General features: G+C 37.1%; 1 long non-coding RNA gene across 2 annotated transcripts; it reads left to right on the top strand.

Annotated features, from left to right (window-relative positions):
* Nucleotides 1-48,609: 48,609 nt before the first annotated feature.
* LOC110470887 (uncharacterized) lies at nucleotides 48,610-127,590 on the top strand. 2 transcript variants are annotated; one of them, XR_014954416.1, is made up of 6 exons: nucleotides 48,610-48,864; nucleotides 49,244-49,377; nucleotides 54,977-55,023; nucleotides 123,773-123,815; nucleotides 124,923-125,012; nucleotides 126,618-127,590. It is a non-coding gene; the product is annotated as an uncharacterized LOC110470887 (long non-coding RNA). The 2 variants fall into 2 exon arrangements; XR_014954417.1 differs by having other exon boundaries at nucleotides 48,659-48,991; nucleotides 126,618-127,536.
* Nucleotides 127,591-144,179: the final 16,589 nt, after the last annotated feature.

Genomic DNA, 144,179 nt, shown 5'->3' with positions numbered 1-144,179 from the left:
GTTTATTTTCCCTCTCTGACGTGTAATGAGACTACCATTCAGTGCTTACTTTTCCACTTAGATAATTCTATTTTTTCTTTTTCTTTTTCTTTTTCTTTTTCTCTCCTAACAAAGGATATTGAGTTCTAGCACATTGTTCAGGGATGGGGTGATGCAGATCTGCAAATGCATATAATCCTCAGCATCATGTACCACAGATGCTCTTATTCAGTGGAGGAACTTGTAAAGTGACAAAGAGCACTCTTAGAAGTACTTTGAAAGGGAGCTAGATGGAGAACAGGAGAGAGGTATTCCACTCTTCTAGTCTTATTGATCCTTTCATAGAGTTTTCACTCCTAAACTAAATAAAAAGGCTTAAATCTGTACATTTCTCATGAAACTATGACAAAAGCAAGTATTCCAAACTGTTCAGCATTGCATAATTTTTTTTTGGATATCAAGATATGTAGCTTCAATTAATATTATAAACTTATACAGTTAGTAAGCATAAAGAAACATCACAGCAGACAATATACTGTGTACAATCATGTAATGATGTAACTTATGACTTGCTTTAATAACAGTTTAGTATTCAATATTTTAAAAAATATTATAGAAAATTAAATTAAAGGAAAGTAAATGTCTGAAAAAATGGTTAATGAAGTTGTCAATTTTTTAGATACAGTAGAAATTAACTGAGAAAATTAGAAAATTATGTTAGTTTTCCTATGTGTTTCTTTGCAAACTATGCTCCCATAAAAGAGTTCAGTTTAAACACAACCACATTTTCAAAGTTCAAATCAAAGAGCAGTCAGGTCAAATAAGATACTTGTTAGAAGTACATAATGTTATCCCTGCTTCAAATTGATCATGTTCCTTCCATGAAAAATGCTTTATTATGAAAGCAGATTGAAAACCAGAAGACAGTCCATCTCATACTCTGCTTGACTGGGATTCAGCATCCATTGGTTTCATTGTGCCAAACCAGGGTCTTCAGGCTGTGACAGAATGGAGGTGAAAATGTTCGCATCTATAATTTCCATTGCCAAATTCATTCTGTTCCCTAATGCAGCCAGTTCAAATCATTGCTTATGTGGTTACAGAAAAATAAGTGCATAACTATTTGCATATAGATTGTGTATCTGCCAAAGTGAAAAACTTAAAAGAATTAGACTAGCAATTTCTTGTGTGTGTATTGAGGGAGAGCATTTCATTTAAAATACAGGCCTAAAAATTAGGTGGAGCACTGGTCTATTCTTTGTTTTGCCTTAAACTTTCCTTGTGACCTTGAATAAACAATTTAGGACTCCTTTTCCATAGAGAAAGTATGTGTGTGCAATCATAAAAATGTTTCTGCTCTAATTATGCCGAATTTAAAACATAAGGTGCTTCCTTTTCTATTTTTCTTATGTAAAACAAGGTTAACATTACCTAATTTGCTTTGTGATAACTAGGATGGCATTGTGTTGATTCATTAATTTAACTTTTTTTGTGCAGTGCTTTGAAAACCACACAGTTTTTTGACAGTTATATATAATTATCATCAAAGGCAGGTAATTTTTCTTCCTTGATCTATCCTGTTGCATATTTATGCCATTGTTTTTATCATGATATCAGGACAGCAAATGGAATTTTTTGAAACATATATGGAGTAGACAAGGAACTTTTGGGGTATTCAGGTGGAGGGAGAATTACCTGCTGCTTGACCAGGGTGCACACCATGGACTCATTACACATCTGAGCAAGGCCTGAACAAGCACTGTCTTCTGTCTTCCCCTGCCAGATTTCTGTCCTATCTTATGAAGAGATATGACTGCATGGTACAAAGTACATTCAACAGAGGCATTTATTTCAACAATCAGGAAACAAATATTTTGAAACGTGATGGGGTTCATCACAGCCATGGTTTAGGATTAATTTCTGGATAAAATACTGAGATCTACTTCTAGAGAACCCTGATGAATAGGACTGAGACTTTGGAGATGTGGGTTCTGTTTGGCAGAATCACTCGGAGCAAAATATTTTCTATCCCTGGCTTTGGTATTTTTAAAATTAACAAATACCAATGCAGTTGGAGAACTGAATAATGAAAACCTCTATAAATTATCATGAATGTCACTGTTATTGGTGATGTTATTAGCTGAATTATGGGAGTAGAACTAGAAATTCTGAGGGCTAGTGGATCTGCTGGAATTCCTGTCCTCATCATGGAACCATTAGATGAGTCTCTGTACTGGAAAAGTAAAGCACTCCATAAACATACCAGGCACCATGAACAGTGGGTGCTGTGGGATAGATTATCTTGTTTTTCAAACATAGGAGATTGTACCAGAGACAGTGATATTGCTTGGAAAGGATGTTGAGTGTTAATATGAATAAGTGTGAAAGACCCTGGCCTTTCATTGTCAGTGCTGTTATTAAACCATATTTTTCTAATACAAAAGAAAAAATCAGGTTCTCAGTTAGTGTGCTAGAAATACCTAAACAGCAGTTTGCTGTGGCACTTGTGTTGACTTTATCTAACTTACATTATAAATGTCCCCATATTTTTTTTGTCCCTGAAAAGCTTCAGGCATCAACTGTGTTTGTGACCTAAGTGTAATTTCAAACTTGCTTTCAATTATTTCTAGCCCAAGAGGCCTGGAGTATACAAACCCAGTTTGAAAACCTGAAAAAAACCCATGTTTTTATTTTTGCTGTTTGATACAAGTTATACATAAAACCCATTTCAGAGCAAAATATTTGTCTCTAATATCTGGTAGTCTAGCATTTCAGTTTTTATGTACTACCCCAGAAGCTTTGTTGAACTTGGAGATTATTGTTGTAATTATTATTTATAGCTTGTATTGCCACAATACCCTGGCCAGTCCAGCTCCATTTCTGTTAGGTACAGTATAAGGAAAACACAAAACACCCCCCCCCACAAAGATCCTAAACCCTATTGTGATGTGGCCCCTTCATGATACACTGATATGTTAATTTTCTTCCATATTCTATGTATTACCCAGACATTGAGGATCCCTTGGAAGAGAGTAAAATGCATAGTGATGATAGAGTACAAGCTTGTGAATAGGTATAAAGTGGTATTTTCATCTGCACAGTGTCTGTAAAACTTCACTTTAATTTGATTGGCCTCCTTTTTCAAATGAAATGTTTTCTCTGATTTTTTTAGCTGAATGATGTATAAAATAGAATATATTGTATTTCATAAAAGCTTTTTATGCTTGCCAAAATAGATTGTATAAAACCTAACAGTAAATAGAGATAGTTTAGTTCTGTCTTGGAGATAGAGCATTAAGAAATTGGGTCCATCACTGTCATTTTTCTCAGAGATTCCTCTCATCTGTCACAACACAGTAGTTATGAAAAATGAAACCATAAATTCAATTTGTAGCTAATCTTTGGAGTAATTCCAGTGTGAATAATACAGCAATTTGGATGCATGGTCAGTCAATTCTGTCTCTGATTTATTAGGATTTAAGATTTTTTTTTCATTCATTAATGATAATTACCCAAGAAGAGAAAATAATTTCTCAAAAATTATCTATCTTCACATCTGTGGCCTCAGTTTTGAGAAACACTGCAATGTTTTTTAAACTTATTGTAGTGGGGGGGGAAGGTTTTTACAAAAGATATATGAGGTATTTAAAGCCTGAACTGTATCTCTTTACAGCACATGTGTGAACTGATCAGCACTGGTTTATGGCTGCTTTTATATTACTCCCATTAGAGCTAACATTTTGAATATCTCAGCATAAGGACATTGGGATTTGCTATTGATTTTCCACACTTCTTACACCTTGAAGATTGCATTAAAATCCAACTCAAGTAAGAGTGACATTTTTTATTCCTGTTTAAAAGTCAAATTTATTATCTATGACTTTTTCTACTTATTAAATACGCACTTTCTCTGATACATTATTTATGTATATTTTTTCTATAGCTTTCCTTCAGCTCTCAAGGTCTGCTCTTGATTTTAGCAGACAGTGTCTCCAACTCATAAATACAGTAGATATTATCCCTACTTTTGTGTCTGTTGCTAATGAGGGGTGTTGGGATGAGGCAAGAGGGAAAACCAGCTCATTTAACACTGAGCTTTGAGCTTCCATAAAAAATTTTAGACATCTAGAGAAGTAGTTCTGATGAAGAAAGGGCCTTTAAAAACTTGTAGAGGATGAGTCCAAGCTCGTGTCTTGACTTACTGTGCCTTCAAAGCTTCCTGCCTCTCTCCAGGGCTGATGAGGGAAAGGGGTACTTCAGGGGCCCTGGCTCCCGAGGCACCCAAAGAGCGGCGAGCCAGCCAGTAAAACTGCAGCATCCTATGGCCACACGTGGCCTTCTCCATTGCCTCTATGCCAGGCACCCCTGTCACAACCTTGACTTCATGGGGAAAGTATTTCATAGACAGGAGGGTTCAGGAAGGACTGACCCCACCCTCCCACCAGAACAAGGTGCTGAAGAAGGCTTAGCCCATGGACAGGGTTTTTAATTATCTTGACTTGTTCCTTCATAGACTCAGAGAATCAAGCAAAGGCTTGTGTCGGAAAGGACCTTAAAGATCCTCTAGTTCCAATTCCCCTGCCACAAGAGATGTCACCCACTAGACCAAGTTGCTTGGGACCCCTCTAACCTCACCTGGGACACTTCCAGGGATGGGAACATCCATAGTTTCTCTGGATGTTTCTCTGAGTTTCTCTCATCTTCCAATCATGGATTCCTGTTTTTACCAAACTAGCACTTTTTTTTAATTTGTTTTCTTGTTTATTAAAATGTTAAATGCATGCTAAATGTACAGTTAATTTGCTTACTTTGGAGTTCAGAGCACCAGACTTTGAGCTGCAGTGCCAGTCAAAGCCTGAGGTGCAATCCACAAACTTGGACATCCTGGTTTTCTAAAGCTAGGGATGATTCTTCCATACCAAAAGATGAAGAAATATTTTCTTCCCTGAAAATACTATAGTTATCTAAACAAGAGATCAGGTCTGCTTGTCAAGTTTGTTTCACTGGAAGCAGTAATGCTGCATATGAGCAGGCAGCATCTGCCAAGTGAACCACACTTCCCATGTAATTAAGTATTTTGCGTATTTAAAACGTGTTATTGACACTCTTGCAGCTTTACTTTTTACAATTATATTTAGCTAATTTTTAGTTGAAGTTTGCACCCTACAGAATAGATTTCATATACATATGGGGAAGAGGAAAAAAGACAATTGCCTATTTTCACACTTTTTTTACACTAGACTGTGAACCTTTTAAAATAGGTCTGTTAAACCGTGAACCTCAAAATGGTTTTTGTTGCTGAAGAAAGTGTGTATTTTCCTACTTTGAGCACATAATCTTTTTATTCCTGTGAGGAGAGTTTAAATTGGCTTCACAGGAAATTCACACACTGATAACAATTTTCAAATTATCATGGCAGAAGCCTACTTTTATTTAGAAATAAAAGGTTTGTTTTATTTTTTCTTTAAATAAATTCTATTCTTTAGTGGCTATTCACTGAGTAGGTTTCCAATAATATTTTCTTACTATTTTTTTTTTACAGATTTCTTCATGCATGTTTTCAGTCTTATAATCTACAGGTCTTTTTTTTTCCCTCTCAGGTAAGGGTCAATCCTTTTAAACGTTCTCTATATGAAGATGTTAGAAGAGGCAACTTTGCTCAACACAGTAGCTTCCAACCTTCACCACCAATAGATTCTCTCTAGTCTTCCTAATTTCGCAGTTATGCTTGATAATAACTTCAGACTGCATTACAACTTCCTCCCTTACTTCAAAAACATCTCAGTGAAGCAATATTTAATTAATAATTAGTCCATCTAAATAGTTTCCCTAAGCATGTCTAATTAAGAAACAAAAAAAACCCCAACACAATATTTATTTAGTTTGAGATCTCCAAACATTTCACATGTTTTCCCAACTCAGTGAAGCTGATGGTTAGTCTGCAAAGTGGGGCCATTTCTGAGGTGAAGCCACCTCACTTCTTAACTACCAGAATTGGCAAACTGCCTCTTCTGCCACCTGCTCTTGCATCAAGGACTTCTGATTGCTTGTTTTGTCTTCTGTGAATTTTCATTCACCTGGACAAACATATGGTGGCTGCAAGGCAGCTGTGTGTGTGCAGTAGGGGAAGTTTAGGCTGGGTTCAGCAGGCTTGCTGGGATGTGCAGTGAATGTTCATCTAGCAACTCAGTGGATTTCCATGTGGAGTCCAAGGCTGTATATGATATTGGACAAACAGGCAGGTGTGATGTCTGTGGTAGAATCTGGTCCTGACATGCTAGGCCTTTCCACTGTATCTGAACACATTAACCAGCAGCTCTCTTCTAAAGCACTTCTAAACTCCATCTAAGCAGAGAGTGGGAGCTGGAAGTAGAGTTACCTTGAGTTTCAAGGCAGGTGATATATTATAAAGCCAATCTACTAAAAATCTGAGCCTTGTGTTAATGTTGTAAGTGAAATAAATGGAAGGAAAAGAAAGATACAGTACAACAGTTTCCAGTACTTCCCTCAGTACATGTTACCTGCTAGGTTAACTTTTTTCTGGTTTAAAACCTTTTTAAAAAATCCAGCAAGCTCTATGGCAAACTACCTCGTAAGAAATCACTGGAGCAGGGGATGAACTGCTCTTTCAGCTCCCTGCCAGTCTGTAAAGTCTGAACAGAATGTGGCATGCAATCTTGAATTTACAGTGACTTCGTGCATTGTGCTGGGTGCTAAATAACCTCAAATTACTTTAGGCAAATGCTTCTGGGAACATTATGCCTTTGTTCACTTATTTAGGGGTTTAAAGTCTTCATTAGTCAAGGGATAAATACATCTGTGGAAGTAATTTATCAAATTAGTACATGTGTCTTTGGGCTGCATTCTTTTCACTGGTTATCTTAACAATAATTTGAGGTGTGCAGCCTAAGTGATATTTGCTTACGAAATATGAGATTTCTGTAGACACAGTAGGCTTGAGATGGATTCACAGTGTGCATGAAATTACATGCAAAATTAAATTATGGATGGTAATGTGTGTATGGCATTCTCAGCTGAGTGTCCTTAAGTGTAAAATACAAAATTACATGGTCTCTTTTATTCCAAACCACACAAAAAGAATCTTTTTTTGTACCTACACATCATCAACTGATTGATTTTAAGGAACAAGTATTTCTATCACTCCCTAATATAATCTATGCAAATACTTGTGTGTTAAGTGAAAAGGGTTGTTCAAACTGAGCATTTCTACTTCACAGGAGATGTCCAGATTTTCAATTTTTCTCTGAACATGTTTTTTTAAATGTTAATTTCCCCCAAAGCTCTTTGTAAAGAAAATGATAATATTTTACAAAATTTCAGTTTGAAATTAAAATTACCATTAGAAATATGCTTTTCTTTATGTGTCTTTTTATTATTTCATAACACACAAACAGAATTGCATGTTGTGCTACTGTATACCAAGTAGAATTGGGGAGAGGTTAATTTCTCCTTTTTTGAATTGTAGCCATCCAAATCAGAGCTAGTCATTTAGAATTGCTTTAAAACTGGCAAAAGAGATAGGCACTTCTAATGTGTGACACCTGTCAACTCAAGCTAGACAACTTCAATGTGCCAGATGAATAACGAAATACCTACTTCACCATTTTGACACTAAAGGGAATCTACATAATATGTAAATATTGTAAGTATTGTAGGTGTCAAGGTGAGGTGAGAGAAATTGCCTCTTAGATGTCCAGCTATGACGTCATATATTGACCAAAGTATTTAAATATAAATGTGTAGTTATTTACTTTATGTATTTGGTGGTATTTGATCCATGATATGTATCAATCCATGATTATGATACATGATATGTATCCATGATACATGATATGTATCAAGCATAATTTCTTATTTTGAGCATACCCTTCCAAGACCTGCAATATGAAAATAATGGACGTAATCAGGTTTATGTGCATCTCATCTAACTTAAAGCTTAACTTAATAATTAAGTTAAAACCTCAATTGACTCTGTAACCAATGGTGGCAGGCATCTCCAGAATCACAGTCACAATTCACAATTCACAGAGTTGGCTGAATCCTCTTGAGGTACCTCTTTTTCTGTGCCTTGTGACATTCAGGTAGCACAAAATAATAGGAAACATCAGCTGAAATCCCTGAATATAACAATCTAGTTTCTTGAATATTTTTAAGTTCCAGACTTAATAGTCCAGATTTTCAGGACTGTCTAAGCTTAATGCCATCCAGATTTCCTGGTTAGCTCTGTACTTAGCTTGAACCTTGGGCATCTAACTATATATGTTCATACTTAGGAGTTGAGCACTTATTTCCTGCTCAAGCTCTTCAAGTCCTGTTGAGACACCCAAGCTGCCCATATTTCAAAAATAACTTTCTCGAGAAATCTGGAGTGTTAAATAAGTTTACCATCAATTCTTGCCTAACTGCTGAACAGTTAGACCACTCATCATGGAAGTAAGAGCTGGAAAACAGGCCCTCCTTAAGCCATCATTCCTGTTGCAGAAAGGTGTGCAACCACCCTGGAAGTAGCCTTTGAAACAGAGTCCCTTTGCTGCCAGTGAAGCAAGAGTCAGAGAAAATTAGTTAGAAGGAGGGAGTCTTGCTCTGATCTGTTAATGCAGTGATGTGAAACAGAGAGATACAGGCAGATTGGACTAGTTACTATGTTCTATGGGTTCCTTATATTAATAGTAAACATATTTGACAACTTTCATGAGATGAACTGCAGAAAATTCCACATTCATCAGAGGAAAACCTGATGTAATTAAGGGATCCTTCTCTGCAGGTGTTCAGACACTGCACTTCTTTTCCTGCTGTCTTCAAGGAGAACATAGTTTTAAAGAATCCTATTTTACCCCTGCAATATTTTCTGTCAATGGCCCTAGCCAGTTGAAAGATCTGTAAAAGAAATGACAGATGAATCCAGATTGTAATTTAGGAATTTATGTTTCGTGCCCAATGCAGAGCAGGATGAATCTGGGCTAATATACTCACCAGTGCAGAAGGTCTTTCCAAAATGTTGGTGTTGGCTGAGAAACAATTTTCTAGGATACTGCAAAAAACAAATCCTGCAACAATTAACAGTCATCTAACTTTCTAGATCAAAAGTATGACATTTTAAAATTACAAAATAGATTAATCTAAAAAGATAATATGTTTCTATCAGTCTTGGGTAATAATAATGGTTCATAAAAACACTTCAAAAATTAGGACATTTTAATTATCATATTATTCATGTTAAGGAATGTTAGCAGCAATGTAAATTGTCATGTCATTACTTATTTACTGAAAAATATATATTCTGCATTTCATGTTGCTGTTTGTACCATGAAATATGTGAATAAGTTAAAAAATCTGATTTGCCATTAAATTTGTTTCAAAATAAACTTCAGAAATATTTTAAAGAAATATCACTATAATAGTTCACCAGAAGTCAAAACTAGACTTTGGACACTTCTGTTTGAATATTGGATTATGGAATTTATGTAACCAAAGGGACATGTTTACATGTTATATAGGGCAACTGGTTCAGATGAGAATACCTCCAGTAGAGGTAACTAGGATGTGGTTCAGCTGCCTAAACATAAACTTCTAGTGCCATATGATGTGCTGTAAGGTACCTGTGGGCAACCCTGTATGGATGCCAGGTACTGACTAAAGTACCATCATTTTCCATCATTTTCCTCCTCAGCTGGACAGCGGAGAGAAAATATAACAAAAGGCTTGTGGGTTAAAGTAAGAGCAGGGAGAGATCACTCACCAGTCACTCACCAATCACTGTCATGAGCAAGAGACTCGACATAGGAAATTAATTTATTATCAATCAAATCAGAGTATGATAATGAGAAAATAAAAACCAATTTTTAAATACTAGGCTTAAATTCATTCACAATTTCTCTATTTCGTTCCTGAAAGCAGCACAGGGGGATGAGCAAAGGGTGCTATGGCTCTTTCATCACACATTGTCTCTGCTGCTCCTTCCTCCTGTGCAGGAGGACTCCTTACACTCTTCCTCTGCTCCAAAAGCAGTGCTTCTGCTCCAGTGTGGGCTCCCTCCCATGGGAGACATCCTCCATGAACATTTCCAATGCAAGTCCTTCCCCTAGGTTGCAGTTATTAATAAACTTCTCCACTGTGGGTCCCTTCCATTCCCCCCAGGAACAGACTGGTCCAGTGTGGGTTGCCCATGAGCTCTTACATCCTGCCAGGAAACTTGTCCCAGCCTGGGATCGTCTTGCCATGGGGACATGGGTCTGTCATGGTTTGCTTCAGAACAGGCTTCCCACAAGGTCACAGCCTCCTTTGGGCATCCACCTGCTCTTGTCTGGATCTCTGCTCCCCAGGGGCCACCATGGGCTGTAGTAGCACAGCTGCTTCACCACTGAGTTCACCATGACCTGTAGCGGAGTCTCTGCAGCTGGTGCAGAGCATTTCTTCCCTCTCCTTCTGCACTGACCTGGGTGTCTGAAGGGCTGTTCCTCTCATATGTTGTTGCTCTTCTGGTTTCAACTGGTGTTGTGCAGATTCCTCTTCTCCTTTGTAACTCTGTTGCCCTAAAGCCACTGCCATCATCTCTGATGGACTTGCACTGGGCCGGAGTGTCCGTCTGGGACCCACCTGGCCCTGGGAAGGCTTCTGATACCTTCTCACAGAAGTCACCCCTGTAACTCCCCATTATAAAATCTTGCAACACAAACCCAATGCAACAGCAAAGAAATGGCACATTGAACACAAGAATTACAGGAGACTGTGATGACAGCTGCATAGACCCAGACTCTATGCCACCTATGTCGAGGCTGCTAAATTGAGTCCCAAAGGAAAATGAAAGGAATGGTGCCCAATGCAGCTTCCCATCTCTAAAAATAAACAATGTTTTTATGACACAAACCTAGAAATCCAGATTTTAGAGGCATCTGTCATATCTGACTTCTTACTGCACAGACCAATAAAGGAAGGATGCTCAATGTAAGAGCTGGAAAACAAGCTTCTGCTGTGCCATTAATGTAATTGCAGCAGATTGAAGACTTCAGAACATGTTTTGCATTAAATAAAATCTTTTTAAAGTAGTGGTAAATAAAAATTAGAATGGGTTTGGACAAGAGCTGCTAAGATGACCAAAGAAACAAATCACTTATCACCTGTAAGAGAAGTTTAAAACTTCTTCAGGTCAGACCAATACATCAAACAGGGGTAAGCAGCATGAAAAAAAGAACTACTTAACCTAAGGAATAATTTTGGCCTAAGTACAAGTGTATGTAAATTGGCTAGGAATAACTGAGCTCCAAGCTGGATGAGTGTTTTTTGATCAGAGTAATGATTTTTCAGAGCATCCTTTCAAGTGTTTGCCAAGTGGACTAGTGACATCAAAACTCCCTTCTGTCCTTGTGCAGAGGTTTAAAAAGAAGATGATGAATTTATGAATCAAATCATCTGCTGTGATCAGCTGTGGTAGCAGACAGTGAAATCCCCCAGCTGCCTTCTTGCTGCTAAGTGAAAGAGGGTCAGCATGTCCTGGCTCATCCCCTCATGGATGAAGCTCAGTCTTTTCCAAGTCTTTTTCTCTTCGTGTCATGGCACACCGTTTTGGCTTCATCTGTAACCCATGTGATGTCCTTAGGAAAAAGTAGATATGTTGTGTGAATTTGTTTGGGTTTTTTTCAGTTCAAAGGCACCCAAATGATGTGAAGACTGTGTTGTTACTCGGCAGAATGCTGTTTTATTATAGCATGAAATAGGTACTTATTGCATAGCTAGGGTTTCACTGTCCTCCACATTGTACCTGAGAGTAAAAAGCCTGCTGAGCTATTTTAGTTATAACTGCTTTTTGTTTAGTTATGCTTAATTTACAGACCACATTTCAAAGCTCAGTACCTCAGTGGCCAACAGATCAGTGAGAGAAAACTGAGAACCTCCACATTTTTGTTGATGACTGTCCATAAAGGATCTCATATGATGTGAGGACTCTGTCACTTCCAGGGGAACAGAAATGGAGAAAACCAAGTCTGGTACAATATCATCCATGCTGTCTCCCAGGATCTGACCCTGGTGTGATGGCTATCCCAGGTCTTCCCTTGTCTTGGGAAGAAGCTTGGGAGGAAGAGCTGAGCAGATGAGAAGGCTAGCAGAGAAGTATTGTCAGTGGCTATGGGTGCAGTGCTTGATTGTGTTCCCCAGCTGTCTTCTGTACAGCATACAGCGTTAGTGTCATCTCCTGCGTCCTTTGTCCTTTGTGCGAGAAAATCCTGTGAGAAATTCAGGACAAAGTGTAAAAAATACAGGTAGTAGATAAGCATGGTAATTCAAAGGTGTATGGAAAGTATTCCTAAAACCAAAATATTGTAAGTAGAGAAACTGATCTTCTTAGACTTATGTTATTGTCCCTGTTTAATCACTACCAACCCTGCTGGTTAAAGATCAGTCTAAGGAATTGTATGGATGTTTTAGTGAGATTGAGACTATTCCTTATGAAACATATGAACTCCTCGATCACAGATGCTGATTTTTACTGAATTTCAGCACTGTTTTTGAGGACAGAAATGGCTATGAGTGCTACTTTGAGCGTAAACTGATTTTATTGCTTACATGTGGTTGTTCCTTTCATGCAGGGGAGCAACATTTTGCTCCTTTCACTCAGACAATTTAATGTTGTGTGCACAATGAATCTTAAAAACCCACTGGTGGCTTAAATTTGAACCTGGGAGCTCTGTGGGCTGGCTCTTTCTCTCACGATCACCTATATTCACACAGCTGGCATGTAACTTAGCATAGATAACAACATGGGACAGTGCTAAACTCTGATAACTGGATTTCCCCTCTTGTCTTTCCCTTCCAATATATTTATTTTAAAAAATATTAATTATATACAGATATAATATCTATCCATATATATATATCCTATATAAATATATAATTCAAAAGTAATCAGAGAATTAACAGAATTAATTGCAGTTGTACTATATGTGGACACGAAGGGCAGATGAGGTTAGGAGAATGACTTCAATTTTGACAAGAGAGATAAGGGTTGTGTGCAGTATAGTGCATCAAAAACTAGATGCAAAAGCAATAATTAATTAGAGTTTTTAATATATGTGTCAGGACCAAAGATGGAGGTGAACCAGTCTATGTCCCCTTTTTTCTGAAAGACCTCCACTTTTTTAAGAGAGAAAAAGGATGAGAAGAAGAGGAATAGAAAGAAAAGATATCTTTGTGTGACTAGAACTGATGAATGCATTAAAGTGAAAAAAAAAAAAGAAACTTACATTTTGGTAACAATAGTACCAAATTAGTGCAAAATGAGTACAAAATTATTGCATTAATAACAATGACTCACAGACCTGAATGAATGGCTGCAGTGATTTGTTTGATTGCCTGGATTGCATATGCTGCCACATACAGACTCAACCTACTGAGGTATATTAAGACTGTTGGTAATGTTGATAGTGTAGCATAAAATTTGCCTTAAAACTCAGATATTTATCAAAAGGTTTGCCAGAGTTCATGGGCCTTTTGAATGAACTCGAACAGAGTTATGACTTTGCAATGACATGATGAAAAATTTGTGATGCGATATGAAACACAGTAAAACTCCTCACTTTCAGAGGCAATTTTCAGCCAGGCAGCACCTAATACCTCCTGCATATTAGTGAGACAAGCATATCACAGCCCTTTTGCCTTTGAGAATCTCTTCCTCTTCTTCAAAACAAAATGTTGCACTATAGAGTTTCTTCGCATCTCAGCTTTGAATGGCAGATTGTAATTAGTGTTTCGAATATGTGAAATGTAACTTGGGGAATCTGCTGTGTTCAGATTACAAATTCTGATTAATTTTATAAAAAACTGTTTCATTTGGTGCCACCATATGTGATGAGTCACCTAGAGCTGGCGAGATTCCTGACACATATTGCCTGTCCTGTCTGAAAGATATCACAAATCTTCCACAGCAAGGTTGCTAGTGTTAGGGAATGAGAAGTGGTAAAACAATCCTCATGCTAGGGAAATGAGTTGGAAAAATCTGATTCCACAGTGCTCTTGGAGGGAACGTGAACGGAAATATCCTTTGAAACTCTACACAAGAACAAGGACCAAAGGGGGTTTCAAAGGATAAGGGCAAAAAAATGCAGGTTTCAAAGGATAAGGGCAAAAAAATTACAGCATTTTTACTAGCCTGCTTCAGACTCGATGCATACACAGAGACTTCCAGCTACCTGGAAAAGGATGTCCTACAACATCATGCAGGTCATCACTCTATGGTTTATTCAAGAGAAAAAAACCCCACCTGAATGGTATCAATGATTTACATTAAAATAAAATATGAGAAGTGTGTTTTGTTTTGTTTATTTGGATGTTTGTTTTTTGTTTTTTTTTTTTTTCCCCAGCTGTTACATCCAAATCTTTTTTCAGTGCTTCATACTTGGACACAGAGAAAAGGTCATATTCAACACAAAGGGAAGCTGACTAGGCTAGGGAATATATGCAAATAAATCAATACTCCAGAGAAGTTATAAGGTGAAAGATTCAGGAAGTTACATTTTTGAACTTGAAATCATATTTATATAAATCTGAAATTTACTTAGGATTTTTCTGAATTTTGATGTATAGAATGAAGAATAAGAGATTTACTGCTGTGTCTGGAAGTACAAACACACACACATATTTCCTAAACTGCCTGTGATTTGAAGTGATCAATTTTACAGAATGTGGTGTGTGTTCAACTGCCTTATGTGCTGGAAAATGTGATCAGCCCTATAGATTGACAGAGAACATATCCACACCTGTTGAGTATGAATATAGATGGAGAATTACATTGTCATGTTTTAAAATAGAAAAGAACAGCTGAGTAGTAAATACTTACTTTTAAAGCAGAATTAATTTTTTTTTTTTTTTTTTTGTGGGAGAGTAACCCCAAACATTCTCTTAAAATTGAATAAGTGTTGCAATATATAGTTTCTTTGCATCTCAGTTTTAAATGGCATATTTTAATTAGTGTTTTGAGCATATGAAATGTGACTTGGGAAATCTGCTGTGCACAGATTATGAATTCTGATCAGTTTTATAAAAAAACTCATGGTAGAGGCATTTTGTGTTTTTAAAGTAACAAACTCAGAAGTTCCTGTATTATTTTGTTACAGGAATAATTTTTCCTGGTCATGCCTTTGTTTTTCATTTGCATTAGCAAAATGTTTCCACAATCCAGGACTTAGATTTCTTCATCTGACTGTGTAGTCTTTAAAGTAATCTCTAGTAGATCCTCTCTTTCCTAGTAATATTTTTTGTTTTCTTATTTCAACATTAAACACCTTTGCTACACTCAGTCTCCTATGGGTTACTGGCAACCCTTTCCAGAAATCAGAATCTTATGTTTATTTTCACACTCTGTGTGAAGCCAAATACTACTTGCTTGCTGCACTATGTCTCTCTTAAAAAGAACCAAACCTTACATAAAGTTTTCAATGTGGATTTTCCCCAGAGCAACAGATAGGAAATGAGAGGACCTCGTTTTGGAAAATCCTTAGGGAAGACTAAGGACAGAAGAAATTAAGATTGAGGTTTAAAGAAACTTAGAGTCTCTTGAGTAAATCTATGAAAGACTACTTTATCCTCAAAATGGAGTGACAGTAGCAAAGACAGGACAAAGAAATGCCATGTATGTTTCTTTAATGCAGCTTCATGGCATTATAAGGGCACAAGTAACACAAATTGGAATGCTTGTCTTTTGACTGGTATGATCTGTTTCTGGCTACTGGATCATCTTCAATCTCAAATGAGAATCAGATTTCTAAGCTTGATTTGCAGTGTTGGCTCCCAGGAATTGACACCAATGGAAGCAAGATAAACTATGTAAAATACAATTTAAAGAAATGCTGTGTTGAGTTATTTTTAATTATTTTCCTTTTAGCCTGGTTGCATTCTTTATGAAAAATTATCCTGACTTTACATAAAACAAGATAGGAAACCATAGAAGAACGTTGGCAGAATCTGGAACTTTCAGGCCTTTTTTAGTACCTCAAAAAATCAGTTCCTAAAACTGCTCACTGGACCTGCACTATCTTGAAGTGGATTTGACAGCTCTCACACTGTCCTCCAGAGGAAACTGTTCTCCTGAACAAAAATAGATGTTAAGTGGTGCAAGGAGGGTTTGATTTATATGCCGTAGTGAGTAGAAGAGTTAGAATCATGGAATGTTTTAGGCTAGAAAATACTCTTATGACCACTGAATCCAGCTATAAACCTAACACTGCCATGTCCACTACTAAACTATGTTCCTGAGCACCACAAGTGGAATTTGAAAGGAAGTGCCACTACATTATGTATTCTGAAATTTTACAGTTGGGCTGCATTCTGTATGAGAATTGAAGCATAGTATTTTAACATTCTATGAAGGAAATTAGCTTTCAAGTTTTATTAGGTGGTTAGAAACAGTTTGTTTCAAGAATATTGAGGCTTTTAATTCTGAGGCTGACAATTTTTGCACTACAAAATATAGTAATACACAAATAAACTGTTCAAATTTTGATAGATCTTTTTAAAATAATAAAATACTTTGATCTGAATACACTGTCAAAGGGAATTCAACCCTCTGGAGAATTTCCTTCTTCTTTTTTCTTTTTTTATTTCCAATATTAAATTTTGGAAAACTGACCTGATTTTACAAGGGTTTTGAAGGTACTGCATAGTGTCATGGAAAATGGCTCTTAGGGAATGTCCCTGAGCAGCTCTGGTAATGTTTATCCATGAAACATTTGCTGAACGGGTAATGCCTACTGAATTGAATTACTGTCTTTCCTTTATAACATGCTGATCTTTAGATTCATGATTTCATTTGTTTACTTTCCTGTTTTATGGCTAAAGTGGAACTAATCAAGGAATAAAAGACCAGGACAGAACACTATATTGACATGCAGTATACATTTTCTTATTTGCAGATCTGCAAGCTTTTCAAAACTATGGCAGTAGAAAATTAACTGTTATGTTGAAGGATGCTGGGAATTGCTCTCAATCCCACCAGGGAAAAGTTTTATCTTTTGAAACATGGACCGAGTTTAGTTTTTATTCTAATTAAGTCAGTTAGTAGAAGGAGGAAAAAAATACCTGCCAAGAAATTATCTGTAAGACCAGTCAGTTCATTAAAAATAAATAAGTAAATAGATAAATAAATAAATAAAAATTACCCATTCTGTCTCTACAATATATCACAAAGGGGAGAAGAGATTATAAAGAGGAAAAATAAGGTGATTACTTTGATTCATTATAAGCTGTACTTCAAGTCATTCTAACAAAATAAAAGCCACAAGTTTCTCATTCACCTAGTTATATTCTGAATATTTCAGTTTTATGTTTCTAGGAAATGTATGGCTTTGCTGTATAACTTCTCATTTTTCCATTGCCTTGACAATGTAAAGCACTGAACTGCTAGGGGTGGAGTATAGAAAATAATTAAAGTAGTGATCCTTCCTCTGTCATAAATGTCCTTGCGATAACACCATGGGATAGCACCAATTCCTAAGAAGGAATTTTCTTCACTGCTCAACTATGATTTATTTTTTTGGTCTTGCTTCTCACCCTACCATCACCTCAAACTACTCAGTATTGTTTGTGCTGCTCCCACTGCAGGCAGATAACTGTGAGCTGCGTGTGACAGGAGCACAGTGCAAGTGCAGCCTCTGTCCCTAAGATCTCTCAAACAGATAAGGAACACAAGAACAAAATTCCACCTTGCTATTGGCAGCAGGTTAGGCTCATGTGTACCTTAATCACTACCCACTCTCTTCTGCCAGGACAAAGAGGATTTTGAAGAAGGGCTTCCAGTAGATCATGGTTTTGGTATTCCTGTGCTCCTGTGCAATCTGCAGAGCATCCAGATCCTAGGAATGTTGTGCAAAAAGGGTCAGTTGAGATTAAGTGGTGTTCTACATGGGAAAGATATCTTAACTGAAATTATGCAAAGCTGCAATAAAAAGGAAGGAAATAATCCAGTATCCATGTCCAAGATTGCACTTTGCTGAGTACATGGGATTTCTGCAAAAGGAAGGACTCTGTCTTTACACTAGGGGAGGAGAAACAATGGAATTGAGTGTCTAGAGCAGATTTGGAGTGCCCAGTTTGTGCATTAAAAAAACCCCAACAAAATATGAATAATACCCATTGGAAAAAACAGATCTAGTATGGTAATTGGATCAAAGAGTGGAGAGAAGATCTTTCAGGTTCACTTCAAGCCTATCGCTCATAATTCTGAGATTGCCATTTTATGAACTTGTGGGGGCCAGAGGGAAGTCAGTTCTTCCAGCTGAATTACAGCTGCTCGTCACTGACTGGGCCTCCTGGTGCTCTCTGGATCCATTTGAAGGAAATATGCGCTGCAGATGTGTAGCTGCTTCCCAGCGTGGTTTCCTATTTATAACCCAAGTTTGCTCAAGTTTGGATGTATTAGAGGTTTTCCAAACTGGATCCACGCATGGCATGTAACACTTGTCCCTGTGCCTTTCTCGTGCTCTGCATGTTGTCCTTCTAGCCCTAGGAGACACTCCCTAGATTGCCTTTGCTGGTGCAGGCACACTGGTGTGATTGATCTGACAGCCAGAGTGACCTGGGGAGGCCAGACTTTTAGTTCCAGAGAGCCTCAGGAATAACCGATGGCTAAGCATGTGAAGCACGTCGAGTTCAATAATCGCTGGGCTGCTGCTGAGCTCTGTAAAAACACTGCCTCTTGCTGAAAGGCAGATTGCCTTTGACTGGCACAGGCTCTTGGACGAGCAGAGCCATTGCTCCCTCCAGGGACATACGAATTTCATTTCTCTGAATGGGGCTTTCCCAATAGATAGGATAAGGGATGTTGAATAAGGCCATCACGGGGTTACTTGCATTCCTGCTGCAGCCCATTTTCTTAATCTGCTCCTTGCCTCCCAAATGTGATAACATAGTAGCATTGCCATTTTCTGGATTGTTTTAATGAAGCCAGTGGCTGGAACAGCTAGCCATGTCTCCTTATCTGTATGGACCTTTAGCAGCAACTTTAGTAATTTGGAATTATATGAGTCTTCTGAGACATATGTCAAATATTTTCCTTTGGGATCCTTCAGAGCTGTATTATGTCTGTAAATTTTGCTAGGGACAGGGTAGAAGAGCTTGTCTTCCTGTGTGATACTCCAGTCTGCATGTTGGATATCCATATGGTGTAAATACTGTTGCTCCATTGACTTCACAATGATTTCCTACTGAGACAGCTGCATCTCCTGGCTGTGTACAGCAAAAATTAAGACTTGAATGAGAAATATATGAGGGAAATTCAGCTTCTGTCAGAAGCAATATCAGTAGGCCAGGGAAAACAACTTGCAAGTTTGGAGTATAAGAGGGTATTTATCCTCCCAAACCAGATACTTTTGACAGCAAAATTACTACAGTTAACAAGTTCAGTGCTTTGCTAGATCTCAGCCTCTTATTTCTGGAATCAGCTTACTGAGCTGAAAATATTCTTTCAGCAAAGACCAGGGGCTGGGACTTTATCCCCCCCCACATATCTCTGACTATGAAGCTGCCATCTATTCTCCATGCACATACTCTTCTTGTCTTGCCCCTTCATCTTCCAGATAGAGTCTTAGGTGATCTGAGGTGGTCCAAAGAGATCTTAGTTTAGTGATAATAATGAGACTGGTTAGGAATATGAGCTTTTCCTAATTAAGATTAAGTAATGAATACTCCAAACTGTGCACTGGCTTTAAGTTTAATTGTATCAGAAGTTCATTTTCTAGTGTTTCTCTATGACACCTTTAACTATTCGGACTACTATTATCCTACAGGTCACCTTTACATTTCTTAGTAGTTTGTGAATAAGTTATTTGCTCAAGTTTATAATTCTCACATCTGATTTTCTGGGATTGAATCACACAATTTATGGAAAAATATTCTTTGCTTCTTAGAAGTGCTCTGTTTTTTTTCTAGTGGCCTTGCTGAGTCTTTTTGACCTTCAAAACAGAGATGTATCCTGATCTTTTTTGGTTCAGTGCTCAAAAACAAAAGAAAGTAATCTTGAGTCAACCTGAAAAGCAAATTTGTTTGGCTTCTTCTCTTCCAGCTCCTGAGAATCAAAACTAAAAATAATTTCAGATTGAAGAGACTATCTTGCTTGACTTTAGAAAATGTTGGGTAATTTTTTGCCACTATAGTAATGCAGAGGAAATTCGGGAGCAAGTATTGAATTGACAAAGGAAATTAAAAAGGTGACTGTATCATGCTATATTTTTTCTGTTTACCACCTTTTTCTTGTCTCTTCAATCCTGATGTTTGCAGTAGCTTTTGGGAAGTGCAAGCTTCAGGTTCAGCTCCCCTCCCTCTCTGATTTTAAATATAGATTTTCTATCTCTCTAGCATGCCTATTGGTGCATTTCAGTCTTACTTGCTGAAGCTGCTCCACTTTTTGTAAATAATTGAGTATTCATTTTGACAGACAGGGAAGTAAATGTGAAAGCCTGGTTCTTTAGTTTGTGGGTTATGACATTTTAGCTTGGAGGTATGAAAGTCAGTTGAAGTCCTTGCTTCAGCAGCGGTTTAACCACTTCTGCTGGCTACAGGGCTTTGGAAAGAGAGCTCACTCCTAGAAATATTGGAATGCCTGATGGTATGAATACTTTTATGGTAATAAGGGAGACTCATCAAGCTCTGATGCACCCAGGGAAGAGGAGAAGTAGAAAACAACTTCCTGCCCTCCAGCCACAAGTGCTTTCATGAGAGGCAGTACCAGCCTGCACTGCATGATGCCCGTGGGGCTACCATAGGGTTTTGGTGAAGTTTATGAAAAGTTATGTTGCTTTGTCCAGACAATAATGCTTGTCTAAGCTGAGCTGAAACCACAGATGGCTTCAAATGTTCCCAGATTCATCTTTTAGTATAAAGAGACATCAAAGCAATGTCTAGTAGTAATTCAGAGCTCTTCAATTTAATTTGGTAGGATTTTTTTAGGTACTAGTGAAGGGAAGGAGAGGCTATATAAGGAAATTATCAACTTGATGTTTTCTGTATCTGAATTTTAAAAAAATCCAATTTCAGGCTTTTTATTCCTCAAGACAGTCATATCTTATAAATAGAAATAATAAATGTGATCACAAAATGGTTATAAGAACTTTGAAGATGTAACATGCTAAAAAACAAAGAAAAAACAGAAAGAAGTTCTAAGTTCATGTCAAAAGAAAAGTCTCCAAAATTTTGACAGTTTGACACTCATTTTCCATTCTGGGTGCTCCTGTAAGTGAGATCCCAGACTTCCTTTTAAAGGCACACTGAGCAAATGATGAGTATGTATACCAGTGAATTTATTTCAAATAAGAAAAGGTCTTTAAAGTTGACAGATAACAAGCTCCTGAAAAATTATTTTGCAATAAATAGCTCAATGCAAAATATATTTAGGACAGCACAAGTTCAACACCCTGAAGACTGAGAAAGGCATTATAGGTCACTGAGTAGACTCACTCAGTGATATCAGTCATATCAAATAATTAAATTATGCTATTGAAGCCTGGTCCAGAGAACACATGCTCACACATCTTTATATCTGTCATCCAAAAACACCTCCCAACAACCCTATATTAATTTTAAAAGAAATTATAACATTCCACAGTTCTTTTTCAGTGTTTTGCTATTGAGGGACATCAGAACAGCTGCATCTTGGCATTACTGCCCATGCTTCAGAATAAGGAAGAAAGAGAAGTGGTTCCTAACAATTTAACCTGAGGAAAAAAAAGCCCTTTAAAATTTCATGGTCAATTTATGCCTTAGAATAGGACCTGAGACATAGAAAATACTACACTTACCTAACTGGACCTTGTTTTAGGACATCTTATTTTATAAATCCTCTATGCAAAATCTTACATTTGAGCTAGTCATAGAAACTATCATAAAAGAAAATGTACAAAAATGAACATTTCTGGAAGACTTTTGGTGGTTTGATATCTACCATGTTGGTTGTGCATTGGTTATGTGGGTTGTACATTGGAGGTGACTCCAAAGGAAACATTTGTTCTGGGCACAAATGTAGGCATCAGTACCACAGGTGTACCCCAATAATGTTAATTAAACCTATTTTTATGTCAGGATGCCCACCAAAAATTTCTGCTTGACAACTGAGACATCAGTCTTACAATTCCTTTGAACTATGTGTCCTATCTTCATCAGTTTTGTCTTTTATTGTTGCCTGTTCAGAGTACAGAAGGTTGGCAAGGCAATGGAGGGTTTGCTTTACAGTACATTGATTCTGAGAAATTCTAAGGTAGTAGAAAAGCAAAAAATTGAAGATAAAAAGAAGAAAACAGAAAAGGAAATAAACATTCAACTGTGCAAAATGTCCTATAATGTGACTTAAGATTATTGAGAAATAATAATAATCTTGAAGCACAAAATGTACTATTTTGCTTTATTGCTGAGAAGCTGCAAATTTATCAGCTTGAGAGTTTAAAAAGTCAATTCTTTAATGAACAAGAAACCCTGCTGGTGTTATATTCTCTCCCTTGTTTCTGTACTGTTATATGCCAAGTTATTTTATTAAACTGAGAATGTAATACAACACTATTTAAAATTTTGGAATCTTATTTCATTAAAGCTAATATTCAGAGGTTATTGGGAGAATGAGAAGGCAATTGTTTCAATTGCATTAAAGCAATGGTAATGTTAATTTCAACTTCTTTTTTTAATTCTTGCCTTACCAGAACCCTATGCCAATCAAGAAAAACTCATTAATCCAGTTAACAAGCATAACAATAGTTTTTCTTGTGGAATCAAGTAGGCAGAACTCTGCTACACATTGCCCATTAGCCCTATATCCTCTGCATTTTCTTACGAAGAGCTTATAACTCTGATTGGCAGAATATTTTCCTGAATTAATGTCATAATGATCTGCTCCTTTCTGATTATGCAACAATGAAGAAAATGGCCTTTAGATTATTTCACATGGTGTCTCTGAATTCTGTGAGCACAGACAGTATTTCTTTAACGTTGCTTTCAAGAAAAGAGAAAACAATAAAACTCATCAAAGCAAAAGTGCAGAGAGCAAAGATGCAGGGAACAGAGGAGAAGAAATTTGTCGCCCCACAAATCAGTCACCCAGATATTCCAGGCACCAGGGTATGGCTGAGGATGCTGCATTTTTTGGAAGGGTGATATTTTTCATTATTTTTCATGCCCTACAGGTCTACAGGAGATGGGCCTCCACTACTGTACGGATAAGATTCATCAAGTTCATCATTCAGGTAAGGAGTGCCACCTTAAAACCATAACTGAAAAATAAGGATATTTGGAAGTACCTCCTGGTTTTCAGTCAGGAATAGATTGCTTTAAGTAGAAGTCACCTCTTACCATTTTTCCTTTGTTCTCACTTCTGGCAAAATTTTATCCAGTTTCTCCAATTTAGGCAATAAATCTTTAGATATGTTCTATTCATCATCTGCACAATTTCTTTCATTATGACAAGTAAGGACTTCTCATACTCACAAAGTGTTCCCTAATATCCACGATGGCATGGAAACAATTTACATTTTAGCTGAACTTCAGAAAATATGGCCCCAGAATTTGATACTACTGATTTTGTCTTTCAATAACATAACAGTTGTTTAAAACAGAGTGCAAGCTGTAAGTAAATTGTTGGAAATACTGGCTCAGCATTTGATAGATTCACATATTCACATTTCCTTTAGGGGGTGTTTCCCCCAAAGAGATTTGAATAATTGAGTTCTACTGACAGGAAAACAATACTTAAATTCACATACAGATGTACTCATGCCCACAGAGCAATACTCACCAAACTGAAAAAATTAAAGTCACATGCTTCACCAAACAACTATGATGTACCAATGCAGATCCGGTAGCAAGCTCACAAGCTTTGTATATCAAAGGCTTACAGGGAACTGTTCAGGTTCAATCCATGGAAAAAAATATTTAACAAAATTATCAGATGATTTTGATTAACAAATAAACTGGAAAGTCGATTTGCTACTGGATATTCAGCAAGCAGAAACTGAGCTTACATTCAGCAGATGAATTATTCATTGTGAATTATTTGCTCAGTTATAATAATTACAGAAGGGAAAAATTAATTAATGTTACAGCAAATATTTTAATTTTTATAATAAAAAGATTGATCATTGAAATGAGTCTCAAAAAGAGATTTCTAAATGAAAGAAAGAATGAGACATGATCAAGAATAATATGAAGCTTCAACCTGAATAAAATTTACACCTGTGAATAATTTTACACAACTGTAATTCCATATGCACACAGTTCCAGTAGAGAACATGGACATTTAAATAGTTTCTTACTTTCCTTTGCATTATGAGAAATGTCTTTTTATTAACTATGGCCTATAGATGTATTCAGAAGATGGTATTCTAGTTGTATTAAGTCCAGGTTTAGTTTTAATTATTTACTGATAATTTTCTTGTAATTTCTTTCTGTCTTGCAGTCACAGCTTTAGGGAAAAACTGGTGTTGAAGTCACTGAACTGACAGTATGGAGACTATCAAGAGACTGCTGACAGGAAACTTCTGCACTGGCATGAAAGGAACATTCTCATTCAATCTTAAAGGGAGATAATGGAAAACAAAGACAGTGAAAGTTGCTTTATCTCACCCACCCTCTTTAGTGGTAAATTTTTAAAACAAAATATAGATTGTGCTAGAGGAAGGATTTTTCATGTAGGAAGGGTTTATAATAGGATTTTACTTATTTATTATATCAATAGCTTTACAGAAGGTTTATTAATTTATAGATATTAATTTATCAGCAAACATCTGTTTTGAGGCATTAACAATTTTCATTGAACCAAAAGCTGCTTTTCTATCAAAGTGAAAATTTTCACAGAAAAATGGGGCAATGAAATTTTTCATGTTTTCATGAAAATAAAAGTGGCTTGTTTTTGTAAAATTTGGCATCAAAAGTTGTTAAACAACATATGTTTTAGAAGAGCAGCAATAATATTAAATCATTTTAGTTTGGCTTTGCTAACTTTTTATCAACTGCCAAAGCTTTTCCTGACCAAGTCTAATAGAATCTCCTGATAATTTCTGTAAGTTGTTTAAAACTTGAATATAAAATGCCTTCTGTTGCTGTAGGACTGATTGAGAAGGATACGTTTAATTCCTCTGCTGTGTTGTTTAACTAACAGAAGTTCCATGCCATTATATGTTATTAAACTCATAATTTAAACCTGTGCTCCAAAAACATTTTGTGAAAACATGGGTTCCCATCATCATCCAGCTGCTTTAGAGCTGAATATCTATTTTATGGTTATGAGTCAACAGGGTGGAAGACAAGAGCAGCACCTGTCAACACGTGTATGCTGAAAGCTGTCCCAAAAAAACCCAAAAATAGAGATCCACTGTGTGGAGAAGCCTAGCAACACATAGCAAAGGTGTCTCTGCTCCAAAAATTTTTCCACTGTGATAGAATCCAAAACCACAGCATCATCATGAAATGAAGAGGCTCTGCAATGGAAGGTAGAGATAATAAAACCTTACAGGTCTTATTACACAAAATACTTACACGCCTGGTTTCACAGGTTTATGTTTAAAAAGTGAAAAATACATAAGGAACAAGGGACATTAAATATGTCAGGATCCCTACTGGCTACCTGCCTAAATGTTAGTCAGAGTGCTTGTTAATGCAGTATAAATTCAAAGAGATGCAAAAAGCCGCTTGAAATCAGAGTTCAAACAAATGCAAGGCAAAAAGATTTTCTACAGACTCCCTTTCCTTTTTCCCAGGGAAACTCTGGTCCTTGGATCTCTCCAAATTTAGAATACAAAAAAGTAAAATTTTTTTAATTTTTTTTTTTTTAATGTGTGTGTATTTCCTGGCTTCTGTCCCTCATGGAGCAATTAGCCTCATCTGTGTGCCCTGATACAGTTTCCCATGGCAGATCTCCACAGCAATCCCTGCAGTAGGTCAGACATCTGCTGAAGTCACTTGCTTCTATGATTTCATTTAACCCTTTTCTTTGCTACATGAGAAGGACATACAGCTGAGCACCAAGAGGACTCAGAAGCATTGATGTTAATTCCATCCAGAACAATTCTTTGTAGAGCCTCAGATGTGATGTTTTAATCCTCTGAGCCTCATTTACTAGATATGCCACATGGCAATTCCTGTTTTCAGTTTGAAGGTAACATTTGGGATCAGCAGCTCTTTTAGCCTTCTGCCTTCCCCCCCTCTGTTAGCCTCCTCTGTCAGCAGCATGTGCCCTGCTGGATCCCCTCTATGCTCCTCTGAAGCATGTTGAAAGTGTCTCTGCCTGTGTGCTATGTCTCTCCTTTTCACATCTTTTCTCTCTTCTTTTCTTTTCCTTTTTTAAATGAAATTTTGCCTAGCCAGTGGCAGCTGTTGGATCTTTAATTGGCAGTGGAATACCTCTCAAATAACAAGACTGTGTCACAAAAGAAAAATCAATGTTTCCATAATATTGTGACCTGGCAACCAGTATATTAGCTTGGGAGGCTTTGTGACATCAGGTGCTACAAATCATCCCTTTAATTTTCCTTAAAAAATACAACTCAAGAAAGGAGATTTTTCAATCACAAAGCTACACATTTCATTAGGATTCTCATTACAGTTCATACTACTTATTTATGGAGTGCTCACAAGTGTGGTAAATGCTATATGGCTCTGCAGACCTTAGGAGCAAGCTTTACATACGGCAAGGCAAGCGAGACCTGAACAATAGGTGAACCAGTCAATTTCCTTTTGTATTAATTGGATCTGCAAGGAAAACTGAAGAAGGGGAAAAAAAATCCCTCTGCTATTCAAGTATCTCTAAAACTTCCACCGACTTTAATAGCATTAGAATTGAGGCTTTAAAGACAGCCTCGTTCTCTTTGAGAAGCAATGACAATAATTTCTCACTAAGACTCTGTAAAACCTCCTGCTTATTTCTCCTTTCTGTGCCTTTTCTAGTAAGATTTCTGTGTCAGCTTCCCAAGTGTGCCTAGTGGGGAAAGTCTGATTTTCACTTTCAGCGGATTGCTGATGCCTAACTAACAATAATAAAAGCAGTTTGTGTCCCTGAACCCTCTCAGGAGCATTGCAGCCTGAATTGGGTGTTATACATTGCAGCTTGGCCTTTTGAAATCGTCCACGGAAACAGAGCACAGAGCCTTGTCAGCCGCTGTTCAATTCTTCAATTAAAATGTGAGCTGTCTCTTTTATAGTTCTGTATTTTGTCTCCATTCCTTATTGCAGCACTTCTACCTGATGCAGGATATTTTAACACTTGCTTTCTGGCAGTCAGTTATATATTGAAGATTTTTTGTCCTCTAGGAATGAGTTCTGTTGTTTTGATTGATTTTTCACTCTTTTTATTACCTGCAAAATACTAGATTCTGAAAGTAATAGCAACCATCGTTAAATAGTATAGGAAATAAAAGATACTTCAGTTGTCTTAAGGCTGTTTCAATCTCCTTTTCCCTTTCTACAGAGTTTGTCTATGGCTTAGCAAAAAAAAGAAAAAAAGCAAGCCTCTTTAAATGTAGAGGTTTTTTTGTCTTTTAAAGGCAAGCTTGAAAGGTTATATATTGTCTGAAGAGAATAAGAAAAAAAGTTAGGCTCCTAGAGTCTACTTGATTCTGCCCACTACATTTATTCCTGCTGTTAGCAGGATTAAAATTTACTACTAGAGAGAGGCATAAATAAAGACATGTTCTTGGAAAATATATGCAAATGTGAGCACACCTTTCAAAACCTCATTTGGCAGTTCAAATGCCTAAGTGCCTGAGCTAGAAGCTACTGTAAAATTGACTGCAAGGTGGAGAAAATGCATACAAAATAAGCCAGAGGCAGAACAAGGCTGCAATCCAGGTCCACAGAATACCTGTCCAGGATAGCATTCTCTAGGGTACATTGCCATATATTTGCCTTGCTTATGTTTGTGAGAGGGCATTTGTCTTTTCAGGATGGCTAAAATTTTCTGGATTGGGTGCTGAATCTAGATTTTAGGACATAGTCCCCCTCTTAGGAATTTTTCCCAGCTGTCCTTCCAACAGTGGTAAATAACCTTGCAGGATGAGCTATGGAAAAGTCAGATTGCTGCTGGGAGAGGACAGAGACAAAGGGCTAAAGCTGCTTCTGGAAAGGGTGGGCAGCGGGTTGACAGCATCATTTTCCATGTCTGGTCCCAGGGGTGGAGGATAACTGAAGCTGGGCTGTAGAATTTGTGTTATGTGTCCTCCAAAATCAATAACCCAAGTCTGTATTCAGCACCAGGATTTCCAAGGCAGGTAATTTAATATGGCTCTGAAATCCTCCTGTATAAGTATCCCAGCTGTGTATGTTTGAAAATTGCTTGAACTATCAGTCCTTGACACACAGCCTTGTTGGGAGCAGATTCTCTGGTGATCACTTTAAATTGTACCCACATAATTAGCTCCCAGAGGGCCGGGCACACCTTTATCATGCGGAGTTGGTCCTGGCATCCCACGCCACTCCTGGGTCCTGCTGCTGGCCACTGGTAAGCAGAGATATGAGAGAGGAAATTGTGTGGTGGTGATATGCCCTGTTAAACAGGTGCTTGATCTCTTTCTGGGCACCTTGTGATGTTAAAGGCCAGGGTAATTTAGAACAGCCTGTGGAGTGCTCAGACACCGGCCAAGGGAATACTTTTCACAGAGCAACAGACCTTTCTGCACAACAGCCTCAACCTGTGCAATTTGATTGCACCTTAGGAACAAACCCTCTGAATGACACGGGCAATGACCTGAACCTGGATTAAAATAGACTGAAAGCTGGTTTTAATCCTCCCATTATTTCCTCTCCGAATGATTTCTACAGAGGGGCCAACCTGTGAAAAGTGTAGCTAGTTAGCATATATTTCATTCTTCCTTGTGTGTTTATTTGAATTATTTTCCAGGCATGTGAATGAAAGATATGAATAATGTGGTTTGAATGCTTCAGTGACTGGGTCTTTTAAATAAAACCAAGAGGGGATTGATCAGTGCCACAAAAGAGCCAAAGAATCCCTTAAACAGCAGCTCACATAACTGTGGATTGCATAATTCAAAGCTATCCTGGGGCATCTTTAAATGATGCATAGATTTTGTTTTCTTACTTTACATTTTTGAGAGGAGAAAGTTAGATGGAAGTTTGTCATTGGCCACGGTGGCACTGAGAGATGCAAAGTGTCTCCTTGAAAGATAAGATGTCGCCCCTGCCTGCCTGCTGTCTAAAGCAGGGTGGGGGAATCAGCTCAGCTCCGTTCAGTAGGAGACGCTGCCTGAGTGTCGTTTTCTCCTTGGGCAATTAAGATACGGGCTGGGAAGGTAATAGAGGGAGACAAGCTGGCTTTTAAAGCCACTATCAGATATTGTTAGCGAGGATGGTGTGAGCATCCCCGGTTTGCAAACCCAGTTGCTGTCTGGTGCCGGAGGGCTGCTGGAGCCTCCCAGAGCCCCCAGACGCTGCTCCGTGCATCCAAACCAGGGTGCCAGGCATCAGATGGTGCGAGGCAGCACGTACGGCGAAGAAATCCGAGATAATGATTTTATTTGTTCAGGACATTTAAGTTTTTTAAATTGGCAAATTAAGACAACTTAATTAGTTAACAACACACTACATTTGCTCAGCCCGTGTGTCTGAAGAGCTGGCATCATTAAAATAACACCTGTGGATTATGTCTAATTACCGAATTTTTTGAGAAAGAGGTATACATTTTAATTTTCTGCCTTTTAAAACTGAAGTCAGAGTTTAACAAGTTGATATTTATGAGAGAGGAGATTTTAATTTGTAACGCGAGCAGCGGGTTGTTTTGCTGTTTTTTAGGGTTTTTTTTTCCTTAATAGCCACAAGGTGGCACAGCCCACCCGCAGTTCGCCCCGAGCCGCGCCGGGAATGGGGATGGGGATGGGGAATGGGATTGAGACGGGCATGGGCATGGGCATGGGGATGGGGAATGGGATTGAGATGGGCATGGGCCGAGAGCGGGGCTTGGCTCGGGGCCGCTGCAGCCAGGGCGGAGAGCCGCGTAAAAACAAGCAGGAGAAATGGCCAGCGGGGAAAAGGGTGCTAGAAGCAAGAAGACCCCTTCAGGTACGGAGCTGGGCTACGTTCATGACTCCCACTCGCAAACCTAGGTGGAAATCGCTCGATGTAAGAAATAAAAGTTTCCTGTAAGGGGCGGTGCTAGGAGAAGGGATGCAGGGAGGAGGTGTCTGATCTCTCACCATTGTCCCAGTGTGCTACACCTGGTGTTTGTGTGTGTGCGTGACTGGGGATGCAGCATTTAGTCACTGCCTGGCTCTCTGCCTGCAGCTCCCTGTGCATCTTCGTCAGAGATATTGTAGGGTTTGATAAGTTTCTGGATGAGAAAAGTGAGGGACCCCCTTCGCCCCCAGTTTGTTGTGCACACTCCTTCTTTGGCACACTGCAGACTGCTGCAAAGTAACACCAGTCATACAGGGATTGATTCTGGAATGCCCTTTCTGTAACCACATTGGGGCAGAGACTTGCTTTGTTTATGTTCATGCAAATTCCAAGTGTGCTGGCAGTGCTTAAACAACACATGGCTTTTCATAGTGGAGCCTAATTTTAAGTACACTTCAGTGATACACTGCCAATAGATTAGCATGGGGGATCCCACCAAATTATACCCTGTAGCTTGTGATAAAATAGATTTTCCAAAGCAACAAGCATTTGAAGGGAGGGGATGGCAAATACATTCATTTCAGTACTCATTTAAACAAAAAAAAATATCCTTTCAAAGCATAGAAAGGAACTTGGCAAGTGAACTGGTAGGAGAGATCAGACTCCCTGATGTTTTAGGGGACTGCTGCCTGGGAGTGGGCTCATAGCCCTGTGAAGCATGTCTTGCAGAAGATGCAAGGAATCACCTTTCCCCTCAACTACAGGGATTTTGGATGCAAGAAATCTCCTTTCTCCTCAAATATGAGGATTTTCTAGATACCACTGCATCTCTGTGCTATCTTATCACAATACAGTGGGTAGTTTGGAAGAAAGGAATGATCAAGGCAAAGCTCTGGTCTCCTACAGCAGTTACAGTGCCCCTGGCTGGCTCTTGCAAAGGACCACCATGAAGGACAGTCAGGCAGCAGCTCTGAGCAAGTTTCTGCATGGCAAATTAGAGTGGTGATTGAGGCACTGATAAACTGGTTGTCTTCCCTGAGGGCCTGGGGCTTACTGCCAGACTGGACAGTGGATGTATAGCTGTCTTTCCCAAAAGAAGAAATAGGGTATAACATTCCCACTGCTTCTTAGTTCCATCAGTACAGCATTTCATCTTGTATTTTCTGATCCTGAAGGCTGTATGGTAGGTGGGTTAGGTCTTTCAGGTCAGGTAGTGCAACAGGAACTTGAAATCAAGATTTTTCTCGTTCTTCCTCAGAGACTTGGGAGAAAAGATGAGCTCAGAGCTTGTGTGCATCTACAGTGCAGCTGCTGGCACAATTCCAACATCCCTGCAGGGATCAAATATGTGGATGTTTGGAGGCCAAGGACTATGCCTGGCACATGTGCATATACACCCTACACAAACCTCCCATTTCCAGGGTATGAGGTACCCTGAAGTGAATTCAATCCACTGCTGATGCTGTGCTACTGGGCTGCTAAAGGTGACAATTTCCCATGGAACAGCAAACAGAATTAATTTAGCATGGCCCAAGGTTTAATATATATACTTCAGGGATTTTTTTTTTTTTATGCAATGACTGTTTCATATAGAGTATGTATTAAATTTTTTGTACTCTGTTGTGGACACTTATGACAACACAGGAGGTGTTCAACAGGCATGCCCTGGCAGGAAGAGCACAGACATATTCAGATGGAGAACGAATGACATCAGAAGCTGAAAACCACACCAAACTTCCATCATTGTGGGAGTAAGAATATAGGCCAGAGCTGCTGGCAGAGAAAAGACCCCCTTCATAAAATACCACTTGTGACCTATTGTAGATGGTTTGCACTCTCTCCCAATTTATGAAATTGTAAACAATAAAACCTACTTAATCAAAATGTATGCAGTCATAACCTGAATTTTAAACAGGTTTTGGAATTTGCACAGGAAAGTCACATAAAGGTTTTTTATCAGGAAGATTGGGGGTTAAAAAATGACTGAGGCTAAGCAGAAATAAAACCAAATATCGGACTATATGACAATCAATCATTTCAATGTAATTGAACTCAGAAAATATACATTTCATCTTCTCACCTGAACCATGAAATTTTACCTGTAAGGATATCACTTAAAAGTAGGTGCATTTTACTGTGTATAGGTCTGTGTTTTCACAGCACAACTTACAGCTTTGCAATTAATGCACCCTTTCTTTTTCATTTTGTTTAGCAGCCACACTAGTATTTTGTTCCTATGACTATAGGATTTCAGCCTGTATTTCTTGATTCTGAACATAAACCATCCTTGGCAGTGCAAAGGGGTTAGACATAGATCAGTCAGGAATTAACAGGTTAGTTAGTTTCAAGTGATTGAGCTTTAAGCAGCATTTAGATTATCCCATGCTAAAGCATTTCAAGTTATAAATCACAGTGGTAAAAGATAGTGAATCTTGAGGGTATATCATTTGCAAACCTTCCCTAATGATTTTAAAACCTCCCAAATGAATGGGTATATTGACACAATTCTGTCCACAGTGGGGAATATTTGTAGTTTAACAGCTATAAATCCTAGAATAGTTGAGTAATCTTACACTAAAACCAACTCTGTAAATGTTATACATACCACTGTGCATTCTCCTGCCATATTAGCTTATTTAATAGCTCTGACAGAGAGTTGCTCTCTATTGCTTTCTCCACTGGCAGGTTCCCAGCAAGGGAAGCTGCAACTGTCCCATTCTGTTCATGGATCAGGTACCAAATTTTTGTATAGGGATCCAGCTTCACACAGTGGTTGAAGGAACTGGGAGGTTTCTGCTCCAACTCTTCTGGGGAGTATAGGTATAACTTTTATATAAAACTTATTGTTGATCCTCTGCCTCCTGAGAATTCACCTTTTCTGACTTATTGGGATATTTTCTTTTTAACACCAAGTCCTTGCTCTGAGCTTAATCTTGGAGAAAAATAAAAGAATTCCACCATATATTGAGAGCCAGTAATTTATTCTATCTTCAACTTGAGTACAGACAGATGCATCAGGAATATTTTCAGTATGAAAGAGACCAGGCTTTGATGGAAAAAGTGCAGATTTATGCTAGAGTTTAAGGTTCTTACAGTGCATATTCAGTTATGGTAGTGATATATGTTGATAGATTAAAATGTGGCATCTCTTATAGTGTGAATAAATGTAGCCTACTTCATGTAGCTGCAAAAGAACATTTCTTCTAATGAAATTATATACATAATTAATGCTATGGACCTCATTATGTATGAAACAGTGGAATAGTTCTGAACTACTCGAGACATCTGTCTAAACAAGTCAATGAGAAATCTTGGAGATCTATACTAATAAGCTTTTTGTGATCCAAATGTAAGTCTTTCCTATAAAAATGGTGATCCTGTTGATCCTTTTAACAGTAACATTTATAGAGACTGAATTAATACAGTAATGGCCTCATCAAACTTCCCTGTATTGTAATTACAAAGATCTGGTAGGGGTATATCCTTTTTCTAAACAGTGTCACATCATTTTATGCTGATCCCTGATCCCACTTTCAATATATCTAGGATTACTGTACTGAACAGTACATAAAGCAAACATTACCTGCAATCAATACTATAAAGGCCTGTCTGAGTCAGCTGCAAGTGCACTTTAGAAACTGCCTCTTCTTAAATCATGGCATGGCACTGGAGATCAAACAAAGCGCTGAAGATGTCAGTCCCTGAATTTACATCTCAGGGTTTCACAAAAGGGCATTTACAGTGGAAGACCCTGCAAAAAACACACATACCCTGCACTTAAGGAGAAATGTCAAAGTCTGTTTATTCATCCTTTTGCTCAAATGGCCTGATCCTCAAATCTCACTGAAGTTAATGAAGTGACTCAGGTTATAACTGGGTTTGGATTAGAAATTTATTAAAATAAGTGTAAATATTTCTATTTCACTAACTTAAAATTTTTCCCTAAGCAATTACACCTCTCAAGCCCTCAAGATGTTATGATTTAAGGGTATAATTGAAGTTTATGAGTTGGTTTATATTCTGAGAATGCAGTGTCATTTCTGATTTGGCAATCTGTGTAAATCAAAGCCATATATAAAGACACTTAGATATTCTCTACACATTATTTGCACATTACTGTTAAAAAATACAGAAAGTATTTTTCTCTCTTTCTTTTTCTTCTCCAGAACTATTCTTTAGCATTTTTCTTTACTACACAGGTAGTAGCAAGAAATAGAATAAAATCTGACTGTAGTCTTTGAATTAAAAGATACAAATATCAAAAAACTTGTTAAACAGAAAGGAAAAACTGGGTAAAATTCTATTAAAAACTATGCGTAAAATCTCAAATGAATTGTGTATATGTTCACTGAGGACATTTGTCCTAAATCAGGAGAAGGTTGCTTACACTAACAAACTGAGGTGTACATAAAGTTCTCATGTTATTTATCCCTGGTCAAAACATGGAAACTTCTTAATTTCAAACTCTGAGTTGCAAAGTTGAAAGGGCAACATTATTTTTAGTGATGGAACTACCAGAAAACATTTGTTAGAGTGCTGTAAGCTAGTCTCCCTAGAGTTTCCCCTGAGAAGGGCTAATCTGCATGACTAATATTCAGAGTGTAATTCCCTCCCCTGGGCAAGAGTTCCCATTGCACTGACAGTCCTTTCTCTGGCTGTTGCTTTGAGTGGTGTCTTCTCCACTCCCTCTGCTCCTGAGGGAAAAAAGCTTAGTGGAGGACAAGAAAAGAAACAGGACGTCAGCAGTCAGCACACTAAAACTCTCATCAGGGATAGCAGGAGCCCAAACATATGCAGGTTTGTCTGCACCACTCAGAGAGAAATAGCTCATTTAGGGTTGTTAAGGTGGAATAGTTTAGACTTCATTCTCAAGAAAACATATCTTATGAGGCTGTGATCATTATCTGTCTACCCATTCCTATTTTTTTCTTTTCTTTTTTGGCAATGTTGACCATAGCATAGCAAAAAAAAAAAAAAAAAAAAAAGGTGTAAAAATTAAATCCTTTTGTATTTCATGAACATACATAGCTATGTAGAGAAAAAAGGCCCAAATAAAAGAGAGACAATATGGCTGAACATCAGTTATCTCCTCTATTTTAACAAGGGGATTCCCATCACCAAACCCAGAAGTCAAAACATACCATAAACAGGGGCAAAACTCTGCAGACAGTTAAAGGTACTGTGAGGAGAAAGTGTTCTGAGTGACACCCTTTAAAGTTCAGAGGAGAAAGAGCTCCTTTCTGCATAGCAAAGAACTAGTCCCAGTCGATTGCTGTCAGCAGAAGCAGGTAGGCAGACAGCACAAATGTGGAAAACAGCTGAATAATGGGAACAACACCCAGAATTCCAGGAGACAAAATATCTCATAAAAATTAATGTAAGATATATGAGGAGATGCACCCACCAAGCTCAGACATGAATCTGCACAGACACTGCTTCTGTGTACCTCTTTTACGAGAGCTGCAGCGCATTATCAGTTTTGACTGACACCTGAAGAAGATGCATACCCCATGAATGATAGTTCCACATGAGAAAAATGTAAGTTATCTAGGTATTATTTCTAAATTTGTTGAGCTAGACCAGCTCAATTTGTTAACAGTTACAGATGCAAACAGTCTGGATTTTACTATCAGTCCAGGCACTGCAAAAGCACCGGTCCCTCCCTGAAGCAGCCTTGCAGAAATCCTCATTCTAGAACAAATGTGTAAGCCAGTAGTAAAGTAAAAGAGAAGAGCATTATACTAAACAGCAACTTGCTTATGAATTCTCTTCTTGTGAGTTTTATTTAAAAGAGAGCACAGACAGCAAAAGAGCTGTTTGCTTATAATGCAATACATACTAATACCTACATTTTCATTAATAGCAAGACAATTGCCAATGACATGCTTGTTTTTCTCTACCTTTTTTTTTAGCTGAAAATAATAGAACATTAAGAAAAGTGGGACATGCAGTAACTGCTGCAACGGTGAAGGTTTCCTTTTTCTTTAAAAGAGAAACTATTTTTGACAGATTTCAAATATTATTGTATTAGGAAAAAAGAAGAAAATATCCTTCGGACTCCTTGTATTCCTGAAGCAATTACAGTAATTCTATTAATGTGTTATGAGCTGCTTTTCTAATTTGATCCAACATAATTGCACCTGTTTGCTAGCATTTTCAGTTTTCAGTCTCTAGTTCCCACATAAATGGCTAAGATTTCAGTGTCTGGGCTTTCATTGTCTTTGGTTTTCTTTTGTTGGAGTCACCTCTTGGCTATCTGCAGAGAAATATTCCCATGCTCTGTAAGCACAGCTAGTGTTGCTAGCATATGCTTTTGGGCATCAGATAAAACAAATCTCCCTGTGAGGCCAGCTGAAGATGCCAGCCACATTTTCATTCCCTATCATAATTGATACCATCACCAAAGCCTTTTCTTGTCACCAATAAATAGTGGACTCTCAATTACTTGCTCTGAATTTATAACTGTGCACAGTTTTCATTCCTGTTTGCAGGGTTTAATGCAGATATAAGCTGCACTCGGTCCAAGATACCTGCATTTGTCAGAGACCATGGAGAAACACAGTTCCCATATACCCTTAAGTAGTATTTCCTGAGGCCTTACTCCTGGTTAACCTTCCTGCTGCTCACTGCTATCTCACCTCAGAGAGTGAGTAGCACTTCTCACAGTCTTTCCAGTCTTTCTTGTGGAAGACTTCAGCTTTATACAGCTGTTCCATCTACCCTGCACTCTGACTTTAAACATGGGCAGGTTAAGGCTACAGAACCAGAAGCATTCTGAAGGTTTACAGCTTTGTGTGGATTTAGAAATGAGGACAGCAAAAGATATGGAGACTTCTCCATGTCTCCCATTCAGAACATATCAACAATTTCCAGAATTACTATGATCTCACTGGTAGTATAGAGCTGGAAGACCAGAGTCCAGATCTCATATCAATCAAATGTCACTTCTGTTGATGATACGCCCCCCGTGCACAAACATCCTAAGTCCAAATGTGCGCTCTTCAAGCTGATGCAATTTGGATGAGTCACCATCCCTGGAGGGTGATGTGATGTGTAGATGTGGCACTTAGAGACATGGTTTAATGGTGGACTTGACAGTGTTAGGTTAAAGGTTGGATGCAATGATCTTGGAGGTTTCTTCCAACTTTAATGATTCTATGATTCTCTGTGAGGTAGCTACCTACTCTAAATATATATCAATGTTGTTACAACATCCATGATACCGCATTTATTTCCTGTTTTGCTCTATTCTGTGGTTATTACACCAGCTTTCCTGTATGTCACCTCACCATGTGTTTATCTCCTCATCCCAACACCTCTCATAACCACTCTGAAGAGAAAGACAAATTACTGTTGGATACAGCTCTTCACCCCTTCCTGATTCACAAAATATATGTCTTGCCAGTGAAATGCTGGAGCAGACCCACTGTGTATTTTAGGTCAATTGGTCTCTGGAGGAGAACGTATGGAAAGGGGAAGATTCTGGTCAAAAGCAGCATCAAAACATGGACTGGGAAGTAGTCCTTTTCTCTCAGAACTTGACAGCCTGATAATACAGTTGCTGTGATGCAGTAGAACCTCCTCCCATTGAAAGTCTTATCCTACAGACCCCTTTTTATCCCTGATATTTTGAGGAGGTTTTTTTTTTTTTTTTTGAGTATTGTTATCTGGAAAGACTTTAGTAATTAACTAATTCTTTCATAATTTTTAGATTGCACATTTGGTATTTCCTTGGCTCCCTGACTACTAATGCTTACCATGCCAAATAGCTCCTTTTTTGAAATGTTCTCTGTGGCATTCAGCTGTACTCTCTATTGTGGTCTGAAAGAATCTGGACCATGTTACTTGTCATTAGAAATGTATCCAGGATTTTCTAGGATTTGGGGGAGTTCAAATTTGAGACTCAGGTTTTGCCTGTTAGACTGATCCCTAGGTGCCAAAGGGAAAGTCTGAGTTTAGAGTTGCTGCTGTTCAAAGTTTGACAGTATTTAAAGTAGATGTTTCAGGCCTAACTCTGCTTGTTATATTTCCCAAAGCTTTCCAGCTATTGTGCATTCTGTGCTATAATAACCAATGCTCCAGCACTCAACTGCACTACTTATAATGCTCCCAGTGCTACTTGACTCTGCTACTAAAAACGCACCTGATGATAATGCCACTTGCCCACTACTTCCTAATGCACCACTGGTTGGCTCATTACTGGATGCCTGGAGGCAAAGTGAACTGTTCCAGTCTTTCTCTCCACCTTGGCAAAGATAAGGGTAGCATAATAAATACTATTCAGCCATTTGATTTCCCAGTTCCACTGAGTTCATGCATTTGGAATAGGTTGTAAATTCTCTTGAACACAATCACCCCTAGATTATCACTGATGCACATACCCTGAACTCTGTGCTCTTTATTTCAAAACAAGGGCTGTCTTCAGCTCAGCAGCTCAGCTCAGATGCTTTCCCATCTTCATGTGCAATAGATTGTATCTTTAACAAATTATTAATGTTCCTATTACAAACTGATTTGATTTATATTTTTGCTGCTAGCAATGGTCTAATTATTTTTGTATTACTGTGTGGTCATAATGATAATTGTTCTCAATTTACACACTGACTAAGCATTTACTTCCACAGATTTGGAGATTGTGAGATTACTGATGAGAAAAAGCAGAGAATGTAGAAGTTTAATATAATTAGTGGTAAGGGAAGTCTCTAATAAGGAACCATAAAAACTCAATTTTCATTGAAAGGATCATTTTACACTGTATGGTTTCTGTGTTGGTTTGTGGGGTTTTTTTGTTTCTTTTTTTTTTTTTCTTTTTTTTTTTTTTTTCCCTAGAAGCAGAACAAGCTGATCTTACTGTCACAGTTATTTTATTTGATCAGTCTATTTATATGTGCTTTGTAGGTTTTTGGTTTGAGCAATAATATGTAGAGTGAACCATTTTAAGGACTGAGACCTAACTGCTCCGTACATCTTATGATATTTGAGGGAGAATAAGAGATCCTGGCCCTGCCATTTTCCACAGAGCCAGGATTTGCTTTCGGATTGGCAAGATACACATAGGTGTGTAAAACATCCACCAGGGAGAAAAAGGTGGATAAGATAACCGCAAAATAAACAAATTATCACAGAAGAAGTCTGAGCTTGCTAACAGCTTGTCCATTGTCTGTAAGCCCTGTAGGTTTCACCAGGGAGTCATGTTGTAAATAGTGATTTGACAGTAATTATGTGGATTTGTGAAGGAATGTTTGCTATGCATATTGAAGGTGGAAAGTTAAAACCTGAGCTCATCACCCAAAGGTCTTTTTGTAGTTAATAGAAAGAAACAAACATCTGCAAAGAGGAATTCATCTGGTCTTTGCTATATTTCTGTCTGAGACTGACTACTTCCTGGGAGGTGTTTACTGCATGCCATTAACTTCAAGGAAAGCAAGAATTAGACTGTACTTAGAAAATAGGAGTTTAGATGCCTAGATTACAAGGGATCAATCCCATCCATAGAGGGTTTAAATTACCCACTTTCACTATAAAATAGGGTAAAAAAAAATGAAAGGGAGTGGGTTTTTTAATACCTTCGAAGCAAAACAGAATTGTACTACTGGAGTGGAGAAAAATTCAGCTCCCTGTTCTGTCTCCAGGAGAATATTTTTCTTCTCCATAAGAATAACAAAATTATTTTAACAAAAGCTTTTAGGGAAATTATTATTAATTCCATATAATATAAGAGTATTATTTCTGCTAAATTATACCATTTAAATAATCTGAAATCATTCATGGCTATAAACATTCTGCAGAAAGATATTCAAAATTTTTGTGCAAGAAACCCTATTTTAGCAGATTTTATATATTTTTAATATATGTTCTTATGCTTACCTATACATTCATAATGGTAGATTTCCAAAACTGCAGATTTTCATCATGTGACATCAGAACAACAGTATTTAGGAAAACAGTGCAATCTGTGAAGGAACAAGTAGTTGTTGTTACACAACTCCATTAATTAGAAACATAGTTTGACAAGTTATAAACCTTCTTCCTAATTTTAATTCTACCTGGTAGATCTGTAGGAATGAGTTATTAATGCTGATATTCTGAAATGCCACTTAGGTCTTGTGTAATCAAAGAACTGTATTCTCTCAGAACACAAAGGAACCCCTAGTGTGAATCTGTAATTAACGTGCTGAAGGGAATGTTTCCACCCATGTACTGAACACAGTTGTTGGACTAATAAACAAGCACAATGGATTCATCCTTTCAACATGATCAAAGAATACATAACGATACAGGCACATGTAATTTTGGGAAGTGTGGAGACATTGCTTAGCATAAGTTTATATCACAGGAAGGATGTTAGATCTGTGTTTTTGGATATGAGCAATTTCCAGAAGAGATACAAAAACATCTTGCCTAGGCTGGCACAATGATGCAGTGCATATTAGACAAAAGGTGAGGTAGAACATTTGGTAGAAATGAAACCTGGTAGCACTTTCTAGATATTGGAAAGATTGGGAAGACTCCTGAACTAAAAGGACTCTTTCTAGTTAATGCAAAGATATTATGAAGAGAAAATATGTTTTATCAGATGAACAAAACAGGCAGCTTTCCAGGCACAATAGTGTTTCTTTAGATCATTTCAGGCTCATGAGTCTATGTCTTGCTTGGGGGTTTAGATTTTTTTTTTTCAAAGTGTGTTAGTTAGTAATAAAATATATCATTCCATACAAAAATTGCTTTGTTTATGTCCGTGGGACACTGTGGTTACTATGTATGCCACCCCAATGGCTGCCTCAAGCAGACTGACCAAAGGCATAGATTGTCCTATCTTAGTTTTGTCTCAGTAAAATATAAGTCGAGCACAAAATCACTGATGTTTTTTATCAAAAGGTGAACCATGGCCAGGGGGTGGCCTCATTTAGCTATCTCACACTAAGAATAGTATAAAAATACAAGAGACTCGCCTGTTAGATTTGAGAGTAGGGTGGCTACTCTTGTTAACCGAAACAGCCACCCTGCTGACAGAAATAGCCATCATTTTTGAACAAAGATACAGTCCAAAATTGTGGATGTGCATCAGCACCTATTCATAACAGGCTGTTGCATTTTTGTAATTGCAACAAGAGGAAGGGGTCTTGTTTTTATAGGATAATTTCTATATGTTAGTTATTAATACTTAGTAACCAGTGTTTAAGATTTAGTCTAGAAACAAAATAAAGTTTATGTATATTTAGAGATGTATGAGAAAATATACCATTGAGGTCTCTGGTTATTTTTAATATTTTTTCCCATGGATACTTGGTTATTGCCAAGAAAAAAGAATTTCCAGACTTAAAAAAATCCAGTTTCTCGCTTAAATAATTTCAAGCCAAAATTATTCTAGAAGTCATATTCAGTACTCTTGACTGTTGTGCCAGGGCCTAGGGATATGATCTGTCTTTGAAATATCTACAAGTTATCAAATTAAGAAATCTATATCATAACACATTCTTGAAATAGGGAAAGCTGATAAGTTCTACTTGTATCTGAATGGTCAGCAAAGGCCACAAAAGTAAAAAAGTATTTAAAATCCTCAATAAACATCTCTCTATCTATCTATCTATCTATCTATCTATCTATCTATCTATCTATCTATCACAATGTTAGCTAGATAGTTTCTTAGTGGTTTTTGTTTTCCCAATGTAGAGCCTATTATCACAGAATCTAAACACCTAACACTCTAAACAACATGCAAACTGAAGAAGCTGACAAAATACTTGCCTGGAACATTGCAAATCTTCCTATTTCGTGCTGTGCTTGCAAACTCATGCATGAATGCTCTCCCCATATTACTGAACTTTTGTTTGTTAAGATAGCGAAGATAAATGAGGAAATATATATTTTGTGATTTGAACTGAAAGTGCAGAAATATTTCCAGTGTTGCACATTCCAATTTATTTTTTATTTTTTAACATAAAGTTTTATGGTAATGAGGGGAGTTCATGGACATTGCTTTCTCTGATTTCCAAACCTGATTTTATTTATTAATAATTTTCAAATGTCGTGAAACCTCAATTTGCTATATATGACATTGCTTCTTCTGAAAAGGAAATCATATGGATTGTTAAATTATCAAAGCAATTGGTTTATTTTTGAAAGTAAAGAGACCTGAAAGCAGAGAGAAGCCTTGGGGAATTCATAGTAAGTCTAATCAGGTAAAAAAGCATTTGTAAATCTCAGTGCATCTTCATATTATTTTTCTTTGTGGTAACCATATTTTCAGGAAAACTTTCGTAGTACTGTGTTGTAAAACTAAGAAGAGTCATTCCTTATTCTCTAGCACGGTATACTGCATATGCATATGTACTCCTTCTCTGTCTCTCCCTCTTTCCTGTTCTCCCTTTTTGAACAATATTGATTTTTTTTGCTTATTTTTTAGGATCCCATAATGGCCTTTCTTCAGTGGAACTCACTCTGAAAGTCATGTCCAACTCCTGAAATGAAATGCAGAGTATGGACCACCTTACTGTAAAAGTCACTATTCCAACTTTGAGCTACTGCAAATGCTGTATATTTTTAGTTTGGGAGCCTACACCTACTGCATAAACTCTGGCTGGATGGTGTGCTGTATGCTACCAGCAGGGCTCAAGGCTGTGAGGTAAAAATGCCCACAACCTTTTTTTTTTCCTACCTGCTCTCTGACCCTCTCTCAGGCTTCAGCAATTATGTACCTCAGAGTCAACTTCACACCAGTGGAGAAAAAGAATCTTCTTTGAACAGTTTTGCCATCTGTGAGGTCTGTTTATAAGTCATTTACCTCTGCTGTTCTAAACCCATCAGCTGTTATGCACATGGATAATTTTATGGACTGGGCTATACCCTTGAATGGGTAGAGATGCACTCTGACAGTTAAGCTATGTAAATGCCAAGCTGTTTCCAGCAAGAAGGCTTTAGCTTTTAAGATTTTCTGGCAGAGACTATGCAAAATGGATGCTTTTTTTATCGTTCTCTGCACATGCCCTCCATTCAATTTAACATCCTAATTGCCCCAGATTATAAATGTTCACCTGGCACAGTGGTGGATACACCTCACTCAGGAGCCAAGTGAATGTGGCACCAGGAGTCTTTGGATTAGGGAACACTAATGAGCTCAGGTGCAATTGGAACAAATCCAGAAGCTATGGGTGGACACAGGGAAAATTAAAGAGTGGGAAAATTCTTGTTTGGTCTTGTTATTACTAAGAATAACAGAGAGAAATGATATGTGTCTGTGACAGTTGTATTGGTGTTTATCAGCAAGGCAAGTGTTTTAAAAAAATATTAAAAATGGCATTTCCTGTTCATAAAATCATATAAATTCTGTCTTGTTTTTATGGTATATGTGAATTATGTTTTGAATTTGATATAATCTACAAAAGTGTGATTAAATCTTTTTCTGTTTTATTTCATTCTATCATCCATGACAAGATGACATCCCTGAACTGAAAAGCCATATTAATTAATAAATAGTCCAATATTTTTAATAACTGCTTTGAAAAAAGATGGGTTTTATCCAAACATTGAAGCAAAAGCTTCAATAGAATTTCTTTTTCCTGCAAATAGGATAGTTGTCTTTGGAGTTTGCAGTCTCCACTCAGTGCACACCTTTTCCACAAAGCAGTATTACCTCCTACACAGCTTTGCTCTCAGGACCTGCCTTTCATCAGTTGTTCTCCACTCTGCATTTATCTTTCCTTCCTTTAGTTACAGCACTAGAGCTAGCTCACCCCCTCCAGAGGCAAACCCAACATCTATAGGATGAATGTCTAGCTGGGGTCACCCTGCACAGTGCTCCCAGCATCTCTCCAGGCAGGGTGGTCCATGCAAGGTCTATATTTTTATTCCTGCTTGTTTGTGCCTATTTGTAAGACTGGAGATTGGCAGGCTTCAGGGAACAGATAATACAGCTTCAGTTTGCTGTTTCCTAGGAGATTCAGTCTAGAGCAATGAGGGCTGCTGTGCCTCTTTGGAAATCCTGATCCCTGGCTGAACCAGCAAGACCCGCTCACCCATGGCTCCCCCTTAGAAAGCCTGGCACTGCTGGGGCTGCCTTTAGGGGATGCCGTGGTGCTCATTGTATCCTGCTGAGACAGCTGAACTCTTCAGGCATGGACCAAGGTCTATTCAGGAGAGAAAAAAGCAGATGAATTCCAGATGAAGCTGGAAGCAGTGACTCTAGCTTGTGATAAATATATAGATAGAGCTGAGCCATACTTGGTCTGTCTGAAAAAGGTATTAGAAATGGCCCAATAAAACCTGCTAATCATACATTAGTTGTACATGAAGATTAAGGACACCTTTTGTATTATATTTAAATATATGGAGATGAATGGAAAATATAGAATGGCCTTTGAATTAGCAAGTGGATTGTATCTAACTGAACTTTGATAACTGAGCTTGTCTAAAGAGATTGTTTTAGCACATAATATACTTGGACTCAATGTGCATGGAAAATAATTGCACATTGGTAATAAAAGGTAGATTAGCACAAGATCGTAGTGTGTGAACTACAAAAATTATTCTAAAGTAAAAATAAGTCATTGGCTGTAATTCCTTGAGAATCAGAATCAGATTAAATGTTATAGAAAGTATCAGCAACATCTCAAACGCAACATACAGGAAAGCGTTAATGTTTTTTCAAGAAATACAAATGTAGCAGACATTGACAATATGGAAGGTGATCAGAATATCTCATGGGAAGAAATGGATAGGCTTTAGAACTGGGACAGGGTATGTGATTTAATTAGTTTGAAATGCGAGGTAATGAACATAGGGAGCAATGAGAATTTCTTCAATCAGAAGGCACACTGGTTGAAACAGGAAGACTTAGGGGTATTAGTCAGTCAAAGAATTATTATGCACCACCTAGGTGCATGTAGCAGTAAAAAATGGAAATACAATTCTCAGATGTATCCAGTGAGGCTTTTGCAAAACGAAAACATTAAGTATTAATTATAAGTTGCACTGTTGAGACGTTATCTGGTACGGAGTTTAGAATTCCAGTCATAAAAACTCAACACGTTAAACTCCTAATGGAGCAGGTGGAGAGAGGAAAAGAGTTAATAGCAGTGCTGCAGGAACAGAAAGCCTGTTTTGTGGTGAAATCTTATCAAAATTTTTAATGTAATGAAATAAAAATCAAGAGTACTTTTGGTCTATTTGTATAAAGATATGATAGAAGCAGATAAAAGAATGCCCATTAAAGCTAAGGGACAATTTTGACCTAAATAAGACATAATAAATGTGGTATTAAAAATGGAAAAAAAGATGTTATACAAAAATCTTAGTAATAGAAATAGTGGTGCCAGAAAACCTGAATTAGTTTAAATCCTTAATGTTATCTGTGAAAAGGACTTGATAATGAGATTGATTATGAAGAAAGAAAGCTGGAGATGGAAAAGTGTCCCAGAGCAAGAGAATTCATGTTGAAGTTGAGAAAATGAAGCCAAAAAAAAAAAGTGGTTTTACTAAGACCTACCTTGTCCTTATGCATATAGACCTGGGCTGTTGAAATCAAAGTAATATTTACCTGGACAAAGCAGTAAACAGTGAGCAATGGGACTCAAACTTGCAGAAGACTAAGTAACAGGAAGGATAAAAAAGCTTAAGAAATTATCCAACAGGAAATTTTCACTATGGTTTGCTATGTGCACATCAGTGACATTATGATTGTATACCTGTATGTAGATCTCCCTCTGCGCTGCTTTACCGACCTAAGCTAATTCTTGGGGCCCTTTGGGCGTCATTCCCTATCCCCGGGGCTGGCTGCCTGGTCTGAGGGCTAGCACACAGTGTCTATGTTCCCACTTTGCTGGCCTGGATGAGGCACCCTGCTCTGTCACCATGCTGGGCAGGACACTGCCCCGCTCCTGCCCTGCCACCACCCAGCCTCCTGGATCCCCTTCCCCTGTAAGTGGTCTTGTTGTTAGCAACCTTGACACTAAACTACTTTGATAATCTGGTATTACTTTGTCAAGGGGAAAGATATTTTCTTTTCTGGGAACCTAGGAACCTTAAAAGAACCTTGCTGTTCTTTCTAATCTGTAAATCCAATTTTGATCATTTGTTGAGGGGCATCAAGAGGGCTGATGAGCAAGGAGTCTGGATCTGACTAGGATATGCAGAGAATCCCAGGAGTTGGGAAGCAGCTGCCTGCCAGGTCAATACTTGATGTCTTCTGTCAATACCAACCCATAAAATATCGAAGCACATGAAATCCAGATGGTTTCTTCTGAGCATGCAATCTGAACCAGTTAGGATCACCGGAGACACAAGTACTTCACAACACAATATGCTGAAACTCTCCTTGGCATGCAGAAGTTCTGAAAAGAATCTGAGTGCTGATAAAGTGCTGGTAGATATATCAGGGTAAGCAGAGAACACTGCAATTCCTCTACAGTCCCGAGAGCTGAGATGGTGTGTGTCCTGTGTATTTTAAATTTTGGTTTGAATATTCCACATAGATCTATTTGGCCGAGGCTCCCCTGCAGTAGCACTCTTGTTTCAGCAAAAGCAGTTCAGAAATTATTCACATTCCTAGGTAATTTCCCTCTGTGCTGTTGCACAAAAGAGGGAAAAGGAATTAATTTTCCTTTGCACCAACCAATGCTTGAGACCAATGAACTTAAAGATATTTTTTTGCTTCCTCTTTCTCTTTTCCCTCCTGGAGTGTAATAAAAGAAATTGTATTTTTGCAAATAAACAGTGTTTATTTTCCCAGTCCAAAGCTTTTTCACAGAGTGCTTTTTATTTTTTTTTTTTCCCCAGTGAAGATCTATGTGATAATTCTGGTACTGTATTAGAGACCCCTCAGAATTTCTGTATGTGGACTACAGTAATGGATTCCACATAGACCAAAGAAATTCTAAGCATGCAGGAAATGTTTTAGTGAATTCTCCAAAAGCAAAGTCTCTTCTAAATCAAAAGTTACGGAGGTGTCAGCAAAGAAACTTTTACAAATCAGTATATTTAATTTTTATGAAGTCACACTTGTTAGCATGTGAGTATATTCTTCTGTATTTACTTGAATGCACTGATCATATATTAGTATTTGATTTATGTTAATGAAGATGATAATTGGATGATAGTGAAAAAGAGAAAGGGGAGCCAACATAAAATCGCTGCAGGGGAAGCAGAAGATCAAGAGGGTTGTATCCATTTCCTCTTAGGTTCCTCAGGAGTGTTTCCATTAATTTCACTGAGCTTTAGCTCTTGTCCTTAGTGGAAAAAAAGATACTGAGGCTCATTAACAGCTTTTATTAAATAAAACTTATTACCATAAAAAGAACATTCCCACCTTCCAAAGAGCTATGTGGAAAGAAAAAACAGGAATTTCTTGAAGGTTATTGTGAGGTTTTTGTTGTTTAGGATTTTGTTGGTTGGGTGAGTTTTTTGTGGATTTCTTTTTTTGTTTCTTTGATTGCGTGTTTGCATGTTTGGTTGTGTTTTAATTTATTTTAATGCAAATACTTTGAAACCAAAGCTCTTTCTTCAGAATTGCAGAAATGCCTGTGTTGCAAAGGGCCATGCACTTTATTTACCTGGGTAAGAATAAGAGGCTATGATAGTTCCCATAAGCTGAAGGAAGGACGCAAGTCGTGTTTCTACCTCCTGGACCTGATTTCATAGTTAATATGTTCCCTGACACTTGACTATCAACATGGGTGTGGGTATAGTCGGGAGCAGCCGTGGGTGTGAAGGACAGAGGAGCCATTCCATTCACAGGAAGAGAGCTTCCTTGCTCTGGGGATGCTGACTTTGCCTTGGCACTTCCCCTCATGGCCAGAGAACAGTTTGATTCATTTCATATACTAGTATAGACATGCCCTGTGAGTTCTGAAAACTAAGTGTTTTACCATTTAGGAGTCTTTTCTGCATTCCTGCTGCCAAAACTCCTGCTTGTTTTTAAATTGGCGTAACATTAATAATTTTAAGATAGGAAATGCTTTGCCAGAACTGAAGGTAGTGTCCCCTGACACAGCGCTGATTATTTATTTTGAATCATTTTCAACATCGCTTCTTCCGTCTTCTGCTATGTCAGCCTTTACAGAGTGTCATTTTTCTAATAAATTAATTTATTATTTTAAATTCACAGAAGTAAAATATGAATAGGGTAGAATGAAGCAGACAAACAAACAAACAAACAAGAAAGGATGAAAATTGAAAATTGTTTGAGAATACACTTTGAAGGAAATGGATTTTAAAATACCCTCTTGCTCACTTGTAAAGCAGTGACAGCCCCAATATCTCAACAAATACAGAGCAATTCATGTTGTGAAATAACAGTGGAGTTTTTATATCTTCTAGATTCATGGGTGAAAAGGGGGATCTGCATGATGAGGAGTTTCAGGGTGTAGAGAGAGGGACTCTGACCTGATATTACCTCTCATATTACACTGTGAGTCATCCTAACAGAGACAGTAACTACTTGGCTTTTGGTTTGAGGGAGGGAGGAAGGGAGGGAGGAAGGGAGGGAGGGAGGGAGGGAGGAAGGGAGGGAGGGAGGGAGGGAGGGAGGGAGGAAGGAAGGAAGGAAGGAAGGAAGGAAGGAAGGAAGGAAGGAAGGAAGGAAGGAACGAACGAACGAACGAACGAACGAAGGAAAGACTGTCTATTGCCTATTCCCCCCATAAGGAATAAGGCTGCAGAAAGGCCATAAAGCTGCCCTCCTCTTTCAGCAGCTAAAGCAACAGCTGTGCAATCCAGCTCAGACAAGTATTCTCAGGTCCCATTTCAAGGGAAGCAGACAATGAAAAATTGAATGAAACAGGCAAATTGGTGAGAAAGAACAATGGAAGAAACAGTATGCAGTGGGGCAGAATAGTGCTGCAGCTGTCTCTGCTTTGTCTCCTTTTTCCATCAGCTGGACTTGAGGAAGGATGTGACTTAGGTCTCAGTAGAGATGGTAAAGGCTGAGCATTATTTGCATTAATGCTTTTAAATGCCTTTCTCAGTCTCTCTTTTTTTTTTTCTTTTAGTTGACCTGAGCCTCAGATTCTCAATGATCCTTTTAATATCTGAGGAAAGTAAGCAAAACACGTACACTTATATTAGTATAGATGAAAGGTCTTTCTTTAGATTTTTATTTGTTACCTTTTTGTAGGTATTATTTTATAATTTATTTTCTCTTTTAATCCTGTTTTGTTTCACTTGGCAGCTGCAGCAATAGTTTCTAGCTACTGGGAAAACAGATGAGCAAATATCCTCTGTCTTGAAGTTAAATGTATTGCTGCAGCAACAACCCTCTCCAGCTTTCCAGCCACCATGAATCCTGAGCCTACTCTTAAACTGGTAAGTCAGCAGCCATGCCAGCACAACACATTGCCAGAACTGTTCAATCAGGCCAGTCTATATTGATTTATTTTAAAATATATTCAGCATCAGTTCCTCTGTTTTCTGTCAGTTAGCGATACTGTCACTGCTTTGATTCACCACCTCTTCTACTGCAAATCGTATGAGCACATTATCAAGCAGCCAGTGCACCTAGGTTTTGAGGCTGACAATACAGGATCAATGTCCCAGGGACTCAACCCTGAATTTCAATAATTCAATTAAATTCCTTGAATACCGGATTCAGCCAGATCGATTCCACATTGCTTGCATGTTCACGTATAAGACATCCTCCACAGAGAACCTGCATATAGTCCCCTTGTCGGTGTATAACAAAGGGAAAAGAGAAGATATTGAACTGGAGGAAAGATAATCAAGCATTGAACCTGCTGAGCCTAACAGTAAAAAAACATGCAGGCGGATTCTGCAGCAGCTGAAGCCACTGGAGGATACTGTGTCTAAAATTGGGGTCCTATTAAAAATGTATAAACATATCCAGGATTAGGTTTTAAAGCTATTGCTATAGGTATGAAATGAGCTTAACTTAGAACTCCTGGGCTCCCTCTAGGCTCATTTACAGCTAACCAAGGGAAAAAATAAACTCTTTTATTGCTTGAATAATTCTATGCTACCTATAACAGTAGTTAATAGTTAATAAGGATTTATGCCTCTCATAACTGAAAGGTGTATCTAGATTTTATAAGTGGATATATACAGATGCTAGAAGTTCACTACCCATACTTTGTTCACAAACAATATAGGAAGAAAGAAGAAGAAAGAAAGAGTCTATGCAAGCCACAGGTTGTGACTGCATAGGGAGATTCTTTAAAGGATGCCCAATCTTCCAGGCCCAGCTCCCATCTGTGGCACTGCTCCTTTGGATGCAGAAGCCTACAATACCCTGCATCATGCATGGTACCCTGCATGAATTCAGGCCAGGTGTAGGTGTAATAACCTTCCTCCCACCTAGCAGCAGCTGCAATTCTATAACTTCAGGATGTGCTGACTAGTGATAAATGCTCCTCCTTAATCTGCAGCTGGAAGTTTCTTGGGACCCTCATTACTCCTTGGTGGATGTTTGTATAACATCAAGAATGAGAAGTCATGGTTTTATTTTAAGCCTCTGCCCTTGTGTAATGGAAGAAGGTAAAATAGCAGTAATTGATAGTAATAACCCTATGAAATCAACTTCCCAAACAACAGAAATTCTGCCATGACTAGATGTTCTGTATTATTTGGAGAGGATATTTGTCCTTATGGCCTAATTCACTGGCAACTTTTAATTTACCACTAAGGGACAAGTCAGTACTCTTTAAAAAAAATTACTGGGAACTCAATTAAGAACAAATTCCAATTGTATCTTATTAAGTGTTATGATTATTGAACACTTAAGCAAAACATCAAATAAGGTTCTGTGATAAATGGTCCATATAGGGTGTAGCATAATAATACTGTGCAAAATAGTGATGTATAGGACTTCCAGTATCAATAGCCAGACCTAGAATAGCCTAAAGATCACTTTAATTTTTAAAGAAAAACTTTTTTTCTTTATGGACTACAGCCATTTCAATTTCATAGTTTAGGTTCCTACATAACTATTATATTTCTTATTATTTGTTATAGTAGCAGACAGCAATCCATTCTGAGCTATTTCACAAACACTCAGAAACCTCCCAAAATTATTTTTATAAAACATAAATGAGGATCAATGAAAGCTGTAAAGTATAGAGGTTGGAGTGCATATCATTATGAGATATGTTTCAGCTTAAAATTTTATTAGCATGATGAAGGGGAGTAGGATAAATAGATGGCTATTTTGTTCTTTTCAAAATAAAAAAAATATTTAAAAATAAATTCTTACTCTTTTTGTTGACATTTTCTCAAATCAGAGTGAAATTTTCATTGACAATATCTCTAGGGTCATCATTTTAATATCTTTTGACAGTGAGCAGCTTCCCTCTGACTAGCTGGCTTATGTAGGATAAGCCTCCCTTCTATACCCTCATTCACCATACAGTTTTTTCTTTCATTTCACTCATTTTATTTGTATCCCACAAACTGAATGGTAATGTTAATGCTAGTAATAATACTTGTTTGAATAAAATTTCAGGATCAGTCCTCTACTATGCTAGTGCAGTGATGGTTCATTATACAATATGCTTGTGACACAGAATGTTGTCCTTTGTGGCTGAAGCAGAGCTAATCCAATTAATTTGTTCATGAAAGCCAAGCTGGTTTTAAAACAGGGTCTAGCACAAAGAGGAAAGGACAGTTTTTTATTAACTTTCTCCCTTGTCTCAAGACATATTTATTGCTTTCTGCTCAAGCAGAAATAATAAAAACCTAAGAGTACAACAACTTGCATGAAAAATCTTTCAGCTCTTGTGCATGTAAATAGATTGGACTTTTGATTGAAAATACTCTGTGTATTTCTTAAGGCTCAAACTTTAAAATGCCTAATTTGGAAAGATACCAGTATGTGCAAAAGAGTGACTTTCATAATGCATGGCAGCAACATTATTAATTAAAGCAGAGGACACTGCAAGGATATGTCAAAGCAAAATAACCTTCAGCTAGCAGAAACAGACTGAGCTATAGGTCAATTTTATTGTGTTATAGAGCAGACACTGTTTTTCGCATTGTGTTACCAAAGGTAGCAGTGAGCTACTCAAGGCAGGTTTTTGCTAAACAGAGAGATCACTTAGAAAGCCTCAGTAGTCACATATAGAAATTATGTGATGGATCAAGGATATTTTCTTTTACTCCATTATAAACACTCTCATACCAGTGATGATGGTCTTTATGTATCTCTGAAATAAAAGTTGAACCCAGCAAAATGAAGTAAAAGGGTGAGTGTATGTTTACACGGCACAGAGACAACATGTATTAGCAATTGCTCTGCTGGGAGAGCTGTGAAGTTGAGCTGCAAGCTCACAGTCATGGAAGACACTCCCTTTCTGGGTGCTGAGCAGACCCACTCTGACTGGGCTGAAAACCTCAAGGAGGATGCTGTTGGTGAAAGTGCTTTTTCTTGGTCCTAAAAATAAAGACATGTTTGTCTGAGTGTCTGGCAGAAATTTCCTTCCCTCCATGTTATGGCATTAATAGTCATTAGCAGGTTTAAAAAGCTTTACATACTCTAGCAAGGTAGGAGACAGCAAGGTATCTGCCTCAGTTTAAGAGTTGTTCAGGAGATGAAGTAGTATTCCCAAAAGTATTATTGCATTCAGAGATGGGGTCATGCTCAGAGAGTTTTATTGTCTGTCTAAAACAGCTGCTTTGAGAAGTATTTGTCCAGTTATGAGCAAACTGGCTTCTCTAAGACTTGGGCTCCTTGACCTTTATATATTGCAGCTATAAACAGGACAGAGCTTCTCTGGGCTTTGTTTGCCATGGGTACACCAATGCTCAAATACTTAGAAAACTTTCATCAGAATCTGCACTTCTGTTGAGAACACGTTTCTGTCACACAAACTGGCTGTCCTGAGTTCTGTGGCACTGACTCATAATGCAGTCCAGTCTGGATTGGTGCTAATTAGCAGCTGCTGGAAACATTGATGGGCTGATACATGGCTTTCAGGGAGAGTATATGCAAACACATAGTGCAGCCTGAAGTATGCAAGGTTCTGCTGTCTGGATGATGATGTGGAGTCAGGTTGCTTTCTTATTATGAGCTTTTGACCTATACTGGGTACATTAAGTAAATATGATCAAAGATAATCCAGTTGTACTACTCCTGTAGACTGCTATGTGAATAGCCCAAATCATCTTGATTTGGAGGTAATAACAGAAAAATAAAACCCCAGAGATCATTAGGTTGCCTATATCTGGACACGATACTCCAATTTAGAAAACAAAAGGAAACAAGCTGACATTCTCACAATAAAATGATGATTTAATCTGTCTGTGGAATATGAATATGAAAGTATTTAAGTGTTTTCACAAGTCATAACCAGAAACATGGCAACAATGTGGAAGTTGAGGGATATATGAGATACACAAGCCTCTGGCTTTGTGACGGTGCCACTTTTACTTGATGACTGATTGAGAAGACTAGATCAACAGAAGCTGCTCACCTATTACACGTGGGCATTGCTACATATCCTGTAGGAGGCCATCTTTTGTGGGGATCTCTTCAATACCTGTGTGTATTTCTCTTGCTTGGCTGAGATCAGTGTGTTTTAGATGAAGTGCACAATTCTGTACATACTGCACAAATGTTTATCCACCCCTACAGCAGCCCTGTGCAGACCCAGTCCTGCATGTGATTATTTCCCCTTGTGCTCTGACCTGTGTCACTTGCTTTTCACTTGCATTGCTGGCTGAGGGTCATCAACCACAGGTGATGGGACACTCATTTTCTCAGTGTCTCAACAGCAGCAAACTTGTCCAAATTATACAGTGATCCATTTTCCAACAAATGCATCCCCTTCTCTCCTTCTTTGGCCAGGTTATGCTTAAGGCTATTGCCTCTGCTACTAGCTTTCTTTAGAACTGCAGAGATAAATACTGAGGTGTAAAAGTTGAGAAATGTTTAAATGGTTATCCTGGTATACCTCATCAGCATTAATGAGGTAATCTTATTTTATATTTCAAGGAAGGTACTTTCCTCTTGATTCACTGTAGGCATCTTTTTTCTCTCTTTTTATTTTTTCATCTATAACAACATCTTAGGCCACTCATGTAAGATTTTGGGAGCATCTTTTCTGTAAATACGTTTCCCTGGATCTACAAGTTTGGGTGGAGTAAAGAATATATGTTAATATATTTTACTGGAGGTAGGGCTTTCAAATAGCAGAGGTTCCACCATGTTGCAAAATAAATTCTTCTACCAGTTGATAGCTTTATTGTTAAAAAAATCACTTATTACTTCTCTAAATTTGTCTTGATTAACTTCTAAACCAGTGGAAGATTTTTTAATCATTATTTGCTAGCCAGAAATTTATCCCTGACATGCACAGTGATCAAACCAACTCATAATGTTTCCCACATACATTAACAAGACTTAGCTCTAGGCTCCTGGGAAAAGTGAGATTTTCCAGGTCTTAGGTAGCTATTTTATATCTTTACCAATCATTTCCAATTTATAAACATCCTATTTTGCAGCCAACAGAGTTTTTATAAATATATATTGTGCTATTTTATTAATATTATTACTAGTTATATATGGTGGAATAAATAGTTTGTACTTCTCACTATTCTCACTATTTTTTTTTTAATTTCTGAATATCCTTGGATGAACATTTCTGAATACAGCTTGGCTTTTTTTTTTTTTTTTACAAGGAGGTCATGTTGGAAACACTGTCTATTTATCACCTCAAAACCAGCACTTTTTCAAAACCAGTCCTTCCTTCAACTCTGACCTAAATTCCATTTTCACAGATGCTTGTCCTTAAATTCAATTGCTTTAGAAAGCATGATGCTCAGATGGTCTCATCTTGCTAAGTGAACTTGATGAACTTGATTGCTCTGTCAGACTGACCTGTCCTTATCCCAGTTTACCACTTTACTTGGTTTTGTGTAATCTGTAGACCTTACCATTATTGATATTTTCTTCCAGATCATTGGAAAAAACATTGACCAGTATGGAGGCAAGAAGAGATCATGGTGAGACATGACTAAAAATATTCCTATTAGGTGATGATTTTCAGCCAGTTTTAATTCATTGTATACATACCACAATGATTTTTTTTTTTGTTGTTATATATAATTTTTTTTTTATTCAAAATGTGATTAACTTCTGGGTCAAATTACTTAGATGACTTTGTCATACTTGTGATCTCAAAAGAACATAGCTTCTCTCAGTGAGATCTGTTTCCAATTAAGCCCTACTCATTAGCATTAAAGGTACTATAATTTATTTTTCATCCTGAATATACCATATATCCATCCATTTGTTAATGCTCCCCAGTATGCCTTTGTGGGGTTTTGTCTCCAAGAAGCTGATTCTAGGTTGAGATCACTTTCCTTTAGGTTAGTTTTCAGTGATCAAGTTGTAACATGGAGCAAAATTTCAGAGGAGAAGTAGAGTGTGAGGGAAAGTAAGAACTGGGTAGAAAGGTTACATGACAGTGTATCCAGCACGCTGCCTTACTTTCATTTTGCTCCTTGGTGAGTTGTTTTGTTTGTTTGCTTTGTTGTGAGTTTCTTTGCTTGGTTGAATTTTTTTCCCCTGTTAAATATTTTGTGTCTCTGGTGCTCTGAACTGGGACATGTGTGGCATTTCAGGATTTTTTTCAATAATTTTTCTAGTCCTCAATAGCCCACAAGAGTAGGTACATCAGTACATGTGAATAGTAACAAACTTGCAAGGGAATAATTTTTCTTCAGGTCCTGTGAGCTATATCATAGAGGTTTCATAGTGTAATGAAAACATTCAGTGCCTCTGCATAATTTTTACACCTTCCCATCCCCAATTATCAATAAATACTACAGGCTCCTATAGGTTTTCCTTAATAAACAATCTCTAAGAAAACTGAATTCAAGTAGTGTTTTAGGAATTTATTATAGACACTTTATGGTACAAACATTCAATTTTAAAGATGTTTTCTTCACTCCCAGCGCCCAACTCTTAATAACCTGACCCCAAACACCACCTCAAAATGACATTTCTGGCTTAGGAAAGCCAAGAGCTACACATTGCTAGAGGCTGAGAAAGCATCATTGTATGCTTGACCTATTTTACTCCTTTCTATTGGCATCTGTTGCTGGCCGTTGTTGGAGATGAACTGTTGGATATTTAGTTTAACCCAGTTTATTTTTCTAGTGTTCAACATTTTACAATTAATGCATATTCTTTAGGGGTACTAGCATATTAACTTTCTTCAACTTGGCTGCACAAGTTTTTAAACCCTGACCATTCAGGCTAAGCACTGTAGCATTAAGGTAAATGGTAAGGTAAATGGCTGCATGTTGCATATATTCCCTTTTCCTGTTGCTAAAAATGCAGTGGTCATTAAATATGGAAACACCCTAATTATATTGTACGTTTCAGAAATCCATCTAATCTCAAATATACTCAAAATCTCTTCATATTTCCGCCACACAGAATAGCTGTCGTTTTTTCCGTATGTATATTTTCAGAGAACAACAAAATGGTTTTGAGATAAAAAGAAAAACATAGAAGGTAGAATAAAATTATAGAAGATGTTATTTTATATTAATGGAAGGTATCTTTATCTTCCAAGTTTCATAGAATGCAACCTGAATAAAACACGTGCTATTGAGTTAAAAGCAGTAGTACTTATTATACTGATTTTATCATCCTTCAAGATCTATAATTTTGTTCAGTTTAAATAATTTGCTCATGGATGTGTATATGAATGCAGTGATACCCCTAGACCCATGGTTTGAGGACACTTCCATGTGTCACCTAGTGAGACAATTGTTATGAAATTCAAGTCACCATAAAACAGACTTTGAGACAATTCAGGTGAAGAAAGGCTTCAATTTGGCTGTTTAATTTTTTTGTTTGCAGTAGGAGTAAGCCCATCTGGTACAGTTCACAGTTCATGTGCTACAGCCATCTGAAAACGGAAAGAAATTTAGTATGAGTTAAATGGATCTATAACTGAATAAAACAAATAATCTAAATTCTATTTTCTACGTCACTTGATTGGAGATATGAAAGCCACCAAGATACAAACACACTCTTCAGGAAAAACCACCAAATCAATAGAGCACACTTTAGGAAATGTAGCAGAGTCACTATCTCATAGTCCTTTGCAGTCCATACTATTGGCTTATAATACCTTTAGTACTCAGGCATACTGATGTAAGAGTGTAACATTGCCATGGATCTGTAGGTACCCAGGTGTGGGCACTGACAAAAAGAGAAGACTTAACACAGCAGTAGAAACCACAGTCATACAGTGAAATTGCTTTGTCAGTAATTTTGACTGCTCCCTTTAGAGAAAGGAACATGTTATATTCATTCTTTCCACTTTCTCTCAAAATATTTTTTCAGTATGCTTCTTAGGAATCAAAACATGTCCAGTTTCTACACTCTGCCTTCAAAAGCCAGAGTGGAAAATGCAGCTGAACATTCAAACCTGCCTCTCATACACACTGAAAGTGCCAGCAGAACAATTTCGTCACAATATAAGGATGTGGTTTATGCCTCTACTTTCCTACTTTGCACCAACAAGCATGCTGTGCTGTCCTTTGCTTTCATGCAACCTGTAATCTATACAAAATTCTCTGTTTTCATGTTGATAACTGAGGTACCTGTTTACTTCAAGCTTAGAAGGAAGTAAAATAAACAATAGAAGTCCATGAATATGAAAGCCTGCACACAGGCTTATTTTCCTTCCTAGAAGCTCATACAAAGTTAAAAGTGTGGCAGCCTGGCAGGAAGACAAGAAATTTTAGCTGTGCTTAATATAATTAAAGCCAGTCAGACACAAACATGAGGTGGCTGTCCTGCAAATTGTTATGCACATCGATAATTACAGAATTATATATGAATATATGTCTGTTTTTGTATCAAACCTACAAACTGCTTCACTGAAGCCAATGTGAATCTATTTGTATGACTAAGGTTCAGCTCTGCAGGTCCAGGGAGAAAGCATTGTGCTGTATCTTTTATTGATAGGAACTATGAGACGTCTTTGTAATTTCAAAACAGCCTGTGGAAGGAAAGCAGAATCTATCACTAGCCAATACCAAATTTCTTTTCTACTTTCTTTTGTCTCTTCTTTCAATCTTTCCAAGGCAGCAGAAGAAATCTTAATTTGGTACACCACAAAAAATAATATTTAGAATCTGGACTCAGAGATTATTTCCTACTTCTGTGCCCATTGCAGAATGGATCTGGTTGGAAGGGAGCACAGGAGGTCATCTGGTCCAACCTCCCTGTCCAAGCAGGACCATCCCAGAGCATGGGATTGCAGCCAGCTGATTCCTGAATATCGCCAGTGAGAGAGACTCCTCAACCACTCTGGGATTTTTTTTTTCAGTACATGATCACATGCACAGTGAAGAAATTCATCCTCATACTCAGATGGAGCTTCCTATGCATCAATTTCTATCTATTGCCTCTTGTCCTACTGCTTGGCACCACCAAAAGAAATCTGGTGTCATCCTCTTGGCACCCTGCCTTCAGATACTGGTAGATATTGATGAGATCCCCTCTCAGTCATCTCTTCTTGGTGCTGAACAGGCCCAGCTCCCTCAGCCTTTCCTCACAGAAGAGATGCTCCAGTCCTTTACTCATCTCTGTAGCCCTACACCAGACCTGCTTCAGGAGCTCCATATACTGAGGAGCCCAGAACTGGACACAGCATTCCAGATGTGGCCTCATCAGGGCTGAGTACAGGGGCAGAATCCCCTCACTTAACCTGCTTGCATGATCTTCCTAAAAGAAGTCATTATTATTCACGGCTTGTGAAAGAAAGAAATACTTTGTTAAAAATTTTACTTCATAGTCAAATGTAAAGAAAAAATCAGGAGATTCTGGTTATGCTGCAAAAGGGAACTTGACTCCCTCTTACTGGTAGGGCAGTGTCTGCTGCTGTCAAAAGCATGGCTTCTTTTACACTAAGCAATAATTTTGTAGTCAAAAAACTACAATAAACCAAAAATTTAAGAATTAACCCTCCTTCAGCTTGAGCACTCTAAGATTATTTTCTTCACATTTTTTGCTTTCTTTTGTCTTTGGAACATTGCTTCCTAGTTTGCAGAGTAGCTCAACTTTGTCTACAAAAGAGAATAACTAGAATAATGGCTAGACAGATACTGCTCCCAGGCAACAGAGAAGAGAGAAAGAAAATAGCAGAAGGAAACAGAGCACCTGTATTGCAAATGCTTAAATGAGAAATCCAACTAAACATACAAAACATCTGGGCTTAGATCACTTTCAGAGACAATTGTAGGACTTCAGTGGTTTTATGGGTTCTCTGTTATTGTCTTACTATTGAAGAGTGGTTTCACTAGTGAATAGTGCCATTTTCTGCATAAAAGTGTTCTTGAGTAATCAGGTTTTGTCCTTTCACCAGTAAGGATTTGTATAAAAGTAATGACATTAAAATTTGCAATATTTTGACAGAGCTTCAGTCACCTCTAAGCTTAACTGAAAACTAAGAGACAAAGCACCTCTGAGAACATAGTCTTACAATCCAGAGTTGGAAGCAAGTACTAAAATATGAAATTTCTTGGACATTTCTGACAGGTTTATCCCATTATTTACACACTAATAACACAATATGAAAGGTAGAGGGGGGTTTTGTTGTTGGTTTTGTGGTTTTTTTGTCTTTAAAACATTTTTTTTTATTATTAATCTCCATTTATCTGCTATATTGAAAGATTTAAAACAAGGGAGCAAACAAGAAGTGCCTGAAGACAGATTCCAAAGTAGTTTCTATTAACTTAAATGGGATTTGGTGGAATTTAGAATTTCTTAAAGTCAGACTATTTCATTTGTATGTTCTATGAACCTAAATTTGCACTTGCACTTATGAAAGTGTTGTCTCAGATACTAAGTTTGCATTTTAAGGTATTTCTGTGAGTTAAGAAGACACAAGATTAAGATAATTAGCCAGCATATGTCTTTTCACCAAGCTAGGCTAAGCAATCGTTTAAGGTTTTTCCTTCAGGAGAAATGTTTTGGTTGTTTTTTCCTTCAACAAATGGTCAAATATGAGAATTTAGTTAACTGAAGATTTATCAACAATTTTAGACCTTTTTGTATTTATATCTTCTCAGTGAAAAACATTTTACTTAACTTCAAAGGAGAATTAGTAGGTAGTGATGTTGCAAGATTGAGATGTAGAGTAATTTCCACCATATGGTGTTTTTGTTTTTATCACCATCTTTGGAACAAAGGGTAGAACTTCCTAATTTGTTTAGGTTTTTTTGAAAAGATTTAAATGGCTAACTTAAATCCTAGATGTTCTGTTATTTTTCCCCTTACTGTTTTTTTTTTTTTTTTCTTTTGGTAGCTTTCACATATTCAACACTGCATAAAAGACCCATTTGTAATTATGTGTAACCTTTGTAAAGCCTCTGGGTAAGGTCTACTCATTAATCTTTAACCTGACTAGCCTTGGGGGTGGTGAAATTGGTGCAGCCATGTATTAGAGGCTCAGAGACCACAAGCTAGAAGTACAAAAGGGATAATTAAGTGATCGTATGAAAGAAAAGCAAACAAAACTAAAGGGATAGGAAGATATTGTACATGCCAGGCAGTAGTAAGGACAAGAGAATGCAAATTGCTATAGATAAAAGTAAAAAAATAAAGGAGGCAGTACCTTTTTCAAAACAAAGCCAATTAAATGTTCTCATTTCTTAGTCAAGCACAGATCGCCTTCACTAAATTAGGCCTCAAACATTGTAATAATCATACAGCACAGACACAGGGTTAGTTTTTAATAGTGAGCCCCTATTTATATTTTTTTGTTTGTTTTAATGAATAAGCTGCCTCACAGTAACTGTAAAAGATGCAAGTTATAATATCTCAGTATATGTCTCAACAAAAAAACAACACCTGGACAAGCGTCAAGCTGTAACTAAGGGAAAAATCCTGCCCCTGGCCACCAGGCTGTGAAGAACACCTGGCTGCTGGGCAGGTGCTCTGTGCTGATCCCAGCCCTCTGTGGGCTCACAGTGTAAGTGATCATCAAGGGTCTGAGATGTGAAGCATTTCTGGGAAAGGAGACAGGGCCAGGACTCAAAACACTAGCTCTGATGAGGCTTTATGGCTTTTCCAACACCTTGATAGGGAATTCTTTGAAATTGTGAAAGCTATTCTCTTTGCTGTTCCTAAAGGACAATGTCCTGTCATCTTTTGACTGCATGTTGAGAAAAGTGTCTAATTTTAAATTCATGAATTATTTAATTAAGTACAGGTTTCATTGAGTATAGGTCTCTCCATTTGATTAGACACTTGCCTTGGCATCTTTCTCAAGCTGATCTCCTCTACCAGTCTCTAAAGTGCTGACATTAAGTGGTGATTTTTCCCAGTTGCCTGCAAAAATCCTCATCACTCTGTGAAGATATTTAGACTTGGCTTCAGGGACTGGGTTTCCTTTAAAAAAAATCATTTTATGCTTCTGTAATCCTTCAGTGTGTTTCTGAGTAGAGCAAGACTCTCATGCACTCATAAACTGATCAGATTATAACCAGTAAATTATAATCATCTGCACTGGGGAAGGATGGAGTAGGATAAAAAACCCAAGCATTACCAACTTTTGGGATTTTATATCCACTTTCACAACAAGGGATGAATACTTTCCATATGGGTGAAGCTGTTTTTATCAAGAGGTTGCATGAGAACCTGATTTTTCATGAAAAATAAAAATTGATTTTAAAAAGAGCTATACTCTATGTTTTAAAAGAGATAGCCTTTATGTTTCCATAAAAGTGAGGTAACTGTTCAAAAGACCCAGCATGGTCATCTTTACCTCTGCCCCTGTGCAGGAAAAGAAAAGTCACTATGATGGGCATGTAGTGGTAGGACAAGGGGCAATGGCTTTAAATTGGCAGAGGGTAGGTTCAGATTGGATGATAGAAAAAATTCTTTGCTGTGAGGGTGGTGAGGCATTGTCACAGGTTGCCCAAAGAAGTTGTGGATGCCCCATCCTTGGAAGTGTTTAAGAGCAGGATGAATGGAGGTCTGAGCAACCTGGTCTAGTGGAAAGTGTCACTGCCCATGGCAGGGACACTAGAACTGGATGTTCTTTAGGATCCCTTCCAACCCAAACCATTCCATGATCTCCAGCATACTGGAGCTGTAATTTTGACAGTTCTTGCTAAAGGAAGGTCATATGCTCAGTGAGGTAGAGGCCGATTAGGAACTGATTCTATATTTGAATATGCATCCAGGTGACTTATTAACTTTTCAAAGTTGATGTGTATGAGGAATCTTATTTTAAATTCTCAATGAAGATAAAATACACTCTAAAGTGGAAAAATTATAAAAGGAAATGTGTTCCCACTGGACCTCTCTCTATGTGTTTATCTAGCTAATTTTGTAAGTATGGGAAAGTATAAAAATGTTTGGAAAAAATAAAGAAGAAAATATCATAATAGTGAAAAGAATGAATTTTCATTTCCCTTTGTCAAGGGCAAATACTATAATTGCAAATATAACTAAAGGTCCTGTTAAAAAATGCAACAGAAATGTTAATGAGCTTGTAGAAGGAGACTTCACCAGTTTGCATAGGATGGCCTGACACACAGTGTGGAAATAGTCAGCTTTGCACAAAGAGTACATAGAAAATCTAGTAAATCACAGACTCCAGTTTGACAATGGTAGCAAAAAATAATGGCTTAACATTTTGAATTATTTTCTTTCTGCTTTACTTCTGGCAAGAGGCCTAGCTAACTACAGTAAGCAGACTGAGGATCAAATACTACTTTCTTTGTTAATGGTTGAAATAGTCCCTCTTTCTTAAATAAAGATATAGGTTTTTTAAGGCCACCACCTAATGTTTTTAAGATCAAGATCGGAAATGAATATTAGTGAAGCACTCTTATGATGACAAAGTGATGTGAAAAAGTAGAATAATAGGGGAAAAGCAAGATTTTGTACAGTCATTTTAAAAAATTTAATTAAAAATGCAAACCTCATATACTGAGAAGTATCCAGCTTCCTTGGTTCTAAATGAACTCCAAAGTTTGTTGAACGTAGTTACCTTTAAATAGTTAAACCAGAATAAAACCAATTGAATAACATAGAGAATCATGCCTTGGCTTGTGAAAAGATCAGTGTAAATAGGGATAACCCTTCTTCTCCTTTCTTCCCTTAACCCAGTACTTTTCATTCCTTAATGAGATAGAGTACATGTGTAGGACCTACTCGTAGGATATGCTTATCTTTCTCAGTCCTTCAGGGCTCTCAAGAGGAACTAAATCAAAGCTAATCAAACAAATTCTCACTAAATTTAACAAATAACTAGGAAGCCAGAATAATGGATGCAACCAATATGTGAACTTCAGATATAACTGTAAGACAATTATGGGAAAGAAAAGTAGGTCAGAAAAAATAAGGCAGAAAATGCTGTGTTTTTAATGCTGCATTCATTAGCTGTCTGGGTCAGCTACTTTATCTCTTTCTAATCATCTGTGTAAATAAGACTAGCAATGTCATATTCTTTCATTCCTGTGCTAAACTGACAATTTTCATTGCTTAATGAGATCGAATGTTTCTGGGTTCTACATATGTATACTCATTCTCCTCGACCCTTTAGGGCATCTTCCTTCCCATGATGAAAAAATTGTCAAAGAATAATAAACAGTTTGTAGTGAATTCAGCAAATAAGTATGATATGCATGCAGTGCTTTAAATTTTCGGTTATAATAAAGTTATGCTTGAAACATGCAACATAGATCACTGCTTGAGGTACAGAGTGTTACTAATCACTGCACTGGTCATTTACCCTGAATTCTACAGTGTTGGCTACTGTTGGATAAAGAATATTTGATTTAATTAATGTTTCTTTATTAACACAGTGATAAATACTGTGTTACCTTAAACAGGAGTAGTCTTTTTATCAATATAAACAATTGCTTATATTGATACATGGTTATATTAATAAATGGTTATATTGATAAAAGCTTACAGTGAAGACATTTTAAATGGACAATATGAAGCCAAATATAACAGTACTTGCCTCTGTGCTTTTCCCACTTCCATGGAAAGCAGTTTACTCATAACTATCTTATAATTTATTTTCTTGCCTTTCTCAAAGTAGTTATCTCACAGATAGAGCATCTACTTTGATTCACAGTCCAAACAATTGGAAAAACATAAAATATCATCCTAAACCAAGAATCTTTTCAAACCTCTGGGGTAATGTTCCTAGAACAAGTTAAGGTCAAGATGATGCTTTATTTGCTTGGGGTGGAAGGGAAACAGAAGGCAAAATATTTAAACTCAGAGCCAGACTAAAATAACACAGAAATCAGTCAAATATCTGGGAGTAACAAGAGTGGAATCACTCAGAGTTGAATATTTCCACATGGATAGGCATAATCCTTAGGAGAATGTAGAAGAACTCGCTGTCTAAAAGACAGGAATATCAGCATTATGGAGGTGCTGATATTATTATAGGAATGTTGATACTGGGTAGGAAGAGAGGAGCTCTTAATCTAGCAGGGTAAACCACATACCTTAAAAATCATAGAAAATATGAAAAAATAGATTAATCTTTTCTGTTCTAAATATTAATTCCTATGTCGGTGTCTGTAACTCTCTTAAATACATTTGGGGCAATTTTGCCAGGAACAAATACTTCCTACCTTGGAGTTACCCATTGTATACAGTACCCATGTAACAATTCATACTGTTACATTTTTAGGTTTCTTAAACACTGTCAACAAATGCTGCCTGGTTAATTTGACATCTGTCTGGAACATTAATGTCTTTTTACTGTCCTTAATCTAAATTTTGAATTTTTTTTCAACCTTTTTCCATTCACATAGATTAGTTAAATATATAAAAAGAGAATGCATTGTCTCTGATCATGCTAATTAAGTTAATACATATTTTACTATCACATTTTATATGTACCTTCTAAACTGGTTTTACCCACTCACATGCTTAATGACTGTGACTCCTAGATCTTGACCTAAATTCTCATTCTGGGTTTGCCTCCCTCTGGTTATTTTTGCAAGGTGATGCAGAAATCTGACATCTCCTTGTTAGATTGCTGCCAGTTTCAACTTTACAAGTCCATGTGTGATCTACTGTCCTGCCCTGTGACTGCTTTCACCTCTCCTTTTTTTATTCTGTCACTGTCACCTCCATCATCACACTCTTGATCACTAAGCTCCATAAATAACCCATTTATTCTCTTTGAGACTTTTTTCTCTGTGGATTTGTACAGGTGTACTACTTCCAAAGGTCTCTGTTTTCCTCATTCAAATAATTTTCACACTGTAGATTTCATTATGTCTACCTTTAGGAATTGGGCATCTAAGCTAATCCTAGCCATCCTAAGGACTTTTTTTAATCATTGAGACAAAAAGGCATATGCAGAAATAGACTTACTTCTATCTTAAATGTCTAGTTTAGGTTTAGGTTAATTACCCACAAGTAGAACTTACAGGGAGTATTAGGTGATCTTTTCAGACTTGGAAATATAAAATTTCTAGATTTAGAGCATAAGACTTCTACTCCTGATGGAATTTTGCTCAGTTAATAGCTGTTCAACTTATCTGCAGCTATACTTCTAAAAGTTATGGTAAATATATTTGTTCTAGGCTAGCAGTATTGTCGCTGTCCCACCTCAGTACAACAATCCCTTTTCTGTAACCATGGGAGTATTTTTTTGCTGTTAGATTTCTTTCTACAATGCATTCTCTGATTTTGACTCGTTGACCATAGATGAGCCAGAATTATGTGTTGCCATGGCTGCGGTGATGACATGAGTTCAGATAGGTGGAAGACATAACCAGTCAATAATATCTTTCATCCCCTGAATTTACTCTGGACCTTTGATATCTGGGTAGCTATGACTTATCGCAGCAGATTCTATATAGTTGACAACAGGCAAATTGGTTTTTTTTTTAGCACTGATAAATTAAAACAAGACACATAATGCGCAATAATGCGTAATGTTAAAATTATAGGTTGTTCTGGGCAGTTGGGTGGCCAGGGATGTGGAGAGAAAACTGTCTGAGCTACCAGGTTCAAAGATCGCTGGCACAAAGTCCAGCTGAAGGGCAGTCACCAGCACTGTATCCCAGGGCTCAATATAGATTCTGTTTAACACTTTCATTAATGACCTGGATGATGCTGGGATCAAGTATGCTGCCAGCAAGTTTGCAGAGAACACAAAGCTGGGAGGAGTGGTTGATACACAATATACTTGTACTCTTATCCAGAGAGATCTACTCATGCTGAAGGAATGGGCAGGTGGGAATCTTAATGCAGTTCAGCAGTCCTGCAAGTGGGGAGGAAAAACTCCATGCACCAATGCATGCTGTGGGCCCACAGACTGGAGAACTGTGTTGCAGAACAGGGGGACCTGGGGGTCCTGAGGGTCAACAGGCTGCCCATGAGCCAACAGTGTCCAGACCTAACAGGTACAGTAAGAGGAGTGCTGCCAGCAGACCAAAGGTGGTGAGTCTTCCCTTCCCCTAAGTGCAGGTGAGACACATGTGGAGTGACTGGTCCAGTTTGGGGCTTCTCCATATAAGAGAGATAAGGACATGCCATAGAGAATCTAGGGAAGGGCTACTGAGGTGATTAGGGGACAGAAGCCTCTGTCATATCAGGAGAGGCTGAGAGTGCTAAGTCTGAGAAGCCTGGAGGTAAAAAGACTCAGGGGATCTTATCAATGTGTATAAACACATAACTTGAGGGAAGGAAGACATAGATAGACTTTAGTCAGTGGTACACAGTGACAGGGCAAGAGTCAATGATCATAAATCAAAACACATGGAATTCCTCTGAACAGAAGAAAACAATTGCTTTTACTGTGGCAGTGCTCAAGCCTAGAGAGCTTGTATACTTTCCATTTTTAAAGATGTTGAAGACCATTTTAATCATGGTCCTAGGCAACCTGGTCATTAAATATGCTGGGGATTGGATTAGATGGTCTGCAGTGGTCTGTGTCAACCTCAACCATCCTGTCATTCTGCAAAATTGGACTAGGATTTACTAAGTATAATACAAGTAATACTTCACTTACCATGAAGAAATAGGGCATAAATTATCATATATTAGTGGTATTTGGACATTTAATTTTTGTTGCAATTCAGATAAGTTACAAAGTTTCTGAAGTGATAGCGTTAGAGAAAGCGTCAAAAATGGTTTGTGCAGGATGGTTTGTGCAACACCATTTAGAAAACTTGAATTATTTTAACTTTCTGATACTTGATATATCAACATAGTTATTGATGCACATGCTTTTTTGAATTGGGGTTCATATCTTGTCTTCTGCTAAAGGAGAAATAGACATATGTGATTTATAGCTGTTATTAATGATTTGGAAATAGATCTTTTGAGTTGTGCATGTCTTATTCAGAACCTGTTACTGTGGAGAGTGATAGTCTCAAAAAAATTCTGTCAAATTTGTTTCTAGTGAAGCAGAAATGCACATTTTACTGATTTTGCTTTTTATTTATAAGTTTGGAACACACAAGTTGGCATCATGGCATATGCAAATGCATAGCTGCTACTGTTCGCAAACACAGCCTAGGAAAGAGAAGACAGAGAGGAAAATTACAGATTCCTTACAAGGACAGATCTTCCTCACAAAGATTGAAGTGAGGAAGGAAGAAGAGGCTTTGATCTCTTCTCTCTGTTGACCAGTGACAGAACCCAAGAGAATGGCCTGAAGTTGTGTCGTGGGGTTTAGGCTGGATATTAGAAAAAGGTTCTTCAGTCAGAGGGTGGTTTGGCACTGGAAAAGGATTCCCCGGGAAGTAGTCACACCACACCACCAAGCCTGACAGAGTCCAAGAAGCACTTGAACAATACTCTCAAACACGTGGTGTGATTTTTGGAGTTGTACTGTGCAGGATGAGGAGCTGGACTTAATGGTCCTTTTGTGTCCCTTTTAGCTCAGATTTTTCTATGATTCTCAGCTGTGGCTCAGTTTTTTATTTGCATCCTAATTGGTATTTAAACACCTAAGATCATATCTAAGGACTGGATTTTGATCATTATCTAGAATTTATTGTCTCCCACCCTATTTTACTTGTAGTATGGCTATATATACAACAATGAAAAAAGTCCTTTCAGAACTAATCCACACAGTCTATTGCAAAATCATTCACATCTCTCATCACAGGTTTGATGTTTATAATTAATCATGAGCAAAAGAAAACATATGCTTAGTGCAAGGTCACTTTGAAATTGGATCTATACATACTACTCGCCTGTGATTTAATGTCTCTGGCCCTGTGACCCTCACCGGCCCTCTGTATGATCTCTGACTACTTGCATTGTTTCACAAATTAGATCCTGACTCCTTGACTGACTTTTTTCCTGTCCTTGGACAATGTCAGTGTTTGATGCAACTGAGTACCATTCTTCTGCAAAGAATACCTATGCAAGATATGGGTTGTCGCACACAAAGTTATTAGTGATTTAGGAGGAACTGTTGCTAGCCAAATTTTTTTGTTATTTAGATGTGAAATACAATTAAATTGAGACGTATTTTGAATCTTAATACTTAAATCTGAGCTTTGAGTCTTCCTTTCTCATTTTTTCTGATGGTGGGTGGTGAGACCAAATAGGATTTTGCCTTCTCATCCATCAAATTGACCTCTTCTAATTAATGAGTGTGAGAATCTACAGAACTTGTGACTCATGGGGATGTTTCATTTATTGGTGCATATAAAAGCATTCACAGCACTAAAGCATCATTCCAGATGAACTTAGGTGAATGTTTGGCAGAAAAATTCCTCCTAAATGAGCAGACCAGAACAGTACCATTAAATCACATCTCCTCTTCAACACTCCTCTGCAGCCTTATAGCTCATTGCATTTTAAAGACTTTGTGTTTCTGGACTTGATTGAGCACAGTACAGAGCCACATTCATTCTCTGTACTTCAGATACATAACCAAAACAATTAAGTCAGAAGTTTGTTGTCTTTTGCTCTGTTTGTAGGCAACAGAAGCAGGCATTTCTAGAAGACAATCTAGACTTTAGGTGTACTAAATCACAGTCTGGCATGGCCTGTTCTCTTTATATAATAAAAATTAAGGTTAGGGTGATGATAATATGCTTGCTTCAGCTTTACATGGATGCCACAAGAGCTGCATAGCTAATAAGTCAGTGGAAGTCATCCTTAGATCCTTTTAAAACCCCAGATGCTGTGTAGTTACAGATGTTGGGAAGAGATGTATGCTGTCCATCAGTTACAGATTTTGGAAACAGATGTGCATTGTCCATCAGTCAACAGTGTTGATTGCCAGGTGGAGCATCCCACATTGCCCTAATGGAGATAATGCTTCATAATGTGACAGTAGCTAGCCATGAATGAAGAGTTATGAAAGCTGCTTATACCTTCTCATGGTACAATTTTATTCTAATTCTTAGTGCAAAATATGTGGTTGAAATTCTCACTTATGGTACTACATCATGATCTTTGCTGGTTTAGCTCTCAGGTCTTTCCTCTTGTTGATGTGCCTTCTCCATATCTTCTACAGCTAGCTCAATTCTACATTAGCTACATTCAACGTCTACTTTTAATGTGTAACCTAGACAGGCAGAATTCTAGCTATCACAGGGGCTTCCTCTTGGCATATTTTGTTCACTGAGTGCTGTTCAGAAAGTTGTGGAGTTTTTTGGTTTTATTTTCTTTTGTCTTGATAGTTTGTTTTAAATATTGAGTCAAATATGGAAGTTATATTGTTTGGGATATAATTATTTATTTATTATTTGGGAACAGTCTGTGCTCCAAAATACAGGTCTGAATAGGTATTGAGAAAGGCCTTCTTATCTTCTTCCTTTAATTTTGCCTTTTTTTTTTTTTTTTTTTTTTTTAAATGAGTGCAGGGTTTGAGGTATGCTTTTAAAAACTGTTATCCTGATGGCAGAAAATATTGGTGCTCTTGTAGGTGAGAGCAGAGAGAGTTATATATTTTTTGCTGCTATTTACTGCAAAAGTCATCAGAGGTCAACATTCATCATACATGTAGGAACAAATTGTGTCATTTAGGGTATGTTTACACTCCTGGGTTCAGGTAAGTGCAAGAACCTTTGTTCATGCTCTGAGTTACAAGTAAAAAAAAACTTTGAGCTCTGGTCTTCTGGCTGAATCAGTAAATCTTGCCTCTCCAAAGGACTTATTATAACAAAGTTATATTGCTTCCGAAATGAGGCTGAGGTAAGGAGAGTGACACACGGTCATAAGTGTCTGACAGAGGAAAGTCCTTAGGTGCCTCTAGTTACTGTCAAAGGCTGAATTTTTGACACTACGTACAGTAGTCCTGTAGCCCTGTGTTCTTGATATATCAGAATTTATCAAATAGGTATGGTGGAAGGAAGGAAGGAAGGAAGGAAGGAAAGAAGGAAGGAAGGAAGGAAGGAAGGAAGGAAGAAGGAAGGAAGGAAGGAAGGAAGGAAGGAAGGAAGGAAGGAAGGAATATAAATATAGATTATTAAAGGGTTATGTATATGAGGGTCATACATACCATACATTTCGATCCTATAAATCACTGATATTTTTGTGAGTTAGAAATAACTCCATAAAATCTGTCCCATAAACTACAGGTAATCTTTTGGCACTCACCTCAGAAGCAACTGCTGCTAGAGTCTGGAAAAAAATCTACTGGTTTAAATAAAGTGTCGTTCTCATATTATACGGAATGTTTTAAGAGCAACTACTTTATCTCATTTTCAACAGTTTTAACAAAAGTGACAAATAATATAACAAGACAGTAATTCCCATGAAACCTTTTCACACTGCTAGCTTTCTCCTTGACAGTAAAACCTAAGTGGGAAAAGCCCCCATCAGGTAGCAGGTGCTCACTGAAAGATGTGAGTGCACAAAGAAGTGTGTGGTGCTGCTACTCCTTTCAGTTAATTGGAGGGAATACAATCTGTTAAAGTTTTCATGAAATGATGCTTTGACTTGGCATTTTTCCCTTCTTTCAATCATGTTAAATGATATTTAGTTAGATGGGGCCCACACACATGATAAGTCTGTCACCACATAATTTCCAAAGTACAGCATAAATAATATTTTTTTATTGGAGTTAGACACAAATAATTTATTTCTTGTGCATGGTTAAATGGCAGTTGGTGGTTTAATTTTGGCTATATGCAGTTAGTATTTTGGCCAACATATTTGTCAAAAAAAATCAAAAGAAAGTTTAGTTTAACCATTTCTGTAATTACAGTGTGGACTTCCCTAAAGAGAGAAAAGTAAGAGTTTCAAGGAAGAAAGAGACCAGCAAATGCTTCCATCAGGAAGTTCTGCCACAGTAGAGATGGGCATCAGAGGTTTCTTTTCTCATACCTCTTCCTCTGTGTCTCAGTACTAAAGTATTCCTGTCAACTTTTTCTACTCTTATTACCCTTAAAGGAATGCAGCAAGTGGATTAAAAAGGTAGCTCATGCTGCCATAGACCTTGACCCACTAAATTTTGAAAACTTAGGTTGTACTTCAGAAGTGGCCCAACTAAAGTAATAGAATCCTGAAGTTTCTTTATTTCTGATGCCTTGGCCATAGTGATGACTAAATGCATTGTTCAAAATTACTTCAGGTTATATCACCTGGAGATCATGTACACTGGCTTTAGACTAACAAAGTAGTCCTAAATATGAAGCTCATAATTATTAGTTATTTATAAATTATTTGGCAGAAGTACCTAAATTAGATCAGTTTTCTTCACTGCATGTCACCAAAGAATAACTGGGGTCTTTGACAGCTGAAAGTCTCCATTCACTCTGCAGGCAACCTGCATACTTATGCTAACTTAAATGTCTGCTCTGAAGGTCTAAAAATAAGTGATTTAAATGTCCTCCATTGTCCCTGGAAATATTTTTTTTTTTCATTAACACTTGCATCTGAATTAGAAATATGGAAAATCTTGGTTGATTTTAATTATTCACATGCTTTATTTTCAGTGTATTTTTAATTGTTGGGACAAAACATTAGCAAGGATTGTAACTAAATGATGTAAACTGAAACTTGGTGGAAAGATTGAGAACTCTAAAAAGACAGAAGAAAACTCATTGCACTATTTCCTTAAAAATTCTATATTTCTTACTAATAAAAGGAATAATTTATCTTTATAATGATATAAATAATAAAATTATCCCTTATATGTTCACCAAAGTCACTAAGCTGGGAGGTGCCGTTAGAGACTTAATTGCATAGCTTATAAAAGCTTACACTAAAAGAAAATGAAAATCACATGTAATTATTCCTAAATATTCCTATTAATTACAGTACACCTGCGAGTTATATATTCAGAGTTAGATTTTTGTTGTTTTGCATTACTTAGGAAGAATTTGAATTTTGGTTTGAATTGTCATCTCATAAAGCTCTTAAAAAGAAGGAAGGAATCAATGGAATTCTATAGTACACAAAACTGAAATATATAGGACAGTCAAGTACAAGCATCTGCCTCAGAGAACAACCTTCAGCAATATTTCAGGGGACTTCTAGTCACATTATATGCTCCCATTTGGCATAAACGACTGAATACCAGTGGCAGGTCACAGCTAAATAACTTGTGGACATGCTTGCCAATATGGTATATTTCAGAAAAATAATGGCAGAAGATTGATGCTAAGAGAGAGAATCATTAGATCATGTACTCCCAAGTGAGACTTCAGTTTTCAACTTTTGCTGTGTTTTCACTAAGAACATAAATTTTTCAAAACATTCTTGATGCTGGGTGATAAAAAGTATTCAAGGAGATTTTTAAGTTTGTCCTTAGTCCATATATTTAATATATTAAAGCAGTTGATTTCAGGATAGCTGTTAATCCACCAATTTACAACTTATTATCATGTCAAGAAACTCAACCTAAAAATATACTGAGGAAGACAGATTATGAAGAAAGAGTGAAAAATAAGAGAATGGGTACCACTGGCCAGACACTGGTTACTAGAGGATGCAATATGTGTCTGCAGTCAATTGACTTGTGTAAACACCTAAAATGCACAGGATTTGCTTAGATGGGTCCAAGGGAACATAAATAAGAACCACTGAATGAAAATTAACCAAGAAAAATGCAGGCTTTACATCAATGAAACTTCCTGTGAGGTCTATTAGTTCCTAGTAATCTCCCTGAGGAGGAACTGGGAGCCCATCATGTGAATAATTTAACACTGTATTGGATAAATCACTCAAGAATATACTGTAGGAAACAATCATGTACTGATGGATGAACTACTACATGCCTACATTGCATGGAGTTATCATGGATTTGAGAGCCAGGCTGCTCAGTGTGTGACTGGACTACAGTCTAAAAGGCTACATCAAATTTCCACCCTGCAACAAAAAGCTCTTTGGGTCTCAAAATGCATTCACTTATTGCTTTCCCTTCCAGTATAGTCCACAGAAGGAGAAATGTCATCCTCAAAGTTATTGCCTTTTTTTTTTTTTTTTAATCTCTTGACACATACAATGTTAGATTGGTGAACTGTATTGTGGTGTCAGGTTATTCATGTTGTTAATATTTTAACAGTTTTACACCAACTCAAAAAAGCTGATCCTCCAAAACTCAGTAAAATTCAGGAAAAATAGGACTTAAGGACTTAAAGGGATTTTTTGAAACTTGGTAAAGTTCCAAGGTATGTCCTGGACTTTCCAGGGCAAAATTACCTATATTTTTAATATTGCTAGCTCTATGGCTCTATTATGAGAATTTCCATTTTGCATGTTTCTGTCCCATGGGATTTATATTTATCATTGTCCTGAAAACATTTTGAATAAGTGTGGTTTTCACCCATTGTTTTCTACAGGCAGTACATATCTATAAAGTTATTTTAATTGCTAATGTCTATTAGCAAAGATGTGTTTGGACATCGTCTAATTTAAACTATAAATACACTTCTAAAATTCAGTCCTTGTCAGTCTTTTAGTAGAACTAAAAGTGCAGTGTATCTAACTTTCAAATAAAGTATTTTTCAGTAAAACAAACATTGCAATGTTAGAGTAGCAGGATTTTTTGGCCTGCCAAGGGTTCTGCATTTTTTTAGACTAACATGACCACTGGGGATCACATCAAGGATATGTTCAGTGTTGCAGAGGATAGATAGATACGATTGTTATTTTAGCTAGCCGGATGTCACTTCTACCCTTGGATGAATCCTGGAGTGAAATGGACTCTTCCATCCCACCCCGCAAGAGATTGTGGTTCATCCCGCACCTCTGTACCTGCCCCTAAAACAGAGTCTGTAACCCCATTGGCCCATGCCTTGTCCCAGCCCACCTAGGAACCCCTGAAAAGGGGGCTCCGAGCGGCCATGCGGCCTCTTGGACTTCCTCCCTCTCTTGGACTCCCTTCCTCCCTGGGGCTTCCCCTCTCCTAAACCCTCCGTTTCTCTCTCCCCTCCCCCGTCCTCCTAAGCCCAGCCACGTGCTATGCCTGAGAGCACGAGGCCTGGGCATCCCTGAATTCTCCAATAAACCTCTTCCCCCAAGAGCAAGCTTCAGAGATCTCTGCCTCCCAACACCCCCAACCGTGCAAGAGGAGCCTACTCTTCCCACAGTTCAGTGTCTTCTGCTGCAGCAATGGCAGGCTGAAAAGATAGCATCTTATGCAGACTCAGGGAACAGTGACTGGGAGGTCAGGCCTTGCAAATAAAACAAGCAAACTGAAGCACCTCCAAAGCATATTTGCAATTCTAGTTTTGGAGTATTTTTGGGAAACAGTATAATCACAATAAGAAGTATGTCTTCCACCTTGTAAAAGAAATAGCTAAAAATATTGATTGCAGAGGGTACATCCAAAGCCCCCAATGCAATTTAGTTCTTTAGTACAGCATTATTTGTGAGGAGATTGACCTACATCCTTTTCAGTTATTAAAGAAATTTCTATCATTTTGGTACAGCTATTTTCTCTGGATGAACATTGCAAATGGAAGTAACAGTTTACCAAAAAATAGACAATGGGTTGCTTTCTAGCATATGACATGGGCAGATAAGTGCCATCTCCAGGAAAGCAAGGTTCCATCACATTCACATGCAACAAACTGGGAAGATAAATGCTATCACTCCAAATTCCTCCCCCTTTCTCCTTCTTTCTTGCAGCTTTTCTTGCTGAGCCTGATGTCATATGATCTGGAATATCCCTTTGGTCAGCTGGGGTCAGTTGTCCCAGATGAGTCCCCTCCCACTTCTTGTGCACCCTCAGCCTCTTCCCTGTCAGGGGAGGTTGAGAAACTACAAATGCCTTGACGCTGTGTAAGCACTGCTCAATGATAGTAAAAACATCCCCATGTTAACAACACTGTTTTCAACACAAATCCAAAAAATAGCATGATATAAGCTTCCATGAGGAAAATGAACTCCATCCAAGTCAAAATAGTACACCACTATCTTAAATACTGTAACAGTTTTGAAGTACAGTGGTAAAGGCAAGAGACAATCTTTCTCATAATATATAGGAATTACAGGAATTAATCCTTCCAGAAAATACTCTACAAAGATCATACTTCAGTTTTTAAACCTTCATCTTATCCTACAAACTGGTAGGAGTTTTGCTTAGATTTTATTATTACCTTCAGATGAATTTGTAGCATGTTCAGAATATTCAGCAAAACAATGATAAATTTTCTCCAAATTTTCTTCCTTTTTGTCAGGACTTGGCAAAACCAGTAACTTTCAGTATATTTTCATCAAGTAGTTACACATTTGAAAGTTCAAGAATATTTCCATTCATGTTGTTTAATTTTGTATTTTACAGAAAATAGAGCACAAAAATTGAATGTTATAAACAAAATTGAAACTGCTTATGTTTTTTTTAAAAAATTCTCTTTTTACAGAAGAATTTCTTGGATTTATTTTATTGGTGGATTAAAAAAGTTTTAGAAACTGATATAGGCATTTCTTTGCCCTAGTTTTTTAAGTGTCCTTTAATGGTTACAGATCTACTTGTAAAACTCCTTCCTGATAAGGGAAGAAAAGTCTATTTCTATAAGCAAGAGTTTGCAGGGTCAAGGCTTATAGTTATAGTGGAATACTCAGGCAGAACTAAATAACAAAGAATAAAGTGAAAAGCACCAGTAAATTAAAATAAAGCTGGAATACACTCAATTAGCTAAATTACTATTGATATCTGTCATTATAAAGTACCCAGGGCTGTATAATTTTCTTCTAATCCCCTAAATGCGCAACTAAGCAAGTGAAAGGACATATATTCTTACAACCCCCAGTGGAGACATTGAGATTATGCATGCTCTCACTAATTTAAAGAGGGACTTTCACACTGGGATACATTTTAAAAAGAGAACATTTAAATAAAAAGCAATTTAGTCTGCCTGTAATTGTGTTCCCCTTGCTGTTATTGCTAATTATTGAAGATATTTGTGCTTGAATGTGTGAACTTTATTTTTTTTTTTTTAATTTTTAACAACTCTGTTTCTACTTTCACTCAATCCTTCTGAAATCACAGGATCAGAGTATTTATTTCATGTTTTGGTTTATCGGTGTCAGTGCTGAGGTGACCTTGTCTGCACATCAGTTGCCCATCAAATCCACTCTAACCTTCCCCTCCTCAGATGTACAGGGAAGAGATAATATAATGAAAGGCTTATGGATCAAGATAAGGACAGGGAGAAACCTCTCACTAGTTGCTGTCATGGTAAAAAACAGACTTGGCTTGGAGAAAATTAATTAATTTTGTTATCAATTAAATCAGAGTAGGCTAATGAAAAATAACCCCAAATCTTGAAACCCCTTCTCCCACCCCTGCCTTCTTCCTAGCCTCAGCTTCACTCATAAATTGTCTGTCTCCTCCCTTCAGTGGTGCAGAGGGATGGGAGTGGCTGCTGTGATCTCTCATGCTCTGAGAATTAGTGAATCCTTTCTCTCTTTGTTTGCCCCCATATAAAGACTGGGTGCTTTGTCGCTGTCGCTTTATTAACTCAAGCTACATAGATGCTATTGGACTCAAGAGAAAGTTGATTATTTTTAATGTAGAGTTAGCTAATTATCTATTGGCCGTTTCTGGTATCAGAACAGTCTGGTATAAACTTTGACCTCACCGTAGTGGAACTGAAAAGTGATGAGAAATACATTAGAAATTACTCGACTTGGAAACATTCATCCTTATTTAATTCTGTAATTTGTGTCTAATAAAAAATACCATCTCTTTTCTCCATACAGACCAGAACAGCAGAAAGAAAGACCTTGTGATGAATATAGCCCTGTGTTAAGAATGTGGGTTTGTTAACAATCTCATCCAGACCATAGACAGGCTTTTTTAGTTTTTTTATTATAATGTGAAGTGTGAATTTTTGAGCATGGTGGGCAACCAGTGACTCCTCAGCAGTTCAAGAAGAATTCCCATGCTGGAGATTCATTGCACAATGATCAACAGAGAGGTCTTGGCTCAAAGTTTCTGAGTGAATCAAAGTCCCAGCTGTGGGAGAGTGTAGGGTCCTCAGAATTATCAGGCCAATGTTACCAGGCTACCCTTGTTCCCTGGCACGTGCCGGTCCAGTGAAGACTTTGCAATTCTTCAATTGTAAATTACTCCCTCAGTTCCCTTATTACTATTCTGAAATGTGGGACGGATATTACATTTTTCCAGCCATATGAGGGTTTTCAAATGTGGTGAATAGGATCAGAGAGCCTGGCTGTCCTCCAAATTAATACATCTGACGGCTGAATTTCAAAAAGCATATTTTTAATAAAAGATCCCAAATATTTCCTAACTGCGTTAACAGATATAGGAGTATGCTAGCATGCTTTTAAAGACACAGGCACTCCACTTCTCAGGCAATTACATTGCCTTTTAATAAATTTAGTTGTTCAACCTGATATATACATACTTAAACGCTATACATCTGAACAATTTCTCAATACATTTTTTGCTAAAAATAATAATTTAGTAAATCACCACATTTAAGTAAAGATGCCTCATCTGGCTTTAGTTTTCTGCTACATTAGCTTCAGATCTGGCCCTTAGATTATTTCTTAATACTGCAGCTATTTTATGCTTCTGGTAATGTGGCTTAGCAATTACATGAACAAGGTAAATAAACAAGAATTAGGGAATGTGAAATGAAAAAAGTTATGTGGTAGTAGATTAGAAATGGTCTGAAAACATTGGTTTTAATACAACTCAGGAGTAAACTGGATAATTTCTTGCTATATTTAGAAGTCCAGACTAGATATGCTAGATATAGATGTACTTAGATTGTAATTTTCTGCCACTGAGGCTAACTGGCAAGGAATAGCTAGTATTTGTACTAAAGTCTTGTAGCCTCCAAGACAGAATAACTGCATCCAAACTACCTATTGGGAATGGTCTAGCTTTGGAATGATTAGCTTTTGCCTAACTCCCAAATTGTGCCTGGGAATTATTTGAAAGAGCTCTAACTGGTACAAGCCAAAACTGTGCTAGCAACTGTTGTAACAGCTTAGCAGATGATGTAGTTCCAGTTTGGGAATATTTTTCTGGCTCTGTTTAGTTTCAAACCACTGACATAGTCTACAGATGTTGAAAACATAAATAGTTAAAAAAAGTGATTCAACAAATAGAAAAGATTACAAAGATATAAATAAAGTAAGGAGTACACATTATCCAATTCAAAAAGGAATTCTTTTTAAGCCAGAAAGAGATGAAGACTAGAAGGATATCACTAAATGCTTGCTTTAGTTTTATGTTTGTCCCTGGGCATAATTTCTTGGCTATTCTCAAGACCAGAATAATATGGTGCATTAGAAGAGGCAAATATTTGGCATTTTGTTCAACAAATGCAATAGCAGATACAAACAGTGGTTAGTGGTTGAAATGAAAGTGGTTCTGTGAAAGGGGACTTTCTCAATATCAGGGCATATATTAGGCAAGAGGACAACATGAAGTTTAACTTTGAAAAAAGCAATCTATCCTAGACTCTTGGGAAATTCTGCTTGTGGGTGATTTATTGCATCCAGCATGTAAGGTTGTGGAGCCAGGCTGATGTTGCAACAAAATGCTGGGAAAATGAATTGTACCTATGCCATAGGAACAGAGCAGGAGACAAGATGTAGTAGGTGGTGTATGAGAGGGAATTAAAAGTTCATGGCAAATCTATGCCTGGAGCTCTAGAAAAGCAATTACAGAGGTGAGCTGATCACTTCCCCTCAGATGAACTACTACAGCACATAACCTTGCCACTCTAATACTTTAAGGAGCAGCTGTATGGAAAATATGAGATAACAACAATATCTGGTGACTAAAGATATACAAAATATACCTAGTTTTTCAAAATGCTGGCATTTGACACTTAGCCCTTTGAAAATGTAACAACTCTGGAAAGTGCCCTCTTGGAAAATCCCTCTGACTGTGTACTCACATGTATATGTATGTGTATATATGTGTGCACATGTGTATGTATATAGCTATCTGTCTCTCTATATATAAAATTTGCAGCAAAATCCCCAAAAAGTTAATTGATGTAATATAACATGTTGTGAAAGCGTGAAATATTGTGCATCCCTCGGAATTGCAAAGAGAGCTCCAGATAGCATTATTAAATTAAACAGTTAACCTCTCTATTTTAAGGTAAATGTCAGTTTTTCATGTTAAATATGTATTTGCTTTTAGATAGAGGGCTGTTTATTTTCTTACTGATGTTCTTTTCTATATTTCACCATTTAGTTTTCTGGTGAAAGAAAGTATCCTTGCTCTGCAGCTACACACACATCTGTATTTTTGTGTAAAAGACACTGCATGCAAAAAGACCTATCTTATGGAGGGTTCAAAATTGCAGATGAGTCCATGCCAGAGGCCTGATTCCTCTTTGTCACTGCTGTAACACTCTTAAATTCAGTACAGCTCCAGTAACCTAAAATGTGTGCACTTGTTACTAGAACTAATCTCTCAAATAAAAATTATTGCACTTCCAAAAGTATTTTGTTAACTTCTTTGATAAACAGGCAATGTATTCACTGTTGATAAAATGGAAAGAGCAGTAGCATTCAGCAGAAGCAGACTTGTCAAGTGTAGACATTTTGCAAATTGCACATTTATATCCTGTGTTATATCATACATATCCATCTTTATACCACACAGAACTTAAGTTTGCTGTTCTGGATGTATCACCCTTTGAAAATTACTGTAAATTATTGCTGTGTTTACCTGTCCTGATATGAACAGATTATAAATTGTTGTTCAGGGTGTCACAAGTGTTACTAACAAACCAGAGGAAAAAAAAAAAAAGCATTGCGTTTAGGTGGATCAATATTAGCCTTCATCCCAATTGCGTGATCTTAGATGTTGCAAGAATGCATCAGTAACCACTTGCAAGGGGGACACTGCACATCTATTAAATCTGAGAGAGCACCATTGCAATCAAGTAAAACCCGAGATCCAATGAACACTTGAAACTGTAATTTCCAAATATCTTTCTTTTCTTAATTGAGTTTTGTTCTGCTGACAGATGAATGCATCCCCAGCTGAATTTGAATAGGGCTGCTGCAATAATCAGTGATTCCACTTGAATGAAAAAACCTGCAGCCTGGCTCTCTGCGTGGTTATGTCAAAGAATGTCTCTCAGACAGACCTGACTCCTACTTTTCCTAATTAAAAGTGGTAATAACTGTTTTATTGGATCTAAATTACACTTTTATATGACAAACTTAATTTAAAGTGTGACCTATCAACTTAATGACATTTTGAGGCTGGGCAAAACTATACATAAATTAGAAGTGAGTGAGATGCTTTGCAATAAAGAGGTAAAGTGAAGAGGGAAAAAAGCTCCAAAATACTAATGAAGGATAAGAGCACATCAAAACATTGTAGCTAACAAGGTTTGCTGTTTGGAATGGAATCAGAGCTATCTCTGAGAATATTGCTTACCAGGCTAATGGCTAATATAAAATATATGCATCTTTGAAGTTTCTGATAGGTGTGATTTGATTTCTGCAATATAAATGCAGGAAGTTTTAGAACTGAATTTTAAAATAAAGAATGAAAAGCTTATCTTAGTTTTGGAATTCCATCAAGAATTTTCAGAATTCCAGAAAGAATCTCCTTTTTTCATGTGCCTTACATCCACAAATCTTCGAGCACTTATAAATAGGCATCTGAGTACCCTCATCCACATTGTCCAGATGAGTGAGTTACTGAAATTGTACTAAATCTTGATGAATATTGGAAGTGATGCCAAAGAGCCTGATAATGTTACATCCAAACAGGGATCAAGATAATTTGTAGGGAGTGGCATCCACCACATCTTCTAAAGAGCAGAGGACAAGGACATTGCCTTTAAGAGTTAAATCTGTAATAAGGATTCTGCTAGATTGTAATTTCTGCAGAAGTTGCTATTTTTCCAGCTATACATCGATACTGTATCATCATTAGTGAATCTCTTAAGATTTTCACAGAATTACAGAACAGCTGAGGTTGGAAGGCACCTGTGGAACTTATCCAGTCCAATCTTCCTGCTCAAGCAGGGTCTCCCAGGACCTGCTGTGCAGAACCATTTCCAGTAGGGTTCAGAATGTCTCCAAGAAGATTCCACAACCTCTCTGACAGTGCTCAGTCACCTCACAGTAAAAGGGCATTTTCTTCTGTTCAGATGGAATGTTTCAGTTTGTGCTCATGGCCTCCTGAAGGAGGCCTGAAGAAATGGCCTCCAATGGTCTTTTAAAAGTACAATGAAAACAGATTGATGCATTGTATGTATCTCCCTGGGAAGACTAAACTGTATTTTTTCTGTCAAAGACAAGTTTCCTGAATTTTTCAGGTAGATTGAAACCATACAGTCATGAATAGTAGCTGAGGGAAGGTATTCTGGAAAGTATTGTCAAGAGAGAACTAAGTTTGATATCACCTAATTCTTGCCATAAATTTTGAGCTTATGTGGGAAGGACTTATAAATTCAAACAAGCAAAGGAATTGTATTCCTGCTATTATCTGGGAGTAGTAATTAGGTTATTTGGAAAACAGAAATGAAACAAGTCCTTTATAGTGACACTTGGAGCTTGGAGCTTGGAGTAAAAGTTGTCCCTTACAGAACTTGAGGTCTTTTTCTTCTTTAGTCTGACCTTGTCTTCTCAGCCAATCACTATAAAAACAATAAGCAAAAAAGAAAAAAAAAATAAAAAGGAGAATGTACCTGATTTGCTTATGGTATCCACTATAGAACTTTCCTGATAATCTGGAATCTATTCTTCCAAAACTTGGAAAATATTTTTGTTACTCTTTTTTTAGCTTGGGTGCACATAAACATATACATTCATATACTATACAGGGAATTATCTCCCAGAAGACATACTTAAATTTCTTTCTCCTCAGTATTATCACATGTTGAACAAGCTTAGTTTATCTGGAGGGTAGAGCTGCAAACTCTGGAATCAGTGATTACTTTCAAAAACTCCAATGAAACATCATGTCAGCCTCACAGCTCAGTCCACACACATGGCTTGAAATATCTCACCAATAGCTCTTTTTTAGCTTGTCTTGAACAATTTCCTCTGGAAACATCACCAAGTTCAAGTTCTCTAGGCTTGCTTCTAAAGCTCTGACATCTAAATCCCCCTTTAATAACAACAGTTGTATCAGACATCTTGGATCGACTTGACAAAACTGAAATAATTAATACTCTCTTACTGTTATTACTATCACTGAAATTCAACATGAGAAAAATACATTACAAGAACTTAAAGGCATCAGAGGGATATGAAGTAAAAGATGTGTGACTTCACAAGTCATAGATAAAATGAAAAGAGGCACTCTAATGGATTAAATTTGTAGTTACCAGTGTGTTGCTGCTTGCTATTTGAGCCTCTAAAGATGTCTCCCTATCTTAAATCTGCATTTCAAGAATCTCCTATGAAAAAAATAAATATTATTCCCTTTATTTTATAATGGGAAGGAAAGGAAGAAGGTATAAACATACACAGTGTTGATGTGAATAGCACCTTGCCTGGGTTTGAAGGCAAATGTGCTCGTTATTGGGATTGTCTTCAGGTAAATGCCATGGAAAATATGCTCCTGGGTGTTTTTGAGGGGAAAAAAAATCCAGGAATGTTTTCTAGTTTTAAGTACACACTCTTCCTAGATTCCTGGGTTCCTTTCCAAGAAATACAGAATTTCAGTATGTCTGAAAGGTAATTAAAAAGTTAAAAGTACAAAGGAAAATCTAGACATCATGATTTAGGACTTACTAAACTAGGAAGACAATGCCTACAGCACTAATGTGGATTGATTCAAAGGTCTTCAAACCAATGGTAACACTTTACACCAGAAGGAACATACTAGTTGAAATAACATTTGGGGGGTTTAGGGTGCTGTAGTCACTGTTATATAAATATTTGGGGTTTTAATATACTTTTGTTGTGTCATGTTGTCTTTTTTTTTTTTATTCCTTGTTTTCTTTGATTTCTTTACTGAAGAGGAAAAAAAAATCAAACATTGCCCCACAATATTGTATGGAAAAGATACACATTTTCACCATCTTCATGAGCCTGAAGAAAGGACAAACTGATTAATTTGAATTGTGGAGCTTAGTGTGTTTACCCTAAATGATGTTTGAATATTTCTCTGGGAAATTAAAGGTTTACTTCTATTTTTTCTAGTTTCAGTGGGTTTTGACAGTTTTTTACACAAGTATAGAAAAGTATGTAAATTCTTGTGTATTAAAATGAAATTATCCATTCCCCCCACAAATTAACATACGCAAATGTCACCAAATTACTTTACATTGATCTCTCCAGCAAATGAGGGATCATTTATTCCTATACATAATAAGACAATCTTAACAGTAGGATGTTTGAACACACCGGTAAATCAGGAAACAGGGAAATTTATCAGAAGAAGAGTACCAGTATGAAGTGGAATTTGTATTGCTGTTCATTACATAAGCAGGAATCCCAGCTACCCAGCTGAGAAAAAGATTGAAAAGAAAATGAAATGTAAAAGATTTTTTTTTTTTCTGGAAACTTTGAAGACAAGAAAATGGAAAAGAAATGTGCATTTTTTTCTCTTTCTTTGTATCCTTCTCATTTATATGTTTGCATGTGTAGATAGAAACAGATCAGAAGTAAAAAAAAATGAGGTAATGTGGCTAATATCACACTTTCTTTAGTGCACTTTAAGGAGGGCAAAGCTGGAATTCGGTATATGTAGATACTTATGCTCCTTCTTCCTATACATAGTCCTTGGGAATAGCTGAATATAAAGGAAACACAGTTTCTACTTTTTTTGGTGTCTGGAATTAAAAGCCCAAAATTAATGACTGGTGACTGACCACTCAGTGGTCAGTAATGATGACAGACTGAAACTACAGTTCTTTACAGAGAAGCTATTTAACTTCAATGCCCTTAGTTAAGCAAGAGGAATCCCTTGTAGACAATTTATAATCTGCAGATTTGCAGCAAGAGTCCAGTGGACTAGCCTTTCCCAGTTTATTAGTATATCCAGTTTGTAAGCACCTTTTGCTATTCAGGCAGCTCTGTTGGAAGGAAGCACTTTACTCCATTCTTGGCTTTTCAAGGAGGCAAATCCTATGTCTCTAAGTGTGTATATAGTCCTTTAAACATATATGAGTATGTTTGTATTGTGCCAAGTAACTTTGACTTCTTTTTTTTTTCTTTTTTAAATTCCAGACCAATTTCTACAAAATTTGTGACTAGGAATTGCCATATAGATGTATTTTTGTGTGTGTGCATCTATGTATAGAATTATACTTCCTAAGTCTTTGATGGTGCTAATAGGTATATGGTAGGATTGTTCAGAATGATCATTATTTCCAGTAGAAACCCTATTTCCTATTTACTTTTTTAAGTCTGTCTTGCAGAACCTTACAATAATTCATTGCCATGTTTTCTTTGCTCCTCCCTTACTAGAGCAGCAATATGGAAATTTCTACAATGATGCAATATTTGCTCTGGAGTTTCAAACAATATTTTGCTACCATAGACATATTTGGTTGTTTTGGCAATCACTTCACACTTGCCCATTTTAAAGTACAGCTTTGGCATTGCTATTTGTCTGCGGGCTGGGAAAAATGCAGTCAGAATACCACAACTTATTCATTATGCTTCAGTAGTTCTAACATCTTTCCTTATAGTTTCCTTCTTCTCCTTAATATCTGAGTTCTCCCACAGAAACCCTCAGAAGATGGTTGGATCCACAGTTACTTCAGTAGCTAGAAAAGCCTGCGTTAACTGAATTTATTGATTATCAAGAAACAGTATTCAGCCTGAGATGGGGACATAAATCCATGAAAGTAGTAATCTTTTCCTACATTTTTGTGTAAATAGTGCTGCTGTGAGTTAGAATTATAGAAAATAGAGGCTTTCAGTTATTTTTTGAGGTTTTTACTGAATCTTGTACAAGGGATAAAGTCATTGGGGTCATGGAGGTGAAAAGAACTAGTTATAAGGGACGGGTAAATAATTCCAATAGCAGGATACAAAAGATTGTAGCACATGTCTAAAATAAACTTCTGAAAGGTATTGAAAACTGGTCACAAGATCTTGCTTAGGACAGTATACATATGTAGTGCATGGTTGTCATTCATAAAAGGGTTACAGCTTTTCCTTGTACTACTTTTTCAGGACCTGGAAGAAATCAAGGTGAGACCTGAAGAGTCTCACCTAGAAGGAGACTGCCTGAAAAGCTGTCTTTTCCTTAAGATTCATCTTCTTGCAGGATTTCAGAGGAATGATTTTTTTTTTTTTTGAGAAAGCTGGGGTTTTTCCCAGTACAGAAGAGGTTTTCATAGGAAGTAGGATTTATGACTTATATAATCATAGAAATACAGAATCACTTAGTTTGGGAAGAACCAACAGAGCTGTTCTACACTCACCTTTGTTCCAAAGAAGGAAGAGGGTTCAGCTAGGCTTGGTTGATCAGGGCCCATTCTGGCTGAGGGTTTTTTTGACTGAGGAAAATATTCCTACAATCAGCCTTTCCAGGCAGCTTGTTTCAGTGTTTGATCACCCTCACAGTGATGGTTTTATTCCCCCACTTGTATCTGCTCAAATGATCTACATATATAGACTGCTGCATGTGTTTGTCTGCACAAAGGAGTAGAAAATTAAAAATAATATTTAGTTCTTGTTCAGTCTAGTCACAGATAGCAGCATAATCAGTGTCCCAAAAGTAAAAGGGCAAAGTTTCATATTTACCTTACCTGATTGAAGGTCAGTATTCAGGTGGGCATTTGACCTCCATCCTGAGAAAGTATGTGTATGCAATTTAAGAGTTTCTTCCAGAAACCTAAAAATTACTTTCCCCTTAGTTTGTGTTAATTTAAAACTGCTGGAAATGAGGCAAATCTTCACACAAATCAAGATCAGTGTGACTTTCATGTTGTCTTTGGCGGTGTCCTTTTTAAACAGGAGATACGGATTGACTGCAGCTAAAGATTAAACAGCTATATGATGATATTAAAAACATTTCCAAGTATTCTCCTCAGACAAGTAAGTACCCACAGAAAGCTGAAGGTGGCTTCCAAGGTGGTATTCAATCCTCTAAGGTAAAAAAAAAAAACAAAAACCAACATCAATATATGAATGTAAGTTATTGTAAGAGAAGCGTCTTGTAATTTCTCTGTGGCATTTGAAATGCTCTGGGATAAGTGAAATTACAACCTTGGAATATATTGCAAGTTAAACTGTTTTATTATTGTATTATACTAGGGTTAGTATAACTGTACATATATTCCTGTGTTTGTGGTGTTTTACTTCAGATATCCCTCCAATCCAAAACATTCTAAAATTCTGTTAAACTCAAACATACCTACAGCAGTTTATGTAAATAAATATTCTTCAGAATAGGCTTCCAGAAGTCCTAAGAACTCTATTGCAACATGATTAAATTACCTACTGCTTATAGGGGCTCTAAACAACTTGGCTACAACCTCCACTGAGTCTCTACCTCAGTTACAAATGCCTGCCAGTCCCTTTTGAGAGTCATGAGATTTATTAAAGCTTGCAACAAGTTACTTCTATCTAAAATGTCAGTGTCTAGTATAAAACTGTGTTAGGTTAAATTGTAGCATGCTTGAAGAAATTTATGGCTTCTGTGTGAGGGGGTGATTATTATGCAAATTTGTTAAATGATATCTTGAAAGTTTTTTCCTCCTCTCACGACCAGCAGACTGAGCTAGAGACATGGTACACCCCTTCCTGACACACTTGAACGTGATGGTCATATTGAATATTCACAGTTATTTTAATGTGCTCTTTTAATTTTCACAAAAAAGTGAAGTATTAAATACAAGAAGTGGTGCAACATGTGGAGAAAGAAAACCTTTGACTGCATGACACAAAAAAAAGGACATCTTTATTATATCTCAATATCTTGGAAATGTTTCACTTGTCAATTTTTTTTTTTACCTTCACTTGATTATTTAAGAGTTTTATGCTTGCCATAACTCATCTGTAATATTTAATTGATTCCTCCAGTTTTCTCCTATTGCTGTGGGCATTCTAATCAATTAAGGATCTTCACTGAACTGCAGCTTTCTATTTTCCCTCCTCCATGTTTCAGCTATTAAGTCTCTTGAGTGTGACTGCATGCCTACTTTTGTTTATGTATGGATGTGCTTGTTTGTCCTCTGAACTTAAATCAGGTTCTTGCATTTCCTTTATCTTAACATTGTTTATCTCCACCTGAATTTCTTCAAGATCCTATATTCTGAGGAGTTTGCTTTAATTTCCAGCTAACCAAAAAGCTGCTTGCACAGCATCCAACAGCATAAACAGTATTTCTGCAGTGTTTATCAGGCAATCTTGTGATATTATTGCATCAATATATCTATAATGATTCAGTGTCATAACCAATGTTATCATCAGGAAGCAAACACCTAAATAATCCTCTAATATCCCATGAAGCCTTTCTGTATATTTAATACTTCCTACATCTCTAAAATACAACTGGATAGATAAACTTTACAGGTTTCCTTCCTTTCTTTCAGATTGCTGTTTCTTTTTCTCATCCCATCCCAAAAATATTTGAGAAACTATCTTTTGATTGAATATCTGTGTACTTCAGAGCTGCAAATTTCTAATTGTTAATGCCTTTAGAGTGGGGTTATTGTCCTTGATATCTAGCATGCCGAATATTCAAACTTGAGGAGTCAAATTCACAGACATGCCTAATCTCTCGTCCCTGAATCTGAAAAAATGTTGCACTTCAATTATTATGAACCAGAACCAGAATAAATTTCATCAATATGGTCATCTTTTTATAACCAAGGAATAGGAACTGACTTTGAGGATTAAGTAATTTGATGTTCTGCTGTGAGGTAATACAGTTTGTCTATCATAAGTGTCCTATGGCAAAAACCACAGCATTTTTGCTTGCACTGAGGTGATAGATGTTGTGATTTTGCAATTTATGTACCATAAATTAAGGGGCACTTTGCTTTACTGTTTTTTCGAAGGGAACATGCAATTGCCAGAACATACCAGAAAGCAGGTTACACTCTTCAAAAGATAAAGGGCTCATAGTGTTTCCTTCCCCCTTTAGCACCTGGAGTCACAGGAGAGGCTCTAATTCTGGAAACACAAGAACTTCCGAAGGCTCTTGATGGGACAGCATTTTTGTGTGACATGTCTTGCTCTTCATGTTTTATTCTTGCACACCTGTATTGAGGAATTTTCCAGGATGAAAGTATTTGAGGAGATTTAACTAGTTAAATTGAACTGGAATTTGCATTAGATCAAAGTCTAGGCTTTCTTCACCACCGCTACATATATATCTATTTTTTCTTCCTTAGCATCCCTAGAGAAACCTTAAAAAGTATTGTAATATCAAGCTGCTGGCTCAGGCTTTTTTCCTTTTCTAGGGATAGGATTAAAATAATTTCCTCTGGGGATTTTTGCTACTGTTAGCAATAAGAAAATTTATCTGATACTCTCTTTTTTTCTTCTTTTTTTTTTTTTTTTTAATAATTGCTAAGCTTGTAAGCAATGATTCTTTTCTTCTTTTCCTCTGAGTTATTTTTTCTCTCTGTTCTTTCTTTTGATAAAGTAGTAGAGAACTCATGGGAGACAAGAAAAGACCTAAAAGACTTAAATTATTTGACTGGAAAATATGCTGTTTTTTTATTACTTCGGCATCTCAAGGAAAACGTATTTATTTTACTTTTATGGAAGATAGAACAACACTTACTAGATTAGGATACTTTTCAGTGAAGCACACTTGTGTCATTAATTGAGTGCAAATCAAATTTATTTTGCAAGAGCAGATAAAGTGCTCATTTAGAATTTAGGCATTTATACAACATTGTTTTCCATCAAATATAACCAGTTGCACAATCCAAGCTCCCAGCACATATGCAGACAACTCAGAGCAGACCTTGGCTGTGCATGGCTTTAGTGGGCAATTATGGTAGTCATAAATACTGTGCTTATGGACAGTTTCAGACCTTCTCCATTTCTAGAGCCTGGGGATGGTGAAAGACACTTCATGACAGCTGTATATTTCCTGACATTCCTCCTGTATGAAAGCACAATGTTTGTATGAGCTAATTGTTAGAGTCTTTTGGTGCCAACTCAGCCCTGCTACAGCCCAATATCTAGTCTCATGTTTATTTAATCTTTCAGTATTTTCTTTGTTCTTCAACTGGCTTCAGAAGCATAAGAACAAAGCAGTCACTCATACATAAAGAGCACACATATACCCATACAGCTGGGTGTGTACAGGTGTACTCTCCTGCTGATTTAAAGCCAGGATCAAAAACTAAAAGCAAATCCCAAAAAACTCACCTAGGGCACTTGAACTTTTCAACACTTTCTGCCTGGAAACAAGCCAGAGATAAGACATCCTATCTTCAGATATGTATAATGAATTTTTAAAGCAAATAACAATTCACTGTGTATGTTATGTTAGCCAGCCAATGGCAAACTAGCCATCCAGAATAATTCTGCAGTCAACAGACAGACCATTTCCAAGAGTGCAACACAGCTGGCCAAAATGATGGCAGGAATAATTGTCCCATGATGGCACCTGTCTCTTTCATTAACATTAGAATGAATCTTGAAAATGTTCTTGGACTTTATGCTCAACTTTTAGGCAGACAAATTTAGATGAGATAAATGCAAGGATATAAATAATTATTTCAAGCTGAAACCAGCTTCAGGTAGGCCATATATAGTTCCAGATTGCCATTTAAATGGCGTCCATACACAGAGCATGCTATGCCATTGACAAAAAATTAATAAATCCTCTGGGTAGAGAAGCTCTGGTAAGGCCATTAAGCCACCCTAGAGTCTTTTGCTCTACACTTTGACAGTTTTTAGTGTTAAATTTAGGGTTCTTTCCAATAAGGAATAAGTTATGCATACTTTACCTTAGGTGGACAGAAACTGTAAGTCTGCCATTCTAAAGTTGATAAAGTATGAAAATGAGAAGTAATATAATATGCTTACAGCATTCAGAATTAAGTGCCAAAAAGTAAACAAACAAACAAACAGCTTCAATTATAATAAGAAAATAAAACCATAAATCAACTCAGATTTTTTCCATATTTTTTGTCATAGTATGAGTAAGGTTTATGTTTAAATAATGTCTCTTTACAGAACTTCATATTTAAGCATAGGCCAAAAAAGGTGATGGGTGGCATTAATATCTTTTCACGGAACAATTACTTTTTTGACAAAAAGGACAGGGTTCAAAGTACACAATTTGATGTTTTTACAAAGGGATTATTTTTTTTATCTTGCTCTTTATTAAAATCTGTTGTGAAAAAAAAAAATTTCACATACCCATATGGCCCAATTTCAGTTGAGAATATTTTACCTACAAAGATATTTTAAAGCATTGTGATTGATTTAAATGAAAGAATGAAAAAAAAAACCAACCCGAAAAACCAAAAAACCAAGACCTAACAAAACCATGAAATCTAGTCTGGCTTCTGAAAACAAAATTGTATTTTCCTTTTTTTGTTGGCCATTAATTTTGTAGAGTGAAATGCCTTCAATTATTTAATTTAAAATTAAAATTGCAAGGCTTGGGTATTAAAAAATCACAAGAAACACAGATTGAATGACTGCTTAGGAGATTAAATATAGGCCTTTTTATCCCAAATAAGTGCTTGGACAGGAGATTGAGAGCCTGTGCATGACTTCTCTTCTTCTCCTTCTTTCTCATTCTCCCACTTTGCCTTCACCCTCGCCTTGCCTCGCCTCACTTCTCCTCGCCTCCTCTTGCCTCCCCTCTCCTCCCCTCTCCTCCCCTCCCTTCCCTTCCCTTCCCTTCCCTTCCCTTCCCTTCCCTTCCCTTCCCTTCCCTTCCCTTCCCTTCCCTTCCCTTCCCTTCCCTTCCCTTCCCTTCCCTTCCCTTCCCTTCCCTTCCCTTCCCTTCCCTTCCCTTCCCTTCCCTTCCCTTCCCTTCCCTTCCCTTCCCTTCCCTTCCCTTCCCTTCCCTTCCCTTCCTTTCCCTTCCCTTCCCTTCCCTTCCCTTCCCTTCCCTTCCCTTCCCTTCCCTTCCCTTCCCTTCCCTTCCCTTCCCTTCCCTTCCCCTCCCCTTCCCTTCTTCACAGGCCATAACGTCTTTTATTCAAATAACATTTTTGTCACTTATATATGTTGGAAAATTTCATTTAGCTGGTAACAAATGTCAGATCCCTTAGATTACATCTCTCTTTGACTGAAATCAGTGATTTGCATTTTCTAAAAGATGGTATGAATGCATGGAATACTTGATTGCAGTATTTCACATACAAACTGTTCTGCACTTCTTAGATTAGTGTATAATTTTGCTTTGTAGGTACTTAGAGAAAATGGTTGGTGGGATCAAGGGGGTGTGCTACTGTTTCTTTTAGCTGAAAATTTCAGCAAGCATTACAATTTCCATTTGATAGATAAGTTTTTTATTGTAATATAAGAGCATGCCACAGTTCTTTTTATGATTTGTTAGACTACAGGCAGTTGGTTCTCTTTGCTTACATAAATACATTGGTTAGCTTGCAAATCCAGTTAGTTAATGGGGGCTGCTCTGTGAGGAATTGGCATGCTGCTATAAAGAAGGAACTGAAACTGTAAATATGTAAGATTAGAAATAACATTGCTACAACTTGTAGAAATCAACAGATTTGGAGTTTTTGTTTCAGCCAAGTAATACAGTAAATCCAGAATATTCATACAGAAAAAAAAAATTGTTGATATATATTAACAACCTATAAAATATATATCCCTCAGATTGAACTGGGTAATAAGATGTCATTTATGTTCTATAAAATACTTTGCTACTAGGGAAATGATTTTAAAAAGAGCAGTCTAAATATGAACAAAATTATATGCTACAGATTTGCAGTCTGGATCTTCTGATACTAATAGCTGGGAAGAGCAAAACTCGCCCACCTAATATCCATCAAAAACACAGTGGGCTTTATTTAGAACCATAGAATCAAAAGAGTACCTGAATGGGAAGGGACACACTAATGTGGGAGGGGGCTTAGGAAATAGTCCCCCTGAGTTGCCATGGGAGGTGACAAGTGTGTGACTTCCCACCTCCCCTGTTGTCAGTCTTTTGTTATACCTTCCTCTTGTCCCTGTTCATCATTATGTAAGCCATCCCCCAGTTCTGGAAAGTTCTTCATTCTCTGTATCCCCATTGGTTCCTTCCCTTTAACCACTCCTTCCCCTTGTCCCCATTGGTTGTGACCCTATCACTCATCCTCTACTCCGCCCCTGAACCCTTCCCTCATTGGATGTTTCCTACCCAGACCCTCCTTCTCTGCCACAGTTATAATCCTCACCCCACCCGCGGTTCGGGGCTCTCAGTGCCAGCTCCCTTCTAGAGAGGTTGTCTCCCCTTCGCTTCCCAACCTGCTTTTTCCTACAATAAACCCTCTTGGAAACTAAGCCGCCTGAGTGTCATCCCGCCATTGAGAGGAAGCTGTTTTATGCTATCTGGCTCCTGAGGACCTGACCCTGTGGTCATGCCCAGAGGTCACAGGACCCAGGCGTGTCACACCAAGACCATCAAAGTCCAGCTCCTGGACCTGTGAAGCATCACCCCAAGAATGATGCCACATGCCTGAAAGCATTGTCCAAATGCTTCTTGAAATCTTGCAGGTGTGGTGCCACACTCTTTTCTTTGGGGAGTGTCTCCCAGTGCCCAGCCACATTGTGGAGGAAGAATCTTTCCCTAAATCTCCCCTTAAACAACTTCAGACCATTCACTCGTGTTTTCTTTCTGGTCGCCTAATGAGGAGATATTGGTTCCTACCCCAGCACTTGCTCTTGTGAGGAAACTGCAAACTCATTTCCCTTCAGTGTCTGTCTATGGTAAACAAGTCAAGTGATCTCACCCTATCTTCATATAACTTCAGCTAATTCCACTGGTGACCTATATTAGGTGTGAAGATAACAATGTAGGATCCCTGTAATGATCCCCTTGAAATACCTTTTTCCCTGGAGCTGTAGGCTCTGTGGCTCTCTGAACCCTACCCCTAACCCTAATGGCATCTTGGTGCTAAGGTCCTCATCACCACGTGTGGCCCAAGTCTGAAAGGAACGGAAGCAGCATTGTTGGTACCCTGCTGTGATCCCCTTGGCATGCATTGTTCAGACCCACTGTCTCTGGAGTTGTCAGTAGGATTCTGATACAGTGAAATGCTGCCTTGCTGATGTTGCAGGTGATCATTTTTTACTTCTATGTATCTGTTCTGTTAATGGCACTGTAATTCTTTAATATCTCCACCTATCTACCCTTCCCTTCTAATTAAACACTAGTGACATGGTTTTATACTCTCTAAAGCAGCATAAATTAGCACCAGCTATGGGCACAATAGAGCCTAATTGCACTAATTGCAATCTGACAACTAACTTGGAGGAATATACTGAAGTTATAAGATTGAATAGCTTCTGTGAATGTTATTCTGCTATGAAGAACTTTTAAAGTCAAAAGTTTAGTATACTTTAAATCATTCCATGTAGGTAGGTGAAATAAATACTGGAACACTATTTTGTCATACATCTACTGTTCGAGTTTTACCTGAATCCGTGTGATGTTGGTGGACACACTGTAGGGGCACATTATAAAGAGTCACTTATGGAAACATTCTCTTAATATCCTACAGAAGATAAAATACACTTCAAACCATCCAGGCAGGGTCTGACCCAAAGTATATTTATTGCAGGAATATTCAGCCCTTGGGGGAGTTAGGTCACACTTGTGATCACTTTAAGTAACTACACCAAGTGTCATAGTTTCAAATCCATCAGTACATCCTGCATTTCACAGAACAATAGAGTGGTTTGGGTTAGAAGAGACCTTTACAGTTAACCTAGTGCCCATCACACTGCAAATGCCAGGAACATCTTCAACTTGATCAGGTTGATCAGAGTCCCATTCGACCTGATCCTGAATGTTTCCATGGATGGGATATGTAGAAACCCTCTGGATAACCTAGTCCACTGTTTCCCCACTGTAAAAATTTCTTCAATACATCTAGTCTGAATCTACCACCTTTTAGTATAAACCACAACTCCTTATCCTATCACTACAGGACCTACTTAGCAGACAATGAGTTAGAGAGGGCACTGGGATTTGAAATAAATTAACTTAATTAACTCAAATGGTAATGAACTGTAGCCATTTATTTTATTGATAGCTCTTTAAATGTATTTAAATGTCATATTTTCACAAAGTTTAATAATGTCTTTCTACTTCCCAGTAAAAAACCCACAAAAATTAAGACTTATTCTCCTTTCCTCAGATGAGAAAAGTGCAAGGAGATGGACTTTTTTTATTGTTTGCTTATGTGGAGTGCTTCTGTTCTTGGCAGCCTTTGAGGTGAGCATTTAAAATCAGAGGACACCTTTAAAATATTTCAGCCAAAAAAGTTCTGGGTGCTAAGCCAAATCTGGGACTTAGTCGCAATATTGTCTCTCTTGTGCCTCATCTGTCAGATGATATTTTTAGTGCAACTTGAGCATGATGGTATCTCTGTCTCACAGAATTACTGACATTATAGATCACTGGGAGATGCTGTATACTTGCCCTGTAGTTTGCCCTATTTTATGCTTTTGCCTAAGCTTTCAAGTCTGCCCATTACTGAGGACAGGATACTTGTTTGGAAGGAATTTTTATTTGGCTGAGAACATTACATCTCAGCTGTGCTGCTCACAGCAAACTTACATGTGATAGATTACTTTCATGGTCACTTTCTACATATTTGTTTGGTCTTTGGCCACAAATTTCTCGTGACAATAATTCCTTCTGGATTATCTGGAAAATGCTTTGTGCAGCAAATTACAGATACAACAATAAGTGCATAAGTCTGTCACTGACAGTGCTCAGTTAAATAATTTTGAGCTCTATCAGACTAACAAGTAAGGACAATTACTTTTAAATAAGTTAACCTCCAATGTTCTAAATGAGAATGTGCCCTGTATTTGTACATTGCAGGGATGATGCTATAAACCACATAATGTATTTCTGCACAGGGAAAATAATCAACATGCTGATATGTGCAGTCTTGAGCATTATCCTTTGGATGAGTCTCTAAGCTATTGAGGAGGAAAACAACATCTTTTCTGCTAACATAAAGAAAAAGGAGTACTAATTTCAAAGCCTTGCATCAGTTTCTATGTGTGCTTATGTATTAGTTGTTAGTATTCATAACATAAAAGTTAGTGTTCACAACTTTTGTTCCTTTTTATTGTTCAAGTTTTCATTTTTCAGTTTCATATGTCAATTTAAATTGGATATCTTTAGCTTATAGCTGCTCTCAATTTTGTTTTTTTAATGTTTTTTGAGTAAAATGCTCATAGTCCCATTCTTGTCAGCCACAGCAGCATTATCAGTTTCTTATGATTTTCTTATGATTTTCTGGATCTTGTTTCTTATATTACCTATGAAAATTTATCCCATTTGGAATTTGTAAGGTCAAAATATTGGCCTGCCTGGGTGGTATATGAGGTAGCTGTGGATGTCACTTATCATAATATAATTTCTAATGAATTGCAGGTCAAATTTTTGCATTTCAATGTATTTATTATGAGTGTCAATCATTTATTCTTTTTCCATTGAAATATGTAGGCATCTAGGCACACCTTTAAGGGGTACCCCTGATTTTCCTTAAAAATTCCTTCATTTCCTGTCTCATCTCATGGGTCTTAATGACTTGAAGTCAAAAATATTGAAATAATAATATATTTGAAAGACCTGAAGAACCATACAGGTTTTGTTACTATTATTCACCACCTTCTAAATTTATAGTGCAATTTGCTTTGTTTTTCCCTCTCTATCCTTTTCAAATAAGCAGAACTTCCTTGATTTTCAACAGGGGGTCACCTTAGCCTTTTAATTTTAAAATAAAGGACACTATTAAAGCACTAACAGAATCCTCAGCATAAGGAGAGTTATAGCAAAATATAAATTAAGTGGCATCCTCAGAAAACGCAACAAAAAAGAAGGATGAAACTAATTTTTTTGGTAGTATTTAAGATACTATTTAGGAAGTAATTTGTAATGAAACATAATTCTCTTGGTTTTTGTTGGTTTTTTTGCGTTTTTTTTCTGCAGTAGCTATGACTGATTGAAATAATCAATTTTTTTATCTTTTTAAGTGCTAGTTTTTTCTCATGGCGTGTTTGTTGGAAGTGTGAAATGCACAAAAAAAAGGATCTTTTATATAGAATTCTGGAATCATTGAATTTCTTGCATTGGAAAAGACCTATAAGACCATGACTTCAGCCATTCACTAAAGGCAGCTCTTTGATATGATTCATTGAAGAAACTAACCATTGTTTCCTGGATATCTTGGTCTTTAAAAGAGTTTTTTCAGAAAAAATCTATTTCCTTAAGTATCTCATTTACAAATAGCACAAAAAAGCAAAGAAACATGCTTATTTTCAATTTATCACCCCTATTAATGAGTATTTATAGTACATCTTGTGATTTGAGAACCATCTGAATATCAATGTTTGCAAAAGTATGCATTTAGTAAAAAAAAAATTTAGAAGTCTTCACTGCAGTACATAACTGATGAACTTACACCTCTTTGTATGCTATTTTTTCACAATACTCACTACTTCTTGACATCAATATGTTTTGTTATTCTTTAGCCAGTGAGATCCATCAGCAAAGACCTGACATAGTAATTGTTAGGAGCAGTTTTCTGAAGTGTTTAGTGTTTACCATACTTCGTTTCCACTGAAAGCACTGGAACATACATAAGAATGAATTTGCTGGATCTGGTATTTTAAGTTCTAGAAAATGAAGTTTCTGATCACTTGAAATTTTGTTGAACTTTACGGAAGCTTCCATTACAGTTTCAATTTATATGAACTGAGAAAAAATAATATTTCAAGATTTAAAAGGAATTCCAGAAGTCTCAAAATGAAAAGTTAGTCCTATATGTCTTTAATTACTTGTATTAAATTCTGCATAATTCACATTGTATGTCATTTCTCCATCATACCTTTATACCTTCACTCTTCTGAAACTCTCATTTCTGGCCAACAATTTCAAATTAAATTTCATGTTAACTGTCATGAACAGTAGCTAGAATTTAATATTACAAACTGACATTATTGCATAGGATGACATATTAATTTGAATCTACTTGGAGGAAAGAAAAGCTCTTCCTCCTTTGTGTTCATACCCTTCATTTAATGCCTTTATAGAAATTAAGGTCTTTTAGAATCTTTCTAGTGTGCTGCTCTTGTTTTATAGATAATGATGTTCATGAGGCTTGTTATGTATATGAGTATTTTGTCCAAACTCTATGAGACAGCTGCTTGCTGTAAAGTTGTGTAGAAACGGGAGGGTGGAATTTGGCCTACAGACTTTACTGATTATCAAGCACCCTAGCTTAGAATGCAGATAACTTAATTATGTAAATCAACAAGAGATTGGCCCTGCAGTGAATTTTTAATAATACACTAATTGTCTGATTGATAAATCAAATTAGACTTCAGTGGTAAATCTTCATCTCAGCATGCAAAGAGCTATATCCCTAAATCTTTTTACTAAGAGAAGAATTGCACAACATTCTTGCAGCACTAGGAGAACAATTTAGGTTGGATTTTTTCCATTTATAAAAATAGGCAATGTTGAGCTTAAGTCTATCTTGGCTTTTAAATCTTGATCTTAAAAGAGAACCTCGGCTACCTTTAAGTATTATCCATGGTAGTCTCCTATAGCTTATAAATTGGTCGGGAGATTAAATAGTCTGAACATTTTGCACAAGATAGTTGTGCCATGGAAGAAAAAGCAGTCTTCCCAGAGAAATTCTCTGAAACCAAGAGAGAAAATTCTACCTAAGAATAAATAACTATTCTAAAATTCCTTAAAAATTCTTTTGAAAGTTTCAAAAATTACATTTTACATTCTCTTTTTACAATTTGTCTTTAGTTATAACAGACATGTAAAATAATTCTGCTACTGCTATGTCACAATAATGGAATATGCTATTTGTATAATCATTTTTTTTTGTAGCTACTGCTGATAGAAGCATCATATGGAGATCAAAGTGTCTTTTGTTCTCTTCTGAAAAAAACTTCAAACTGCTGCTTGAAACTTTTCAAAAATATCTTTTTGAAGATATTGGCTTTCATATATAGTCTCAAAAGTATCTGGTTCTTTATCTAAGATCCTGAAATTTTTAATGTTATAGATATTTTTATTTTCAGCCTGCTAGTTGCTAATCTCAGCAACTGGCAATTTATGATTGAACTAATAATATTACCAAACATAATTTTAGAATCATGAATTGGATGCAGAAAGATTTTAAGATATGTTTATTATCACAAAGTGTTTAAAGAATAATTTTTGAGATCTATTGTCCTGCAGATCTTCAGGATTTGAGTTTTTAATGCCTTCTTCTCAAATACAAAATTAGAAATTATTTTCTTATTATTTTAAAGCTGATATTTTATGTGACTTTAGGAGATGGAATTTTAAAAAGCTAAAAATATTAAATATCATTAGAATTACACTAAGATTATTAATGGTAGCCACACTGAAGCTGGGAAAAATAAGGTAATCCAAGTACGATTTTAGTAATCTGCTATGTCTGTTTTATACTGTTTGGCCAGCTAGACATGAATTCCTGTTAATGTCAATGATACTACCTATTAAAATGCAAATCCAAGAAGAGCTAATGATTAGAGTTTGATTTCAAGACTCTTTTAACACTTCATTATACATCAGGATACACATCTCCTTGATTCTGTGGATGGTGGTTAGTAAATATGTTTAGCAGAGACTCATCACAGTTTTTAAATATGGACAAAAAAAGAGTAATATTTAATTTCATAAACTTCTCTGTTTTGTTTTGTTTTCCTATGTTTTCATAAAAATATGGTACCTCTACTATGATCAGTGTTAATTTACCTGTACACTTGATTCTCAAAATAAAAATGCAACTTCTATGCAGCAAAAACATAATTTGTAAATATTGTAAATGCTCCATCACTGGAAGTGTTCCAGGCCAGGTTGGACAGGACTCTGAGCAACATGATCTAGTAGGTGATGTTCCCATTCATGGTGAGGGGGTTGAAACTAGAGGAACTTCAAGGATCCCTTCAATTAAACTCTTTCTATGATTTCTATGGTTTCCTTATAGAAAGATTTAAATTACATCTTCTTTCTTTACACAGGATTAAAAAAACTACTCAATTATTATCCAGAAGTAGTTATATGATTTAAACAATTAATTAGTAAATTGTCTCCCTATAACAGATTTTGATTTAACCAACTGATTATGTATGGATTGGTGGCTGCAACATTTAGTTGTATTAAAGTGTAAACATTAATATCTATTCCTAAATTTAATCCACTTGATAATTCCCCTGTTTTCACTGAGCAATCACACTCTTAGTCAGAGACCACATAAAATAATTAGCACTGATTTCCAGTAGTTTCTGCCATCTTTAATACAAGAAATTGAACAAGATTTTCCAGGAGCATCAGCAGTGTGGACTTGGCAAATATTTCACCCCTCTCTGTTGCACTAGTTGCATGATCTAGAGCTTTAGGCACTCTTTGAGCAGTGTAGGAGTGATGACTTGCAAATTAAACAATTATTTTGACTTGTGTAGTCCTTTGAGAAAAATTCAGATGGCAGCTGTGGATCAGCTGGCATAGATATGTTTTGAGTGCACAAAATCCTGAACTATGCTTGTCTCTGTTGGTTTCTCATGGAATAATCTGTCTCACCTCTGACCTGAGGGGTAGCTGAGAGCATTTCTGAAAGGCTCTCTTAAGAAACTGTGGGTGGGCTCATAGTACTGTTCTGCTTTATCCCGTGTCTCTTCTAAACTCACACAGTTTTGCTGCTTTTGTCATTCTCAGGTGATGCTTCTTAGCATACCTCTGTCTCTATTTTCTGTTCACAGAGTGCTTCTGCCCTTAGTTGTCACTGTTGAGTCAGGAACAGGTGAGTAAGTGACACACAGACTCTAGGTCTCCAGAAGGCTAACAATCCAGTTTAATCAGAAACCCATTCTATTTTATACACTTCTGATAAAGGTGGACCTGATTGATCCTTTAATCAACAGACCATCACCAATGGCTAATTAGGAAACCACCCTGGGTAAACACCTTATTATGAGAAACAAGTGTTCAAAACACCAGCTGCAGATTGTTTTCATTCTCTTCTCTGAGCTTCTCACAGCTTTCCCCAGAACAATGCCTGGGAAACTATCCATTTCTCTCTCAGCATCCACACTTTAGTTACACCTAATCACCTACCTTCTTCAATCCTCATCTGAATTTCCTCTTCTTTTCCCTTAAAGTTTGGAGTATTTATTTTTAAAACCCTAATTGGTTCGAGACATGAGTTCTTCAGGGACTTTTTGTTTGTTTGTTCTGCCATTTTGTTGTTGTTATTTTCATTCAGGACTTTGGAATTTTTTTTCTTGCAGCAGAACTAAAATAGCCTGTGGTTCAACTCTATATTGGAATGTTCGACATGACTTCATTTTGGTTACATTTTTCACATCTTTCTTTCTCAGTTAAACTCCTTTGTAAGTACAGAACTTCTTGAATATGTTGAAAGCATCTTCATGAAAGCGTGGGCTAGTCACAGAGGCAAAATTTTCAGATGTGCAAAGACTTGCCCTTCAGGATTTTACAAAATTCAAAAACATTTTACAAGACTTCCTCATGAGACAGGTTTAGTTCTGGGTTCATATCTACCAGCTCTTAAGAACCCTGCAAGTACACCTGTTGCTCTTCATCAAACTTGATTTAACCTAATCTAACTGTGAAGGCAGTTTACTCTTACCACAAAAGAAAACTAGACTTTTCATTATATTAGGTGCCTTAAAAAGACTGACCTTTAAAAAGGAAAGAGGCTTTTAAAGAGAAAACAGCAAAAATCTCCCCATATATGACAAGTTGACAACTCAATAATAAAAGAAAGAAAACTTGATGGCCTACTTTTTGCATTCCAAAGTATTGTTTTAAACTCATTTCAGTCGGAGGGGACTTGATCTGATACATACTCTTGGATTGTATCTCTGTCTCTTTCTTGCTTGTAGGTGTCAGACCAGGAGATCTGTTAGGTTGCAACAAGTTAGAAGTTTCCTTATACACAGTAGGTTGATTTTGGGGATAACTGTGCTAGATCCACCAGCTTTTTGTGTCTTTTTGTTTTCTTTTGCGTGAGGAACACTTGTTTTCTAATATGTTTATTGAACACCAGAAATAAAGAGGCCAAAGCTGACAGGGAATATCTATTGCCTCATTAGTCAGAGAAGCAAACAAGAAGATATACAAATCTATACACATATGTATGCATGCATGCATATATGTATATACACACACACACACATATATATAGAAAGAGAGATAGCTGTGCATACATACAGACAACACATACAGACACAGTTATGTCAATATACCAGCATATATGTATCTAAATACAGGCCACATATATCTATCCTTAGCCCTAAAGGTTAAAATTAAATTCTGTGAAAAATAGCTTGGACTAGAGCTATTTGAAGTAATTCTGAAAATGACTGAGGTTACATTCCCTTTATATTATATTCAAAGTTGTATATTTGAGCCTGACAGAGTTCTTCAAAATTCTGGAATTCTTACATTTTGAAAGTATAGCACTCCTTTTGTACAATAACAAAAACCCCCATGATTTCAGATTAAATTCTTCTAATACATATCAACAACTATGATGAGTCATAAGAAACAAGAATGAATGGACTCTTCAGTGTTTTCTCTGTAGCTTGCAGACAGAACATGCATAAAAAAAAAAAAAAAGAAAAAAAAGAAGAAGAACAAAAAATAACCCAGAGCTTCAAAATTAGAAAAAGAGACACCTAAGAATAGGCACATGAGAATAAATGGACACTATTTGAGAAATGCGCTTGTACTTGTTTATGTTAGAAAGTTTCTATTTTTCAGACAGTGTTGACTCACCAAACAACTCATCTGAAAAAAACTGGCTTTACATTCTAACCATTATACAAGCAAATTATTTCTGGGCAGATCTATTTCAGCAATAATTAACCCTCACCATTGCCTTCAATGGCATCATCAGGAAGAATGACTAACATTCATGTTAGTTATAGCTGTTGAAGATGCATTGACTGATTCTGAATTAATTAGTGCTGCTTTGCAGTACAGCTGTTGGATGTGCACAGGCAAGACAAGCACTAACAGCCCATGTATTGTTACTGTTCACAAGTATTCATTTCTCAGCTTTGCCATATGCATATATTATGTGTAATGGTTCTGAAAACTCCCTTTCACAGATCTTAATGATATTGTGCCTCATGTAAACTGAAGTGAAAGAGGAAAGAAAAAGGCAAAATCAATCAGATAAGCTTCTTTGCTATTCTACTTTAATACCTCCTTTAAATCTCCTTTCTGCTGTGATGCTTACAAAATACCAGCTGCAGTACTGAAATTCCAGGCAGCCAATCATACTCCTGATATTCCTTCCATGTCTTTTTCTATCTCTATATTTGGTACAAGTTATCTGATTGAAAACCATATAAAATTAATGCAACCATTTAGTTCTGTGCTTAAATCCTATCTGTTTTTAGTGTCTTGATCTACAAATAAAGTAATAGCTAATAACAAAATATATGATATAATATCAATTTGGATTTTGTGATATGCTGAAGAAAGGATCTGATTTCTTTAACACCATCATGTAAAGCAAAGACAGCTAATCTAATGTATGCAAATAAGCCTTCTTATGGGCTACTCCTTAGGGAAGTCATTGAACTTGGTCAAAATTCTTGTTAAATAGCTATCCTTTGTCTGAACCAGAAAAAGAATTATACCTGCTGTCAAATTAATACTGAACATTTTTTTTTCGATGTATTTTTTTATTCAAAATACTAGGAATCAGTATGGAAAATATTGTATCAGTGCATAAATTTTGGTCCTGTGTTGTTGATATCACTTAGTAGTAGTTTAGTTGCCTCTAGTGTACTATGTAAAATGTATCAGACATCATGTTATGAACATGAGGGAAAGCATGAGCTTTTTGAACCATTTCTTTGTGGAGCCAGACACCTCAGACACCTCATTTTGCAGTTTCTGCCAAGGAACTGCATGGAAGAGATCATAAAATCATAGAATATGGTGAGTTGGAAGGGAAACATCAGGATTATTAAGTCCAGTTCCTGGCCAGGAACAGGACACACCAAGAATCACTTGATATACCTTGAGTGCATTGTCCAGGCACTTGAACTCAGAGTCCTGGCTCTGGTTGTGAGAGTGAGGAGATGAGTGCTTGCCCCTTTTCTTCCCCTCATGAGGAAGAGGTCACCCCTTCAGGCTGAAGAGACCAAGTGACCTCAGCTGCTCCTCGTACAGCTTCCCCTCAAGGACCTTCACTGTACTCGTGGCCCTCTGGACACTCTCAAACAGTTTAATGTTTTCATATATTGTGGCACCCAAAACTGCATACAGCCCTTGAAGTGAGGCAGCCCCAGATCCAAACAGAGTGGGACAATCCCCTCCCTTACCCACTGGCCATCCTGTGCCTGATGTCCCCCAGGACAGGGTTGGTCCTCCTGGCTGCCAGGGCACTGCTGACTCGTGTTCAGCTTGCCATCAACCAGGACCCCCAGGTCCCTTTCCATGGCACTGCTCTCCAGCCTCTCATTCCCCAGTCTGTCTGTACATCCAGGGTTGCCCCATTCCAGGTGCAGAATCCAGCACTTGCCCTTGTTGGAGTTCATATGGGTGATGATTCCCCAGCCCTCTGATTTGTGTGCATTTCTCTGCAGGGCCTCTTTGCCCCTGAGAGAATCGACAGCTCCTCCCAGTCTGGTGTCATTGGCAAACTTATTTTAGTATTCCTTTGGCCTTCACTGCTACATCCCATAGGGCTTTATTTAACTTTTTACTCAGCTCTTGCATATTTTCACTTGCTAATACTTCTTTTCCTGTGCTGCCTCTTTCCTCTATAGAATGCTCTATTTCACAAATCTAGGCCCTGCTTCTTTGTCTTTTACTCAAGTGTCTATTTCTTACTGCAAGCATAATTGGGAATATTATTTGCACAATCAAATCTACTAAAAGAACCTGATTAGGAGACTTGGGGAAAACAAAAAAACCAAAACAAATAGGACTTTTATTGTACTGAATACAGTATTGCACTGAACGTGCTAATGATAAGAGATATGATCTCCTTGTCACTAATCTCCCTGATAACAGAGTTATATAATCTCCATAAAGGCAAGGTTTGTTTCTGCAGTAATTTTTGTATATATGGTGGCTACTGGTGGTAATTGATGTACATGTGGAGATAACTCAAAGAGGTATTATATATTTTGAAGTTCTTGTAAGATTGCATTAGAGAAACCTTTGGTTATTTTTCCAGCTTGTCTATTTCAGAATCAATAACTTTTTTTGGTTATAAAGAAAGTGTCTTCTTTTTTATTTTTTTCTTATGTAGTAATTCAAAAAGTTGAATGTCAACCTTCTTATAAAAATATTTATCTCAAAGACATTTATAGATCCTCAATCTGAATTACTGTACTGGCAAAAGATTTGTTTTGGAAGAAATTACTTGCCTTCAGACATCTAAATTGTGTGACTTTACGGAAAGACTTCACAGAATTTTCTGTTTCCTGAGAAACTTTCTGTCCGCTGCTTGTGTGCATGTTTGGCATGAGAATTATTCTTCCACCCAGTGCACACATTTGCTGTGTGACAGGAGTGGCAAATGTAGAGTGCAAAGCTGGACATGCACAGGCTGTGGACTCTAAGCTCAATCTTAGCCAGGCAACACTGAACATCTCATGGATACCAATGACCAAGGCAGCAGCAGGCAAATTATATATAAACCCTCCAGGTTATAGACAGTGAATCTAAAGTAGCACATGGCAGCAGCCAGCTACAAATCCTTCTGTTCAGGACTTGGAGCCCCGAGTGTGGCATCTGGGCCCAGCAATTGCCAGCTCTACTCTCAGTCAGCATCAAAGGTTGACTCATATGCAAAAATAGGCAGAGGAAAATGAAAGCCAAGGGGTCTGTGTACAGCCTACTCCTGCCAGCTACATGAGGAGGGAGTGCCAAATACATTTTAGGAGTGTTTTAGCCACAATCATATTGATGAATCCAAGGATTTAAAAATGCATTTGTGTCAGATAAAACCTGTGTTGTATGTATTTTTTTTATTAAGAGAGTATTAGATATTACATTCTCCAAACACCACATATTTGAAATACTTTGTGATCAATCATTTCACTGCTTAGAATAGATATCAGGCAAGTCAGGAGAGATGCATGTCAAAAGATCAAAAAAGGACTGAAGATAAAGTCAAAGCAGTTTAAATATAAGAAGGAAATACATATAATTTCTCACCCCAGCTCCACTATCCTTTTCAAAAGCATAGAAATCGTCCTGACATGAAAGATCTTAAAAACTCCAGAAAAAACCCCAAACCCTCACAAACCAAACCCCAAACCAATATGCTTCTTCTGCCCAAAACACCCAAGAAAATAACTAAAGGATGGATTTTAGGAGTGTATCACCTGAATTATGTCATGTCACATAGGAACATAGTGCCTTCTCTCTACCCCAATGTTATTTCACTCAACAGAGAGCACATCCAGTCCCTTTATATTGGACTGCATGAAGTGGAATGACTTTCATCTTTTTCAGTGTTGGTAACTGGGGGCATTTTCTCGAACACAACTGCTGTGGAAGATGATAAAAAACTCTTGTATTCTCAACTACAACTTAGTATTGTGTATTTATATGCTAATAAAATAAAAATACACAAAGTCTTTCTGTGGAATGCTGGAACAGGGAATCCCAAGCATTCCTCAGACAAATGCAGATATGGATGCTTGTAATGAGGAATTTAGTCAATGATCAAAGAATAGATTAGGATTCAAAGTATTTGGATCAAATTCCTCTATTCAGCCTGGAGAAATGCTGTTTTTTCCCTGCCTCTTTCTAAAAACAGAGTAAGAATTTCCTCCTTCTTGCCATTATACAATAAAAATTACTTTTAGGTAAATTATTCCCTTAATATGGACTGGTCTAGAAAATAAAGCCTTAAATTTATTTGTTCCTCTAGCTGTCACTGATATTTAGATAGATAACCCAGAAATTTATCTGAATCAATACTTTGAATTTCAGTTGAATAAAGTGAGAATGCTCTTTCTCAGACTTCAGGTTTAGGCTAGTCATCCTAACAGTGCAGAGATGAACTGCTCTGTAAGAAACTCAACTATTTTATACAGATGTCCCAGAACAGAATCAAACATTTTTTCAGTGTTGCTATCATGCTGGCATGATAGCGTGGAGGAAGGTTTTAGAAAGGCCTTGGGAATGGTAAACTGAGGAAAAGGATACATTCATGTATGCCCCATTGTTTTAGAAAGGCCTTGGGAGTGGTAAACTGAGGTAAAAGATACATTTATGTATGCTCCACTGTTTCGGGAAAGTCCCGCTTCAGCATTCCTCTGTAAACCCCCTTCTCCCCACCCCTGAGCAGTTCCCATTGGACCTGGCCCCTGGGGTGGTTCTGATGTGCCTTAGCTGAACACTGTCTCTATTGTTTAATCCTTATCTCTTAATTTTGCTGTATAAAACTGTATCTGGGCAATAGCCTTTGGTCCCTGCTACGGTTCAGGCAATACAATCTCTCTGGACAAGCATACCATTGGTCTCTCTTGGTCTCTTTATCTCGAATCCTAGCGGCGACTGAGGCAGCGCCGCAGCTCGGACCGTGCTAACCCAGCCGCTGCCTGGTGAGCCCAGGGCAGCGGGACCGCGGAAAACCCCGGCCCCAGAGGGGACAGCTAGCCGGAGGGTCCCGGGGGGCCGGGGAGGGGCGGGGGACAGCGGCGAGGAACCCCCGAGAGCAGCAAGTAGCGGTCCAAAGAGAAACAACATTTCAGGGTACTTTTTCACTGAATAAATTCACCTAGACTATTGGCTTAGTCTTCCTTCCAGAGACCCAACAAGATCTGAGACCCACTTTGTTCATATAATATTATAAAGATGCTTCAGGAAGTACTGCAATACTTAAAATTTCCAGCTATGAATACTAAAGTGAAACAAGGACTCTGCCCAAAAGCATATCTGAATTCAGAATTTTGTGCTGAGATTTGAAGCACATAGCCTCAGTAGTATTCATTCAATCAATATGAAAAATTGGAGGTTTTTTTTCCAGAAGGATATCATTCATAAAACAGGGCTGCTAGTGATAGCTATGCATCAATCTCTCTATATAGTATGTAATCACCAAACAATTTGACCTAAAAATTTTGGTTTTCCCATTGTTGATCAACTATCTAACCCAGAATTAAATACTACACAAAGCTGGTTAACAATATTATTAGAAATTTTGGTGAAAAATAAACCCTTTTAGAAACTAGTCCTGAACACTTCCTCTTACTAATCTCCTTTCTTTGTCACATTTTTCAATGACCAGCACACAAAGGGCTGTGGAAGAAGAGGAACATGAAGTACTAATATAGTTTGTTTCATTTGCAAATTCAGAAATTAATCCCACATTTAATTAATCTAAACGCTAATGAAAAATACTATAAATTGCTGTAGAAGTATATCATATGGAAAGGTGTATGACAAGTTTTGGACAGGAATCCAATCTAAACAGGACTGCTAGGTTTTTCTGGTATGAGATCACAGCTTATGGTAGAGAGACATAAATCCAGTGTCAGGGAGACCTCAGTCTCTTGAAGACATCACTAAAACCCTTCTAAACCATATGGAGAATTCATGTAATTATTTGAGTTTACTTTGTGCTTTAGTCATTAACATGTGCCCAAGATTCCAGTAACTGTGTTATAAGATGATAGATTTTGTTCTTGTGATATTCTGATCATTCTAAGTATCTGAGTGAAATTAGTAGATCTGTTATCCAAATAACTTCCTGCTCATTTTAAACAGCAGTACTAGTTCCTAGTGATTTTCAAATCACATGTTTCTGGGCTTAAAAATCTATCTACCTAATCCTTTTGGACACTAACACACAATTAATTCAGTGTCTGCTATCAAATATTCTGATGTCTCCTGAAGTAAACATCAAATGCTACTGCACACAGGAAGCATCTAGAACTTCCTGTAGCTATTGACATGAGATGCCAGTGACTGAACTCTTGGCTGCATAGCTATGGCATCAGCACTCAGCCCTAGATTATGGTTTTGCTAGAAAGTGCTTAAGATTTTCATCATGAAACTGCATTTTGTTATGCACCAGCACTGCAAATCACTCATACTTTGAATCTGACTATGCTTTAAAAGTGATGACAAAGAAAGGAAAAATAGTGATAGAAGAAATAGAAGTGCAGTAAACAAGAATACAGAAACCCAGCAAAGCTAAGTATATTCCAAAGGGACTTTAGAATGATGAACAGTCACTGGTTATTGAAAAGTCAGCCATTTTTGTTTTGGAATAATTTTTCCTTAGATAATGGTGACATCTAGAATGACGATTATCCCGTTTGACTGAATCCACTTCCTAAATCTGCACTTTCATGTAATGTCTATTTTTCACAGACCATATCTAAGAAGTGGCTTTGCTATCTATCTCTACAGGTGAAATATCTCACGTCTCAGCTTCTGAAACACACTTTTTTCCTTCCCCCTTTGACAAATGCAATCTTGCTCAGCTTCTGCAAAGATCATTTTCCTGGCCTGTCATTTCAACCATTTCACCTCTCTCCACACCTTCCTTCACTAGCTACTGCTTTTCTGGCACTTCAAACACAAGCTGCTTGACTTCATCTTCAAAACCCTTCCACGATCCTTCCCCACTCTACAAATGATCTTTACATTCAGTAAAGAGTAGTTGACACCTGATATTGATTGGTACACAAAACCAGCCTCAAGCAGATTTTTAATCAAGTGCTGTCTTGATTTCTTCTACTATCTTTAAGATTGAGATGCACTTTCCATAATAATTTACCATATTTGCTAATTTCTCTTTTTTTCAATCATGTAATTAAAATTTGTCTTGCTATCATGTCCAGACAGATCTAAGGTGAGAGAAGTGTCAGAAGTATCATTTTTTTATTCCCCAGTATCTCAATTTTATTTTCTCACTTCTGACTGTCTCTCTGAATGCAAGTTCTTTGCAAAAGATATATCCTGAGGTTTATGTATTTCTCATACACTGGCATCCTAGTCAAGTATTGAGATCTTTTGAAAGTACGAAAGAAGGAAGGGAGCTTTTTCAATGCTTTTCTACAGTTTTTGCATCTAGAGTGATTTGAGCAATGCTTATATATTTTCTGGAATTTCTGATCGTTGAATATGGCTATTTTTAGCTTTTGACTTCCTCTTCCAGACTAAATATTCATCAGATTCGTTTGGGCCACCTGAAGACTTCAGTTTCATTATGGTATGCTGACAACTGCCATAGCTGAACCTGTCATCAACATTTACACAGAATGGCCAGGTGCTTCTTAAATGTGGAAACTTAGGGATAATGATGGTATCTGAAAAAGAGATTTCCTCAGAAGTGATACCATATGTGTTGTAAGTGGCCAGATCCTTCTGTCTTGCATCATTGCTCAGATAAAAATGAAGTAGTTCAGGTATTTTATAGGAAGGATGTATTGCCTGTAAAATTTATTTCTCTCTTTACATGCTGAGAAAACCCTCTAGGGTATACCAGAGAACAAACTTGCCTGGATCATAAGGAACAGAGCACATTGGATGCAGACCATTAAATTAGTGCTTTCTAAGCTATCTGATCTAATGCTGCAAGCAGAATTGACTGTTGCAAGTATTAGCTACAAACATGCTTACCCCCTTCTTTCTCCCTTGCTCTTACTTGAATTTTTTAACCATGACCTTAGAGCAATTTGTAACGACAGAGGCTGACACATCTATAGATGGGCATATGATAATGAGCAATATAAACCCCAAAGTGCTGTGGTTAATAGTGTTCAGATTCAGGACATTCAGATCCATAATATTTTAATTATTGTCTTTTAAGGGCCATGCCAAGGAAAATCAAATCTTTCTTTAGATAACATGAAATAGAAGGTTGAGTTGAAAAGCTCCACCAAGAACAAAAAAGCCCAAACAACCCATAACCCCCAAACAAACCTCCTTAGACCACCAAAACATCTGTTTTTCAAGCAATGGTGTGAAGCCACTGGATGGGTACAGAAGTACCAACAGGAACTCAAACCTAGATCTCATTCTAAATCACATAATGGTTTTAAATAACAATGGTATATGACAACTGGTTTGTACTGGAGAGTATCCATATCCATAGGCTTTTATCAGCAGTTTGACTTTTTTTTTTCTCAGAGTTACTGAGATAGGAAGGTGAATGTTGACTTTTCAACACACATAAGTGAAAATTTTGGGTTGGATATGGAGCTCATTCCAAGAACTGGTAGTATTTCAAACAGCACTAAGAGTTTTTGATGCCTCATGCAGTACATCTTTGGTGTTCTGGACTTCTGATCTTGCAGACATCATTATTTCATATGCCTTCAGTGAAAAGGAATAAGGAACCAAATAGATGTTGTGTGTACATATCTATATTTATATAAAGTCAGTACATACATAGGGAGAATTGAGGAACAAGGAAGCCTTTCTGACATCTTTAACATATTTGTAGCCTGAGTTCAGTGATGATGGCTGGCCCATTCATCTGTAGCATGTTGATGTAGAAGGTGAAGCAAGCATTACTTGTTGCAAACTTTTTCAGGATCAGTCTCAGATCAAAGTATCTCATGGGAAGATTAAAGGAAATATAAATTTTTATTGCATTATTGCAACAAATGCTCAGTTTGTACTTAGGTGCTCTACTTTGTTCTTTTTACTACAGAAAAATAAAAGGTACTTTTTTAAGCAAGTAGTTTTTGATAGTAGTGTAGAGTCAAGACCACTGTGAGAAAGCGAGTTCTATTATTTTTGTTTGTGCATCTGTTTTATTCAGTCAACACCATGTCCAGAATCTATTGGTGATGTGCCTTCAGAGTAAGAACCAACTTTCACATCTTGAGTAAATTATGCCTGGAAGTCATCTTAAAAATTAATTTCTTGAGTCACTGCAAGATAGGAAGGATGACACTTCATTATGAGCATGACAGCACTATCTAGAGAACATTTACAAGGGAAAAAAAAACAAGAACAACGACAATAATGAGAATGGGATGTTCAGTTTCTGGAGCTGTGATTCTAGCTGCACAGATTTTTGTACATGTGTGACTTGAACAATCTTACTGAGTTTTTAAATTTGCTCCTCACTGATGAAATACAGTCAGATTCTGATTTTCCTATGGTATTTGTGTTTAGTATGAGTAAAATGCTTGTAAAAGAAGTTAGCACATTTTTTCTCTTGAACTGCTCGCTTTTTTATGAGTCGCTTCCTATTCTAAACACTTCTTCATTCCAACCATGTTCTGGAGACCTAAGCTTCAGCAGAGCCATTTATTCGAACCAAGATGCAAGCAGCTCCATGGAAATTTATGCTACATATAAGAATTGGTAGAACTTCAAAACAAACAAATAGCTGTTAGGTTTTCTGTGTTCTCTTAGCCATAGTAATTATCTGCACATCCTTTGACAGAAATATTTTTCTTGTTTATAATATAAAGAATTTTCCAGATTTTTTTTGCTTTGTTTTGATTTATGAGAGAAAAATATTTTTCTAATACAGTGGTTGAATTCTTACATTAGAGATCAGAATGTGTCTGTAGCCCTAGAAAATCAAAGAGGATGTTTTGAAGTCCAGAGAGAGCACAGTGATCTTTTGACCATGCAATTAAGCATACTCAGATTTTTATTTTGCTTCACGTGCAATTTGTGAATTTGACTTTACATCTGGCCAAGGTGGATGGCATGACACAGCTTGACAATCTGTCTCAGAACAGTAAGCATATTTCTGAGTTGAGTATATTGGTTAGATGTGGTATGGTTTTCTTGGATCTATGTAAAACAGAGGGTATAGTAGCTTTTGGGGGATACAACAAAGCCTGGTTGAAGTGTCTTATGAAAGTTTCAGAGGGCATTTTTTTCTATTCCTTTCTGATTTCCATGCATGATGGGGAAAACCAAAAAACAAATGTAAGATGAGAACTATGTGATTTGGGGAAATCTGCAGTGTTTCACACAAGGTGCAATAGAGTTGCCTCAATTTACTTCCTTTTCTCTACAGAAGTCTTCATTTCTTTAGCAGAAATCTTTCATGGTTCACAGTTGCTTCTGAACTTTGTGATTGTTTATATTGACATAAAATGGTAGGAATCAAAACAAGCCCTACTTGCATGCACACCTAGAACTGGTACCTCCAAAATATGTCAGAAGTCACCTTGGTGATATTTCTGATTTAGGAAAGCACTTCAGTGCTTAGAAAGTTTATTTTTTTCCTATTTTAATGAGATCAAAGTACAACATATCCAAATATGTTTCAATATCATTTAGTCATGCGTATGGACAGTTTAATGCTACCATTTGTAATAGGTTTTTTTTTTTTTTTAATCTATGGAAAAGGAAACTAAACTAGGCTTAAAGGGAAAAGCATGAACAAAATCATGATCTGGACTCCAATCCATATGCATGCATCTTATTGGGGCTGCACCAAACATCAGTGGTATAACCAATTTCATTGTAGAAATGAAGGCTGCTCTGTATTAAAATTACATATGAACCAAGGAATTTTCTTAGTTGCTCACTAAGCATTTATTTTGCCATTTTTGATAGGGAAGAAGAGAATGGGATGGACATGAATTTGAGCACATTGTAGTAATTCTCTTCTCTTTACTTACTAGAGTTCCAGTTTAACAGTCAAATGCTAGTGTAACAGCACCCATTTTCTAAAAATCTGTTAGCTTGTGTTAATTATGTCTTCTATTAGTTATGACCTGAGTCATGAAACAGCTGTTCCACTATTTCATCCACAAACTGGCATGCACATAATTACTTGTGTTGTGTGTTTAGTCATTTACAATGTCATAACAGTAACTTTGCTCAGTCAATGAACATGATGAAAGACCACATCCCTTCAAACCATTTTTCAAAAACTTATACAAGTCAGGCTTTTGTGGTTGTGAAGGAGGAAGCTATGTGACCAATGAACACTGCATCTGTTACTCTTTGCATAATATTTTGGTGAATTCTTTGTTTAGAAATAGAAAAGGTTTTGAGTGTATTCTGATGAATTCTTAGAGTATCAAAGCTAGTGTGATGAAAACTGTATCCCCTTTGCACCCATGTACTTAAAAGGAACTGACTTAATTTGAGGTGCACAAGGAAAACATGGCTGAATCCTTACAAGTAATTTGCTTAGATAAAAATTAGTTGCAAGTGAAACACTGGTGGAAAGAACTACGTTCAGAGAAGCCCTATGTATGAAGCTGCTTAGAATGGATACAAATTAAACTGTGTTTCCCAGGCTTGATTATCTGGAGAAAAGTATCACTGCTTTAACATTCTTCTTAAATTCATCTCCCAGGTTAACCACCCATGTTTAATCATTGCTGATAATGAGATTTGTACATTTCCAAAAATCTCTTAACTAGAGCTCTATGAATAGGTTTATACATAAAGCAGACTGGGACGATTTTTTCCTTTTTACTTTTTTTAATCTAAAGAGGAGGAGTTGATTGGCTTTTTTAGCCTGCACTTCAGAAAATTTCCCTATGCAAAGATCAAGCTTAATATACCAAGGTGGTGGAGCGAAGGCAATACAAAAGAAATGCAAAGAGGCTATTCAGCTTCTTCAGTATCTGAACATTTCTCAATATACTGATTTCTGCTGTGCAGGTAGTCAGAGTACACATTTATCTGAGTGTTTCTTTTTTCTTCCCTTTGAACTTTCAAGCTATAGAAAAAAATAGATCTGGACTTTGTCAATTTGAACTCTAATGGTATGTGGAAAGAATGTGTCTATTCTTTTAAGAATATCTAGGCAAAGGAAGGATAAAAACCAGACAAACAGACAAATAAGAAAACCAAACAGATACAAACCTGACTGACACATGGTAAGGCACGTTGCAATAAGAACAAACATGGATATTCACACTAATTGGTATGGAAATTTGATGTGTAAGGATGTTTATTTATTTTTTTTTTGTGGAGGATAGGGAAAGGAAAGGGAGGAAAACAGACATAGAAATAAAACCTACCCAACTGGCATTAAAAAAAAGACAATAGTCAGAAACAAACCTGGTCAGTCAAGGTAACTGACTTTGACAAAGTGAGTTCACAACTGATGAGGATACAAGCCACTGAGTGGCTTGGGTGTTGGAATGGCTTGGTGGGATTGTACCTAGTGCTGAGGCTATGTGCAGAGGAGGGAGGAGCTGGAAGGAACAATATGGATAAAAAGAAAGCAGTGTAAAAGGGACCAGTCATGTAAAATGGGGTCAGTCAGTACTGTTGCCTAGCTGACCCCTGCATCTGATGAACCCAGCTGTCCACTTTTCTTATGTCTTCTTTATGGATGATTTCCCAACTCCCTCCCTGGAGGATGTCACCCATTATGGCACATATACGAACGCTGCAAGAACTGCAATTGCCAACTCCTGCTGAGAGCCTTGGGAGTGTGAGTGAAATGTTGTGCTTGCTGCTGTAGTCAGACATGGGGGTATTGATGAGCACCTGCATCATCCCACAACTGCTGGGTGTCTGTGAGGGATGTGCCCGCGTCTGTGAATCTCTGGGATATTAGGTAAACTTTGCCAAATGGTTGAACATGCAAACAGGGAAGTGTCAGCCTGGGCAGGAAGGAGAGGGCAGCTGGAATAAGGCAGCTGGAGAAAGCAGACACCTTTAGCAAACACATAACCCTAAGCTGAGCATATATATATTTGTATAAAATATTATAGATACACATGCAATTTTGCATGTCTATAATATGAGCAGGTGATTTTTTGATATTATGGAGGCACACAGAAGAACAGAAATATCATGGTTAATTTGAATGCTCTATAACAGAGCCTGAAAGGATAGTCTAGCTCAGATGCCACTTACCTAGAGAAAATACTGACAACAAATTAATGAAATTTGGAATTAAATGTTAAGCAATTAATTTTATATCCCTTTATTAATAATTTGTTGGGAAGGAAGAGTGACAAAATACATAGATTTTAAAAGGATGATAATAGAAAAAAATATTTATATAGTCTCCTGATAAATCAAAATGGGCAATCTAGTAAACACATACACCTATTCTTCTCATTATACAGAATCTTTTTCTGACAAATAAATTAGCTTTGTTTTGTCACCTCATTTATCACACAGAGAATTTAAAAGAAAAAAAAAGGCAGCAATACCATACCTTGCCCTAAGCCTTTTTCAACTAACTTCAAATTGACATTAGAATTCTACTTTGGTGCTGTTCTGTTTAGTGATCTTTTTCTTTTTCACAGTTTCTAATCTTAATTGCTACAGGTATATCTAAGATACAGAGTCTGTTGGAACAAAAGTATTCCTTGGTGCACTTGGTTGGTGGCATCCCACTCCCAGTGCAGTAAGATGCCGGTTAATTGTAGCTTGTGATGGGTGTTTTCTCAAGTCAAACTATTTTCTTTTCTCAAGCTAAAGTTTTAGACTATAAAGGACTCTATGATACCATTTCTAGGCTCTGTTCTCAAATTCTTCAAGCAAGTCCTTTGTCAAAACAGTTGCAAAACTCTATTATCAAGGTCTCATGTTTTAGCCTGAGTTGTTAGATCTGATGCCAGTTGGATAATGTGACAAGACAGGCAAGGCTACCTTTTATTTTACTTAGTAAAAGACCTTGTTTTTCCTCTAACTTCCCACGACAATTGTCAGTCAGCCACAGCCATGTTCTCCCACTTATGTCCTCATCAATGACAAAAAGAATATCCCTGACTTTAAGGAGATCTTACACTCTCCTGCCGAGGCACTCCATTATCCCTGTCCTCAACAAGGTCCTGGGCAAGGCACTCAGTCCTCCTGTCACATGAGGTGCTGCTCATGTCAAGTGCTGTGGGCCTGGCTCTTGAAGCTACATGTCACAGACAAATTTCAGAGCACCAGGGATATGCAACCAGAATGCATTCTGGGGGATGAATAGCAGGTGAAGGTTGCTTTTAATCCTTTCAGGTTAGTATTTATTCCCTCAGGGAAGTTCAAGGAGCCCCTTTAAGGGCAGCAGCAGTGTGCTCCAAAAGGTTGTGAAACCATCATCAGAGTTAATTTACTTCTTGCTTGGTTTTTATTTTCTGGTGGGTTTTCTCTGTCTGGTTTTCCTTATTTGGGTATTTCTGATTTCCTCCTTGGTCCCATTGATACACTTGTGCCAGCAGCTGGTGTATCACAGAGAGAAGGTTTTTCTGCACAGGCAAGGCAAAGGGCATACAAATGCTGGCAGCTCTTTCTTTCTGCATCTTGGGATGCTCCTCAGAGCCCTGGTCTATTTCTTTGTGCTCTTCTTTCAAGGTGTTTTACCTGCTTCTGCTCCATAATCCATCATCCTATGTGCATAGCCTGTAGCTAATTCATTTAAAATGTCACTGGGTAGCACTGCAGCTTGTGTAACAATGTGGTTGATGAATGGGAAGTTTATACCACAGCCTTCAGATTTGTAGGCACTTTGCACTTAGAAGGGAAAGGTTGATTCCCACCCTTTTGTGGTTCTTCTTCCTCTATCTTCCTCCCCAGATCCTGTGGACAGGAGATGTTGGAGGTGTGGGAGGAGGTGTTGAGTGCTGCCACCATATGAGCAAGCATCTTCTCTTCAGCCAGTCTGCTCTTGGACCTTGGGAGAGACAGGGTTGGGCACTGTGGAGAGGGCAGCTGACCCATTCAGGTAGAACACTGAGGAACAAGGAGGCTTGGATGTAGAATCTCTGGTCTATCAGTTACAAGATTTAGGGAATGACACACAATGAGAGTGTGAGGTGAGCAGCCTCAAGCCTTGTTACTGCCCTGAGTGAAGCTTTTGCATCCAAGGAGATGTTTAGGGCCAGGCTATACCTATGAGAATACAGTTGCTGGATCTTCTTTACTGCAATTCATCACTTGAAGAACAGTTCTAAAGTACTTTCTGCTTTCAATCAAACTGCTTCTACTTCTTGAATTAATCCAACTCATTTGATCATTTGCTTTTTGGTCTGTTCTTTTTATCTCCACTGATTATTCTCATCTCTCTGTGTCTCTATAAAGCTTTCTGCGATCCCAAATTGGATCTTAAACATACATTTCTTCTAATTCATCATGCTACGTTTTCTCCTAATCACATCCTTCTATTACTTCTTTCATTTCCTTCCATCTCTCTCATTCTTTACCTTGCCCTTCTGTTTCTACTGCTATTAACTACTTTCAGTTCTCTCATCTTCTTTCGCTTCTGCTGTATGTAAACCTTTTACTCTTCCTGCTGTGGTTGAAACTTATTTGTTTTGATGTGCTTTTTTTCCTTTCCCAAACTTTTCTCACCTCTGAGAAACTATACTCTGTTTCAGAGCTAAGTAATCCCTACAAATTTTTCCTGCTCTTTTGTACTTCAGGAATACCTGCTTACTCTCAAAATGTCATAAACTTATGTCATTTAGCATGGTGTCCTCTTCTTTTTGCAGATCCTCTGTGCAGATCCTGCTCTTCCCCTGTTGTGTGCCTGGACTCTCCCATATATCTTCATTTTCAAATTGTAGGGGCTGAAAATTTTTGTGGTTTTTTTTTTTTCCCTGTCATGTATAATTAACTATGAGAATTTCATATCTTCTGCTTGCCATGCAATTGCATTTAGAACCAACAGATAGAGCAGAATTGCTTAGAATTAGCATGTCTACAAATTCCTAAGCAATTCTGCCTCTGTGTTGGATTTATACAGCCCTGAACAAAATGAGTCCAGACTTTGTTTTGTTTCCAGTGGTTAATCTTCCTAGCAACTAAGATTACCTCATGAAGGGTTCCATCAGCTTTGATATTTTATATACATTGGGTGATATTGGGGGGCAAAAATAATATTTTTCTTAGTCTGTTGTGGCATTATATCACTATAAAATAATGTAAATTAGAGGTTCCTGTAATCAAGGTGTTTTTTTTTAAGAGATTGGGGATGGGAATGGGCATCATTACAGGCATCATAACCCATTTAGACATTATATTATTTCCTTATCCATGACATCAAATAAATTCAAATTTAACTTAAAATATGAGTGTAAACACTTTATTATTAATACAATGATTTTTTGAAAACAATGCATTGGAACAGAGCTTTTCATTATATTTATTTTTCACAGAATCCTGTGAAAAACTGCATTTTGTTATGCACCAGCACTGCAAATCAATCATACTTTGAATCTGACTATGCTTTAAAAATGATGATGAAGAAAGGAAAAATAGTGATAGAAGAAATCGAAATGCAGGAAACTAGAATACAGAAACCCATCAAAGCTAAGTATATTCCAAAGGAACTTTATAATGATGAACAGTCACTGGTTATTGAAAAGTCAGCCATTTTGTTTTGGAAGAATTTTTCCTTAGGTAATGGTGACATCTATAATAATGATTATCCCGTTTGACTGAATCCACTTCCTAAATTTCTAATTTCACAGACCAAATTTCTAGAGATGAAATATTAGTATTTTCAATGATTCTGGTTTTGTTTGTTTGTTTGTTTGTTTGTTTGTTTGTTTTTCTGGTGGCATTCACACATATATGGCCAAATCTAATTACTGGCCTATATTTTTGGAATCTCTGTAACAGTAACTCCTATAACCCTGAGTAATTTGATTTAAGTTCACTATCCTTAGGGCAATACAAAAAGTCATTAATAAGATGCCAAAGCTCATCAAGTGAAGAGTATCTTAACTGAAACTTCTGGATTATTCAAATTCTTATAAAAACATGAAAATGTTTAAGAAAACAGAAAAAAAAAACCTACATGTTTCACAGAAATCTTGAAGAAAAAGAAAGAGCTTTAGAAATAAAAGTTATTCAGTTTTTCAAAGAGTAGTTTAAAAGGTTGGTTTTATCATGCATTGGAAATAGACTTCTGATAATAGACGTTTCTTCATTCTTTGCAAAATATGAATTGATATCCAACAGCTGCATGTGGTAGCTAACCATGCACAGGCTAGAAATAAGGATTTTTTTTTTTAAATATGTTAATTATTCATTGGATGAATACCATACATGATGAATTGGATGAATACTCTGCATGTAGGGTAACTTCTGTCAGTTGTTGTCTAAATCAAAAATAATGTGTCACCTCTGAAGGTTTATCTCTCTCTCTATTGACTGAAGAGACTCTAAGTGTCCTAAGTGTCATAAGTTAGGTAAAATAAATCACAAACTATGACTATCCACTTAAAGAATAAATTTTTCCTCAGTGTTGTATTCAAGATGAAATTTAGGGCCTTACATGCATCATTTACTGGACGCAAAACAAAGTAATTTATGGTCTGGGTTTTAGAGGTGTTTGTCACGTTGAAGAATACCTACACAAATTCTAAGACTTAATTCTGTGGGTCTTTTCAAGTGATTAGTACTTCACCAATATGACTAAGTGCTTCATGTTCTGCCCTAAAGTTATTTAAAGCATCTTAGAATTCCACTCCTTATTTTTTCAGTATAATCTATAAGTACATTTTTGCTGTCCCATGGTGTTCTTTATAACAAAGATCATAATACAAATTCTCATTGGCTAAATAGATACCAATCTGAAGGGCTTAGCAATTTTGTCTAAACTCCAAAGCATTGTGCAAAGGATTTGCAGAGGCTCTAGGGAAAGCCTCTTATCTTGCTCCATTATTGTCAAACTTCAAATTTGCACGATAAAAAATGTAAGCAAAGAAAAATAAAAGCCCCTTTGGTCTCAATGTAAAAGCAACTCTGGTGGAAAAACCGCATAAGAAAAAAATAATCACTCAAAAAAAGGAAGGGAAAAAAGTACTAAGGAAGAAGATTGAATATACATCAAGGCATAAATCTAAGAAGCTGATGGAATTAATATAGCAACAACTATCTTACAATGGCACCACATGCCACAAAGGAAATAAACTATTAACTGTTTTCATTTGGTGTTCAATGAGGAAAAAAATCACTTGTGGCACTGTTTCTAATCAACCTCTAACAAAATCTTCCCTCATCTTTCACTGGTTTGCTGTACAAAGATTGACCTTTTTTGCATTCTGAAACTGATAGTGGACAGAAATTATTTTCAACCCTGACTGGCACTTGGCCACGTTGAAAATTATTTGGGATCAAAGCCTTACTAATTAAAGTAAAATGATTTAGAAGCCATAATGATAATCACTAAGCAACTCCAAAAAGTGGAAACAAAACAGAAAAACTGTAAAACAGAAGCAAAAAAGAAAAATAGGATGAGTAGTGGAGACAAGAGCTAATCTGTGTTATCAATGTGCTTCATCCCTTGTTTTCCCCTTTGTTCCTTTTACCTTTCAGGATTCAGCATATTGAGATGCTAAGGAGGAGGTAGAATTGCAAATAGTTCTATATCAGTTATAAGTTTTGGATGTTATTATAAGGGGTTTGGTAGATACAGTACTTGTTTTTCCCCAACCCCTGCTGCTCTTGTGCCTCGAGCCTCCCGCATGTGTGATATCAGGAGTTAGTTCATTCAAGGAATGGAACATAAGTTTATATTCTTTTTTATTTCTTGTTCTTTTACTTTACTCAGTGATAATGTGTAAAATGAAGGGACAGATAGATTTATTTCTGGATGTAATTTCATCCAAGAAGAGGGCTCACAGCCCTTGCACTTAAGGTTTTATGAGGGAAAGATTAGAAACATTAGTATCAGAAATGTCAAACAATTCTGAGTTATACTTCTTCAGACGACCAGATGCAGCATGTCTTCAAAGTGTATTGAATTTCATATTTGGACATGTTAGATGGGCCAAATATACAGGAGAGAGTAGAAGGAGAATGAGTTGAGAGAGGTGTTTGTATTTGGGCTGCAAATCTGTATATGAGGGTGAAGCGGGATCCAGAAGTATACAATCAGATTGAGGAACTTAAAAGATAGATGACATTATCTGAGGAACAGGAAAAGTGAATCCTGCAGATGTGATGAGGAAATAAGCACAGCTTATTGCGGAGTAGCAAGGCTGCGGCAGGTTGTGTGAAGGAAAATCAGGAGGCAGATTTGAGCAAAGTGACCAACTAAAGCCGAGGCTGTTGCCACTGACAAGGTCATTGACAAGGGCCTAGAGTTGGGGCAGTCTCCTTTTTTGATAAATGGTCTAACTACGGGGAAATTATACAAATGGAAATGATTGCTCTTGTACTCAGGGCAAAACAGAAAACCAAGATTTTCCCACTAGATTATTTCTATTAATATTTTCATGCTAATTTCAGTAAAGCTTGCATTGTGTTGCTGTGTATTTTTAAATAACTATATCTTGCTGAAGACATGGCTGCAGTTCAGTAGTGCCTTAAGGCATTCCTGTGTATTGTATACTGTTTGATCTATATAGAATGCTAAGAAAGTATGTTAAAACACATTTCTATGACAAGTGGTAGACAAAAGAGTAACTTCTCTAATGCAATTAAAGTTTCTTCCAGATTAATGTGCTCTTTGAAAGCAAACCCTGATTTTGTTGGTTTTATCAGATTATTAGTGCTTGGTGCATTATTTAATGATGTTTGTGGTTGAATAATAAAGGCATTAATACATAATTTACTGAAAAGTAAATTTGGTATTTATCAGGTTGTGTTATGAGACAGTGAGGAAGGAAAGCCAATGACTTTTCAACAGTATTTATGTCTAAAAATATTACATGCAGATGTGAAGATCAGCAGTGATGAAATATTTTAAATGCTACTCATCTCATTTTAGTACAGGCTCCTACCATTTCACTGACATCTCAAGTAAAATTGTGACAGGTGGCCATGTAATTCAAAAAACCAGTGGTAGTTCTGAGCCCTGATAATATAGAGCTCATGTCATTTTCCCCTCACAGATTTTCCATTTACACAAATGGTGTAATTGTACCCCTCAAAGTTTTACCTCTGGAAGCTATTTTTATTTTCTACAAGAGCACCGCCAGGCAATAACAGCAGGGGGGCAAATCCTTTATTTTATGTTGTCAAAACCAATATGCTGTGAGTTATTCACATCACTTTCTGAAGTGCCAGTCAACGGCTTTGTGTTTGGAATAGTGCAAACCACTAAGAGACTCAGAAAAAGCAGTTTCTAAACTCTCAGCACCAGAGTGGGTGTTAGTATGGAAAGAAAAGAAAAAAGTAGAAAAAAGCATTAAAAGGATTTTTTTTGTTGTTGCTACAGTTGAAAGTTTTCTAATGAAAGGAGATGAATCAGGGACTTTGTAATAACGTGCCTTACCACTTAGCTGTAGCAGCAGATTGGAATGATGCTTACTCAGCACAGGCTTTGGACCTTTCAGACCTTATGTATCATTTCTCATCTACTGAACTTCTCACAGTTGTGCAGAATAAATATGGGAATAATATTTTTTAAAAAAATTTAATCTAAATATAATACACATATCCACTCTTGAAAATTTTAGGAAAAAATGTAGCTGATAGTCTGACTCTTTGCCCCAAAATTATTTGTCTTCAGAGCCATCAATTTTAGAGATTGATACTGATTTGTCTGATTTTTTAAAGGAGTTCAACTGAAAGTATAGACAAGAGAAAGAGCAAACATTAAACAATGAACCTGTAAATGTAATATCTTCCAAATTACTTCACTGCTGGCTGGAATGCTGCTGAAACCTGGTATTGATGTTACATTTCATGCAGAGAAGCAATTCTTCAGGTCTTCTGACAATGCAGTGACCTCAAGACAACATTTCTGGAACTACTGAAGTCTTGTAACCATAATAAATGTCTTCAATTTTTATTTTTCTTTAAGGGCTGAAAAAACCCCCTCACCTTGCTTTACTAAAGGGAAATACTGAGAGGTGCTGAAAAAGCTCTTCCAGCTGACTGTTTGCTGAGAAATGTAACCTTCCTAAATCCTACCTTCAGGTTGAAGTTGACAGGAAGATCTGCAGAAAATTTACCATTTTATCTAGGGAGCTGCAGCTCAGTGGAATATAACAGTTTTCTGTATGAATTTACAGCACACCGGTCGTCAGAGATAGATAACTTGGTCGGAGTCCAGCAAGCTCAATTATTCAGTGTGTCTGAAGTACCAGAGGACGACAGGAAAGACAAGCACAGATGCTGCTCTTTAAGTGACTTATGCTGACATAGTTTGCTTTCTTACTTAGAATGTTGAAGCAGGGAGGCGACTTCCAGGTCCCAGCAGCAGGGGTTTTAGAAGGTGGGTTAGCAGAAGAGCTCATGTCTTACAGTTACAGACTATTAGCCTGAGGCTGAAAGATTTTCCTTGGTCAAACTGGCAATAAATGGATACTCATTTGCAAAAGGAGTAGTAAAAAGAAATTGCATTGGTTGAATAGTACATTTTTTTTGTCTATTCTGTGTTGCAGGAATTGGTGGGGCGACTGTGGTATTCTCTGACAAAAATATTTGGTAAGTGGTGTAATGCTGATCCCCTACAAGTATTCGTGTCAGCCTAAACCCTGTTGGGGCCAAGGTCTCCTTGGTTTAGTTGTAAGCCATAAAGGTCTGATTTTCTAAAGCAGTCATTAGGATTTGGTTCTTTCTCTGCTATAGAGAGAATAAGAAAAACCTGGATTTAGTATTTTTCTTGTCTACTATGATGCATAAAACAGAATTTTTTTAAAAGCAGTAAAACAAAGGAAGATTAGAAGGAACTACAGAAAAACACCAACTACTTTTGAATGAAATAAAAGAAGCCCAGCTGCATAGATATTGAACTGTTTTTATTTTTTCATGTTTCTAGACTGATGTACACTTGGTAAAAAAAATAATTTTCTCTGGTCATAATTATCTCTGAAAGGAAATGCTGGAATGCTCTAAGCTGAAACTTTTTTGGCAGAAAGTTCAGAAATGATATTTTGAAAATTATTTACAAATTACTGATCAAAATCACCATCCTAGACTTACATCAAATTAGGTCTTCTAGTAAATTTTGTAATCAATAACATTAAGATTAATTTTGAGCTTAAATGTTTATATTAAAAATAGTAGTCTCTTATACGATATTTAAAGGGGTAAAAGAGACATATAGTATTAAACAGCTCAAATCTCCCAATGAATTCAATTTGAGTTGCTCTGAAAAGTGAAGTTAAGTATTTTGTTTCTAGGAAAGGATTCATATTGTAGAAAAATAATCAACTCTTTATAGAAAATGTTCTTACTCATCAAATGAAATGTTGAAATTAGGTTGTGCCACATTCAAGAAAACAGTAAAAACAGTGTACCCCCATTGCTGTGACTTAATAAAATTCAGACACACTGGCACCAACAGAATCAATCATAATTTTTCAGGAAGACACTTAGGCAGTGCATTTCAAACCTGTTGGAGACAGTGTTGCTTAAGCGCATGGTTATTTTCTTTTCTACTAGAGATCAGTGCTATGTCCTCATTTATTTTTTGATTATGATTTTTAATATATCCTTGGGGAAAAAATTATAGTTAAAAATAAGTTTTTCTCTTAATGTAAGTGTAGTTCTCACTCAATAGTCATAATTTCTTTGCCATTAATGTTAAAGGACAAGGGTGAGCCAGTTTGAAGAAATGGAATTACAGAAGATGAGATCACCAGGTTAGAGAGGAATCATTTGAAGTCATCATACTTGAAGGTGCTGTGGTAATGATAATAAGCAGCATGATTTATTTGGGTAAAAATTCTGATATCATCTGTAAATGGTGATGCCTTGACATTTGGTACTTTTACAGCTGGCCTGGAGAGTAAATGCAACTACCAGAAGGAAATCCACATTGTCTTCAGGTTGACTTGCAGTTCTAATTTTACTTCAGATTTTTTATTTATCTTATTAAAATTAAGAATGGTTCTTCAATAAACCCTCAAAAACAATTTACTGAAGAAACAAATTTATATGGATAAATATCTTTCCATCAACTAAGACAGATGGGTACAGTACACCCATTTTACAGTTGCATAAATGAATAACTGAGGCAACTCATTTGAGACATGTTCAAAAGTGGGTGAAATTCTTAATATTGAGTATTCTGAGCTTTTTCAGGAAACCACAAAGCATTTGCTAGACTCAAAATGAAAACCTGTGGAGGCTTGCTTGTGCAATGATTAATTGTAGGGCAAGTACAGGTCTGTATGTTGCCTACAGATACAATGTGTGCTTCTAAATATTTCAGGAATGCTAAAACACATATAGCTTTAATATGGTCATCTGCCATGCAGTGATTTAATGCCAAAGTGTTCCAGCCTTTATTTGAACATGTAATTGCATTGTTCTTCATATACTAGAGTCCTTGCTTATAATAATTGATTGTGATAATACAGTGAATTAACCCTAGTCACTGTTCTATTTAACCATTTTATCTGAATGTCAGGCATGCAGGTAAGTCATCTAGTTAAGTAGAAGTTTGATAACCTAATGTAATATCTTTGACATCAGAGATCAGATAAAATCTTTTATGTGTCATTGGCTCTAAGAATCTGCCTGGGCAGATGGTGTTGGTTCTGTAAGGCAGACATACATTGCCTGGAGAATTTCAGAGAAATATGGGCATTATTTTCAAACTCCAGTAAAGGAGAAAGGTGTCATTTCACTGACAGCCCCAGAGAATATTTCCCTCCTATTGCATGCTTGACAGATGCCATGAACAGATTGATGTGCAGAAAAAGGAAAGGTACAAGGAAACCGTACATTAAAACTCATTAACTTTAGATAGCAAAACTCTGTTGGGAGACACTCCAGAGCATTTTCTGATGTACAGTGTATGTTTAACATTCTAAATATATGTGCTATTTAATGTGTTGGGACTGCATTTACATATTTAGTGTAAATATGAACGAAAATGAAAACAGTGACAAGATAAACACAAGAGAAAATGCATCAGTAAAATTAATAATTAAGAATCTGAAGGGAAATACAAGACAAATTTTTCACACTCCTAATTTTATATCTACCAAGATCTATAGGTATGGTATTTGGAGCAGATCACTTGAATTCCAGTATTAATTTTCTCAGAGAAAACATTCACTTTTGCTTGTAACATAACTTTTATTTACAAAAAATCTGCTTCTTAGTCCAGCCAAACTCTTACGTATAGCTATAACTTTTAACACTGGAAAAGGGATGTGGAAACTTATTATCTGATTTACCTGGTCCCGTGTTGTCTCCTTATCCACATTGACTCCTTACAGATGCAGCAAATTCCTCTATTAAAATTTATGGTTAAATTGATTTTTTTTATCTTAGGTGTAACATGAATTCTGTAAAACAAATTGGATGATGAAGATAGAAGCATTGTATATTTAAGATGGAATTAAAATTGCAATATTACATATACATAGCTATAATGACTTCATTACAATAATTGCTATTCCTGACCATTGAATGGGCATGAATGTGAAGAGGTATTTTTGGAAGATTTAGAAACATCACCAATTCACAAGGGATGGAAGATGTATGTGCATGTGAGTAACACAGGCAAACTTAATTTTGTTAGTTCTTCATTTGAGCACTCAACTTTTCAACCTTAATATTCTTTTAAGGCACATCTCATTGGGAAGTTAATTTATGTAGTTCCTGTTTTGATGTAAACAAATTTGATGGTAATTTTGTACATGAAAACAGATTTTAAAAACTAAACAGCATAGCAGAAAGAAACATTTGTAAGAAATTCTATTTTCAATGCAAATATAACTGTGTTTAGTGAACTGAAATTGGAAAATACAAACAAACAATTACATGTTCTTAATATGTGAATACCTACTTATTCTGTATCTTCATATTAAGTTTGAAAAGGCTTCTTTTAGACAGGTAGAACTCAATTGTTTTGTTAGAAATGTGTAGGTTTTAAATAATTAAAATACTCATGCATAATTCAAATAATCACTTCCATTAGAAACTTAGTCTGATAAATATCTGATGGAAATGCAGATTGCATACATTTTCCTGATATAAGAATTGTTTTAATTTTGAATTCATGGACTCTTGTATTAATTTGCATAATGATATAGCTGTAATAGTGGGTTATGGTTGATGACTTGGACTATGATTCTACCTGATGCAAAATGACCCATTTCTTACCTAAACTTGAAGGCTGCATAATGGAATTCAAAACTGCAACTACTGTGCAACTATAAAGATTAAAATAAAATATCTTGATATACAGTAACCAATTAAAACTTATTTTTCCTTGCAATAAATGCAAATGCTTGAACAAGGTACCATGAAGGTCTGTGCTACTGGAGACCTACTTCCTGTTTGTGAATAAAATAATGTGTGGCCATCAAATAACAGGGTTTGAATAACTTGTAATTTGCTGAGCAACATTGGCAATATCTGTTATATGTGGTTTGTTTTCTCTCTTTCTCATACGCATATCCTCTCCCCAGGAGAAGTAAATGAACAGACAGGATTAAAAAAAATGCATTTGACAAGACATACTGTTCCATCCTAAATTAAGTCACTATATTTCTGATAGAAAAGGCAAGATCCTGCATTTCAAATAATATATTATTGGGTTTAAAAGTGCCCCAGTTGCTGTGGCAGGTCACAGTCTCAAACTGCCATCCTTCCCTCCAAAAGTTGCTTTTCCCACAAGGTAAATCTTTACTCCATGGTTAAGCTTTCTCAGTGCTTAGGGATTAGAACCTCACAGTTTCAGCTACACATAACAGACAGCTTTAGAGTATGATAGAAAAAAAGATTCCATGTTGTTTATGGTTGAAAAAATGCTTAAGAAAGAAACACATATACCTTCTGGTAGTTTTGCATCTCTACCACCTAATGATGGACCTTCTCCAATTTTATCAACCTGCAAGCCTTTTTCCTGCTGACATGCCTTGAATCACCATTCCTACCCTCCTGTTCACCTTGCTTTTAATGTCTCAGATGAAGAAATACCTTTTCCTTCTTCACCCTATAATGAAAATGCTAGAAAAATAAGGTTAATTGTTTTTAAGAGTATGTTTAGTCCTGAATGAGACAAGTGAGGCAGAGGAGAAAAAGAAAAGGAAGATGAGGAAGGGGTTTCTTTCCCAGCTGGGTACTCTAATAGAATTTTATTTAGATGCCTGTGGGGAAATGTCAAGATATAGAGCAGAATTAACAAGGGGGATGAATAGAAGGCTAGGCAGTGAACAAAAAATTTTAGGAAATATTTAGGAGGATTTACATTTCTCTGGTGCATTATTGATAGGGACATCTACTTATTGTGTAAGTCATCATGAGAAAAAATACCCACAAGGTTTTCTCAAGGTTCAAAGGCCATGTAAAAATTCTATCATGACTTTGCAGATCTAAATAGTCTAAATAGAATTGGAAGCATTAATTAATACTGGATTGTTTAAATGACTAAGGCAAGATTCCAGAGACTTTTGAAACCTCTTCATCCCTCCCTTTTTGAAACTGATAATGTAAACATGAACCAGAGGTGCTGAGCCACTCCATTATCCCTATTTCTTGCCTAGGTGAGTAGATACTAAAATTTTCTTGGAAATTCTGAGAACTACATTAGGTCTTTGGTGCAGTTGTTTTCAGGAAACTCAGGGAAGATAACAAATCTGTAGTGAGCCAGTCTCCTATGGTATTGCTGGACAGAGTGGGAAATAGTTGTGTTCAAAGTAATTTTTTTTTAAGCACAATTACAGTTGTATTTAATGAGGAAACAGAATTGTAAAGCTGTCAGGAAATGCTGTGGCAACAACATTTCTTGAAGGAGCATATTAAATAGTAATGATGTCAAACATCTGAAAGAGTGAGTAGACCTTGCAAGCACAGTTTTCTAGTCATAGGAAATTAAAAAGGAGTTTGGAATGTTGCCAGTTGACTGACTATAGGGAAAAAAAAGACCCATAATAAGCAACAGTTGTAGTTACAATATTTGCTGAAACCAACACACATTAAATAATAATGAAAGCAGCCATTTAAAAATGCTGGCAGCTTATATGGAACAGCTGAGCTGAAGAAACTGTGAAAAGGATAAAAAAACCCCAAACTGGTATGTAGCCAATATACTGTCAAAGAATAAAAAGCTCCATTGGAGATTAAATTGTGAGATAACTTCAGATGAGTATTCAGAAAACAAATAGTTTGAAATAAACAGTGTTAATTCTTAGATTGTGTAAATGAAAATCTTCACAATTAAAGGGATATCTTCAAAGAAGGATTTACTAAGCAGAATACTAACATTTTTTATTTGCTTACGATTTTTTTAATTAAGAAAAAGTGTGGGCAGATATAGTTTTGTACAATAATCTGATATGAAAATATTTTTTAAATTTATGGAAGACATTAAATTTCCTTTAGCCAAGAAGACTTTTTTATTGCTACAACAAAGAACTTAAACCTAATAACCATTGACATTGGGACCTTAGGTCCTCTTGAAAGAAGTAAAAAGGAGCTCCAAGCAACAGGACAGCTGGGGATATTTTAAAAGACAAGCAAAGAAGGTGTTCAATAGGTGCTATGTCTTTTTGTTTGTTATTCTATACAGATATAGCAAATATTGGAATATCATGGACATTGGGAGGGGGAAAGGTCTCATTTTCAATGTTATAAAAAAGCCAGATAAATCAGTTAAATTCATTGGGATGTGATTGATAAGAACACAACTTGAGACCATTATTAAGCCTTATAATTACATGCAGTAGATACACTTCTGTTAAAGAAAATATACTCACTGTTAAAATGGAAATGAGCGTTTGAAATGAGCAGCTTGAAAGTGAAGTGCAAGGCTTAGATCCTCTCAAGCCCTGCCCTGCTGTTGTAAAGAAATGGAATTGCCTAAATTTAGACAGTACTTTGAAGGCAATTGACTGTTCTTCAGTAGCTTCGTGTTCTGTTCTGGACACATCTCCATCCTGGTATGTTCCTCAGTCTCACACTTCAGGACATTAGCACTTGTACTCTCAGTGCCTGTACTGAACTTTTATAGAGAGCTGAGGAATATTTCTGACACTGGGAGAGACCTTGCTTCTACTAAGACTTCTGTCAGTGCTATTACTTGCATGTCCTTATTTGTATATAATTTAAAAATATTTGATTATAGAGAGCAAAATACCAAAAGAGGTCACAAACATGCATACAGCAAGCTCCTCTGTGATCTCAATTCTGTAGGAGGATCCCAAAGGGAGATAATGCAAACAATCCAAATAGGCAGAGGACATGGTTTGAGATACACTGCATTACGCAACTTAGAAGATCAGTCCAAGGTCACCTAACGTGACTGATGGGATGTTCTCAGCATTGCTTGAACTCTGTCTTTGCAGGAAGTCAAAGACAATGTCCTTCAAATGCTTATCTATTATGAAAACTTGTTCTGTACATCTTTCTTTCCCCATTATGATACATAAAACAAAGAACACGAAAAATATTTCTGTGTTCAAATCCTCTGCTAGAAGCCAAACTGTCTCTGAAAACCTTAAAATTACTCACAAAAACTTCTGAAGGTTATGACAGACCTCCTGCTTCTTTGTTCTTGGTGGTGGTAAAAGCTGGATCCATGCCCAGTGCAGGGAACATAGTGTAAATACCATTGCTGCAGATTGCTACTGGATTGTTCAAAACATCAGATGGCGAGAATATGTTATTATCAACAAGCTGTTTACTGGCCAATCAATTACAAACTCTGATGGAGCACCAGGCATTTTATTGTAGGTTAGCCAAATGGATGGAGAAAACATATGTCAATCTCTCTGTTACTTTAAGGGGCAAATTCTGCTCTTTTGCATCAGTATGCTCTAAAGCCGCCCACAATGGAAGGAGAATGATGTTAGTAGAGAAGGGTAGGAGTTAAGGCAGGGCTGTGGGAATTACTAGGGTAATGCAGTTCTCAGATATCTGGGCAACTTTATGTCAACATACATTTGCATAATAAGAGTACAGCTGAGGCATCTGTGAGTAGTCCGCCCCTCAAAAGGATTTAGAATGCATGAGTTTGTCAGCCTTGTGCAATATACAAACACTCAGGAATTGTTGAATGGCTCTTATATTTGTGCTATTTCTTACAGGAAGTGAAGTTTTGAGTCTTTTATTCACCTTCCACTTATGCTTATTTTCCCCAAGTCTATAAAATAAAGTAAGACTATTATCATCAATCCCAAATACGAAAATGCTACCCAGAATCAGATACTGCATGAGGAATTTTTTGAGTTTAGATAGGAAAAAATATATGTTTACTCACAGCGCCTTAATCAGTAATATATAATTGAATGGAGATTTTTTTTCACCCCTACTTCTGGGAATTATCTTCATATTTTTCCAGAGAAGATTTAGTTCGAATGGGGAGCAGGATAATAGAAAAAGGCAACTTCCTTTGGAAAAATCTATGGCTATATGGGTGACAAGAAGTTATTTATATATATATATATATATATGTATGTATGTATGTATGTATAGATATATATTTATCCTGTTCAAATACATATATATATAATTATCTAATAATATCTAATATTTAATATATAGTATATAGTATATTGTATATTGTATATGATATATTATATATATGAAATATATATATTTATCCTGTTCACTTGGACAACTAGAAAGAAATGGTCTCACATTGGTGCAGTCATTCGGTATGAGTGCTTGTGTCAGTGTGTCTGTGACTTGCTGGCATATTGGCACTAGAGGTTCTCACCTGCTAGAATTAAGTCAGAAGTGACCCAAACTTGTTGTTCTGATCTGGAAAGGAGGAGACAATGCTCTGCCTTTGAAAACCTATTAAATATAACATGAGATTCCCCGAGATTAAAATTTTAAAAATTTTAAAAAAATGTAAAGTGTTCATTCTTCAAAAACCGTACACTGAGAAAACCCTACATTATGTGATGGGCTAAGCAGATGAAGAGACCTTTCTTTTTACCTCCTCTTGGCTTCATGGCCAGTAATGTGCTAAAGGGAATGAATAAAAACAATAGAGGAATATAGAATATCTATGTTCCAAAACTATCTGGTGTGGTAGTCTGTTATTTTACAGTTTGTTCTTTTGTGGTATGTTTTAATATTCCTTGTTGTCAGTTTGTGGTGGTTCATTCTCTGTACTCCATTTGGTTTCCCTGATGGTTCAGTCGTGAGGTGTTCACCAGTTTTCCCCCACCAAAATGTTTGTCAATGCACATGTCAATCCGCCTGTACAGCTCCCTTGTTCCTTGTCTCAGCCCTGTCTGTCAAAGCTAGCACACTCCTTTGGTTCTGGAGAGTTCCCTGTCTCCCATCCCTTCCGGGAAGCAGAATTGGGTGTGAGGTTCGCTCCTCCCCGCGTTGGCTTCTCTTGGGGAGCCCTTACCCTGCCCCGCTCCCCTGATGCCTCCTGTCGGTCCCCGGCTGTGTCCTCCCCGTGTTCCCTCTGCCCTTGGAAAGCAGCCCCTTGGGGCTCAGATGTGTCACTCGCTGTGCCCGCTGCGGGATGAGCTCTCCGCAGACTCAGCCGAGTGTCCTTCCCTCGCTGCCGTGGCTCGGTTTCCCCGTGTCTGTCCGTGCTGCGCTCCCCGCCCGCAGCGCTCCCGGCCCGGCCCGGCTGGGCAGAGCCTCGGGGCGGCCGCTGCGTGTGGCCCCGCGGTGAGCGGGACAGCCGGGGAGCCCGCCCGGCACGGACACGGCCGGGCTCAATCTGGTTGAAAGTGTTAGAAAAGTTGAACAACTTATTGATTGCTCCTTTTTTGGTATTTTTTTTGCCACAATCTGTGAAGGTGACCAGTAAGTCACTCGGCAAGTTGTTCTTGAAAGTATCAGGAAAAGAAAGAAGGGTCTGTTCTTCAATGAACTTGTCACCACAAATAACAGCGCATCAGGATTTTTTTATATTCAAAAGAAAGAAAGCCTACCTCCTGTGGAGATGAGGAATTCTGAAAAAAAAAACCAAAAAAACCAAAAAAAAACAACAAAAAAAAAAAACAAAAACAAAAACATAAAATCATACTTGTTTTCCACTAAAACATGTGGATGGATGTGTCCTGCAAAGAAAAATTCAAATGCTTGTTCAAAACCTCACTACTTCCTTTTAATTATTTTTAATTTTATTTTAATTTGAGCAAGAAGCAGCTACATTGCTAAAAGTTTCCTCTTTCTTTAATCATTCAAAATTGCCCAAAATGAGTCTGCATCTCTCCACTGCAGTTTTATTGGCTTTAACAGACCAATGCCAGTGAGACCAAAAAGGCTTGGCCCAGGCAAGAGAAAAATGACTGCTATTTAAAGTACATATCCCCCACACATAAATGTAAAACCTCTACTTAGCCTCAATGAAATATTTTTCTTCAGAACGAGTCTGATTACATTTACTTGAATACATCTTGAGGAGGTGGGTGGATATGAAGATTGTTGAGCTTCAAAATGCAATTTTCTCAAAAGGGAGAAGAAAAAAAAATATAGCTGTGGCTGTTTTAAGGCTGTTTTAAACAAATATAATAAAAAACTAATTCAATTAGATCTAGTTATGTTTATAAACAAATGTCTGTTGATATATGCAAGCCATACTCTGATTTGTCAAAGAGTTCTTTCAAAGGAACTTTTCCCAGGGATGGAAGTATGTGTGTTGGGATTTCAGACAGTTTCAATACATGGGATAATATAAAATATGGAAAGGACGGAAAGCAGAACTGGATTTTAGAAGCCAGCTTTGTGGAACTGTATACTATTCTGAAAGATCTCAGCCAGATCATCAGAGATTGTATGCTTCAAGCAAAAGTTTTAGTGTGATTATGCAGGCTGCCTGTTTCAGGACATTTTCACTGGCATCAACATCTTCAGATGAATTGGAACCCATAATATCATTCAAGCATGAAGGATGGAGAAGAAGGGAGGTGGTGAAGGGTAGTGGAACAGGTTATTAAACAGGTGGTAACAGGACTCTGTAGAGAGGAAGAGAAGGAATAGTGGCATGTGCTCTGCTGACAGCCCTAGAGCCACAGAGGTGTTTAGAAGTGGGAGGAGGGAGATAGCTTGTGCAGTTGATGGAAGCTGAGGAAGTGGCATTAACATTCCCAGACTATCGGTCACTTCAGAAGAATGAACAGGGCAGCCCTAGTGCTTGGGGTAATTATCTCTGCAGTAGCTGGTGTTCTTTGAGATTTATTATCAAACAGAAGATGAACCAGATTAACATCTCTTCCTGTCCCTCTGTTACAAAAATTTAAATAATAATTGATAACTACTAAACGTGCAACATTTTAAAGGTGGGAGGTATATTCTAAATTTCATTTTATTCCTATCAGTACTATGACTTGGATAAAATTTGAAGCACTCTGCAAAAGAGAAGCAAACATGGCCACAAGTAGAAAATATCCCAGATAAAGCAGTAACTTCCATAGTACAGAAGTGTGGAGCAGATACAGAAGCAAAACTTTGGTTCATAACATTCACAGATCTGCTTTCCCTTTTCCAACAGTTAGATGTTAATGCAATTGAGAGGCTTTGAAATTGAAATCAATGGGAGTTTCATTATTCACTTCAATAGGAGTGGGATGAAGTTCTAAATAGTAAATGGAGCAATGAAAACCTAAGAAAACAAGAGGCATGCTAATGTGTGTTTTGTTTAAGAATTCTCAGTTTCATTGGCTCTGCTTAACAAGCAGTTGAAAGCAATGTGCTTGGGGGTGTGAAAACATATGTGTCTCATGGGAATGAAAGACGATACACCTTTCTACTAATGTTGGATAGAAACAAAACTTACTTGAGGGAAATAATTTAGCCTGCATGCAGAAGGTGTTGGAACAAGCGCCTCCCGAAGCAAAAAAAAAAAAAAAGGTGCACTAAGTGTTGTTTGTGTTTTACCAGCTTGGGTTTTTTGGAACCATTAAATACAAATCAAATGAATAATTTAATATTTTACACAGTATGAGCATCTTGCTTCACTGAGTTTTTGGAACAGTATCACACAGAGAAAATGCAGTGGGTTCATGCCTTGCTGTTCTGTAATTTTACTTTGTCCTTACTTCAATTATATTTAAAAGCAAATACTCTTCCTAGTTGTGAGTTGAATTTCATTCTGATGTGGTTTGCTTTGTTTTTTGTTTTGTTTTGGTTTTCTGTTTTAGGATTTCAGAGTATGAAAATACAGAGAACAGAGTGAATATTTCTAATGCACTTAATCTAAATGCAGACCTGTCCTCTGATTATTTTTACATCCAGTTTCATTGATGCATAGACCCTCTTTTACTTCACACTGGTAGAGTGTTTGGAACACTTTGCAGCAAAGGTCTGTTTACAGATGCTTTGTCTGGCAACAGCCATCCAGATCTCTCATTTCTCACATCCTACATACTCTTTCTGCTCTTTCTCTTCCTCTTTGCACATTATCCACCTTCACAATTTCATTTCCTGTTTTTTGTCCTTGATATGTTGTTTTGCGAAGTCAAAATTTTGCAACAGTCAAGAGTTTTGCAAATAAAAGCTAGCCACTTTTTGTTATTTTCAAAAAGTCTGTCCAGAAGATCCAAATGAAAGTTTCTTAACAGAACTTTGTTAAAAATTGTTTCTTTGTGAAGATGTGAAGTCAATCTCCTCCTGGGAGTAGTTGTTCTAATTCCCAAGATTTCATTCTGTATTTGAGCAGACTGGGATGTGCACCAATTCCCCACGAATCTTGATTACTTGTGGAAGAAACCCAAATATTAGGGGCTGCAAGAGAGCTATAGAATACTCTAACCAGGATCTGAGTGCAGGCTTCTGACCTACCAAAACCAGAGGGATAAATCTCTTGAAGGGGCCATAGGCTCAGTAGTGTGAATTAGAAACAGGCAAGACCAAAGACATACTAGCTTATAGGATTGATGAACCGGTGATCAGTTCAACCAACCTCCAATCACAGTGTAAAACTCAAACACTGTAAAAAACCCATCATATTAAATGTTGCCTTTCAATGAAATAAATATTGCATCAAAAAGTTTTTGAACTGGAAATAAAAAAAAATTGTTCTTCAAAAAACATAGGACATAAAGAGAAAGTTACTTAAATAGCAACAAAACTTTAAGAAATTATGAAAAATTGAATGATTTGATATACTCAAAACAGTGTTCTGCAAGTTTTAATTTTTACAGAGGTCTGAATAATGATTCTTCAATCATAATATTAAAAATTCTGTCTGTGTCTTTAAAATTTCTGTGGATATAAATTACTATTTTAATATCAGTTATGCCATCAGTCCTATAAAATATTTTATTTTGCATACATATGAGCATGCCTTGCAGTGGCAAGGTTCAGTCTATTAACCTATTGTTGAGATTGAGTCAAGAACAAAACAAAATACTCTGCTGTGAATAATACTATTTTTAAGGTCTCTAAACTGTTTCTATCTAAAAGCGCATCTACTTGTCTGCACATTTTATTGACAATAAATCATGGCACTTAAAAAAGCATTGCATTTTGCTAATCTCTATATTGTTTTCTTTCTGCCTGCAAAGTGCTTGAATCCCTGCATTGAGTAAGAGTTTGAGTTGGATCTTACTGTGAAAATGGGAAAAATACTTTCATCTGAAGAAAATGGTGGAATTAACATTACTCTTACTACTCTTTTAGGACTTCTGAGTACTACTTCTGAGTATTAATCATTGAGACTACTAAGTCAGTAACATGACTGGCACCAGGAAAAAGAGTCTTACCCTTTCTTCTCGTCCTATTTGTCATTCAAACTCTCTTCTGTTCAGCAACAATGGCTTTCCAGAGCTTGATTTGTGGGTCCTGTAAGATCAGTGTATAATCTGCCAGCTGTAAGCACTGTAAACTGTAGCATGGTACTGAATGCCCACCCTCCAGGTCTGAATAGCAGAGCAATCAGCATCTTGTATTAAGTGCATTTTTTCTGCCTGGCCAAGACTTACACCTCCTTCAGTTGCGTCTGTAGCCCAGCATTTTTCCTCTCACATGGAAGACAATAACCACCTCACACAAAGACATGTTTTGTCTTGTCTTTGCCTGTGTAGAGTGTAGGCTCAGTGTTTCATCTGTGCTATAAACTGATGCCTTTCATCAGATACCAGCACCTCATGCCAATGGCACCCTCAGTGGAGAGCACTCATGGTAGCTCTCATCGCCCTTCTGGGACCTGAGCTTCACTATGGCTTGAATCAATGAACTTGACAAAGGAAAGGCCAAAAATATTAAGTGGACTTAATGAATGATTAATAAGTTGACAAGAGCTGATCCAGTCTGACTTTTGAAATGTCTTGATCCAGCCCAAATGAAGGCAGGAGTAGAAAGGAATGAAAGTGCTCAGCAATCTGTTCAGAGAAAGTCATTGGGCAAGAAAGTACAGCACAGAGACTGAATTCATGTGTAATTGGGCTGGGAAAGATGACAGAGGAGTGAGCATGTGGCTGCAGCTTTCCTGAACCTGTCATACTCTGAGGCCCTGCTGTAGTTTCTGCTGGCAGGAAGGAAAGGAGGGAGCAGCAGCAGAAAAAAACACAGGGTAGGATGTGTTTCAACCATATTCTTTTCACAAAGGCAGTAGTTTACTTTTCAGCTATCAATCCAGCTAGTTACAGTGGCAAGTGCCAATCCATTGTTAACAGAGGTAATAAGACAAATTACTTTGGGACTCAAAGTACCTGGAATAATAAAGGCTGTAAAATTGTCTGACAGTCAGCATTCTGCTACCAGTATGAATTGTATCTTCTAAAGTGAGTTTAGCATTTATTATTCGGCAAGTTATGATAAAGGTCTGGTGTTTTGAAAGATTTTGACTGGCTTGTGTTGTGAGTTAACACCATTTGCATTGTAATGAAACATTCTTTCAACAAAGTGTTGAAGGAAAACAAACTAATTAGCTTTTTGAATAGCACCTGACATTCATAGGGCCCAGTAGTGATGTTGGCTAAATGCCTGCATGACTGATGCCCCTTTCTTAGAGCTGGCCAGCATTTTTCTGTCTGTGAATTTATGAGAAAAGCGAGCAAACAAAAATCTCCCCAGTCCCACTACAGCTTCTTAAAATTATACTAAGCCAATTTGATGAATTTGCCATGCATCCGTATCCTTCCAATCTCTGCATCTCTTTTGCTGACTTCTTTTTCTTTGATATATAAATGTTATTTCATTTTTGCTGTTACAGACCTACATTACTTTTTTTCCTCTATTATTTTGCGTTCTGTATAAAAATGATGACTCCTACCTCCTTGTATCCCCCTATGATCCTTCATGCACTATTCTCTGTACTCCAGGAATCACCATGGCAGCAGAGTAGCTGCCAATAAGCTGCTCTCTCCTTTTTCCATGCAAGTGACCTCCAAATTGCTGACCAGTGAGAGAAAATAAGTTACAACAAAAAATGGGCTGGCACAGGTTAGCTCCCTGCTGAGGTTTCTGGGAGCAGCACAATTGTACTTAGCCCTTTCCTTAGGATAGAAGGGCAGGTGCCAGCCTGCTCCACAATGGATAGAGAGGCAGAATAAATAAAGCCAAAATATTGTTTTCAACTACCATAACAAGCTCTCACAAACACAGGTGTATTTTTTCTGAGGGAAATTGTCATGCTGAATTTGGCCATCCTGTAAATATTTTACTCTTTCCTCTGTAAATAGTTCCTCCTTTCAAGGAGGGTATAACTACGAACATAACTAATGAAGAAATTATGATAATTGTATTTAGTTAACCATGGGGTAAGGTTTGTGGCCTCGTCTGAACAGGCATCTTTTGCAGGTGTGAAACTTGTTTTGTGCCTCCATGATTCATTGCTTCATAGCTGTTGTGTGAACACGGAAGAAAGATACTAAAAAGCACTATAGAAACATAGACCTGTCCTGTGGCAGGTCTGACCTAAGGCAGATGTGCAGCTGCCACCTGACTCCACATAGTCAAAGATATGCTGACACTCGAGGCTTTCCCAGAAGGTTTTGCCATTGCTACAGAGACATCTTGAACACAATGGTGCATGAAATAACTGCAAAGGAAAAGTAAATTTTCTGTAATTATGTGTTAGCTGACAATATCAATTGATTTGATTTAGACAAAAGATTGATTTTTCAGCTCTTAGCTGAGCTATTGAATCCCCTCACAAGACACTGCCCACAGCCAGTTCAGCTACTGCTGCTTAGATGATGGCAGGTAACTGGATGACTTTATTTACTGTGCTTACACCTAACCCATTTAACAATTATCAACTGTCCTGGCTGGAAGGATGTGATTTCTCCTTTACCATGATTCATTTGCTAGACTAAGATACAGCAAGAATCTGTTTATTCCTACTGGATAGGGAACACAGTTGTTTTAATTATCTCCACAATACACTGATGTAATAACAGTACTTCTAAATTGGTTTCCATTTTAACCTGCTCTAAGAATTCTGTAAGCACTCCTCCAGTCTAAAGAGAATGGCTGCAGTAGGGCTGAGCTAAGCACCAAGCCTGTGGGAGGAGAGTCAGTCCTTGTTGCGGTGCTGCTTCTTGCCGCAAACTGTGGGAAATGCTCCAAAGCCTGGCCACTGCCAGGATAGCAGGCATAGACATCTGTGGGTGAGTTATTCCAGCAAGTGTGCAGCAGCTCAGCCAGCTGCCAAACAAGCTACCCACAAGTTGTTTGACTTTGGGAGGTGTTATAAGACTTGTTGGGGAAAGAGAGCTCATAGCAAGCTCATGCTTTCTTATTATTGTACTCACTCTCTATTACTGCGCTTATTTTTACCCACCTCTCACAGTGGGAATTCTCTGTTATGTAATTGCTGTGGTACTCAGCAGTGACACAATAATGCATGGTCCATTTTCTGAGGTGGAGATCCCCTCAGTCTTTGAAAACAATTAATGCTATTTATTTTGCATGAGAATGATAATAAATAAGCAGCTGTAAGACACAGGGTGTCCTTTCACATCTGTCATGTCCAGGCAGGGTCTAGGACACCTACACTATTCAAAAGGCAGGCAAATCCTCTCTTGGTTCTTTTTCTTGGTGAGTCCTACATCAAATTCAAGACCTTCCAGCTCTCTTTCAGAGTTAAATTGTCTTTATAATACTAATAAAAGTGGAATAAGGGATTAAGATAGACTGTACAAATAGGAATTAAAAAACATTTTAAATTAATGTCTAAATAGCTGATACTGTCATTGCCAAGCATATAAAAATTGGCATTTTTACAATGCCTCATACATAAAGCTTGATTTTTAAATTTTATGTTATTTTAAAGCATTAAACATGCAAGCTTTTTACACATATTTATTTGTCCTTTATTTAGCACTGATAAAGTACAGAGAATTTTGCAACTGCTCACAGCTTCTCTCTTTCACTTGAATTTTTTGAAAATAATAAGCAGAAAAGTCTCATTGTCCTGACAAGCTCATTCAGGCATGGGTTTCTGGCTGTAATTTGACATTATTAATTGGTGCATTCTGTTCTCACACAGGAAAGGGCTGAAATAGAACTGAAGTACTTTCTGCATCATGAAATAAGTCAGGTGAAGAAACATATGTCTAACCTATGTGTTCTGTTTATTTAGCAAGCTGGTGAGTCTTTCTATGCTAATGAAGACTAAAAGGACTGTGAATAATGATCTGTTATTTTTATTCAGGATTTATAAAATCACCAAAACTGCAGCTCAAAAATAAAGGAAAAATCAGAGGCTTGAATAATTTTGATTTTAAAATGAATAAGAGATTATAGAGCGTATTTTGACTGCACTCAGAAGATGACAGTTTCACAGCAGGGATTTTGATGCATTCTGTAAAGTTAAATTTCTTCCAAGCTAATGAAAGAGGATGCAGTGCCCTTGCAGGTAGGTTTATTATGTTGCTGTTTAAAATCCCACAGTAGAAAATTTTGGGAGGGTGAGCAGGGGCCTGTTAAATGTTTTATATGGTGGCTTAGGGAGTAGAGCTATCTCAAGAATACAAAGGTACTCCCTAACCTGAACTGAGATTAGTGCAGAACTAACCAGAAGAGACTTCTTAGTTATTTCTTTCCATTTACATTTACACAGGCACTCACGAAAATAAGGAACGTGAAGCAGTACTACAAAAATCTTTGCAATGAAATGACTTTACCTTAACTGGAAGATTTGTGTGATCTCTCATGATCTATTGACATACCACCGACAACATGGTAACAACATGACCTGTTGAGACACCGGTTGTTTAAATGTTGCTTCAAAATCATTAGTATCATTCCCAAAAGTCATTTGCAGTGTAACTGTGTCATTACATGCTGTGATCCTTGACATGGTCACATGCAGAAGAAGAACATCTCTTTAAAGGTCATTTTGTCTTCTGAAGTGCATTTAGGAATCTTTGTGAAGTGTGCTGCAATTATACCTGGACATAAACCACAGCAGCAGGGTCTGAGATCTACTGATTCTGAAGATAGAAAGGACATTAGCTAATAGTCTTCCTATTTGCTACAGCCAAATAAATGGCATCATGCAGCACTACACTTAACTGATCTGTCTCTATAATCTGATATTAGATCAAAATTGAACAATTAGGGGAAAAAAATCACAACAGGCATTTAGAGATGCTGAGTGCTGTCATTACTAATTTTAGGTTGGAGATCTTTTTAGCTAAGAGCATGTCGAAGTTTGAGGAAATGTGTAACAGAAGCAGCCTATTTACAGAAATGTCACATTTAGTGCTTCAGAATCAAAACCCAGCACAATAAGCTCACAAAATTTAGTTTACAGAATTTGATATTTATACTGTATTTGATCAGGTACATTTTGATATAAAGTAACATTTCTGTCTAGGTAATTTTCTGTACCAGAAGAACCCTTAGGAGGTCAAAATCGCTGAGCAAAATTACACTGTAGTACTGAAGTGCCTTTTTGCAAAGGATTCAAAGATTCAAGGATGGAAGAGTTATACATTAACTTCATTAGTTTACAGTGAGAACATAGTTCTAACAAAATTTCCTCTGCTTATGAAGAATTCAAGCAGATTTTAATTGCCAGAGGATAGCTTTCTTTAAGACTGACACAGGCACTCCTGTCTTTTTAAAAATCTATTTCAGGACTGAAAAAAGATAACTTAGTTAAAAATGAATGAATACAGAGGACAGTATAAAGGTGAAATGGATAAGAAAGTTAATATAAAGTGACAATGCGACTTGCGCATAAAATATTTTTTATTCAAAGAGCATTTTTTATCAAAATCTTGTGCTACTAAGTATGCTCAGATTATTTCAAGTGAAATAATATTAGGTCATTCAAAAGAGAACCTTGAAACACTTTCTTTAAATTCTGCCCTTAGAAGTACCTACACAGATCACAAAGACAGAATTGTGGAGTTGTTCTCTGGCAACACAGCAAAATTTCCCAGTAAGTCAGAAAGAGAAAATCAATGTGTCTAAGTTCAGGAATGAGTTACAGCAGTGTGTTTTTACCCTTGTGGTAAAATAAAGATGATGTGTTAAACAAGAGCCCTTTCTGGAGGAGGTCTCATGCAAAAATGAAAAGAGCTCCAAACTGTATTTGCCTGCAGGAGTTATCTTCCCTCAAGTGTTATCCTCACTAGGTATCAGTTTGGTAACCTGACGCAGTTTGTCCTAAATGGCACTTTCTAAAACCATTGTCGTGATGAGGGCCTTTGTGAAACTGAACAAACAGTCTAACAGCACAGCTGGAAGGTCCTTATACACCCTGAGTTTATATGGAAGATGCTACCTGAACATTTCTCACTGGAATCTCTGGATCAGTGGTTTCCACATAAGGGTGTCTCTCCTCAGGCAAGGGTTTCAAAGCAGCAGCTGAGGAGTGGAAAGAGCAGCAGTCTCTGAGAGCCAGGGACTCCCTGCAGCAGCCTCGCACAAGGCTTCACCCTTGCCCTGTTGCCTCCTTGTACCTCTGCATAAGCATTCCAGCCACTCACTTATGACTTCGGGTTGCAATAGTGCTTTGGCACATCTGGGAGGCAGCAGTCTGGGGCACAGTAACTGGAAGAAAAAATAAAATATAACTTCAGGAATTAATGGACACTTACAGCCTAATTTTTCCTTCTCTCAGGAACTGTTCTGACATACTGAGGTGTTATGAGACCTCTGCTTCAGCTGGTCTCTCCAGAGTCATCCACTGTGAGGAAGGAGATATCCACCAAAACCAAATACCCTGCCATGTCAGAATTCTTTCTTCTCAGGAAAATATCCAAGATTCCTTAATTTATTAAAGAATGTCATGAGGACTTAGTTGGAAATATAAATATATATATATATATATATATATATCAGAACTTATTTTGGATCCTGTCTGCAATGAAATCAGAGGTTATTGTGCCATGGAGCTGAATGATAATTGAGATTTTACCTCTGGTTACTGAAATCCACTTCACTCAACTTTAATTAATTTTGCTCCACCAACAATACTAAGTTTGAATAGTGAGATATACAAAACTGAAGATCTAATGAAATTTTTTTTCTAGGGAAAATTAGATAGCAAATATTTTGAGGGAAAGATGTTTTCCAATACTTAACATCTCTGAGAATTATAGGAGAAATGTGTTGCTGTCTTAGCTTAGAAAGAACACTCAGTTACTTAAGCCTATTTAATATCTTATAATCTCGTCAATGCATATAAGGGTCTCAAACCGGGTGCCATGAGAATGGTGCCAGACTCTTTTCAGTGATGCTTAATTACAGGACAAGTAGTCATGGGCATAAACAAAAGCACAAGAAGTTCCACCTGAGCATGAGGAAGAACTTGGTGGCAGTGCACTGGTACAGGTTGAAGGGGGGTCTCCCTTGCTGGAAACATTCAAAACCTGACATGTAGCTGTGTAACCTGCTCTAGGCAACCTTCCTTTGGCAGGAGGGTTGGACTGGTTGATTTCCAGAGGTCCATTCTAACCCTAATAGTTCTGTGATTCATCATTTTTTAAATCCCAAAATATCTCGAAGGCAAAA

Source organism: Lonchura striata, chromosome 1, assembly GCF_050655825.1.
Source record: "Lonchura striata isolate lonStrDom1 chromosome 1, ASM5065582v1, whole genome shotgun sequence".
In the NCBI taxonomy this organism is placed as follows: Eukaryota; Metazoa; Chordata; class Aves; order Passeriformes; family Estrildidae; genus Lonchura; species Lonchura striata.
Note: the sequence above shows the minus strand (reverse complement) of the source record. Positions and strands in the feature narration are given on the sequence as shown.